We start from the raw sequence: 121,896 nt of genomic DNA on the forward strand, positions 1-121,896 counted from the left end.
AGCAGGACTGGAAACAAAAGATGAGTCAGAGTAAGAAAGTGGAGGGGGGAGGGGATATTGAACCACAAGGTGATAGGTGAAACCGGGAAGCTGGTAGGGGTGAAGTAGAGAAGTTGATTAGTGAAAGACATACAGGGCTGGAGAAGGGGGAATCTGATGGGAGAAGACAGAAGGCATGTGTCTACCTATCTGTCTTTAAATAAGTAGTGCAAAAAGAGATCAAAGAAAAATAGTGAGACATTATACATGGGTTCACTGTCCATTTAGAAATCTGATGGCAGAGGGGAAGAAGCTGTCCCTAAGACACTGAGTATGTGTCGTCAAGCAACACACACAAAATGCTGGTGGAACGCAGCAGGCCAGACAGCATCCATAGGAAGAAGCACAGTCGATGTTTCAGGCCGAGACCCTTCATCAGGACTGTCAAAGGGACTCGGCCTGAAACGTCAACTGTGCTTCTTCCTATGGATGCTGTCTGGCCTGCTGCGTTCCACCAGCATTTTGTGTGTGTTGCTTGAATTTTCTGCATCTGCAGATTTCCTCACGTAGTGTGTGTCTTAAGGCTCTTTTACCTCCTCCTTAATAGTAGCAATGAGAAGAGGACCTATCCTGGGTGATCAGATTCTCTTGTTGGCAAGGATCATTGCTGACACTGTTGTGGCTTGAATTATACCTGGAATGTTGTTTAGATCCGGCTGCATGCAGATATTGATTGCTTCATTTGCTGATGAGATGTGAGTTGAATTGAACATTGTGTGATCATCAGTGAAAGTCGCTGCTTCTGACATTATGATGGAGGGAAGTCATTGATGTTAATGGGACCACAGGGCTTGAGCTGTAAGGAGAGGCTAGAACTGTTTTCCCCTGAAGCTAAGGAGTGATATCATGAGAGGTGTAGTTGCGGTAGGTGGCAAAGGTGTCTTCCCAGGGTAAGGGAGTCTAAAATTAGGCAACATAGATCTAAAGGGGTGGGAAATTTAAGGAGGGGGAGGAAACATTGTCTCAGACCATGAGAGGCCTGCGTCGGGCATTTTCATGCCTTACAAGGCGCAGATTGGAAAGCATGAAAAAGGAACTGAGGGTATATTGACCAAGCTGCCAGAAGAATATGTAAAGGCAGGTACAGTTACAATATTTTAAAAAAAACATTTGATTGCGTGGATAGATAGAAAACATGTAGAGAGCAATGGGCCAAATGCATGTAAATGGGACTATCTCTGATAGACATCTTGTTCAGGGCAGACAATTTGGCTCAAAAGGCTTGTTTCCATTCTGTACAACTCTGACTCAACGAAGCGGCTGAAGTACAGTATATACTAAGATAAGATAAGGAATGCCTGCCATTCCATGCCCAGACTGCATTTCAGTAAATCTGGTCACTTGTCTGTCCTTCTCCTACCTGCATGAAGGCAGGGGCTAAAGAGCATAGCTCCAGAGATAAGGACAAAAAGAGGTGGTCATGACTGACAGAGGAATGACTATGGCATTGCTTTGAGTTGGTGAATTGGGCTTTGTTCAAGGGCTCATCCAAGGAGCTGAATGAATACGCCATGACCTTGTCACAGTCTTTATAAAAACTGTTGTAAATAAGTGTGTCAGCACAAAATCATTCAGGAGTATTCCCCAACCAGAAGCCCTGGATGAACCATGAAATTGGCAATCTGCTGAGGGCCAGATCAGAGGCATACAAGCCTGGTGACCAAGAAAGAGCCAGGTACAATCTCTGGAAAGCCATTTCGTGGGTGAAGTGGCAATTCCAGACTAAACTTGAATCAATGAAGGATGTTCAACGGTTGTGACAGGGCTTGAATGCTATCACCTCTTATAAAGTAAAATCAAGCGACATAGGCGACAATGAGGCTTCGCTTCTAGAACAGCTCAATGCCTGCTATGCTCGCTTTGACTATCAAAACATGGAGGAATCATCATGAAACACCACAGGCCCCGATGATCCTGTGAGTTCGGTCTCAGAGGCCAACGAGCGAGCAGCCTTCAAAAGGGTGAATCCGCATACCAGATGGGGGTATCTGGCCAAGTACAAAAGACTTGTGCTGATCCACTGGATGGGGTGTTCACTTCAGCAGTCTGAGGTACCAACCTTTTTCAAACAGACTTAATTTTTACCAGAGCTTAAGGAAAATGTGATAACGTGCCTCAATGACTATTGTCCAGAAACACCTACGTCCAGAGTGATGAAGTGTTTTGAGAGGTTAGTGATTAAACATAACAACTCTTGTCTGAGAAGTGACTTGGATCCCCTCCAATTTGCTTACCAGTGTAACAGGTTCACAGCAGATGCCATTTCATTGGCTCTTCAGGCAACCCTGAACATCTGGACAGCAAAGCTACATACATCAGGATGTTCTTTATCAATGACAGCTCAGCATTCAGTACTAGCATCCCCTCACAACTATTCAATATGCTTCAAGAACTTGGCCTCAATACCTTCTAATGCAATTGGATCCGATTTTCTCACTTGAAGACCCCAGACAATTCGGATCGACAACAACATCTCCTCCACAATCTCCCTCAGCACAGGTGCACCACAGGGCTGTGTGCTTAACCCCCTGCTCTTTCAGCTTTTCCCTTCTAACTATGTGGCTCAGTACAACTCCAGTGCCATTTTCAAGTTTGCTGATGACACCTCTGTTGTAGGCTGAATCGAGGCTGGTGACGTATAGGAGGGGTGATTGAAAATCTGGCTGAGTGGTGCCACAACATCAACCTCTCACTCAATGTCAGCAAGACCAAGGAGCCAATTATTGACTTCAGGAGGAGGAAACCAGAGGTCAATGATCCAGTCCTCCTTGAGGATCAGACATGGAGAGGGTCAGCAACTGTAAGTTCCTCGGAATGATCATTTCAGAGTACCTGTCCTGGGCCCAGCATGTAAGTGCAATTACAAAGAAAGCACAGCAGTACATCTGAGGAGTTTGTAAAGATTCAGCAAACTTCTGGGAGAGTGTGGTGCAGAACATATTGACTGGCTGCATCACTACCTGGTATGGAAACACCAATGCCCTTGAATGGAAAATCCCTCAAAAAGTAATGGATAAGGCCCAGTCCGTCATGAGTAAAGCCCTCCCCACCATTCAGCACATTTACGTGAAGTATTGTTACAGGAAAGCAGCATCCATCATCAGGGACCCCCACCACCCAGGTCATGCTCTCTTCTTGTTGCTGCCATCAGGAAGAAGGTTCAGGAACTTCAGGACTCCCACCACCAGGTTCAGGAGCAGTTATTACTCCTCAACCACCAGGCTTTTGTACCAAAGGGGATAGCTTCACACAACTTCTCTTGCCTCATCATTAAACTGTTCTCGCAACCTATGGACTCCCTTTCAAGGACTCTTCATCTCATGTTTCAATATTTATTGCTAATTTATTATTATTGTTATTATTATTTATTTTTGTATTTGCATAGTTTATTATTGTTTGCACACTGCTTGAATGCCCCAAGTTGGTGCAGTTTTCATTGATCCTGGTATTGTTACTATTTGGTTATGGATTTTTTGAGTATACATGCAAGAAGATGAATCTCAGGGTTGTACATGGTGACATAGATATTCTTTAATAATAAATTTACTTTGAACTTTAAAAAGAGATTGCCCCTCTGAACATTTGCTGTCATGTTCCAGGGCTAAGATTAACGATTCAACAAGTACAACCAAGTTAATTTGTACAAGTTATGATTCCATTCATTGCAGTTTTTTCCCTTGGACGTGGTGTTTTATGCTTGGCACTAAAATGATTCTGATTCTGTTTAAATTTTACCAGATAATCTCCATGCCACACTTGCTATCAAGAGCAGTCACTCTCAACTCCCGTCTAGAATCACTTTGGAAGCAAGATGATACCTGAAGCACAATTGCCGTGACAAAACTTAAACTAGACATCAGTGCTGTTAACTTATTGTTAAGCCATCTGACTTAAGATCTGTTAAGAATGATTTCATAGGTCATTTCTAAGTGCAGCTGGAAGTAGTGGTCACTATCTAATCTAATGAAACCGAGTAATGTTCAATATGAAGGTTAATCTTGATTCAAAGACCTTTTAAGTATGAACATTTACAACCAAGTGTTATAAATGATTATTTAAAAACTGTTTGCTTCCACCTCCCTATGAGCTTTCCATCTCTTTGTCAAATAAATCTGAGCTGATTGCTGTTACGCTGAAGCTTCATAAATCTGAGTTTTCTGATGCTGACCTGCTTTTCTTCTTGACCTGAAAGGGCACCTTTTATTTTTGGTAAATGATTGGATCTTCCCAAGCTTCGTTCTTGGATGTTGCCCAACTTTACTTCCGATAAAGTGTTCACCTCTTCTCCCTATCAAATCTATAAGTGTTTCGCAGGAAGATTGTTGCAGAGTGAATAAATACAAAGATATATAGTACTGCATTGTCAGCTAGTGAGAGTTTAAATAAAAGTTTTTGAAATAGCATATTGTTGGTTTTACAAGCAACGCAGGACTCTGTACAACTAAAAGCTTGTACCTTTTTCTTCCTCTTTCCCAAATACAGAGGGAGTTATTGAATGTCCTCTACAATGCTTTCAGCTACTGAATGGCTCTCTTATTGGAATGGAATTGGGAGAGAGCTTTCTGGATGAATAGGTGGATCCCATTGTGAGCCATGGGGCAGAGAATTTCAAATATAAATTTATTCTGTTTGATCATTCTCATCTCTGCCATTTATGGTGTGTGAACGTGCAGCATTTGTGTTTTGAAGGACACCTGTGATGTGCTTTTGTCCAATGCACCATTTGAACCACTGAGCCCACAATCCTCTGTCTCCTCAAAATGCTGCAGTTCAGTTTGAGCCAAAAGAGTTTTATTCTGCAGCAGATATTAAGTAAGACCATAGAAAGCCGCTTGAATGGGTATCTTGAATGCTAATTTCTTGGAGTTTGCATAAATTGTTTCAACTCCTTTTGTTTACCCTGTGATTAATGTTTGCATTGTGAACATTAAAATTGTTGCAGACAGTAATATTGATTAATTGAATGATGCACATTTGTGAATTCATCCTGTGAGCTTAAAACTTCCTCTTGTTTTGAAATGCTGGTTGCATTGCAGCATTTCACCGAGCAATTGATTTGAGCACTGCAGTAGTGATCCTGCATTGCAACTAGATGCCCAGACTGTATAGTCTTAATACATCTGTCTGCTTTCCTTTTGTAGTCCTAGGGATTTCTTTTCTCCCTGCAAGTATTTCCACAGATGTGAGTGATTTATTTCTGTTCTGGTGGATGTCCTTGCAAGAAGTTAAGAATATAACATTAAGAACCCTGTGAGCTGTCAATATCAGAGTGGTAAAGTATTTGCAGGAAGCAGCAATTAAAAGCAAGTTTCAGGATAGGAAACTCAACAGAACTATTTTTGCTGCTTGAAATGGGTTGACACTTCTGGCTTTCAGACTGGCAGAGAAGGTAAAATTGCACAAAGCAATCGTGCAGAAAGCTCAACCGAAAAATATAGTTTTTTTTTTAAACGTGCAACGACATTCTGTTCAAGAGGTTCCAATATATTACAAACATCCCTGGCAGAATTTTTGAGAAGTTAATTTCCATTTTTGTTCACGTCTTTGACAAATACATAACCCATTATGTAGGAAATGTGCTCTAGCTATAGCTTGTTGGCTTGAGGAGCTCAGTCAGACCAGCGACTGGAAGCTACAGGGTCTGTTGTTCAATGGAAGGAGAATATAACCCAGAGTTGCCACTCACGAGTGCAGTTTGACAACTCCATCTGAAAAGTTTGCGAGTGTCACTGACAGACTAGACCATAGATGCTTACTTTGCAGGCACTCTCTATCCAGGTTCACATGCAGAATAGCCACTTGTAAGTTGGCTGTTGCTAACCTGGAGACAATATCCACCATTATTTGGTGTCTTTTCCAAATTTAGTAGCCCAGGTTTTTTATATACGTGTTTGTTTCTGTCTTTGCAGAGTAACTACAATTGGAATGATGGAAGGAATAAAAAAAGTTAACCAGTCATCGAATGGCTCCACAGAACAGAGAGCAGAACTGGAACGAGTGGCATGATGGGCCTCGGAGAGTAACCTTATCATCCTTCTCACCTTGGAATGGAATATGCGGCAAAAGCACTTGATTCGGGGTTTGAGGAAGTGCTTCTGCACAAAATGATACTTGGTATATTGTTACGAAAGAAACAATATTCCTGTAAAATCTTTGCTGTTTTTCAATCATCTGATGAGCAGTTTGCTGCTGGTACTGATTATCCTTGCCCTGTAAGCCAGTTTAGCACTCTCAGACCTCAAGGCAATTTCCTCATTATGAGGCTTTTAAGCTTAATTAATTTCGATTGTGAGTTTCTTCTGGCTCACAGAGTTGGCTGTAAATCTGTTCATTTTTACAAGCTTTTACCATTGTCCTATAGGATCTTTAAGACTGAAGACTCATCTCATGCAAGTCTGTGGTTATCAATACAAGCTTCAGGCTGCAGAACTTAAGTTGTGTTTATACTAAATATGATTCTGCTGAGCTGGTTTCACTGCACAGAATGAGTTAAATTAACAGGAGGTCATTGCCTGCAGCAAAGAGAAGGATGAGTCATGAGCTAAGTCTCAAGTTAAACTTCGGAGATGAGCCCAACACGATTTTACCTTTCGTCTCAGGTAAAAGGGATTTACAGCCCACAGCCTGTTTAGTAAAAATAATTATTTTTATTTTGAGCACCTGGACATTATAATTCAAAAATAAAAAATATAAATTGATTCACAATGAAGGGTACTGATCAAGAAATTCCTGGATTGAAGATGTAATTACATTTTTCCCAAGCTGATTCATGTTCTGCATGGCTCAAATGCACCATACATCTTTAGCTCATCTTGTGCAGGGCTACAGTTACCAAGGGGAAATATAGCCCAGCATACACCACCTGGGAAGAAAGGAAATTCTAGCATTTCTAATTCTTGTGTGTTGATTTGGATTTCCAGCATCTGCAGATTTTCTTGTGTTTGTGATTTTTAATTCTTGTAACTTTCCAATGGCTCCAATTGGAAAGAGCGCATATGTAGATTTAACTGGTAAAAATTACCACACACATTAATCGCCCACACCATTATGAAACTCTGAACGACAGTACTAATAGATTCCTTTATGAGAAGAGCAAGTATTTGTTATAACAATACTATCGCTGCAACCAATATACCCACCTTAGCAGTATGGTAAGAGGAGTTAATATTCAAGAGATGAGTCATTCTTCAGAAATTTAAGGATAGCTGGTCTAAATTAATATTTATCTAGAATTTTTTTGTTAGTTTCTCCTGAAAATTGAATTTCCTGCAGTTTGTGACTCAGATTCTCCACTCCTTCAGGTACTTGGCTGATTTGTTGGTGTAACTGTGTTAGTCCTTGGATTAACAAGCTGTGTGTAGGAGTAACATCGTGAGGCACAGTTGTCACAAGTGTGCTGTAGAAAGTGGTGTGGGCTCATTAGATCCCATCATTTGGGAAGAGATGAGGTACAAAGAGTACCATCTCTGAAAGCTTTATCAGTCATCTGGTGAAAGCCTCATGTTACAGGCTACAAATTTAAGGTCAGAAGTGATGCTATGATACTAACAAATTCATGTTGTGTTTTAAATATTTATAATTGCATAATTTTATCATCTTTGCTCATTGCACCGCTTTCTCACATTCTTCTTGCCAGCGCACAGCAGTGGGCTTTCTTTTTGATTTAATCAATCTCTTTTGGCTTTAAAGCTTGTGCCAACTTCTCCTCTACTTCACAATTTCTGGGTGATGCAGCAGATGTCATAAACTTGCTTTCTTTAATTGGAGAAAGCAAGACTGACTCCACCTGTTACCACTCTGTTGCAGTACATCAGTCCAGACTTTCCTTAGTGAATGACTTTATCACAGAATTTATTCAAATTGTATTTGGCAAAGGTTTTCTTATTTCCTACAAAGAGCACATTACTTGTTGTTAAGCAACACACATCAAAGTTGCTGGTGAACGCAGCAGGCCAGGCAGCATCTATAGGAAGAGGTACAGTCGACGTTTCGGGCTGAGACCTTTCGTTAGGACTAACTGAAAGAAGAGCTAGTAAGAGATTTGAGAGGGGGAGGGGGAGATCCGAAATGATAGGAGAAGACAGGAGGGGGATGGATGGAGGCAAGAGCTGGACAGTTGATTGGCAAAAGGGATATGAGAGGATCATGGGACAGGAGGCCCAGGGAGAAAGAAAATCCAGAGGATGGGCAAGGGGTATAGTAAGGGGGACAGAGGGAGAAAGAGAGAAAAAGAATGTGTGTATATAAATAAATAGCAGATGGAGTATGAGGGGGAGGTAGGGCATTAGCGGAAGTTAGAGAAGTCAATGTTCATGCCATCAGGTTGGAGGCTACCCAGATGGAATATAAGGTGACCACGGCCTCCTCTACTGTAAAGATGAAGCCACACTCAGGTTATATTCCGTCTGGGTAGCCTTTTCCTCTCCCCTTTTTCTTTCTCCCCGGACCTTCTGTCCCATGATCCTCTCATATCCCTTTTGCCAATCAACTGTCCAGCTCTTGGCTCCATCCCTCCTCCTCCTGTCTTCTCCTATCATTTCGGATCTCCCCCTCCTCCTCCCACTTTGAAATCTCTTACCAGCTCTTCTTTCAGTTAGTCCTAACGAAGGGTCTCGGCCCAAAACGTCGACCGTACCTCTTCCTATAGATGTTGCCTGGCCTGCTGCGCTCACCAGAAACTTTTATGTGTGTTGCTTGAAATTCCAGCATCTGCAGATTTCCTCATGTTTGCGTTACTTGTTGTTAATGGTTTTTTGCTCTCTTCACCCCTCCTTCCAACTCAAAATAGATTTGCTGTTAATAATTTCTGCTTAATTATACATGTATATTTTGCATGCAACTCCCCCCGCCCCCCACACCATCTTTGGCCATCTCAAAAAAATATATTGCACACTCACTTTCTCTGTATAGACTGCCTATAAAGTTATAAGAAGCCATTTTGTGAAGATTGACCAGTCCAGTAATATGGATTCTGGTCACCTACCAGTAAACAGCCACCTTATGCAGACAGCAAGTGTTTTAAATCTCTGATGGGCTTGAAGGGATAATAATCAGGTGTCACTAGATCAGACATTGTTGGATACTCACTCAAAAACAAATACATAAACAACAGCAAAGATTTAAGTTGAGAAAAAGATGAATTTACGAATAGACTCTTCTCAGGCTTCCATCCGGGTACAGGTATTGATTTTAACCGAAATTTCGAAGACAAACTCTGCCGTCTTCGTCAGGGATGATGATGAAGATGGCAGAGTTTGTCATCAAAACTTTAGTTAAAATCAGTACCTGTACCTTGCTGGAACCCCAAGAAGAGTTTATTTGTCATATATACCAGAAAAACACTAGATCCTTTTTCTAGATGAATTTAGTTTAATTGTTACATCATCTTGGATCATGAGAAAGCATTTTGTTGGAAGGCAGTGTTAAGGGTGTTTTTGCTCAAGGAAGAAACAAATTCTTGACCTAAGGATTATTGCTATGATTCATTGGATTTGATTTTGATTTGTTGGCTCTTGTATATGTTATGTTCTTGTGTATTGCAAATATTGTTGGGTCATTGTTTACATTTGGTGCTATTTTCTGACCGAAGTGAATCTGATAATGTGAATGAAGCTAAACTGGATGAGACAAATATAAAGATATTTGAAATATATTCTACGAAAACAGCTGCACCTCACGTCCTACTGACCTTGATTTAGTTTAAAAAATCAGAAATAACAGATCTGTTTAGAACAGAGCTAGGAGCTAAGGCTTTACTCTTTGGAGAGAAGGAGGTTGAGAGAAGACATGATAGAGGTGTACAAGATAATAAGAGGAATAGATAGAGTGGATAGCCAGCGCCTCTTCCCCAGGGCACCTCTGCTCAATACAAGAGGACATGGCTTTAAGGTAAGGGGTGGGAAGTTCAAGGGGGATATTAGAGGAAGGTTTTTTACTCAGAGAGTGGTTGGTGCGTGGACTGCACTGCCTGAGTCACTGGTGGAGGCAGATACACTAGTAAAGTTTAAGAGACTACTAGACAGGTATTTGGAGGAATTTAAAGTGGGGGCTTATATAGGAGGCAGGGTTTGAGGGTTGGCACAACATTGTGGGCCGAAGGGCCTGTAGTGTGCTGTACTATTTTATGTTCTATGTAACAGTTGGAGATTGTTGTATGTAGAGTGAAATGAGATCCATTTTGGTAGTGTAGGTAAACAATTTTTCCCTTAGCTGAACTAAAGGGAAGAAAAGATTATTTTTCTATCATAGTAATAATTCTTGGAAAAAAATTGAGTAAATTTATCTGATGTGTTGGTGTAAGAGCCACACTTGCAATTAGTTATCGTAAGTTAGTCACATGTGTGACTGTGGAATGTGGAAACATCAGCTGAGGTTTCTGCTAGAGCTTGTGTACATGCGTGCCCACTTGTTTGTCAGTGTTAACACAGGATTGTTTCTGATTTAGTTTAAAAAGAAATGTAAATGAGCAAAAGAAAACAAAAACTAAGTGGTAGACATATCCAGCAGGTCAGGCAGCATCTATGAAGACAGAGTGTTGATGTTAACTGTTTCTCCACACACGCTACTTGATCACCTGGATCTTTCCAACACTTTCTGTATTTAGAACTCATTTCACAACACCTGGCTTTTCAGAATCATCAGGCTTATCATTGATTTAATAGTTTCTGTCTATGTGCTCTTGAAGATTAACTACCAGTAACTTGCCTAGCTGGTTGACCCTGGAGCTGTGATTATAGTTCCACAAGTTAGTTCAGGAAAGATAAGCAGATCTGCTTACATTAAATCATTAAACTGTACACCATTTTTTGGGAAGCACACTGAAAAACTGAATGATTGTTGCATTGCTGCCTGTAGCCATGTTAACTTGTAAATATATTTATAAAGCATTAATGATTAGATACTCTGATTGTAGGCTTCAGAGTTGAGTAGCATTGAGTAGTGGATAACCTATTTGGGAATAGTGTAAGTTTTTACTGTTAATATTTAATTTCACTGTTGTGATTTTTCTTTATTCAGTTCTAGAAGTGTTTCGTAATCCATTTTCTTTGAAGGCTTCTTTAATTTTTACACCGGAGCTTAATTACTTCCACACTTGTACTGCATTATTTAGTGGCTTTCAAGGCAATTCACGATGAATGAACAAATTTGAGGTCTGTCAGATACACGGCTAAAGCACTACATAACTTTTTCGATTGGTTTGTAGAGAATTCTATTGACTTTATCTATTTAGTAAACAGTAATTATTTCACTTTATTTTACAGCTAATTCCTGCAAGATATTTGTTTGTCCCTTCACCATGTAATGATGAGAACCACTCTAGTCATCTGCGATTTGTAGGGGCTGGACTGGTCCGTGGGTACACAGATGGCTGGAGAGGCCAATCCACACTTGAAAAGCTCTTGGGAGTGTGGACAAAAGATGGCAGCCTTGTTGGGTTGGAGGTTGCTGGCTTGGGCTTTCTTGGACAGCCTATGTAATTGTCCTTTCTGCCTCGGGTGTCACTGCACCATTATGGAGAGAGGAGCGCCACTCAAACTGATCCTAGGCAATATGCTCCCATGTGTCTGGGTTGATGCCAGAGGCTTTTAATGAAGCTTTCAGGGTGTCTTTATAGCATTTCCTTTGGCCACCACAGGAAGGCTTACCTTTTTGTAGTCCAATGTAAACCAGTCTCTTTGGCATCCAATGGGAAATGGTTTAGGATCATGGCATTCCCTTAGTACACTGTCCTTGCTTTGCAGGAGTAAAACAGAGTGGAAAGTACTATGGCCTGATGCACCTTCAGCTTCATCTGTAGACTTATACCTCTTCTCTTCCAGGCGTTGTTAGAAGGTCGCTTTGGCAATCCTGGCGTTTACTTCATCATCAGTGTCAATGTTCTTCAACAGTGAGCTGCTAAGATATGTGAATCTGTTCACTAGATTGAGTCTTTGAACATTGATTGTGATGTTTGGCTCAATGCATGATTTCCTTAGAAGTAGCTGATGCATTACTTTAGTCTTTTTTGTATAGATGGTAAGCCCAAAGTTGGTAGATGCATCGGAAAACTTGTTGACATAGCATTGCATATCATCTTTTGAACCACTATTGAGAGCATATTCATCAGCAAAAGAGGAAGTTCCTGTTGTAACAGTTTTTGCTTGGAGCCTCCTGAGGTTGAACAGTTTCCCCTCAGTGTGGAATCTGATACCAAGATGCCAATGTCAATGTCGCTGAAGATATCAGTCGACATGGCGGAAAACACCAGACTGAATAGCGTTGGTGCCAAGATGTAGCCCTATTTAACCCCATTTAAGACAGGAAAGAGCTTAGATGTCTCACCATTGTCCTGAACTCTAGCTTGCATGCCATCATGGAATTGCTGCACCATAGTGATGAATGTTCTTGGGCATTCGTACTTTTGCCATGATCTTCCACAGACCCTGCTAACAGTGTTGAAGGCTTTAGTCAGATCGATGTAGCTGCAGAACATGTCAGCATTTTGCTCCTGACATTTCTCTTGCCGCTGCCTTGCGGCAAACACCATGTTGGTAGTCCCACATTCTTCCCGGAATGCACACTGGCTCTCTTTGATGTATTTCAACCACTGTGGTCGGGTCTGCGCCAGGGCCGTAAACTGGCCAGGGAAAGAATAGAGCAGGCAACACTCACAACACGCTGGAGGAACTCAGCAGGTTGGGCAGCATCCGTGGAAACGATCAGTCAATGTTTTGGGCCGGAACCCTTCGTCAGGACTGAAGAGGGAAGGGGCAGAGGCCCTATAAAGAAGGTGGGGGGAGGGTGGGAAGGAGAAGGCTGGTAGGTTCCAGATGAAAAACCAGTAAGAGGAAAGATAAAGGGGTGCAGGTGTGCAAGTGTGCAGGTTTATGGCTACAGCTGCCAATGTACCCACACCCGACCGTTAGTTTGGGATGACAAGAGTGACTTGTGCAAAGACTTAGTTTACAGTGAGGAAGAGTTGTGCAACATCAACCTCTCTCCCTCGTCCGAGACCATCTGTATCCAGTGGCAAGACAGAGTTAAGACATCTGGAGATGGAGTCAGATGCAGTGGAAGACCATGATGTCCTTGGTGCCTTTTCCCTGCAAGATGTACAATAGTATTACTCAGCATCTTAAACTGTGAAGATGGTAAGAAAGTGTGGAAAGAGATTTTACTAATGTGCATTTCAGAGGGAATATCAATATTTTTTTAAAACAAAATCATCACTTGCTACAGTTTAATAGTATTGAAGCACCATTGGTAATTACAGACCTTAACAAGCAAGTAGGCAAATTTTGTTTTTGATGTGGTAAGAACACACTTGAGGGTTTTGGCTAATTCAATTAATCAGCTGCTTCACACTTTCTCTTGGTGTGGTGATTTTTGGCCGAAGGAGATAAATAGACATGTAGGTTGATTAAGGAGTGAATTACAGACTTTTGAATAAAGTGTTCAGTCTCAGAAATTGTTGTGCAATTCTAAGCTCCAAGGTTGACTGCTGCTATATGATCCTTTGTCTTTCATGTATTTAATAATCTTTCAATTAAAGTTAACAAAAAAGGTTTTTGAGGGATAATATTAGCATTGAAATGCATGATTGAGTTGCAATTTTCACATAATTGCACACCATGAGTTTGAACCTTAAAAACAGAAACATTACGTAGTGACAATGTAAGTACTTATTTCCTATATTAAGTGTTCCCCCATTGTGCAATCAAGTGATTGAAGCCAAAATTGGAATTTTCCACATCACAACAGTATTTCAAAAACATTTTACAGGACAAATTGGCATTCTTGTAGTCGCAATTTTGCAGCATTTTTGAATACTTGGAACTGACCTCTGGATGGTCTTCATGACAGCGCAAAAAGAAATTACTGCTATGACTGGAGATGGGAATTAAAATCAAAATGCAGTATATAGTCAGCAGGGATCATTTGTAGAGAGAAAAAGCAGTGTAATATTTCAGGGTGATGACCTTCCATCAGAACAGATCTGATTAAAGGTAATTGGCCTGAAACATTAGTCGATTTTTCTCTCTCTAATATGCTAGCTGACCCTTTGAGTAGTTCCAGTGTTGGCTCACAAATGTAACCATTAGTAATGGTACAGGAATGGTATTTCCACAGTCTCCATTGCTGCTAAATCTAGTAGAGATATAAGATTCCAGACAAATAAATTTTAAATACCTTGATACTGTTCAGATCTGATACAGCAAACAGGATTGATGATTTTTTTAAAAAGTCTGTTCTATAATTTCTGACTTTGTTCTAAACTGTGACAATGCAATGTATCATAATGCAGCTTTAATATTATCATTGCTGTCTGTTGCAGAGAACAATTAGAAGAAGCCAACTGTTGTCTTAAAAATAATAGATGCTAATAGTTTGTGTGGAGAGCTCTGCTAGGAAGACTGCCCATTAATGGAATCAAAAATAGTTTTCTGGGATTGTAGATGAGTGAGATTGATTTAGCCATGTATCTATTCTGTTTGTCAGGTGATCTTCTAATTCAGTACAGCAGAACTGATTATGCTTACATAAAAAGAAGTTGGAGTATTCTGACAAAATATCTCCAGCAGATGTATTAGTCACTCCATGTATTGCAAAGTATGCTAAAAGCAGTATTAGCTGTATTTTACGATTGTACCTCTTGTGGTTCACACATGGAGACAAGCTATGAAATATGTTCAGCTGAGTGAGCTATTAGAAGATTGAATTATATTCCAACAAGGCAAGGTGATTTCAAGTGAATGGAAAAAAATATTTTGTGGGAAACATTGTTGCTTTCCTGCATATTTGTTCAAGCTCTAAGCTCCAGAAAATGTTTGTGCAATAAAAAAATAGCTGGGCGACTGTTCAAAAATCCTGAATCTGATTGCTAATACGGTTATTTTAATTTGAGCATGACAGGAGCTAAGGGAAGGTAAGCATGATAAGAATAATTGACTTTTTAGCTTCATTGTAAAATGGAACAAATGTCGAGTTTCACAGAATTAGATCAGTTGATATGGCACTGGTAACATTACAGAATTAAATCATGCCATTATGGTGATTAGAGGAAAGCAACAGGAGATTGGGTTTCTGTAAACACATTTCTGCATTTGAAAGAAAGTGTTCAGTAAAATGGAAAATTTAGCTTTTCACCATTTAATCAATCTTTTCACATTAACATATAGGTACTTTCCTCTGTGGATATCCATTTAGAAGGATTGCAGTGACTTATTAGAATTCTCATAATATTTTGTTAAGGAATATCTATATGTTATAGAATGTATGAGGCCATTTTAGAAGTAATAGATTGCTTTGTTTCAGTAAAGATCTCTTGTGTCTTAATAGTCCAGAGTAACTGCATGTTCTAATATCTATTAGGACCTTTATGAACACTAATTATAATAATAACTTTATTTACATAGCACCTTTCATACATTAAGATGAAGCTCAAAAGTGCTTTACAAAGATTGTAAAGCTAAATCAATGTAAATGCAAGACAAATTTAAAAATCACAAGACAAACATTATATATTGTAGAATAAAATGTAATCAAATATGCCGAATAGTATAAATGTAATCAACATCAACAGGCATTAAGTAATCCTATAAATAGGCCAAATTATAAATGTAGGTTTTTAGAAGTGCTTTGAAACGTTCCACAGTACTATCTCAGTTAGTAGAGTATTCCAGATTTTTGGTGCATAAGAGCAAAAGGCCACATCAACAGTTCTTCTATGCTTGATTCTAGGAACACTAAACAAACCTGTATTCATGGATCTAAGATTATGGCTAGGGATATAAAGGGATAGACACTCCAAAATTTATGGAGGAACTAGATTATTAAGAACCTTGTATACAATTAATAGTATTTTAAAATTGATCCAAAAGGATACGAACAGTCAGTGTAATAATGCCAAAACTGGTGAAATATGCTCAGATTTTCTTTTTGTGGTTAAGATTCTTGCTGCTGCGTTTTGAACGAGTTGCAGCCAATTTATATCTTTCTTAGGCAGTTCTGAAAAGAACCATCTTATTACTCATAAGTATTCAGTAATCTGTTATGCAGGGTCAGAGTCCTAAACAGTGGCTTATTCCCAATTGCAATGTAGAAAAGCAGGTCTATCAAGTACTGCAGGAAGAAAATATGAGCTGTTATTTGCCTATAAACTCAGGGGCACTAAGAGTTATCAAAAGAAAGATGATAATTATCTGTAAAATATTGTGTGGTAACAACATATGGTTTACAGAATTATAAGAAATGCATAATTTAACATGTTCCCTAATTTCTTCCTATCGAAGTCCGCAATGTGTTCTATGTGTCAGATCAGAAGAAATCGAGTCAAGGATTGTTTTTATTACAAGTTACAGTGAAAACTTCAAATGTGAAGCAGCCACAGCTAAATATTTATTATATAGTAAAAATGCTGCTCCTACAGATTTCTTCTTAGTTATAATTAGAAGTTTGTTGCTTGGTATGAAATTTCCTGCTTCCAAATATGCAGATCAGTGAGCGACATTTGAGCTTAATTTCACCTAATCCAGATTTGACATTTTTAAATGTCCTGAGAAGAATCTTTTCACTCTCCTGAGCCCTTCAGTTGTCTCAATCAGCAATTTCCTTTCACTATTGTTGGTTGGAAGAGAATTGGTAGAACTTCCTTTGTGTTCAGTTTTCATAAATGTGTGTAATGTTATTTTTGGTTTCTACCTCAGTGATGGATGAATCGTCGGTTATTTATTTCATTCTAGTTGCAAATGGAGTTTACCTCTAACAAGGAAATATGGAGTGTCTGTATAATTAATTTGCTGTGTGTTATTTGTGATGATTCCCTGTAGACCAGTTTGTTCTTCAGTGCAAAATTTGGAACTTTGATCTGGACTGCCCATAAAACATGGTACAGTATTTTAAAAGAGAAAACTAAGTTTTCAAGTGGGGGGCATATGGTACTCATGAAGATTGTCTCCCTCTAAAAGATTTTAAATAGAAATGTGGGCAAATATTTAAATTGCAGTTTAATAGGTTTCCTGTACTGCCATGATGCTTTTCAAATTAAAGCAAATTATATTGATTGTGAGCCCCAATTATACTTCAATAACTTCATTCATAATGTTAAATAATTTTTCTCTCCCTCTTAACGAGTTGTATCTGTGTAAAGGAGACAATGTTTTGTTTAGAAATAAATGGTAAATCTGTAGTCAGTCTAAATTATATAGTTATTATTCCCCATAAATTAAGTTTGCTTGCTTGTTGGACTATCTGACAAATGTGGCTCCAAAACATTTCTCCAGACGGGAGAGCAGGAAACTTCTGAACTATCTAAGGTCTACAACCATTTGCTTTTAATTGAGGTTGGCATTTTATAATGTACCTTTCATTTGCAAGGATGGGTGGGAAGGGAGGGATCATATATGTGAAGAATATTGAATGCTTTATTTTTCAGGAACTAGTGGGGCTTAAGCTATTAAATCTTTTGTTTTTGTTTTTCAATACTCTGAAATTTAAGCTGAGTGAGGGGAGGTGAATCTTTTTCAAGTATATAATAGCAATGACAAAACTCCAGAGCCTATCTCCACAACCGTGGGATCTCCAGGCTTACCATCAATGTAAATCTTACATACTTTACTGTAGTACAATTTCTTATGTAAATACTTGCTTAAATTTGAGCTAATGCTAAAATATGACCGTATACACAAGCCTGCTTTTTTATTAAATCAGTGTGAGCTATGGAGATGCTTATTAATTGATAGACAGTGAGAACTGTAACCAACAAACTGTTGGTATTCTTCAATGGATTTAAGTTGTTGTGTGCATCTCTCCTCCTCCCCTTGGAACATACCAATTAGAATTGAAAGGACGGATTGGTAACAGCCTTGGACCTACATTTATTCAGAACTCAGCAAATGAGTGGCAAAGAATGACTCTGGCTTTGACATCCCTGTCTTTGAAACTACATGACTGCTGTTCTGAGATTTTCAAAGCCAATGTGATTGATATTCAGACTGCACTAAGTGAAAGCAAAGTAAATGCATATTGATTAATCCTTTGAATATTTGAAGTAAAATGGTTTAGGCCCGTAGTACACCACCAGAATTTGCAAAGCCCAGAATGGTTCAACATCATACTGAACATAAACATGCAGTCAACGTCTTGCGCAGCACAGTCAATGATCTGTGCTTCATTGAATTGAACCATCAGTGAACAAAAGAACAGTTGTGTCCTTTTGTCAGATCATGCTGTGGTTTGTTTTCAGACTGACTTTGAATTTACATAAGTTAATGTTGAACATTATTAATTGCTAAATTTGTCATGTGCATGGTTTTCAAATATGGTTTTAAAAATGGAGTTGATGGGGCAACTCCTCTGCCTGCTACAATATCAGTGCTCAGATAATTTTATTTTTTATTTTCCAAATCAATGTTTCATGATCTCGACTTAAATCTTCTTTGGGGGTCCGTAGAGAAGTGATCTCCTCAACCAGGATGCGAAAGAAACAAATTGCCTGCTTTCTCAGACAGTACTTCACAAATCCCTGTTGTTTGTAGAACAACCAAGTCAGAGACCAGGACATGTAACCTGGTGTGTAATTCTCAGCAGAATGTTATAAAGAAAGGGAAAGCAAACATTTCTATTCCAAGATTATGGATATATTATCTGAACAGATTGTTCACTTGAGCTCAGTGTTCAAATTGATGAAATTCCACTTATGGGCAGTACTGATATTTTCCTTTGAAATCCATTTGCTGCCATTTGTCATTTTGCAAAAATACATTGTGAGAAGGACAACTTGCAGACGTTTGAATCTGTGTACAGACAATGGGTTTATGTATGTAATACTTTACCATTTTCTTTGATAATTAGTTATCAAATCAACTGGCTTGATGACCAAATAATGGTGTTTGTTAAATATTCAAATAAGTATGTATGTTTTTATTTTATAAATTTGATTTGGTAGAATTTAGGGACATCTGTAAAATGTCCGCAGAGTGAACTGTATCTCTGGATTGTACTAATAAATGTGAGTGATTTGGCAATTTCTGACACTGTTGTGATTTTTCTAAGCAAATCTCCCTTTCTTAACTTGGTCATGGCATCGTTTTGCATCAGTGATTGGCTCATCAGGAAGGTGCAGTGCCATGTTATTCATGGACAGGTTGATCCCAGTGTATCCTGAGTTTGCAGATCTATGCCAAGCCTTCTGGTAGAGTGCAGTGTACTTTGCCTCAATAATCCTGAACTTTGTGAGGCTAGTAAATAACATCTCGATACTGATTGTGTCTGGATGCTGCACCCACACGTGTTTGAATATTGAAGAGGAATAGGTCTTGTCTCCAATCACAAACGAGAAAATCTGCAGTGTGCTGGAAATCCAAGCAACACACGCACAAAATGCTGGAGGAACTCAGCAGGCCAGGCAGCATCTGTGGAAAAGAGTACAGTTGACGTTTTGGGCCGAGACCCCTGAGCAGGACTGGAGGAAAAAAGATGAGTGGATTTAAAAGGTGGGGGGAGGGAAGAGAGAAGCATAAGGTGATGGGTGAAACTGGGAGGGGGAGGGATGAAGTAAAGAGCTGGGAAGATGATTGGTGAAAGAGATACAGGGCTGGAATAGGGGGGATTGAATAGGAGAAGACAGAAGGCCATGGAAGAAAGAAAAGGGGGGGGAGGAGCACCAGAGGGAGGTGATGGGTAGGTAAGGAGATAGGTGAGAGGAGTAAAAGGGGATGGACAATGGTGAAGGAGAGGGGGGAGGGCATCTCCAACCTTGCTATCTAGATCAAACCCAATCTGTGAACCTTTGGGGAGCTTCTGGTAGTCCTTGAATGGTTAACAAGCACTTTCACTTCTAATATTGCATTTCAGAGTTTGGAGCCGGGCCTGAGCAGAAATAAGAGAGGAATCAGGTGACTGATGGAAATTTTAAAGCGGATTTTAAGGAGGGTTTTGTTAGGTGGACTTGAGCAGAATGAAATAGGATGCCAGTAGGAGTGGTGTCATGTCAACAACTTTTCCCTCGATGTCAGCAAAACAAAAGATTTGATCAATTGACCAGCTTTTCATTGCATCTCAGTACGTGTGACAATAATAAACCAATATCAATTTGAAGTGGGAGGAAGATGGCACAAGACTATAGGAAGGGTTTGGAGTTGAAAGTGAAGGCACATAATGTGAGTTCAAAGTCACAGAGAAAATGCAGAGACTCTGAGCAAAATAGGTTAAATTTGCTGCTGCAAGTGTAGAACTGCAGCCAAAATCTGGTCAACAGTTGACTTCAGTTTGAATAAGCATTGAGAAGGGTGGCAGTTGTGTTTGTTTGGACAATAATCAACCTTTCTGCAAGCCAATCCAATACTTCCTCCTATGGTTCGGAGCCAATATTTACCCAGCTACGCCCGATTGAACTTGCTTCTATGTTGAAGGCATTATTTGATTGCAGCATGTTGGCATGAGCTGAGTTCTTACAGTTATTGGTCCCAAACAATTCCATTTTTGAATTTTAGCTTAACCCATCAATCAAGTATTGTAATCCATATTTGGACATGGCCTTAATGATATACGAACATCTTGCCAGAAACAATCCCTTTGAAAAGAAGTTCATGATTTGATGAGCACAGACCAAACTCTTCATGGATTTGGACTGTGTGTTGCTTGTTTCTGAAACATCTATTGGCTGTTATTCTCCTTCTTTATTCCTCTTTCTTATAGTTGATACTAAAAGTATAGTATTTCACACAGGAATTTTGAATGTTGCAAAATGAGGATAGGTTATGGGAGAAAAGGCCAGCCTTGTAAATTCTTGGCTTCGATTATAATCAACGTCCGGTGATTTTCTTCCTTTTGAGCACATTCTCCAGATACCAACTTTTCTAAATTATTTTCCTGCTTCATTTTGTTTCCTGCCGCACACAGACTCCTGGCTGAAAGGTTGCTCTGGGGCCGGGAGACTAACTTGCTAAGATAACAAGAAAGTTGGAATATCTCTATAATGCAAGATATCACTGCCAAATGTACTGCTAACTTTCCAGCCTTTATGCAATAAAATATTCTGATGTGTAGGATGAATTAATACAGAATGAGGTTCGTAAAATCATAAGACATAGGAGCAGAATTAGGCCGTTTGGCCCATCATGTCTGGTCTGCCATTCCATCTTGGCTGAATTATTATCCCTCTCAGCTCCATTTTCCTGCCTTTTCCCCATAACCTTTGGCACCCTTACTAATCAAGTATCTATCAGCTGCTTTAAATATACCCAATGACTTGGCCTCCATAGTCAACTGTGGCAATGAATTCCACCTCATATGGTACCTCCTTGTATAGGAAAATTAACATTATCCTAGACTTATTGGACTGAATGGATAGTCCCTGGACTGTAAATTGTAAATAAAGATACACCACCTGTTCCTACCTCTGTGTCAAAGCAGAAACTTAAACACAGTGTAGTTCCTGGGCAACTATCCCACTGGGCACATCTTCCGTACTTCTGTATGCATTTGTATTTCTTGCAAATCTTGATGTAGAAATGACATTGCTAGAAAGTGGTCACTTTCTTAGAGACAGGAGAGGAACCAAGTGTGGTTTTCTGCTGTTGTAGTCCATCCACTTCAAGGTTTGATGTGTTGTGCATTCAGAGATGGTCTTCTGTACACCACTGTTGTAACGTGGTTATTTGAATTACTGTCGCTTATGTGTCACTTGAACCAGTCTGGCCATTTTCCTCTGACCCTTCATTAACAATGTGTTTTAACCCACAGAACTGCTGTACATTGGATATCTTTTTAAACTTTTTTGCACTATTCTCTGCAAGCTCGAGAGACTCGAGAGAATCCCAGAAGATCAGCAGTTTCTGAGATACTCAAACCACCCCGTCTGGCACCAACAATCATTCCACGTGTCAAAGTCACTTAGATCACATTTCTACCCCATTCTGATGTTTGATTGGAACAACAACTGAACTTCTTCAGCATGAGGGAGTTAGGTATGGCCTTTGTGGCTAAAGGGATCAGGGGGTATGGAGGGAAGGCTGGTACAGGGTTCTGAGTTGGATGATCAGCCATGATCATACTGAATGGCGGTGCAGGCTCAAAGGGCCGAATGGCCTACTCCTGCACCTATTTTCTATGTTTCTGTGTTTCTGTGTCCCCATGCTTTTATGTGTGGAGTTCCTGCCACCTTATGGACCGATTAGATATTTGCATTAACGAGGTGTACCTAATAAGGTGGCCACTAAGTGTAAGTGTACGGCAAAGTTGGTGATATATTTAGAAAAGAGGTGTCCAATAATATCTCCATTATCAACCTGAAAGTTGATTAACTCTGTTTCTCCCTCCCATAGCTGCTTCCTGACCTGCTAAGTAATTTTGCTTTTAGTATTGGAGTAGTAATATTTGGCTGAAGTGGCATTTTTTTTCCTTTTATTGGAACTTTTTGAAGTAACTTTACTACTTCCAGTCTTTTATTAATTCTCCAATGCTGAGAACATTCCTCTGGTTGCAAAGGGACTACCTTCATTCCAGTGTCATGCCTGGAACATTGCAAATTAGCTCTATCATTATTATGCATTGATGGCCAACAGATGCTGAGAGCCTCTATGCCAAAAAAAAAGAGATTTTGATCGGATCTTGTGGGCAAAATCAAAATTTGCATTGAATAGAGAAAAAAAAAGTTTTGATGAAAGTGATGTCATCTTCCTTCTTTGCCTTCCGAACCTGACCCCTGATTGGTTAACATTACTTAGAACAATCGAAAGCAGTCAGAGGACAGGTCGGTTTTCAGTCTGTGATAAATCCATTTCACACCATTATTCACCTCATAGCTTGAAGTCAGATGTCAGCCAAGTTTTCAATTCCTTATCAATGCATAGCAACTCTGGAGGAACTCAACAGGTCAAGTAGCATCTGTGCAGGGAAGTAAACAGTTGATGCTTCAAACCAAGACCTTTATCAGGACTGATGAAGGTGAATGGTGAGTCCTAATGAAGGGTCTGGGTCCAACGTGTTTCTTTTCCTCTAGAGATGCAGCCCAACCAGCTGAGTTCCTCCAGCTTTCTGTGCGGGTTGTTCAGGATTTCCAGCATTTGCAGAATCTCTTCTGTTTCCCATTCCCTTGCATTTACCACTAATTCCTGTTGGGAGAAAATCCAAAATGCTTTCACAATGATAAAGTGAGAACAGATTATACTTGTCTTGTGCTCTGAGTAATTTCTCGATGAGTAACTTCTTTTTTCTCAATATGAAGTAAGTAAGGTATAGAGAAGAATTTGAAGTATGTTCTGTAGTATTTATTGAATGTTGTTAAAGTAAATGTCAGTGCCTTTGGTTGAAGATTAGACAAAGTAGAAGAATGGTGCTCTTGTCACATTTATAGCATCATAATTTTTACAAGAGCATTTTGGATTACTTTAATATATTTTCACTGATCCATTTTAAAAATATCTCCTGCAGAATTATCTTTGGAGAAGTGCAGTGCATGTGTAGAAGGCTCTCTAGCACATGACAAATGGATAGGAGTACAATAAAAGATTAAGATTGGCAGTGGAGAGGAAGAAGAGCCTGCTGCATTTGTGAGAAACCATCCATGCTTACTCACCGGTTGGAGTTTGGACCATACTCTGCTGCCTGGGTCTGCCAGTGGTTCTTCATGCCAATAGCTTCTGCAGTCTGAACTGTTGTGTTGAATTTTTGAAACCCTGCTTGACCTTATTGGAGCTTTTGGCCTTCGTTTGCACTGGGGCCACTTCTTGAGTTGGTCATAGTACAAAACATTTTAAAGATTAGCTTTATTTGTCACTATATTGAAACATGTAGTGAAATCTGCTGTTTCCATCAAATCAAATCAGCAAGGATTGTGCAGGACAGCCCGTTAAGTGTCACCATGCTTCCAGTGCCAACATAGCATGCAAGCAACTTACTACCACTAATGTGGGAGGAAGCTTGAGCACCCCAGAGGAAACTCACCAAGTGCCAGTGAGAACAAACTAGACAGTGGCGGAAATTGAACCATGATCGCTGATCGTTTTCACTGTAAAGTGATGTGCTAACCGTTATGCTACCATGCATTTAGTCTTCAGGTACACCCTATCCTCGTTATATGCGGGGGATATGTTCCTTGCAGTCGATGCATAATGTGAAATCGCATAATGTGAATAATTATTTAAATGGAGAAAATAGGGATGCGTTCCAGAGGGCTTTCTAAATACGTTTCATCTGTAATTTATTCACAGTACCGCAAGGCAATATTCATATTATATTTCATCAATTTAAGGTAATATTCAATGTAATAAATCATAGAAAGTTAACATACTAGGGTGTCAGTACTCACCAATGGTGGCAGGTGTGTTCGCTCCGGGAGATGAGTGGTTGTTGTGGTGTCGGGCAGCTTTACACGGATAAGGTGGATGGTTGTGGTCGTCAGGATCATATCAAGCACAGCAAGGAGTGAAGGAAGACTCACAGAACTGCCGGCAGCAGGAGATGACACCGATTTGAAGTAAGTGGTGAAGGTTGTGTGTTGCTTGAAATTAATAGTATATGTGTTATAAGTTAATTTACAGATTTTCAAAATAATTTCCAAAAGTAAAAACAGGACCATTTTCATATTTTTCTAATAAACATAATAGCATTAGCAGAACATGGGTTGAGGGAGATGATTAACTGAGAAAAAGCCCAATTTACAAGAAGTAACTAATTTGTAATTTTACAGCAGACTTTGTCACTTTCGTCATTGGCATCTAGTGTCACTTGATCATGTCCTTCCCTAATCTGTTCTTATTCTCCCCCTCAGAATTATAAAATTCCTTCTCATCAGTTCTTGTTCTACAATAAAAAGGCTTGAAATGTCAAATTCCATGTAACCTAGGCATTATTACTGTCTCTTTCCCAGTAAGAAACTAACTGTTTATTCCCCTCCATAGATGCTGCCTGATTTGCTGAGTTCCTCCAGCATTTTGTGTGTGTGTTACTTTCTGAGCATTGCCAGCCTGGATAATGAACTAAACTGTGAGACCAAGGTTTCACGTTTTACTTGCAGGACTCTGTAAAATAGGTTTCAAAACCCCTGAAGTATTCTCTAATTCTTGTTCTTTGTCAAGTTAAGCAGTATAGGAAAAGATAATACAATTATGACATTCTAGATTTGATCATCACCGCATGATTTACTGCTAGTTTGACTTGCAGTCTCAGACCAGTGTTTCAGAAGTTTATGCTTGTTCTCCAGTTGACAATTAGCCAGGCAGGCAGCACTCAAGTTTATAAGCACAAGTGATTCTGCAGATACTGAAAATCTAGAGCAATTGCGTACAAAATGCTGAAGGATACGTGGCTGCTCCATAGAGAGAGTGAAGTGCACCAAGTTCCTAGGAGTTCACATCATGGATGGCCTCACCAGGACCCTCAATATCACCTCCTTGCACAAGAAGGCACAGTAGTGCCTCCACTCCCTGAAGAGATTGAAGCAAGTGAGACTTCCCCACTCCTCCCTCACCCAACCACCATCTTAACTGAATTTTACAGGAGCACCATTGAGAGCATCGTAACAAGGCTGCATCTCCATCTGGTATGGGAGTAGCAAAGCATCAGACCGGAAGTCCCTACAAAGGACTGTGAGAACGGCCGAGAGGATTGTAGGGGTCTCGCTACCATCCACTGGGGACATTTATCAGGAACATTGCACATGCAAAGCCCTTAGTATCATCAAGGATCCCACCCATCCATCCAGCATCCTCTTTGACTTTCCACCATAAGGAGGAGACTCAGGATGAAAAGCAGCTTCTGAACTCCCTGCTGCATCGCATTCGAGGTGTTACCGGATAATTTGTACTGTACTCTACAATATTTAATTTATGCACTCCACTTTATTTATCTATGCATAATTTATTTGTAGAATTAATTATTACTTTCCTAAGTTATTGTGTGTTATGCGTACCACTGGTCCGGAGAAATATTGTCTCGTTTGGTGGTATTGGTGTAAATAGTTAAATAACAATAAACTTGACTTGACTTAAATTCAACAATTCAGACAGTATCTATGGAGGGGAATAAACAAACAATATTTCTGGACAGGATGCCCTGATAAGAGTCTTGGTTCAAATCTTCATCTATTTATTCAAAGTTCAAAGTAAATTTATTATCAAAGTATGCACATGTCACCATATACAACCCTGAGATTCATTTTCTTGCAGGCATTCACAGTAGAATAAAGAAACACAGTAGAATCAATGAAGAACTACCACAAAGACAGACAGACAATTAAGCTGCAAAAGCTGGCAAACAGTGTAAATACAATAAGAAAAATAAATAATAATAATAATAATAACTAATATTGGGAACATGAGCTGTCAAGTTCTTGAAAGTGAGTTCATAGATGGTGATAAATGAGGTTAACCACCGTGGTTCAGGATGAAGGGTAATAACTGTTCCTGAACCTGGATTCCCCTCCATAGATGCTGCCTGACTTGTTGAGTTCCTCAAACTTGGGTAGTTCTAATTATTTCTCACTCTCTGCACTTAACACTCACTGTCCAGATTTGCAAATTACAGAAGAGACCAGGGCACTCTTTGTAACTACATGGCTAAATACAGTAAGCGGCCGGGTTTCCAGAACAACAAGAAGTTAGGAGAATAGTGGAAATGAGGAAGTAGATTATTAATGCATATAAAAGAGTAATTTTAAAGTCAAATGACCCTCGACTCAGAGGGGTACAGCCATATGGATGTATGTGATTAGTGACTATAATCATATGTTGTCTGGCAGCACCATCATCAAGGCTGCTTTCCATCACTTTAGCAGATTGAAGGCTTGATATTGAGCAGAAAGTTGCCTATATGTCACACCAGGTCTTTGATAATAACTGTTGTCATGTATTAACCACTGCCAGTAATTTGTAGGCTTGGAAGTTTGGGATTAATTTGATTTATATTCTTTTGTTTTCCTGAAACAAAACCCTCTCCAACCACTGTTCTGCCTGAGAACCAGTTATTACAGAATATGTGCAGCCACCAACAAAGTGAGGTCTTTTAGCTCAAGGCAAGTAGAGAGTGGTGGATCTGTGGAATTCCTTGCCACAGGCAGCTGTGGAGGCCAAGTCTTTTAGTTAAGGCAGAGGTTGATAGATTCTTGATTGGTCAGGATATGAAGGGATACAGGGGGAAGGCAGGAGAAAACGGATCAGCCGTGATGAATTCAGCTATGAAATATTACAGGGAACTCTAGATCTAGATTCGAAAGACCTCTGCCTAATCTGTACTGGAAACAAACTGCCGCTGTAAGAATAGATGGAGAAGTGAATTCAGTTTACGAAAATCAAGAGAGGTATTAGACAAGGATGTGTTTTCTCCCTTGATTTGTTTAATGTGTACAGTGAAACAATATTACAAAAAATAAGAGACATCTTGGGAATCAAAGTTGGCAGCGAAAACATCAATAATTTCAGATATGCAGATGACAGTGTGTTAATTGCAAGTACGGAGGAAGAGCTACAAAACTTAATTGATATAGTTGTTGAAGAAACATGGGTCTATTTATCAATTGCAAAAAGACAATGTATGGTGCTCAGAGTACTGAAATGTTACATTTATCCAGTTATGTTATATGGACAATATCTAGTAACATGAGGAAACAAACTGAAGCAGCAGAGATGTGGTTTTTGAGGAGGATGCAAAGAATATCATGGAAGAAATGAATATCTAATGAGAATGTCATGAACAGAGCAAGCACAAAAAAATAAATAATATATGAGATCATGAAAAGGCAACGTAACTTCATTGGATTTAAAAAACGCAAACACGAGGAAATCTGCAGATGCTGGAAATTCAAGCAACACACACAAAATGCTGGTGGAACGCAGCAGGCAAGGCAGCATCAATAGGAAGAGGTACAGTCAACGTCTTGGGCCGAGACCCTTTGTCAGGACTAACTGAAAGAAGAGATAGTAAGAGATTTGAAAGTGGGAGAGGGAGGGGAAGATCCAAAATGATGGGAGAAGACAGGAGGGGGAGGGATGGAGCCAAGAGCTGGACAGGTGATAGGCAAAAGGGATATGAGAGGATCATGGGACAGGAGGCCCAGGGAGAAAGAACAGTGGGGGGAGCCCAGAGGAAGATGGAGAGCAGGCAAGGAGTTATAGTGAGAGGGACAGAGGGAGAAAAAAGAGAGAGAGAAAAAAGGGGGAAATAAATAAATAAATAAGGGATGGGGTAAGAAGGCATTGACCTCTAACTTCTGTTAATGCCCCTCCTCCCCTTCACTGGTTTGTCAAGCAGCGTCGACTGTGGCTACCGAGGCCGATCCTGGAAAGGCAGGCTCTGCCACAGTTGCTGCATGTGTAAGGCATGGTGGAATTGTTGTTCGCTGTCTGCTGTGCCCTCCATTTAGCTCTCTGCTCCTCAAACTGAATCAGGATCACTCTTTCGCCTTGCTCTAGGTGTTGCTGGAGTACCTCGCTATTTGTTGCGGTCATCTGCTGTATCCCCCCAGCACTCTGTGCTTCAATGTGACTAAAATATCAAAGAAGGCTACCAAATAAATTAAATTGAAAGAAGTCTGCCTGGTAGAATCATCGGAAGCAAGGCAGATTTAATTGTATTAGAAGAGTTTCCATTGGAACTGGTCTATTATGAAAAGAAGAAGGGCTGTGGATGGTTCAGGTCTGTGACATTAAGTAGATTGAGAAATGGCAGAATCCAATTGCTCTGAGAGCATGTTTCAACCATATTCTTTGAGCCACAAAGCTCACCAGTGCACTTATTGTGTACTGCCTGCACAAATCACCTTGTATCCTTGAATAAGACTGTAAGTATAGTTTCAGCTATGTATCTGTAGTGCCATGATAACCATCTGGAATCCTGCTGATTAAATGTGATTTCATGTTGGACTCTGACAATCAGTTACTCTGCAACTCCAGGTGAAAGGTTGAGTTTTGCAAAAGGCCCAATTTAATACAATCAGGCTAAGGGTTTATATCCTTGGCCTGATTTTATTGGGGAAAACTCCCTAGCACGAAACTCAAGTTCTGAGTTGGTGTTTAAAAGTGTTAACTGAGTCTGCATCCCTTAGTTTTAGGTATTGAATTCCACAGTTTAGAGCTGAGTTCAAAAAACTGACCTGCCAATTATCTTTCGAGGGAGATTGTTTAAGTTTAAGAAACCAGCTGAAGAAGACTTGAGAACTTGAGCAGGATTATAAAATAAAAACAGTTATGTCATGCACTCTGGTTCCAGATGTTTAAGAGCTTTTAAAACAAGTAAGGGAACTTTAACATCAATTCTAAAAAATAGAGGAAGCCAATGCAGAGTAGTGAGGACCGAAGTGATAAGCTCCTGCTTTTGGTTAAAAGTCAGGCAGCAACATTGTGAATGAGTAGAAGTTTGTCAATAGATGTCAATAAAAAGTTTATTGTAGTAATCTACTCTGTTTGGTGTAAAGGCATAAATCAGTTTTCAGTGACAGAAATAGACCAATCTTTGCAAGATTTCTTAAGTGTAGAAATACTTCTCTGGTCACTTTCTCAATGGGATTTAAAATTCTGATATGGATCAAGGATAATACTCAGGCTTGTTACATCTGATTTTACAAGGGGAGCCAAGTTCCCAAGTTTGTCAAGAGGTTTATTTCTTTTGGAACCAACCAAATGTATTTCAGTTTTATCTTCATTTAGTTGAGATCAATGATGTATTCAACAGTGGAGAAAGGTGGTCCAGGGAACTTCATGGGGATTTAGTGAAAAGACATAATGTAGAGATGAGCCTTTTGGATATTTGCTAACCTGCTTCCAGTATTTATTGTGATGGGAATTGTACACAGTCCTTGGCATATGAATGTACTAGAGTAACGCACACATCCTGATGAAGGATTCTGATAAAGAGTTATGGTCCAAAATGTCAGCTGATTATTCCTCTCCATAGATGCTGACTGACCTGCTGAGTTTCTCCAGGTTTTTTGTGCGTTACTCTGGATTTCCAACATCTGTAGAATCTCTTGTGTATGTGAATATACTCTTATTATTTGTTCAATTGGGATATTTTTTTGAAATAATACCACACATTTGAGAGCTCTGGGAATATTTTAGTGGCAAATGGTTTAAGAATGTTAAAAGCCACCTCTCTCGCATTTTAACATACCACATCTTTACACATGAGATTACTTTACTTTATTGTCACCAAGCAATTGAAACTAGAGCGTACAATCATCACAGCGATATTTGAGTCTGCGCTTCATGCTCCCTGGAGAACAAATCGATAATAAATGGTAAAAATTTAAATTATAAATCATAAATAGAAAATAGAAAAGGTAAAGTAAGATAGTGCAAAAAATCCAAGAGGCAGGTCCGCATATTTGGAGGGTACAGCCCAGATCCGGGTCGGGATCCGTTCGGCATATGATCTTATGATTATCTCTTCATATTGTAAAGACCACACATGCAGTGCCTACTATCAACCCTACTATTGTTCCTCCAGCGGTAAGTCTGTGTGAATGCAGAGACAAATTCGAAGCTGTAACAAATTGAGACGGTGTCCAAATTTAGTGCATAAGATCAATTCAGTCACAAAGATGGAAACAAATCGAAGATAATTCATCTTCTTATTATGTCACATGCAATTGGCAAAATTTGCAACGTGTATAACTGCACTTGTCTCAGAGCTTGAGCTCTAAAGTAATGTCATCATCCCACAGAGACCGAAAGGATGTGTTACTACTATTGTTAACAAAGATTAATAAGGAATTTAAAAAGTTAAACAGTGGTTAAGGACCAAATCTAAAAAAAACAATGAGAGTTAATGTTGATTTTGGTAATCACTTGCTTATGGTTGATGATACAGTGGCTCCCCTGTTCTAGAAATGGCAAGTTCTATCGCATTGCAAGCTACCATTCAACAGCTTGATTGTATATTCAGTCTGCTTGGTGTACATCACAAATGTACAGATGTGCAGAATTGGAAGAAAAGAGAAGAACATGGAAAGAGAGGCAGCAACAACCAAAGCCCGATCTGCCATCTGGAACTACCTGTCCTGAATGTGGAAGAACTTTCAAAGCCAAGATTGGACTCATAAGCCACTTGAGAGCCCATAAGTAGATCAACAGAACAAAGACCATCATCCTCGAACCTCGAGGGATAGCCACGATGACAGCTTGGTGTAATACAAATAGTGAGGTCTGGTAAGAGTGCTATTTAACAATGAATATTTACGAGGTGCCATTGACCCGAACCATTAATTTTATTTCTCTGTGCAGTGGTGCTACCGCCCTCCTGAAAAATTCCAGCATTTTCTGTTTTTATTTCAGATTTACAGCATCTGCAGCATTTTAGTGTCTCACAACAGCGACGTATCTCCCTTCGGGGGCGGGGAGCAATGACGTCAACTATTTCGAATGCTGTGACGTTGGCCATAAGCCCCGCCCTCGGGGAAGCGGCGCCTGCGCACGCAGCCGCTGCGGTTACTGTGGGACCAGCGGCTGCGCTCCATTCAAACAAGCGGAGCGCGAGCGGCGAGGTGAGAGGGGTGGAAAATGGGCGCAAGGCGCGGTCGTCGGACTTGGGCTTTAATGGCGGGGAGGAAAAGTGAAGGAAGGTTGCTTTAATTGCCCCTCCTGGCCCGCCCCGCGGACGGTGGAGGCCGCTTGTGAGCCCAGGGAGGCACCGGGGCTGTGCGGTTGCCATGGAAGCAGGCGGGCGATGATTTGCAGTGCGGAGTTTGCACAAGAAAGCTTTTCAAAGTCCCCCGCTTAAATACAAAACATGTAGTTTATATTGTTTTTAAATGGGAGAAACTTTTTCTGGAGCCAGTGCGAGCCCTGCATTTTTTCCTCCATAGCTTAGTGGTTGGAAAAATTCAACTCCACTTTTAAAAAGCAGATAAGTTGCAGGGTGATTGGTCTTAAATTATCACACTTGATGCAATTGTAACGAGCTTTGTTAGTTAATTTGATAAAAACCAAGTCCAAGGGCGTGTATTGGATGATCAAGTCACGCTGCGTGTATTTAAGTTTGGTAAAATAAAATAAGTTTTTTTTGGCTCAAATGTTCTTTGTCCAGTTGCAATCTGCGGACAGTTTTACCTTGTAAGACCCCCAGCCACCTTCAGTCATATTAGCTGGTGGGTGTGGACTGTAGTATCCATGTGTGTGTGTATGTAATTTCGTTCCGTCTGTGGGTGGATGCGGGTCTGAATGTTGAGACTGGTGGGTGTTGAATAATGATTTATAGAGTATGTATGAGCTGCAGTTTTAGAAGCGTGCTAGAATTTGTTTTACTTTTTACATAAACCAAGCAGTTGCTATTACAGTTTTTGTGTAATTTCTTCCTTTATTTCAGTATTTCTCTGGTTTATCTGTATGTGTGTTTAGCAATCTGGAGTCTTCAGATGTCCTGTGGCTTTGGGCTGTTTTGTAGGGTATGATCTCAAGCCTGCGAGTGGAATAGGGAGGAGCTGTAGTTACAAGGTTTTCTCTTTGTCTGCACTGTGTGTGCCACACAGCTGCCTGCATCACATAAAAGACTTGTGTTAGATGTGTATCAGAGAAGATTCAGAATCCTACTTGTAATGCCAATTGCTAGGAATCAAAACAGGTAATCTTTTACAACCAGAAAACACAGCTCTTGATAGATTTACTTTCCTGTTGTATAAAACAAAATGTTTCAGGGAATATGTGACAATTGAGTTTTATTAAAATAAAGGGACCAGGGACAGTATTGTCTATACCAAAATAGTGTTTTTAAGGTGGCACGTATATTGTTTTATGAAACTGTTGGATATGGTTCTCGTATGTAATACGCAATGTTATAGTGCTGCATTACAAATTGACTTTAGTGAATATTAGCAATCTACTAGTTACTCTATTTAAAAATATTGAATACTGTTCAAGTATTGCAATAAGACCACCATCAACAACAGTTCAAATGATTTATGCCCGTGCCAAAGAGGAGCACCATGGTGCATTTTTTAAATTGCACCTCTTTTAAATTTTATTTCTGAAATAAACTAAGATTTATTTGAATTATCTATTGTGTTTTTCCTGTGTGTTGGGGATGAATGGTCAGTGATGGCAGAGTTGTTATGAATAATATGATTTGCCTGAAGAGTAGTCAGAGGGGCATGAGTATAAGCTGATGGTATTGATGTTGGATATGATATGTTGGACATTATTTCAATAAATCTTTTAACTGTTTGCTTGTTCAACTAGGTGGAGTAAATGGGGTTTAGTGGCTTTAATGGTAAATGATGTAAATAAGAATTGCATCTTTACCTATAAATTATTTATCTCTCTATATTATCTTGGTTTTTTGTTTAACCCCAAACTACATTTCAAGCCGTATTAATTCATACAAGCCAACATGATTTCTTTCACTGCAGTATTATGTATTGTCTTAACTCTTCACCTGCTTTTACATTTATGCTTGATTATACTTTTGGTGCATGGGACTGATTTGCTAGTAATACCTTTTACTGTTTCCCAATACCTGTGAAAATTTGAAACTTGTCTAAAATTCCACATCCTGCATTATTTCATACTAAATTTTATTCATTTGTTGCCATCTTTTTGCTTTTCTTTTGTAAGTTTCAAATGTTTGTCTCATTTCCAAATTCTTCCAATGTACCTTTGCAACTGTTTCAATCTTTGTGCCCACAAGACTGACTCATTATTCCCTTGTATTTCCTTTTATGTACTAGTGTTATATACTTTGTAGTCAAACTCTACATTTTGACTCATCCATCCCCTGTAAAGATCCCTGCCATGTGACTGGTCTAAATCCTTTCCTGCTTTAAAATGCAGTACAAATATTTCCATTTCTTCCCCAACGCATTAATATTTCAGTAAATTATGCCCCAAGGATAATTAGTGCAACAAATGCCAAGCATTAAGTTTGATTTTCTCTTTTAATATGGATCTGGTCTAAATATTCCCACATGCATTCATCTACCTAGTCATTGCAGACCCAGTTACCCAACAATCCTGAGAAGCCACAACTGGATGTGACCAAATAGACATTGAACATTATTTTCTCGGTATCCACTTGAATTGATTCTTATCTGAGCTTTCCTTTATGGAATACTATTGCTGGAAAGGGGAAATGATGTGTGAAGCATGTTGCGGTGCTGACAATCAAATAATGTGGTAAACAGATTTCTTTGGCAGTACATAAAAATAAAAATTTCAGTGTCTCTGAACAACTGCATTTATTGCTTATGCCTAATTGTTTTGAGAAGGTGGTAAGCCAGTATGTTGACACACTGGATCCTTCTGATGAAAGTACTCCAGTGATGCTATTGGGTAAGAGAGCTCAGGGGTTTAGATTTCATGCTAATTGTGTTGGTTTCAATTAAGGGTTTGATATATTTTACGGGTTTTGATGGTGAAATGTTGATAGTTGCTCAGCAAGGGATTTGCATCTAAAAACAATCATTTTCTCATCCAGGATTCTGAATTTGGAGCAGGAATTTTGTGCAGCTAGAAGGTCAAGTGAGTGGACTTTATAAGACATAGGAGCAGAATTAGGCACGTTAAAATCTGCTCCACCATTCCATCATGGCTAATTTATTATCCCTCTCAACCCTATTCTCCTGTTTTCTCCCTGTAATCTTTGATGCCTTACTAATCAAGAACCTTTCAGCCCCCACTTTAAATATACCCAATGACTTGGCCTCCACAGATTCACCACCCTGTGGCTAAAGAAATTTGTCATCTGTTCTAAAGCAACTTCTGTCTATTCTGAGTCTGTGCCCTCTGTCCCTAGACTCCCCCACTATAGGAAAAATCCTCCCCACACCCATTCTTTCTTGGCTCCTCAATCTTCTATACTCCAGCAAATACATACCAAGTGGCATCAAATTCTCCTCATTCATTAACCCTGTCATTCCCAGGATCATTTATATGACCAAGACAATCACTGTCATAAGTAGCTGAGTCATCTGCTGTGTCTTCTCCAGCAGAGCATCTTCCACTTGTCTCTCTGGGTACACAAAATGTGCTGTTATTTGATCCTTTTCACTGCAATTGCAATAAAGATTGATTTGTCTTAATCAAGTGACTTGGGTAATTGCATCTTTGCATACAGTACCTGCACTGTTTTGTTTCTTTCAGGATTTCAAGCCTGTAGTCTGTGGTGTTGGTTAAATACTCTATGCAGTATAACCCAAGTCATCAATGCGTTGTGAGAGTTGACCGTATGCAGTTCTGTAATGCTGTGATCACGCTTGAACGATTTAAAGTGCATCATCACGTCTAAAAATAGACAGGAATAAAACAACTAATTAAATTGATTCAATTCAGAAGATACAAAAGACGAAGAGAAGCTGAAAAATGCTACTAATCTTCCCAAGGGGCTGAATTGAGCAAACCATCATTGCAGCTCGGGACAGCAGGTTATCTGCACTTCATATCAAAGAAAAGTGGATTTTAAGAATTAAAGAAAAACCTGGAGTGAATTTTGACAAATTCAGTGTTTGAACTACTTATCAAACCTGTGGTGGAGGGACAAACAGGTCATTATTAAACCATCGCCAGGGAAACCGCAGCTGAGCAAATTACGCAGAAAGTGCACAGGAGGCATCCTGAGAATCTTTCATTCAACAAGTAACTTCTGCTTACCATCATTATCTTTGGCCTGTTTTGAATCGGATTTCTTTGATCTTCAATATATACCCTTACCAAAACGTGCACCTTCTTATGTGTTAAATTGCTGCAATGGGGAAGTGCAACAGTAAGCTGAAACCTGAAGTCGTGGAGGAGCTGACTAGGAAGACATACTGTAAGTATTAAAGGCAAATGTGAACATTCTTATTAAAATTGCAATAATTCCTGATTCACGTACTTATGATTTTTTGCTATCATGACATTGACTCTTTGGGTTACTTATTCATTTGTAAGGCTTTTCTCTTGCTGAATTGAAAAAGTATTCCTCCTTTTCCCCCCACACACACAACATACAAATACTGTACTGGAATTTCCATATTGCGTTTGCCAAATCCTTTCAATTTATAAAATTTCACTTTAAATCTTTCTCAGGAACACCTCTTCCGAATACAGTTAAACTCTTATTAATCCAATGTGGTGGTGATGATACACTGCAGATGCTGGAATGTGGAACCAAATGTAAACTGTTGGAACATAGTGAGTTGACTGGCATCTGTGCAGGCAAAGTGGTGATTGACATTTCTAGTTGAGGCCCTGCAACAGGACAGAATTTTCAAGACGATTGGATGTTAATACTACCGCCTTCCTCCCCTCCCTAGACCCTTAATTTTTTTTAAAAGAATTTTATACAGCACAGGCAATTTCCCATTTAATGGATGCATGGAGGATTGCCTTTTTAGTGAAGTCTATATCATGATTTTACATTGTGCAAAACCACTTTGTGAGTGGATTCCAGGGTAGGACTTGTGCAATAAGCGGGTGTTTTAGAACAGAGACCTAGTACTACAAGTACATAGTTCCCTGAAAGCAGCAGGTAGGTGTTGGGACATTAAGTACAGGAGTTAGGTTATCATGTTACTATACAAGATGGTGAGGTTGCACTTGTGTCTGCCAAATTATAGGAAGTACGTCTAAGGTAGAAAGGGTGCAGGGAAGATTAACACAGACACTACTGGGACTGAAGTACTTGAGTTACAGAGAGAGATTGGATAGACAGGCTTTTTCCCGGGGAGGGGGGTGACCTTAGAGCTTTATAAAAATCATGAAGGGCATAGATAGTGAATGGTCACAGTTTTAGGGTAGAGTCTAAAACTAGAGGGCAGAGGTTTAAGATGATAATAAGGTTTTAAAGGAGAAGTAAAATGCAACTCTTTTGCACAATAGGGTGGTGGATATGTGAAACAACCTGTCAGAGGAAGTGGTAGAAGTGGGTACAAGTACAACATTGAAAAGGCACTCAGACAGGTATGTGGAATGGAAAGATTTAGAAGGATATGGGCCAAATAAAGGCAAATGGGACAAGCTCAGGTTAGCAAACTTGGTCAGCACAAACTAGTTGGACCAAAGGGTCTCTGCTATATAATTCTGTGATGAATAGTGTGTTTAGTTTTGGGCAGTGCTTTTAGGAAAAGATGTTAAGGCTTTGGAAAGAGTTCAGAAGCGTCCACTTGATTGATTCTCAGTGTGAAAGTTACATAATTACACAAATAGACTGGGAAGGCTGTGATTGTTGCTAAAAGAAGGAAGGCCCAGGACAAATTTCTAAGAATTGTGTAGTTTGTTTGCTACAGCCGAAGGATTGGGAACCAGAGTTTCAGATTTAAGGCAAACAAAGCACAGGTAGGATGAGGAATATAATTATGAAAAAAAGGTTAACATTTGAAGTACAGCTGAGACAAGCAGAAATAGCCTATTTGGCTCCTCAATTCTGCTGCAGTAATCAGTGATTCTTGACTACAACTCCTCCTTCACATGCCATCCCTTTATCTCTTGAGTCTGACTATCCAAAAACTTATTGGACACTTTAGTCCTTAAATAGTGTGGGAAGTGCAACAAGTTCAGTTTGAAAGTGGTATCTGCGCTGTAATTTTGTGATAATATTGAGCTTTTCATTTCATTAACATCTTAGCTGGAATATTTGAGAGCAGTGATTTGGAAGGCAAACTTGAACAGGCAGAAAGAACTTGATGCTGAAAGATGAGCCCATTTCTGGAAATTGCACAGGAAGCGAAACAATACAGTAATAGTTAAAATTGCACATTTTAAATTTGTGATAAATGTTGTAAATGGGTAGTAGTTTTGGACTAGTACACCAAGACTTCATACTTTAAATTACAGCATGAGAAGTTAAACAACAATAAATTTTAAGTTAAACATCATATAAAAGTAATGAAGCTTGCTGATTATTTTGTCTTGATTCAGTGATATAAGTTTTACCAGTTTTGGTCTGTTTGTTTGGAGAATATTGGAATCGGGTAACCCTCTTTCAGCCAACTAAGCAGTACCTGATGCCGTTCTGCAAGTACCATTGCTAAGTTAGAATGATATACTTGTCTATTGTTTCTGAATTGTAGCAACAATTGCTCAATATTGGCACCACTGGACAAAGCTGCTAGATGAGGCTTACTTGATGCTTTACTTTGGCCTTCTCAATGTACATGTTGCAGACATGCCTGTTTGTAACAGCTTTGCCAGAGATTATTCACCTCTGTCTCCTTTGTAAAGAAAAACTTTTATATAAATTGTAAAGACATTTAGTAATATTCAGTTTGACACAGTTACTATGATAAGTGAAACAAATTTAGTACATGATGACTGTGAGTTTAAATTGCAGCAATATTATGTTGCCACAATTTAACATTATTCCTTAACTCCATGATAATTATGAATTGTGCACCTAAAACTTTGACAAACTTCTGTAGATTTGCGGTGGTTCCATGACAGAATGTTTGGAAACACCAACTATCTTGAATGGAAGAGCATACGAAAAGTAGTGAATACAGCCCAGTCCATCACACTTAAAGCCCTCTCCACCATTGAGCACATCCACATGGGAGTTCTGTCACAGGAAAGCAGCATCCAGCATAAAGGACCTTTACCACCCAGGCCATGCTCTCTTCTCACTCTGCCATCAGGAAGAAGGTTCTGGGAACCTCAGGACCCACACCACCTAGTTCAGGAGCAGCTATTACCCATCAACCATCAGATTTTTGAACCAGAGGGCATAACTTCACTCAGCCTCAGTCACCACATCACTGAATTGTTCCCACAACCTATGAACTCACTTTCAAGGACCCTTCATCTCACATCTTCTATTGCTTATTTATTATTATTTTTTCTTTATGTATTTGCACAGTTTGTTGTCTTTTGCACATTGGATGTGGCAGTCATTCTTTGATTCTGTTGTATTTCTTGTATTTCCTGTGAATGCCTGCAAGGAAATGAATCTCCGTGTTCTATATGGTGACATTTAAGAGTTTTGATAATAAATTTATTTGAACTTTGTTAATGACAGTAAATTTTCAGTCTTGTTTACCGTGATTATTGAAATACAGGAATGTAATAAACTAAGTGAACATGACAACAAAATCAGCAGATGCTGGAAATCAAAGTAATATACAGCAAATGCTGGAGGAATTCAGGGCCAGGCAGCACCTATGGAAAAGAGTAAGCAGTTGACGTTTCTGGACGAGACCCTTCATCAGGACTGGAAAAAGAGATGAGAAGTCAGAGTAAGATGCCGCCTGGCCTGATGAGTTCCTGAAGCGGTTTGTTTGTATTACTGTTACACAGTGCTATTTGCATGTGAGCTACAGGTTGTAAAACCCAATGATTAACTTGCAGCTCTGCTCTCGACTGTTAGAGTTGAGAATGGCTGGGAGCCTAGCAGGTGATAGGATGAGGAGATGCAATAGGGTTCCTTAATCTTCCACAGGGCAGTTCCAGAGATGTAGCTAGCAGAACTGCTGTTTCACAGCTTCAGCAACCTGCAACTTCCACTGTTGTGTCTTGTTTACATGTCCTCCGTGATTCTTTGGGTTTCCTCATTACACAAAAACATTTCAGGGTTGGTAAGTCAAAGAGTTGCTGTAGGGTGGGGAGGAGGATTGTAGACAACAGGAATTCTGCAGTTGCTGGAAATTCAAGCAACACACAAAATTACAGATGGGTAAGAATTCTTGGCCTGAAATGTCGACTGTACCTCTTCCTAGAGATGCTGCCTGGCCTGCTGCGTTCACCAGCAACTTTGATGTGTGTTGCAGGAGGATTGTAGAATTGTTTTGCATAGGACTACTGCTGGATTTGATGAATTGTGTTTCTGTGCTGATTCTGTAAATTACTCATAGCAGTAGTGAAGTCTAGTAAATCACCATGTTACAGAATGGGTGAGATATAGACTGGGCAGAAACAGCATGTGGAATTTTACCTATCCCCATCCTGAGGTTCCCAACACCATATATAACACTTTGATTACTTCAGTCATTGAGATGGTTAAATGCAAGGACAAAATAGAATCAATAGACTTGGAAACATATTGTCTTTGCTGGTGAGGACCATGTTTAGAGTTAGCCAGTGTCTTAACCAAGTTTCAGCACTCATCATTTGGACGTGCTGTCCTATTGCATTTCAAACAGAACAAAATGGATAAAGCTTTCCTAGCCACTTGCTACTCCATTACCTACTCTGATAATACTGAAATCCTGGAAAAGTCTAGCACTACTGCTTTCATACTCTATTAGTGTGCAGTTTAGATTCTCTCAGGACCATTTGGCTCCGGATCCAAAATATAATATAGATCAAAACATGAGTGTGCTGAATACCAGAAGAAAGGTGAATGTTGCAATGCATGAAGTATTTGGAGCCAAATAGTTGGGAGTCCAGTCAGGGAGATATTTGTGACCCAACTATCATTAGCTGTTTCTTTTCCTCAGATGCCCTATTTGCAATCACAATTTCAGGATTGGTACTTTTCACATGAATAGTTCTATCTTCATCTTCCCTAACAATGAATCTGTCCTTGTAAGCTTGGAGCAACAGCTAGTTAATGTTGAGTTTGGATTGAAAACTGCTAGGTAACAATAGTGCTACATGAGTGCCAGCTGATGACCAACTTGGCCATTTCCTTGACTTTGGGCAGCATCGGCATGCTTTGGTTGTCACAAAGTGAATTGGATCAACTGTTTCTATACCATAATTGCAATAACAGACATAGGCTTGGTATTCAAAATAGTAGCTTTTTGTCTTGACACACAAAGCCAAGCTCCAGTCAAAATGCTTAAGCCAGAAATATGGTTTAATATCCATTAACTCATGTTGGAGAAAAGTAACTCCAGTGAAAGGAATATCAGAATTGGGAATTTGTTTTTTGACTGAAATATCATCTATCCCTTTGCCTTCACAGATGCTCTTGACCCACAACTTTTTATTTTTGCTTCAGATTCCATCATTTGCAGTCCTTTGACTGTTCATTATTAACATCATTAGTGTTTCAGCTCCAGATGTTGATGGGGAGACTTAATGGTAAAAAAAAACTATGGGCCTAATTTCAAAGTCCAGTTTCTGATCAAGGACCATTTTCTTTTCACGTTATCTTCGCACTTCATTATAACTCTCAATTCACAATAAAACCCTGGAAAAGTATTTCAGGAGATACTTCTGGGCAAAGACAGATGTAAGTGATGAAATTCACCACTGCCCTTAATGTGCCAGCATGATCTCTGGTTGAAACAGGAAAAGAATATTTAAATATCAAGAACTCAGCACAAAACTGATAGTATGCATGGGTCAAACATGGTAGTCTCAGTACTTCTCTCAATCTTGCTGCTGCATTGTATTACACCTCCAACAAACCTCCCATGAGAATGGAGCTAAGGAGGAGTTGTATCCTGTTTTGGATTTACAGGAAATTAAACCAATCTCATTTCCATCAAAAGTTTTTCAGCATTCTGAATAGAATTGAAGATGTGAAATTGCTTTACGTTATAATGAGATAAAATCATGATGCAGGATGTTAATAGTAGTGCTAACTGCTAGGGCACAGGTTATCAAATTACATTTAATTGTTTGAAAATTTGAGTCCGTAAGGCATCCTGACAATTTTGGCTTCTGTAGATTTGTCTTTTTGCATCAGTTAATATTTTAATAATGCATTCATATTTAATGAGCTACTTCTAGGGTGGGGGCATTCAGTAAAACCTAATTTGTTATGGAATATAACAATGTATTTTCTATATCAGATGATTTAAGCTTCAAAATCACCAAACAATTTTGTCAGAAAAGTTTATGCAGATTAGAGGTTGAAAATAATCAGTCATTAAGCTCTCTGGTAATAGCCATGCCCTTTTATTTTTGAGGTGTTTCTGTATTGCCTTTAGATGCATGAGTTTCTTTGGTTTGAAGAAAACTGTGTAATGTTGAAACTCTTCCATTTGAGTCCTTTTGCTGGGGTACCGTGTGTCTTTTCAGAGACCAGAGACTTCCCCTGTGGATTCTTAATGATAATATTCTCCTGCTCATGTTTGTGTTATGTGGTTTGGAGAATGATGGAACAGTTATGAGTTACAGAAATTGCACGAGGTGGGGGTAGAAGAAAGGGGAATGGGAGATATAAGGAAGCTACCTCACAGTCGTAGTAACTTAGGCATGTTCCTGACCTCCAATACTTTTCAAATACCTGCTGGTTGGTAGATTAATTGACTATGAATTATCCCTACTGTGGCTGAGTGGTAAGAAGATCAAGGGAAAGTGTATGGGAATTGAGAATGATCTGGGAAATGGGATTATGTGATTGGTCTAGTGTAGACGTGATGGGCCTTGCACCCTCTTTTAGACATTGTATAAACAAATGGAAGTAAGAACAAGCAGACTCTGCAAGTCCCCCACTGAATTACTGGGTAGAATACTAGCCATCACACAAGATGGAAAATTGGGAAAGCCTGACAGTTACCATTGATGAGAAGTTTTACTGGACCAACTACTCAGGGTCTCTCGCACTTCACAGGAAAGGTATTTGGTAGTGATTAGATTCTCCCAAGGTAAGAGTCAGGAGTGTAATGGAGCACGCTCCACATATCTATGTGTTAACAATTCCAAGAAATCGCGGAAATTGAACTGCATCTAGAACAAGGCAATTCACTTGACTAAAATCCCATTGCCTCTTAAGTGATTCCCTCCTTGTACAAGTAGCATTCTGCAATTACCGATTTTATTTTTAAAAATGCACTTCACCTTAATGCTTCATGTGGGAGCCTGAAATTCACAACTATGTTATGACAGTTCTTTCAAAGATACTCCATAAAGGGCATCAAGTAGTTAAATACATGTACCAAATCCTCAATATTTGAGTGATAAAGCACAAACTTCCCACATGACAAATATAAAAGCAGGCTTTTTCTTTTACTAATGCCTACTAAATAAATATGACAGATAATGTTATAAAAGCAAAAACACATACCCCAATAACATTAATAAATATATCATGTTTAAGTATGTAAAAGGAAATGATAAAAGATTATATACCATTTCGTAAAACTTAGAAGCAGTGATCATTTGTGAACTCATACGGTATATTTGTCTAAGCAAAGCCCACTTTGAATGGTGCACAGCAGGGAGCAACTTGGCACAAATGTTGTGAAACTTGTATTTATGCAAACAATGATTGGTTCCTGAGTATGAAAGTGTATGTAGAGAAATTTGTTCAAAAAAATATCAAGGTTGGACTTGAGCTCGCCTCACGAGTATGCAGTTCCATTTAAAGCAAAGCAGTAGATAATGGGAACTGAAAGTATTTGAAATGTCAGAATCAGATCAGAATCAGGTTTATTATCACCAGCATGTGATGTGAAATTTGTTTTGTTATTTCTGTGGGTACTATTTCTATGATCCTTATGAAGCTAGAACCCTCTGGTTCTGAGATCTCTTTCTTTATCTCCTAACTGTCTGTGTAAGCCAGTTAATGCATCTCAAATTAATAAAAACTAAATTATTAGCAAGTCTGGCAGCAACTATGGTGAGAGAAACGGCTCTCACTCTCCTTCCCTCCTTTCACATCCCCCCGCCCCTTTAAATGATGGCTGATCTGAACACTAACATTTGTTGTTTGTTTGAGATCTCTAGCTGTTTATAAAATCTGCCATAAACCATGTAATTATGTTGTGGAACAGATGTCATAAAATTGCTTTAAAATTTATTTGATGTGTTGGTGCTTTGCTTCATGTGTTTTGAAAACTGGTTTTATCATAAAATTATCTAATTTGTGTCTGTAGCTCTCATTGTTTTAATAATATTTAAATTAAACACGAGTAACATCTTTAGTTATATTGGTTTGTAACATTAATTTCTGAAGTGAAGTGCATAAAATTGTATTCAGTAACAAATATACAAAAAAAATCATTGAAGTTCAGTGAGATGCAGAACCTCAGTGTGAACCATGGCAATTTCCTTGGGCAATCTAAGTATTTGACAAGGTAGTTTTGAAACAAGCATGATTAGTGTAATTTGCTTTTAATTTTTTTTGATTTTGATCCAATTGTGCTGAAAGCCTAGAGGAATGAGTGCAAATTACAAACTGATTTTTTAAAACAAAATCTACTCGAATTTATGCTTTTTGTTTTGCACTAGTACCTTTAAAACGTTGAACTTCTAGAATTTTTTTTATTAGCTTCCAGTATTTAATAGTTTGCCAGTATATATAAGGACAGAGAAATGTAACAGTAGGAAAAATAAATTTGGATGCTCTATAATTAAATGGAATGATTTCGTTCACAGCAATTTGCTGGCCTGATTTTGGCATAAGTATTATAATACAGAGAAAACTTTTGTGGAAACAGTGCAATGGAGATCTAATAGTAAATCCTGCACTAGCTGCCCTTTATAGCCTTATTGGGGTTGTCATTTGTATTCAAATAAAGGCCTTTTTTCCCCTGCTGTGAACTAACAGTTACACATAAAGCTCTAAAAATACTGAAAATGAATATTTCAATGTCTTTCATATCACAGTTGGGCTTGGTTATGAGTTCTACTCCCATAGGAAAAATATAAATGCGAGAATGCTGTCTATTTTTAGCAGTGATGTGCAGGCCCACCTCTGTGCTCTTCAAATGTCTGTCTAATAGTCAGTATTGGACAAACCATAGTTTTGTGTGTATTTGTATAAGATGTTGAGAGGCATTGATCGTGTGGATAGTCAGAGGCTTTTTTTCCAGGGCTGAAATGGCTAACACGAAAAGGCAGTTTTAAGGTGCTTGGAAGTAGGTACAGAGGAGCTGTCAGGTGTAAGTTTTTTACACAGAGAGTGGTGAGTGTATGGAATAGGCTGCCAGTGACAGTGGTGGAGGCAGATATGATGGGGTCTTTTAAGAGACTTCTGGATAGGTACATGGATCTTAGAAAAATAGAGGGCTATGGGTAACCCTGTGTGGCGCGTGGCCAAGTGGTTTAGGGCGTTGGGCTCACTATCTGAAGGTTGTGGGTTCAAGTCTTGGCCAAGGCAGCGTGTTGTGTCTTTGAGCAAAGCACTTAACCACACACTGCTCCAGTCCACCCAGCAAATGCTGGGCGTTATCCTCATGATAGACTGGCGTCCTATATATCCGGGGTGGGGGGGGGGGGCGGGAGTCTAGTACTCTCAGTCGCTTCACGCCACAAGGCACGGGACAGACTTTAACATGGGTAACCCTAGGTAATTTCTAAAGTAAGTACATGTTGTTCAAGTCTAAACTTGCTAATCTACATACTTATGTTTCCTGTCTGACACTGACTGAAGTCCAATTCATTCCTCAGTTTCACCCTCTGGTATCCATGTTTGCCCTAGTGCTGTTGAAATTCTGATTTAGAATAACTTCCAAATTATCATGGTAACTGATGTTATTCACAGAGCTAATGGTAATGCAAAATTCTTAGAATCCTGACAGGAATACAGTCTGGTGGATGCATCTGTCCAAAATGTCTTTAGTAAACATGGCCACCGCACATTCTTTGTGCAGGCAAAGTTGTAGCTTCACGCTGAAGACACGTTTGATGTGTGGCACTGCAATTAAGAGAGGTAAAGAACACAATGGCAGTTCAGAAATGGGTATCCACATGCTCATCATTAACAGTAGAAATGTACACCAACGTAATCTAACTATATGGCAGGCATTTCCCTCGATCCATCATTACTTTCCAGCCAGGGATTTCGAATTAGATTAAATGCAGAATGCATAAGAGCATGCTGAGAGCAGCAACTGACTTGCAGGAAAAAAAATGAGTTGCCAGTTGAGTGAAATTGCAACACAAGACGTGCTAAACAGCAAAAACAATATGCAGTTCACAGTGTTTTCACAGTCAATGAATCAAATAAGTTCTGCAATTGTACCAAATTTAGCGTTGGAGGTTAACAGGCCAAGGCTGAAGAACAACCTTCAACTATTGAGGGACCCAGCATGTCAATACTGAGGACACGGCTGAACCATATGGAGCTATGCTCAGAGGTGCCAAATAGATTACACAAATTGGTAACTTTGTAGTCCAGGCAAATCAATTCAACACACAGTATCAGGGAATGGCTGTCAACATTTAATGCAACATTCTGCTAGCAGTGCTGAACAATTAACACACCAGATCTACTGTAGCTATGCATCTATCCAAGCTATCCTATTAATTATAACATTGCCATCAATTCTGGCCGCATGGAAGCTTGGCCAAATGTTTCTTTTTCACAATATGCAGTACAGATCCAATCCAATTAATGACACTCAATCACTGTGTTCTTTATCACCAGCGATTGATGATGTTGACATTGCAGTCAAGTTCACCGGCAACCTCTGTTTGGGTTTCACTGGAGAGCTTGACTCCAATACCATCTTAGTCCAAATAAGGACCAAGGAGCTGAATACCAAAAGTGATGTGATTTTGACTGCCCTTGACATTTAATTGTAAATTACTATATAAGAATGGATTAAGAAATCAAATTTGAACCATAATTTTAGTCATGTGTTAAATGAACTTAATTAAAATGTACTTGAATCAGAAATCTCTTTAATGTTCTAGCACTTGTAATATGGGGGAAAAAAACTTGAACAATTGGAGAAGTAAGTTTCATTTTGATAAAGAAAACTCTGTGTCTAATGAGGACCGTCAGTGATAATATCCATTCTGTGTTAAATGTTGTTTATTGCAAGTACAGATGCTGTTATCACAAATACTTAATATAACAACACTAATTAGAGAGGCTTGTTCTGATCTTCCCTGAATAAAATTGTGTTCTCTATAGCCTAGATTTTCAGTCTTAGTAAATTGATCTTGTATACAATTAATACTTTTCAGAAATATCTTCACTTCAAGGCTGTGGTTTGTTGATAGTAAATTAAAGAACAGTGACTAAGAAAAGGGGTTTCTTTTAAAGGTGCAAGTAAATGAGTTTGTAATCGATGTAAATGATTTGAAGAGCCACTTATCTCATTGGGCTATGATCATCTCTCAGATTTGGTTCTGAACACAACCTGTTACTGAGAGATGTTACTGTAGTTTTGACATCTATTAATGGGCGAGACTGCACCACATTTATGTGTTTTTATCACAACATAGTTGCCAATTTTCTAATGAAGGTTTGAGTTTTTAGGGGGTGTGACAGGATTGTGGATGATTTACCTCCACTCTATTTCTGAGATGGCTGATGAGTAGGGCAGGAGGAGATGCTTGACAAGACAGGTTGAGGTACTGCTCACTTTCAGTTTTCTATTGGTATCAGCTTGCAATCTCCTAAGAGTTTTCATGCCTGTTGGAAGCTTAGAATTTTAACTGTTTCTCTATTGATACAGGTTTCTCCCACTATCCGAATGTAGAGCGTTCCTGTGAAACCGTTCATAAGCTGAAATGGCGTAAAGCGAAGAAGCAATTACCATTAATTTATATGGGAAAAATCTGAGCATTCCCAGACCCAAAAAAACCCTACCAAATAGCGCACAAAACCTAAAATAACACTAACATATAGTAAAAGCAGGAATAATATGATAAATACACAACCTATATAAAGTAGAAATAATGTATGTACAGTGTAGTTTCACTTAACAGAATCGGGAAGTTTGAGCCAAAATAGATTTGTCGAAAAAAATGGGCACGTACATGCGTGTGCACGTCATGCATTCGCACGTACACAAACGTCACGCACGCACACGTACACACATTCGCACGTCACGCATGCGCACACACCTGCCCGCGCAAGGCGTCATGGTAGTCTTTCTCGGGGTAAACACAAATTTAAAGCGAGCGTCTTTTTTTCACAAAAGCAAAAATTCTCTCGGTTAACAAAAACAGGTACTAATGTAGGTCTTTCCTAAAAGCGAAATGTCGTAAAGAGAATGTTTGGAAAGCGGGGGACACCTGTATAGAGAAAAATAAGGTAAAATCAATCTTGTGCCTGTCCCACACATGGTGGTTGCCTCTAATGTCCTGAACAATTATGGATGGGCAAGAAATTCTGACTTGCTTGTACCTTTAATGTTGATATCAAATATTTTGAAAAGTTGGAACTTTGCCTTGTTGTGATAAAGTGGATGGGCAGAAAGGCCTTTTTCTCTTGGCAGTACTTTTAAAGTAGCTTTGTTTTAAAGACAGAAAATTTTGCAATGCTTTGAGCTTCCTGACATGTTCTTTGTGGGACTTTTTCAGAATAGGTTTTGTAGTTTTTTGGGTTTGAAAATTGGTGATTTTGAAGGGTTTTGTTGTATTCACATGGTGATCATCCACAAACTGATTGTACCATTTGGCCTAATTGAAAAGGTTAAGTAACTAAAGTATTTGGCATTAACGTCTCAGTATCTAAAATAATTTGTCAGACCCATATGGGTGTTATTATTTTACTCAGTGTGTGCAAAGGTTGATGCATTCCAGAATCGGAGCTGTGGTTTCCACTGTTCAAAAGCAACTTGTCCCAATGTTGGGAAGAATGTGAATCTTCACATCTTTTGACTTTTACTTCTGGCTCCTTGCATGCTGCCCCATAAAATTTGCCTGAGATTGTTGAAACTTGTTGGCTCTCAGAATCGGGTTGAGGTCTTCTAAACAAATTGGTATGTATTTAGATTCCTATTGTCCATTTAAGGAAGGGGAACATTAGCAAGTGTTCTGTTGCAAGCCCTAGCCTTGTAATTCCTTTCCTTGCGTCACTATCAAAATTATGCTTCAAGTTCAAAATGTGGCATTCTTGATACTTAATGATCTGAGTGAGAAAGTTCATTCTGCAAAGATGAGCTATTTTTCTACTGGTCATACACTTCTGAGGAGCAAAAAATTGTTTAAAACTATCTACTTAAGCAATTAAAATCAGTTTTATATTTCTCATTCTATCTTATTGATCTTAATGCTTCATTAGTTTGACAGGTCAAACATTTCTAATCTCATGCAATCTATGTAAAATGGCAAAATCTTTCAAGTAGGCATCGTTAGTAGCAGTTGTTCAAAATGAAAGCTTTGCGATAAGATGTCTTCTGTGAAATGGGGTGGTGGGGGGAATGTATAGTTTTAAGACCAGGTTTATTCTAATAAAGAAGTCAAAAGATTATGAACAAGAACATGAACACTGTCAAAATTTAACTGCAGTCCTGTAGTGATTTTATTAATTTAACTTTATTAGTGTCAAATGTGATAAAATTCTTTCATTAGTAAACAACATGATCTTTCATCACTCTGTAATGATGGTTCAAGGGAAAAAGGCAACTTGGATGTGTAACAAAGCAAAGGGAAATTGTTATTGTAACTGGAATACAGTTTCCAGAGTGGTTCTGCAGGCTCAGAACAGGACATCTTGCCTAATTTTATCTGTATTAATGATTTTGGCTTGAATGTAGAGATCATGTTTTAAAAGCGTGAGAATGATACAAAAATTGGGTCTGTCATTGAATGTGAGGAAACAAACAGTGGGTTTCCAAAATGTAATTGGTTAAGCAAAATGGCAAAAAAACTTCCAAATCATTTCTGTGGAATTTAATGCATTTGTAGGGAGAAATCTCACAAGGGAACTTGAATGGTGGGACACTTTATCAAAAAGGGATCTTTGTGTAAATGATCATAGGTCTGAAAACAGCAGGATATTGCAGTAAGGTGGTCAAGAAAGCCTAAAGGATTGCATTTTTTTTTAAAACTGAGGAAGAGAAGATGGTGAAACAATAAGTCAGGCAGCATCTGTGGAATGAGAAGTAGAGTTAACATTTCAGGTCAGTAAATTGAATTGAAAATATCTGAATGGAGTATTAAGACAAAATAGTTTTTATTTCTCAATTAAATTGCTTCCTGCATTTGTCCTTCATACCACTTCTAGCACTTAACTGATTCTTCCTGGGGGGAAAACGTTTCTCTGCATGTTTCAGCACAAAAACATTTATGACTATTTTCCCATTATATTAACAGCTCTTTCAAATTATAGCAATTCCTATTAACTTTTGCACTTGCTGTCAAGCTATATCATCTTCTGAAGTTGCATGATGAAGTTAAAACCACGGCTTTGATAAATACTGAGCCAAGAATGTGGCACAAGCTGCACTGGAGTGTTAGGGATAGCTTCAGTGCCTTGCTTGACCACTAGCTAGTACTATGTGATTTGACACAATAAGGACAATACTGGATTTAGCTGTTATTTTGTGGTACCTTCATTCTTCTGACATAAAGGAAAATATATTCACCATCCAATGCAGCATGCACAGGAGAACAGAGCACAAAAGGCTGAAGAAGGGTGCTGTAGTAAATATTTTAAATGATTACATGTAGGATAAGTATAAAAGTATACTTTTTAAAATTCAGAGTTACATTTATTATCAAAGAATGTATAAATTGTATAACCTTGAGATTTGTCTGCTTACAGGCGGCCACAAAACAAGAAACCTGAAAAAACCCAATTAAAAAGTATAAAGACCAACACCCAATGCACAGAGAAAGAGAAAAAAAACACAAATCATGCAAATGATAGAATTGAGCAACAACATTCCGAACCAAATTGAGTCCTTGGATCCAAGTCCCCTCAATTGGCCCAATCCTTGGTCTCAGTTCATCATATTAGCAAGGCAAATTGCCATGAAGCTCACAGACATGAAGCACATGTATTTAAAATAAAACTTCAGTCATTATTATTCTGTGTCATTTTTCCCACAGAATATATTACTAATACTTGGACACTGCAAAACTGATTTCTGCTGGAGGAAAATTAGAGGAGCAAAGAGTAAAGGTTAAATGATAGGCCTAGTGTAATTCAATTGCACTTGTTTCTCATGTAAAGTATATATTTCCTGACCGATTTTGCCTTTTGTTTTAATTGGCTTGAGTTTAGAAAATTTAATAGACTACAGAAGATTTAGCTGCTGCTTTTTAGGGGGCATTGCAGCACTGTTTGATTCACAAAACCTAATGATTTGTTGCTGCTAGGGACAGACTGTTGTTGGCATATTCTTTTCACAGTCAGCTTTGGAAGTCTGGTTCCTTCGCTTGAAAAACCTGGATCAGGATAAGGATTTGGCGAGGAAGGAATTGAGAAATTTGTTAACCTAAGAGGTTTCAATTTGTAATTCAAACTAAATAAGAAAATATATTTTAAGAACATGAAATATTCCCTTTGCTATGATATTGTGCCTGGAGATGCATGTTGTGTATGTGCATACATAAATTCATTATTATTTGATAAATCTGGTAACTTGTCTTTCTTTTGCAGTTACTGAGAAAGAAGTCCAGCAGTGGTGAGTACAGTATTCTTAAATAATAAGAAATCCAATGGTAAATGAAACTTAATGTAAGTTGTGAAAAATCATAGATTTTGGAATTTAATTATACTTAGTAAAATGGTCTCAAAAATATGGTAGGAAAACTTAGAATGATTTTATTGCATCAGGGATCAGAAAAAATCTGTCGCTTGCTGGAATTATTTGGTCAAACAGGATCAAAGTTAGAATCTTTTGACGTGGTTATGCCTCTTTGTTGTCCAGCTTGTATCAAATTGATGCATTTGTTCAATGATGGAAAAGTTAGTAAAGAACCCTGTTCTTCATTTGGAGTTGATATATATTTTTTTCAAATTGTGTATAATTTTTAGAAGCTGGTGAAGTACCAAACAAAGAATATGCTCACAGATCCTGCATTTTCATCCTTGATGAGCAACAAATAGATTATCAATAAGTGCAAGGTCGTTAATGTTTTTTTAAACAGTCTTTTAACTTATAGTTTTACACATTTGACGTCATGATATTCCTGGCTTTGTGATCATTCAAGAACTCAAGGTGACTGTTTTGATAATTTTTGTTGTTCCTCCTCCTTAGTAAAGCTATGACAAGTTGTCTTTGATGGCCAAACCACCAATAGTACTTTTAGCATTGTTGTTTTCATTTTACAAATGACTGGAGATGGTATTTAGTTGGATTTATAAATTATGTTCGTCCAGCTGCAATCTGATGGAGATGTTATTCTTCAGTTAATGCTAAGGTATGTAAGCAGCTTGCAAGTTTAGCCAATCTGCAGACCTAGAGGGGAAATTGGATAGAGAGAAAAAAAGAGGACACAAATAAATCTAACCTTAATTGAGAGAGTGGTGTGTATGACGGTTGAAAAAAACTACCTGTAAATCAAGTGAGTGGGGACAAGATTAATTTTGAGATTACATACAAGCATTATCCTCAAGTCATAAATTTTATGTGATATTTCTGACTTTATGATCATTCTCAAACTCAAGGTGACTTTTATAATTTTTTTAAAAATAGGTTTTGGTTTCCCCTTAGAAAAGCTGTATCTTTGAGTATGTTTGCCAAGCCACCAATAGTGCTTTTGCCATTGCTGTATTTTCACTTATGGTATTCAGTCGGATTTGTAAATTATCTTAGTCAAGCTACAGTCTGATATAAATATTTCATCATGTTATTGTCCAGTCATTGTTGAAGAAAGAACCTTGTGATTGTGATGCATAAAAATGCATAAATTCAAGAGTGAATATGAACGATCATACTTGGGTTGACAGTTTACAAGATTAATGCAAGATCAATTAAGCTTAATTAAGTCTACTTCCAATTCACATTTAATTTCATATAATTTATCTATCTTATTATTATTGTTCAGTGAAGTAGCAAAACTGCTCATACTGACTTTAGAGCTTGGAGAGGATCCTGTCATTGTTCGGCTAATATCCAATGCCTTCAGTCAGGAAAAACTCAAGAGAGCTGTCTCCATTGAGTTCATGCCTATCTGTCAGAAATGTTAATCCTTGGTAAGCACTTTTTTAGTAAACCTCATTGAATTTGGAGCACAGTGTAATACTTTGGATCCAGTGGAGTCCTGATGAAGGGTCTCATCCCAAAATGTCAACTGTTTACTCTTTTCCATAAATGCTCAGTCCTCATGAAGGGTCTTGGCCTGAAATAGCGACTGTTTACCCTTTTCCATAGATGCTGCCTGGCCTGCAGAGTTCGTCTAGCATCATGTGTGTGTGATATTTTGGAGCCGTACTTATGGACTAGATGTGGGTTGTTTGGGACTTCCAATCAGAATAGCATTTTGTTCTTAAAACATTGCATTGCATCTTGCAGCATTACCCAGCATTTCATAAGATGTCTATACAGTGGATTAATTTGTTTAATCAAGCAAATGATTTTGGCCATGCAGAGTTGGAAATATTCTCATTTGAACATGTCTCTTGTGCTATTAATTCTGCATAGTTTTGGGGAAAATTCATTTTAATGATTTTCTGAAAGAATATTAGCCACTGTTTACTGCTTGTTAACCAGTGGATTCTGCTTGGCGCTCATAATGCCCTAAAAACATCATCCCTTTGTCTTAGGAACATTTCTGAATAAATGTGATAGTCTTGAATTGTGTTGTTTCACTGGATGGAGTTCTTTTGCGATTGAAAATTGCATCATTGCTTCACCAGCATTGCTGACCTCCAGAGCCCCAGTCAGTCCTTCCAGGTGAGGCACACTTCAATTGCAAGTCTGTTGGGGTCGTCTTCTGTGTCCAGTGGTCCCAATGTGGCCTCCTTTTCATTGGTGAGACCTGATGTAGATTGGGGGAGCACTTTGGCCACTTTACTCCATCTTCAAAGAGCAGGATTTCCTGGTGGCCAACCATTTTAGTTCCTTTTGCCATTCTGACATGTTGGTCCATGGTCCCCACTATTACTATGACAAGGCAACTCTCAGGGTGGAAGAGCAACAGCTCATATTCTGTCTGGGAGCCTCCAACCTGATGGCATGAACATCAATTTCTCTAACTTCAGGTTATTTTTACCCCTTCCTTCTTCCTCCATTCCCCACTCTAGTTCCAATCTCACCTCACTTTTCTCCTCAGTTGCCTGTCACCTGCCTGGGTGCCTCTCCTCCTTCCCTTTCCCCCATGATCCACTCTGTTCTCCTATCAGATTCCTTCTCAGCCCTTTACCTTTTCCACCTATCACTGCCTACTTTCTTTCTCACACCCACCTGGCTGCACCACCTATCATCTTCTAGCTTGTACTCTTTCTTTTCCCCCTCCTGCCATCCTCCCACCTTCTAGTTCTGGCTTCTTCCCACTTCCTTTCTGATGAATGATTTAAGCCCAAAGCATTAAATGTTTATTCATTTCCATAGATGCTACCTGACCTGAGATTCTCCAGCATTTTGTGTGTTGCTCTGGATTTCCAGCATCTGCAGAATCTTTGTGTTTATAACTACGTGCATCTTTAAGGGTTGTTTTAAAGTTAATCATTACAATATCACAGAATACATTCCTTTTTGAAAGGTGCTGGTGAGAAATTCATAGATAAATGTGAAGTTGAATAATAATTTTTATTGTTGGGATCGACATGTTGAATGGAGTAAAGAAGAAAGGAAGCAGCAATCAAAAATCAGTAAGAGCCATAACAATCGGAGACAAAGTGGTGTGAATAGAAAACAAATTACTCCAAAGGCTGGAAATCAAATATGACAAGAAATCCTGCAAAAGCTGAGTAGGTTGCATAGCATTTGTGGAGAAAATGTTTTAGATCAATGACCTTTTGTCTTTATAACTGCAAATAAAAGAGGCAGCAAATTCCCCATGTAAGTGAGTCATGCTTTAATGATATCCTCATGGTAGGTGCTCTTTATGGGTAAATAGCCATAATTGCGGCATGATTTTTTCTAAGTTTACTTCATAACCACGCATAAAGGAATAACAAAAATAAAACCAGGTTTATAGTATAGCTTTTTCTAACCACCCTTCTAAAGACTTGCTTTACTTGTTGATTTTCTTGTCTTTATTGTATCTCCCATGGCTGAAGGATAAACACAACATCATGTCACTGAAATTATTTAGTCTGGGTCCAGCTGCTGAGATCATTACTTTAAATTGCACTACATTAAACCAATACTGTGCAATATTGTGAATTTGAGTGGACATTCCCACTAATGGCAAATATCCATTCTCTTCACCTGAACTGATGCTTTAAGCAAGTTTATAATTCTTTTTTTTAAAAAAAACTGTTCTCCTGAATAGAGTCACTGGGATTTTATCTACATCACATTTTTGAATATAAATAAACTTTCATACACAGTGAAAACATGTGGCCACTGTGTTCTGTTATTACAATAATCAGACTATATTTTCAGCAGTGATTAGTGAATGATGGGAATTCTTGTCCCAGAATGTACTTTTTTCTACAACACTATCTGAATAAATAAAATAAAGCTAAGCTGAGTTAAGTGTTTTTAAATATTCCTGCTGGACAAGCCATGATAACTGAATGATAGGGTAAGGTGATGGAGAACTGCAAAAGATGGTGTGATATGGAAAGAAAATGTCAAGGTTTCTGAGGTTCTGGACCAAATTTCTTCACTCATCTTCCTCCCTCCATGCAAATGCCTGAATCTAGACACAGATGATGCAGATGCTGGAATTTGTTGCCAAAACAGGCTGCTGAAGCAACAGAACAGATCAAGCAATATCTGTGAGGCAAATTAATAGCCAATGCTTCTGGTCCCAACACTGCTTTGACGTTTACCACAGAAAAAAATCTGTAGCTGTGATTTCTGCATATATTTACTTGTATTTTAAATACATGAAACAATAAACTAATATTGAAGCTAAAACAGGGCTACCATGTAGTATTTTGCAAGAAGTTTTAAATATCAATGCATCTTTGATTGAGTTGGCTACAAAGAGTTCTTATTACGAAGACTTTAATTCTGTTATCAACAGCTTTTCATGTTCCCTTTACTTTATGATACTATATTTATTAGTTTTTGTTTCACAATACACAGTCCAATGGGGAAATAAAAGATGTTTAAGGATGAGCTCATGATTGAGCAAACTCTCCCTCCTGATTATAATCAGAAATTCATCTAAGGTGGTAGAGCATGGGAAATGGACCCTTTGGACAACCAATTCCACACCAACCAGCAGGCATTATTTACACTGATCATAATTTAACCCATTTTATTCTTCATATTAGACATCCCACCCTGCAAAAACTCATTTCAGGGAGGTAGCACCACCGGCCTGCCCTCCCCCCCCCCCCCGCAACCCCATATCTCCCCACCCGGTCGACCTCCAAGGGTGTATGTAATACTTTGTTTAGTGATTTTGTCTGATCTGTAAACCAAGTTGAGTATATGCAGAAAAGGTGACATTAAAATATGTACATATTATCATGTTTATTCTATTACAACTTTAAGCAAGTCTACAGGGAGTTTGGCATCATCACATAGGACATCAATAGAGTAGCTCCTTAGCAGCTAGCCAGCTAGTTTAAATAATGTTAGCTACGCTAATGAACGAATGACACTTGTTAAACTCACCTCAACATGTCTTTTACATTTTAACTCACCATGGGCAATAGAAAAGTCACTGTTGCAAACAGTGCAGCGAGCAACACTGTCATTATTTCTGAGGTCGACTGTAAAGCCCGCCCACAGAGAAAACTGATAGGGCTGCTTAGCACGAAGAGAGATCAATCAGGATGCTGGCTTTCGCTCTCACTCTCAAAAAAATTGATTTGCGGGATATTGTATATAATTTCCGGGCATCAGGGAGCCTCTATCAATATGCGGGAGACTCCCGGAACATCCGGGAGAGGTGGGGTGTCTGCCATATATTCCCATCAACTTTTCCAGGTTCTTTCAATTGTCTACACAGATTAAAGAAAATTACAGCCCACTTATCTTTGGGATGAAGCATGGGGGAATGGGGAGGGATGAAATCGAAGTGAACATTGGTAGAATATGGATATAGTCTCCAGTTCCTATCCATTGATGTATATTTCCTGTTACTCATTGCTTTAGTTTTCTTTTTTAAAAACAAGTTCCAGTAAAATGTCACAGCTAATTTCCTGAAATGTTGCAGTCAATGATAAGGTGACCTCCAAGATTACTGGCCATAAGGGTCAAAGGATCCCTGTAGCATGGAATTGCACTTTTGAGGGATTAGTTTAATTCTGGAGCCATCATAAGGATTCTTCGCATTGGACAGAAGTAATATTGTTAAGCAGGTTTAGCAGCAAATCTAGTTGCATTCATACAGGCAGCAAAACTAGAAACATAAGGTCTATGTTTTTAATTACAGAGAAACTAAATTTTGGAGCTTTCAGATTGAGTTGAAACAAAAGTAAAATGAATTAGAATGGAATTTTAAGTTATTTGGACATTGCACTCTATATACTTATTTCTCTCTGGACAGCAAGGAGTTCAATATTTTTGGCTTGATATACTACAAAGAACTTGTAATTACACTTTATTCAAAAAGCTCATCTAAGAACTTTTACAGCTGAAAGTGTCTAAAATATTTTTCTTGACAATTCAGTAATTTTTCAAAAAGACTTGCAAGGACATTAACAGGAGAAATGTATCATTCAGAGAAACTTCTTTGATTTCTGTTTAAGCTACAAATTACATTCAGTTCTGCAGTGTAACAATTGCACAATCTGGGCCATTGGTAATTCAATTCCTTCTCTGTAAGCTTGAGAAGGGTGCATATATCGTTGGTGTGAATTTTCGGAACTCAAGGCGATACTTTTATTTAAACGGTGTGTAAACATTCCTATGAAGACTAACAAAATTGTTCTAGATTTTGTTCACTAATTTCTAAGACTATTCTACCTATCATTAGTTTTAATTTTCATTTTGTTTCCTGGTGTTTCTAAATTTGGCAGCCTACAAATTTAAATTTGTAGTTTTTATTTTAACAATGCTTTAAGTGGGAGGAGAGAGCAGCGCGCGTGCGCCGGTGAAAAATGATACCGTATCTGTTAAATAGGGGCCGTGGACAATTCTGATTTGATGGAGAATGGGCGTAAAAGCACAGAGGAACATCTGGAGAAATTTCTGAACGCTTGTTCGCTGCCATTGTTACTGCGTGGTCGGGAATCTTTCGGAGGGTAGGCCTCAAAATCCCCGGCTTTGCCTGCTGTTGGCGACCGAGGTTGAGGTAGAATTGTTCGGACAGAGATGGCGCTCAGTACTCGGTGTTGGAGAGCTGATCAGAGCTCGAAGTTTTCGGATGACTGAGTCAGACTGTGGTCAGCATGGCAGGGAGAGTTTTTCTTCCTTCTCCCGTCTGCGTGAGATGTGGGACATTTGAGAGACTTTGAACTTTTACTGTGCTCATGGACTTCTTCATCAAGTTATGGTATTGTTGCGCTATTGTAACTATATGTTATAATTATGTGGTTTTGTCAGTTTTTTCAGTCTTGGTCTGTCCTGTGTTTTGTGATATCACACCGGAGGAAATATTGTGTCATTTCTTAATGCATGCATTAATAAATGACAATAAAAGAGGACTACGTGTCTTCATAATCTTAAAAAAAAAGCTTAAGGGGGGGAGGGGCCGGGGTTAAGCTGGAGTAACGACCAAATAGCCAGAAGCTGACAACAGCAATTGAAGGATGCCATGTTCAAAAAATCTTCAGGAAAAATTCTGTAGTTTTATTTCAAAGCTTCTAAACAATGGTGACAAATAATAATATGAAGTACTTCAGATTTTAACAGCCACTTGAACAAGATAGATTCCCCCTTTGCACAAAAGTTTTTATTTAATTAGAAGCACATCATATTATCTTGATGCAATTGCCACTTTAATGGGTTTGTAGTTCCTGTAAGTGAATTTTCCTCTATTGTTGAGAATTTTCCTTGTTATATCTGGTTCATTGACAGTTGACACCCATGGCATTGAATAATTTACTCAGTTATTGTTGCACTGTTCTAACTGGATAAGATTATGAGAACACTCAATCCTCTTTTATTGTCATTTAAAAATGCATACATGCATTAAGAAATGGTACAATGTTTCTCAGGAGTGATATCACAGAAAACAGGACACACCAACATGAGTTCCACTTTAACTCATGTTGTCATGGTGATTAATAACTTTTGTGTAGATTGTCATTTCTGTGTAAATTATGTGACGAGAATACACATAAATTAAGATGTTTGCTGGCCTGGGCTAGCACCAGTGGCATCAGCAGTTGGTCTGCCACCTGTCCTCAGAGGAAGGAGAGATAAGGCACACAATGAAGCAGCATTTGGAGATGTTAATGAAGGAGCCATCAGTCTGGGTATTGTCAAGATCGGCTCCCCCTTTGTACCCTGAACTGTTTGAAGTGATGAACAGGCGATTTGGAGATGTGTAATGAAGGGACGGGAGAGAGAGCTGTCTAGAGCGGCTCCCCCTTTGAACCCTGAACTGTCTGAAGTGATGGACAGGCGATACCCCAGCAGGGGGATAAAAAGGGACAGGTTCGCTAAGGCGACACACACGACACCCGAGGTAACGAGACCCTGAAAGCGGTGCGCCTCTCACAAGTCGGTGGGAAGTATCGGGCCATAAACGCACAGGGTGGAAAGGTACGATCAGCGGGAACCCGGTGTGTGTCCACCCTCGCTTGGGTGCCGGGTTCACTGCAGAGGATCGACCGCATCTGGAGGAGGGGTCACAGTCGGTGACCCCAGGTGACATCACAAAGGACTCGCCCGAAAGCTGCTTGTGAGCAATATCGCAGGTCTGTGAGTGGAAGCCGTTTTGAATGATCAGTCGTTCTCGTTCTCTCTCCTTCCCCCCACGTTGTCCATCGCCATGGCAACGATTACTGCGAACTGAACTAAATTGAACTGGACTTTGTGTCACTTTGAAATTGGTCATTTACCCCTAGACAACGATAGAGCTTGATTGATCCTGTTATCTTAATTCTGTGCACATGTGTGTTTATCATTGCTGAACTGTTACATTTATTATCCTTTTGATTACTGTGTTGCTTGTTTCTTTAATAAAACTTTCTAAGTTCTAGTAATCCAGACTCCAACTGAGTGATCCATTTCTGCTGGTTTGGCAACCCAGTTACGGGGTACATAACAATTATTAGGAGCTGAATCTGAGGCTGTTGATAGTCAGAACACAGAACAGAAACAGGCCCTTTGGCCCATCTAGTCTGGGGAGAATCATTAATCTGCCTAGTCTCATCAGCCTGCACTGGACCATAGCCCTCCATACCTCTCTCATCCGTGTACCTATTCAAATTTTTCTTGAATGTTGAAATTGACCCTGCATCTACCACTTGCACTGGCAGCTTGTTCTACACTCCAACCACCCTCTGAGTGAAGATGTTACTCCTCATTTTGCCCTTAAATGTGTCACCTTTGGCCCTTAACCCATGACCTCTAGTTGTAGGCTCACCCAACCTCAGAAGGAAAAGCCTGCTTGCATTTTCCCTTTCTATACCGCTCATAATTTTGTATACCACGATCAGATCTCCCCTTGATCCCTAAAGTCCTAACCTAATCAACCTTTCCCTATAACCTAGGTCCTCAAGTCCCAGCAACATCCTTGTAAATTTTCTCTGCACTCTTTCAATCTTACTTGCATCTTACCTGTAGGTAGGTGACCAAAACTGCACACGTACTCCAAATTAGGCCTCAACGACATACAATTTCAACATAACATCCCAATTCCTGTACTCAATACATTGATTTATGAAGGCTAAAATGCCAAAAGCTTTCTTTATGACCCTATCTATCTGTGATGCCACTTGTAAGGAATTATGGATCTGTATTCCCAGATCTCTCTGCTGTACTGCATTTCTCAGTGCCCTACTGCTCACTGTGTAAGACCTACCCTGGTTGGTCCTCCCAAAGTACCACACCTCACATTTGTCTGCATTAAATTCTATCTGCCATTTTTCAGCCCATTTTACTCCTAGTCCAGATCCCACTGCAAGCTTTGGTCTTCCTCGCTGTTCACTACACACCAAATCTTGGTGTCATCAGCAAATTTGCTGATCCAGTTTACCACATTGTCATCCAGACTGTTAATATAGATAAACAACAATAGACCCAGCACCAATCCCTGCAGTACACCATTAGTCACAGGCCTCCAGTCATAGAGGCAATCATCTACAACATCTCTCTGGCTTCTACCGCAAAGACAGTATCTAATCCAAATTACTACCTCATAGTGAATGCCTAATGACTGAACCTTCTTGACTAACCTCCCATTCAGGACCTTGTCAAAGGCCTTGCTAAAGTCCATCAGCTGCCTTGTCATCAACTTTCCTTGTAACTTCCTCAAAACTGTATACAGATTGGTTAGTCACGACTTGCCAGACAAAGCCACGTTGACAATACCTAATCAGTCCCTGTTTATCCAAGTACTTGTATATCTGGTCCCTTAGAATACCTTGCAATAACTTTACCACTACTGATGTCAGGCTCATCGACCTATAATTTCCTGGCTTATTCTGTAGTTTGATGTTTTATTGTTTTTCACTTTTTTTTGTCGTTTGCAAATAGAGTGATTTGAACGGGTTCCATGCTGTTACTTTGTTTCATGGTTGTCTGTAGAAAGACAAACCTTAGGGTTGTATAATGTACTTTGAACTTGGAGCCTTTCTTTAAAAACAAAGAAACATTAGTTATCCTCCGGTCCTCTGGCACCTCACCCGTAGCTAAGGATGTTTTAAATATCTCTGCTACAGACCCTGCAATTTCTGCACTAGCTTCCCACAGGTTCCGAGGGAGCATTGCCCTAATTTGCGTCAGGACAGTAAACACCACCACCTCTGTAATTTGTATAGGATTGATTCCGTTGGATGCTGTGTGATTGCCCTATGCATTGAATCAGTGGGTTGTGTGTTTTAAGTCTGGTATGGATGCTGGCATCGTGGAGTGCTGGCGTGCCTCATGGGGATACCGGTAACTAATGCGTGCGTGTTGAGTGGGGTGGATATTTGTACCCCGAATGAAGTGTTTATTCAATTTTTGAATATGGTTAAAGCTGTTGGCAAAGTTGAGGTTCTAGCGTGGAGGTTTGATAAAATGGTGGACTCAGAACTTGTTTTAGTTCAGACTAGTGCTGACGTAACGGCGGTGGAATCACCCACTTCTATCAGTGCCCCAGGTGAGGCAGGGCCATGGCCTGTCCGTACTGTCAGGGAGGAGGAGAGTGTACCAGGGCAGTTTGAGTCACAAATCGAGCTTCCCGTAGCTGGGGGCGGAGACTTCAAAGACAGGGGAAGTGAGGGGAAGGAGTGGTCAGATTTGAAATGTCTAATTAGTCCCCGTCCTCCAGTGAAAAGTGAGAATTCTGAGGTAGTATCTTTCCTAACCTCCTCTCGCGAATAAATGGAAAAACGCCCAGGTTCATATTCCCTGCTATGATAGGCTCCGCCTATTCTCTGGAATAAGAGCCACCCCTAAAGGGGAAGAGGAGTATAAGAATTGGGCAGCGCAGACCTGTCAGTTGTTAGATGAATGGCAGTGCCTTCGTGATGTAAAGCAACAGCGATTGGTTGAAAGTTTGAGTGGGCGGGTCGCTGATGTGGTGAGAGCTGTGAAGACACGCCAACCCTTACCTAGCATTGCCGATTACCTGGACGCATTGGAGAGCGCCTTTGGTACGACAGGGAGCCCACTGGAGCTCATGGGGTTTCAGATCATGCTTCAGGAGAAGGGGGAGAAGCTTTCTTCTTACATCTTTCGGCTAGAGAGGCAGCTAAATTGTTTGCGGCGCACAGGGGTCATTCAGGCGGCTGAGGTGGATCAGTTAAGAATGGACCAGACAGCCAAGAGGGCCCAGTCCCAGGACCTGATTGCTTGGGATCTCCGACAGTCTTGTAAGGTGCGCCCCTCCCCCCCCCACCGAGCTGATCAGAGAGATATGAGAGGAGGACGACGAATCGGAGGCACGGGAGGGCTCCGTCAGCAGGGTACAGTTCTCAGTAGTAGCTCCTTGTGGTCAAGTGACCACGAATAGCCTGCTCCGGGGAGCAGTAGAAGAGATTGTGGCAGAGTTGCGAACTGAGATGTCTCGGCTGTTGTCAGCGGGTGTGACTCCGCCCCCATGTGATGGAGCTGATGGGGGGGTGGATCCCATAAGGGGGCGAACAATGCGGAGGGCTGTTAGCAGCTGTTGTCACGTCAGAGTGAGCCCCCGGGTACCTACGCAGAGAGAGTCATTGGGAAAACATAGAGGAGACCCAGTGAGGGAACGTCCTGGTGTCTCTGGGGGAACACGTTCCCAGCAGTATACCAATGAGCTTCCGAAAGCGAAAGACCCTATTCCTAAGGCTTAGTGGGACCATGCTCCAGTGTGTTGCTACAGGTAGAGGGTATTTATTCTAAAGCCATACTCGACATCGGGTCGCAGGTCATGTTGTTGTACCGTTCGTTTTACAGCTGGTAACTGAAGCATCTATCATTGACACCATTCAGGACACTGGAGATCTGGGGGCTTAGTGCTAGTGATTATCCATGGGACGGTTATTTGTCAGTGAAGTTGGAGTTCTCTGAGGCCAATGTGGGAGAGTTTGAGGTCCTTGATACATTAGTGCTGGTTTGTCTGGACCCTATTGAGAAGGGCTGTTTTTGAATTCTGCTGGGGACCAACGCCCCTCTTGTGAGGAGGCTCCTGGGTACCTGCAAGGAGAAGGCTGCTAAGAGCTTTCTGGGAACATTGTGCACCCGGGGTTTCGAGCTGCTTTTGAGGAAGTGCGAGGCTGCATTGGGCCAGATACCGACTTGAGATGAGGGACTGTGTGGTTCACCCAAGAAAAGCCAATGGTGGTACGGCCCGGGGAAGTAGGGAGAGTGATGGGAACCCCTAAATTTCCTGGAGTGCCTGAGGGCGAGGCCCTCTTGTTGGCACTCCGGAAGACCATGAGGAGGAGTTGGGATTTCCTGCTGGGGTACTGGTGAGGCCTGAACTGCAGAAGCCCTCAGTTGTGCTGTCTTGCGCATCTGTTCCCAGTGACAGTAATGTCTAGTGTCCCTCTGAGACAAGCTGGGGAGAAACGATTGGAAAAAGGGGGAAAGTTGACCGCTGATTCATTCGACTTCGGGGACTCCCCGGTTCCTGCAGGTAGGAAGAGGAGGTTGGTAGAGAAAATGTTGAAGCTGGAAGGTGTCTTTTCCACTGATGAGTTTGATGTGAGTTGTTCCAAGAGCACTCGTCACACTATCCGGGTGACCGAGGACACCCCGTTTAGAGAGAGGTCAGAGACTGCCCTCTGCAGATGTGGAAGATGTTCGGCAGCATTTGTGTAAGTTGAAGGAAGCTGGGATCATCAGCAAGTTCCGAAGCCCCTATGCGTCCCCAATAGTGGTGGCCGAAAGAAGAATGGGAAGGTATGGATTTGCGTGGACTATAGGACTCTGAACAGCCGCACCATCCCTGACCAGTATGCTGTCCGGGGGATTGAAGACACGCTGGCCTGCCTGGGTGGTGCAAAGTGGTTTAGTGTGTTGGATTTGAGGAGTGTTTATTACCAGATCCCCATGAGTGAGGCCGACAAAGAGAAGAGAGCATTTATATGTCCCCGGGATTTTTCCAGATTGAAAGGATGCCCCAGGGCATATCAGAAGCCCCTGCGACCTTCCAGCGGGTCATGGAGAAGACGGTTGGGGGATATGAACTTGCTTGAGGTATTGGTGTATCTGGATGATCTCATAGTGTTTGGATCCACCTTGGAGGAACATATAGCAAGGCTACTGAAGGTGCTGGGTTGCCTGAAAGCTGAAGGGGTAAAACTTTCCATGGGCAAGCGCCAGTTCTGCAAAACGTCTGTTAACTATGTTGGGCACATAGTCTCACGGAATGGAGTAGCTACAGATTCATTTGAGGTAGAGGCAGTGACCACTTGGCCAAGACCCCAGACTGTGAGTGCTCTGCGCTCGTTCCTTGGATTCTGTGGTTACTATGGGAGGTTCATGAAGGGCTACGCAAAAGTGAGTCACTCATTGAATCAGCTTCTGTGTGATTACCCTCCCTCGGGGAAGAAGGGGCGGGAAGGACAGGAGGGTGGAGTGCATTTTAGCCCGCCGGAGCCCTTTGGACCAAGGTGGGATGCAAAATATGAAGAGGCCTTTCAGTCGTTGAAGGAGCTGCTGACCTAAGCGTCGGTGCTGGCTTTTGCGGACCCCTGATTGCCGTATGTACTGCACACAGATGCCAGTCGAGAGGGCTTGCGGGGGGGGTGCGTCTTGTATCAGGATCAGGGAACTGGGTTGAGACCCGTTGGGTTTGTCAGCCAGAGTCTGTCGCCCTCCGAGGAAAAACTATCCCACGCACGAGTTGGAATTTCTGGCATTGAAATGGACAGTGGTGGGTAAGCTGAGTGTCTACGGGCCCAAGTTTGAGGTGAGAATGGACAACAACCCTCTTATATACTGACCTTGGCGAAACTGGATGCTACAGGCCATTGGTGGTTGGCAGCGTTGTCTGCCTATGATTTCAGTCTGAAGTACCAGCTGGGAAACAGGAACATTGATGCTGATGCTTTGTACTGACAGGTGCATGAGGGACTGGATAGGGACAAGGAGTGGGAGAGCATTCCTGCCCTGGGGGTGAAGACCATGTATCAGTTTGTCACCACCGTGAGGGCAGAGGGAAAGGAGGAGCAAGATCGAACGGTGGATCAATTGGGAGCTTCTGATGACGCCATCCCCCAAGTTTACTGTAACCTGACTGCTGTGAAGACAGATCAGCTGCCGGAATTGAGTTCTGGGCAAATGGCAGCTGCTCAGCAAGATGACCTGGGCATCAGTACCATTTGGTCAGCGGTCAAAAAGGGAGACATGGTTCATCGGAGAAGATGAAACACGCATCGGAGCCTCCATTACTGAGAGTTGCGGAACCAGATCTTGTACCGGGTCATGTCACCCCCGGACCGACCTCGGCGTTGCTGGCTGCTTCTGCTGGAGATGTATTAGAGGATTGCGTTGAAGTCACTTCATGATGATTCTGGACATATGGTGGTGGAAAAGATCTATGGATTGCTCAGAGACTGGTTTTACTGGCCCTGGATGAAGTCAGAGGTCAAAGAATACTGCAAGTCGTGCATTCGATGCATATGGCAGAAGACACTGCCTATGCGGACAATTCCCTTGTCCCACTTGCAGAGTGCTGGGCCCTGGTCCTGGTGTGTGGATTTCCTGTCAATCGAACCCGATGCCCGCAACTCGGCAAATGTCTTGGTCATCACAGACCGCTACACTAGATATGCGCAGGCTTTTCCTACCAAGGACCAGAGGGTGTCCACGGTGGCCAAAGTGTTTGGGAGAAGTATTTTAATTTATTATGGCTTTCCCAGGTGGATACACAGTGATCAGGGACAGGATTTTGAGAGCAGGCTCATCCGTGAATTACTGGGCATGCTTGGGGTCGAAAAGTCAAGGAATACGCCCTATCACCCACAGGGTGATCCCCAGCCTGAGAGATTTAATCAGACCTTGCTAGACATGCTTGGAAGCCTGGAGATCAGCAAGAAGAGCAGGTGGAGTTAAAGTATTGGACATCTGGTTCACAGTTACAACTGTACTTGAAATGAAGCTTCTGGGCACTTGCCATATCTGATGTTTGGGCGCGAGGCGAGGTTGTCCATTGACCTTTGTTTTGGGACTGACGAGGGTGACTTACCACTGAAGACTTATCTGAAGTATGTGTCTGACATGAGAAGAGAGCTGTAAAGGGCTTATGAATTAGCTAGGGTTGTGGCTGCCAAGCAGAATCAAGGAAATAAGAGGAGGTATGATCAAAAGGTGAGGTTCTCCCAATTCCTGCTGGGAGACTGGGTCCTCAAGGAATTTGTGACTACCTGGGAAATATAAGTTGGCGGACTGCTGGGTGGCTAAGCCCTAGGTGGTGGAGAGTCAAATGTCAAACTTGCCAGTTTTTCGGGTGAAACCAGAGGATGGGAATGGGCCTGTCAAGATTCTCCAATGGAACCACCTGCTGCCCTGGAACAAGAAGTGCAGGTAGACCCAGAGCCCAACTTGGAGCCTACACCTAGTAAGAGGACTCTGCGGAAACGCGGGGTGGCTGCAGGGCCCACAGAAGAAGTTAGGCTGGTCCCCACCCTTGAGAGGGATACTGATTCGGAGGATGAGGACCTGGATATGTGGTACATGCTGCCTTTTGCTAACTCCCCATTGATTGAGGAAGAGACTTCCAGCCCTTCTCCCACTGAGTCAGGTGAAGTGGGGGGCAGCCTGGGTTGCAGCGGACCCTGCAAAGGATGAAGTGGGGCTTGGCCACAGGACAGATGGGTCCAAGTTGCAGGTGGGCGCGAGTGAGAGATCGGGGGAGGCCTCGCCAGGTAGACCAGACGTCTCCCCAGTAGTGACTGAATCTGAAGAGTTAGGTGAGGAGGTACGGAGGTCTCAGAGAATTAGGAGACCACCTGATTGGCTGGCCTATGTAGCACCGGGGGAACAGAGTGTGACCCCTACCATTTTGGAGAGCTATGTCACTGCCTTTTGCATCTGGATTGGACTTTGTGTTTTGCCGGAAAGGTTGGCGAATTATCTCAACGTCATGAGGACATGACTAAATTTGGTGGGGGGAGAGTATAACGCGCTGTAAGGTTTCACTGCTAATGTAATGGCCTCTCTGTATTGTTTCACTGCTAAGGTAATAGTTTTTCTGTAGCAGCAATGTTTGGGTCATGACTAGAGATAACAGTGGCTTTGGAATATATGTTAGCCAATGAGAGGCATGTTGTTCTTGTGGGTCTGGGAGCAGGGATTTCGCGGTCTTTTGTCGGTGAGACATAAAGAGAGAAGACACGAATGTTAAGAGTTGGTAGACTGCCGGATGGAGTGGACTCGGACCGAGAGTCCAATGGCCAGCGACGCTTGGAGGAGGTCGATGGGGGGGGCCGGGGGGGTCTGAATGGACGATTCTGTGAACTCCAATGTGTACTTCAGACTTTCACTAAAAAGGGCCCTTTTTCTTTTTCTTTTCTTTACTAACCCTATAGTCAAATTTAGATTTATAAAGTTCACTTGTTTAATTGCATACGGTGTACTGTTGCAGTTCAGATTTGTAACCGCACAAAGGAGATTTCTCAGTTTGGCTGGACTAGATGCTGTCTTACCCTGGATAAACGTGTGCTGGCCGAACCTTAGGGTTACACATAGATTACCACTATGATCTTCCAGAGGACCAGTTTTGCCCCTTGCTATCCTTTTGCTCTTAATATATCTGTAGAGGTCCTTAGGATTCTCCTTCACCTTGTCTGCTAGAGCAATTTTAGCCTTTCTGATTTCTTAAGTGTTCTCTTGCATTTCTTGTACTCAAGCACGGAATTTACTCTTGCTTGCCTGTACCTGCTATGCACTTGCTTTTTCTTAATCAGGGCCTCTGTCTCTTGAAAACTAAGGTTCCATAAGCCTGTTATCCTTGCCTTTTATTCTGACAGGAACGTACAAACTCTGTACTTTCAAAATTTCAGTTTTGAAGACCTCCCACTTACCTTTGCCAGAAAACAATCTGTTCCAATTCACATTTGCAGATCTTTTGTGATGCTATCAAAACCAAAACCTTTCTCCAATTTAGAAGTGGACCCGAAGACCCGACCTATCCTTTTCTATAATTACCTTGATACTAATGGTATTATTATCACTAGATATAAAGTGTTTTCCTGCACAAACTTTGGTCGCCTGCCCTGTCTCATTTCCAAATAGGAAATGATAATATTGCACTCTTGCTGGTTGGGACTTCTATGTATTGATTAAGGAAACTTTCCTGAACACACTTGACAAACTATCCCTTCTGGTCTTTTAACAGTATGGGAGTCCCAGACATTGCATTTCTTGCAACAGTTCACAATCTCTCTACAAGTTTGCTCCTTTAAATCCTGTGGACTGCTGGGTCGTCTATAACAGGGGTCCCCAACCTTTTTTGCACTGCGGACCGGTTTAATATTGACAATATTCTTGTGGACCGGCCGACGGGGGGGGGGTGGGGGGAGCGGGGTGTAGGGTTGCCAACGAACAAGAGTAGCAGTCAAATGAGTTGTTTACCCAAAAGACTACAATGACCATGAAGCCTTGTGCGGGCACCAATGCGCATGCGCGTTGTGACCTGCCGATTTCCCCTCCCCAAGCAAATACTTTTTGGCGATTCTGTTCGTGGGGGTGGGTGTTAATCACTACCGGAATATAGGTGATAAGTGGGTAATACACTCAATTTTGTTTCTAAAAAGGTTTATCTAACGAATTTAATTTTAAACACAGAACGCACATTTTCCTCGCATGGATATAATGATAAGTCAATTATCAAGGGAGTTGAAGTGTTGAACGAACTTGCAGTAGAAGTGGTAGAAGCAAGTTCGATATGATCATTTAAAGAAAAATTGGATAGGTATATGGACAAGAAAGGAATGGAGGGTTATGGGCTGAGTGCAGGTCGTTGGGACTAGGTGAGAGTAGCGTTCGGCACGGACTAGAAGGGGAGAGATGGCCTGTTTCCGTGCTGTAATTGTTATATGGTTATATAGGTCACTTATAAGTCAATAGCATCATAACATTTTTAGTAATATTTGAGTATTAAACGCACAGCACATATTTTCCCCGTATGTATATATAAAATCATTGCAACACACCAATATCGCTGAATCAATGGGAGCCCTGGGCTTGTTTCCCTGCAACAACACCGTCCTATTGAGGGGTGATGGGAGACAGCGATACTCAAAGGGGGTTCCTGATGTCCAGTCCATTCCGCAGTTTAGTTTTCGTTGCATTCATTGCAGAAAACTCCGCTTCGCAGAAAAATTTTGGAAATGGAAGCAACGTTTTCAGCGCTTTCATGGCTATCTCAGGATATTTAGCTTTGACTTTGATCCAAAATCCCGACAGAGATGTTATGTCGAACATACTTTTCAGCCTGTTGTCATTTGCAAGCTCGAGGAGTTGATCGCCTTCTCACCCTGACACGGATGACACGCGGGTCACGACCTCGCATGCATAATGGCTCATCAGTGGCCGTGACAGGGAATGAGGAAAAGTGCAGCTGACCAAATCATATCGCTTCCTCGCGGCCCGGTAGTGCATGCTCTGCGGCCCGGTACCGGTCCGCGGCCCGGTGGTTGGGGACCACTGGTCTATAATATTCCGTCAACTTGGTCATACCTTTCTTATTTCTGTGCCACCCATAAATCCTCACTAGACGAATTCTCCAGTCTGTCCTGACTGAGCACTGCTTTGATATTAGTAATGCTAATCCCTTTAATCCCTTCCATTTTTTTACCAAGCTTTAAACAACAGAACCCTGGAACACTGAGCTGCCAGTCCTGTCCATCCTGCAGCCAAGTCTCAGTAATGGCTGTAATGAAAATAATTACACGTGCTCATCCACCTTTCCTATCATAACACAGTTCAGATCATTAGTTTTAACATGCTCAACCTTTTGATTGCTGTCCTTGTATGTAGGCTTAACAACATCTTTCTCCACTATTACTCCAGTACCTGTTTTTGTTACCCTGGTTCCCATCCCTCTGCAACTCTGGTTTCTGCTTTATTGTCTTGAAAAGGTGTGGAAATGAATTATCCTGGATATTTAAGTAACCTTTACAAGAACTCCCAGGGCAGAATCTGATTGTTTGGCCCAAGGCACCTATGATGGTGTTGATACTCGAGGCTTATATTTGCTTGTTTTAACTGATTACGCTGTATAAGTCCTTGTTGAAACTTAACCAGGTTAGTTCACTTTTAGTTATTTCTTATTAAACATTAGATGCTGCCTGGTCTAGTAAGTAACCGAATTAACATTTGAACAATAGAAGTTTTAATCTGCTTGGCAAAATATTAATTCAGTGAAATTATGAAGTTCTGTCATGTACTTGCAGAGGATAGATTTTACATATTTTCTTTGACTGCCTAGTTATTAATAGATTTTCAAGTAATAATAAGTTTGGGGATAATGTGTTAAGGTGATCATTGGAAATGTTAATAGTTTTTGAAGATTAGTGCACAATGTTTTATATAATATTTCTTGTTTAAAATACACCAGATAATTTTTTAAAAAAACCAGAATGTTAATGTAGCACACAAATATTGCTGGTGAATGCAGCAGGCCAGGCAGCATCTATAGGAAGAGGTCCTGACGAAGGGTCTTGGCCCGAAACGTCGACTGTACCTCTTCCTATAGATGCTGCCTGGCCTGCTGCGTTCACCAGCAATTTTTATGTGTGTTGCTTGAAATTCCAGCATCTGCAAATTTCCTCGTGTTTGAGAATGTTAATGTAATTTGTTTGAATGTAACTGTTGCCAAATGTTCATTCCTATCATCCACCCTCGTACATTCAGTGATTTTAAACTCTGCAACTGTCTAGAGCAGATAATTGCAAAGATTCACAAACATCAGAACATTTTTTCCTCATCTGTATCTTAAATGAGTGTTCTTTATTCTGAAACTAGAATTTTCCCTGAGGGGAGTCATTCTGGCTTAGTTAGTAGAGCTTTCTGCCTCAGCTCTAGCAACTGGATTTCCTCTTGATCTCTCCTGCTGTCTGTGCATTCCCCTGTGACTTCATAGTTTTCTTCTGGGTGGTCTGATTTCCTCCCCATCTCAAAAAATTGGCCCTTCTAAATTACCACAAGCATGGAGGTAGTTAAAATCCAGAATGAGTTGATGAGAGTGTGGAGAGCATTAAATGAAATTTATGTAGAAATGCGTGCTAGACAGTCAGCCTGGACTTAGTGGGCTGCAGGGCTTGTTCCCATGCTGTATGACCCTGTGTCTCTAATTTGTGGTTGGCACAGTCGTGCAATTAGAAGAACTGCTTGTAAAAGCCCTGTGATCTAAATTCAAACCTAATATCCGGTGCCATCTGTGTCAATGCTTCCACTTTCTCTGTGTGCTCTGGTTTCCTCCCAACATCCCAAAGGTGCACAGGTTGAAAATTTAATTGGCACGGTAAATTGGTAAAATCAATGGGAGATTGTGAAAAATGGAACACAGAACAGTACAGCACAGGAGCAGGCCTTTCAGCCCATAATGTTGTGACACACTAATTTAAATTGGTAATCAGATGTCCGCTAAACTAATCTCTTCTGCCTACACAATATCCATATTGTTCCATTTCCTGCACATTGATATACCTGTCTAAGAGCCTCTTGAATGTTTCTATTGTAGTTGTCTTCACCAACACCACCAAAGGCAGCACATTCCAGCCATCCACCACTGTTGGTTTTTACAAAACTTGCCATGCGCATCTCCTTTGAATTCCCCCCCGCCCAATCTTAAATGCATTCAACCTTGTGAAAAAGATACTGGCTGTCAACTCTATCTGCGCAGTTCATAATCATGTAAGCCTCTATCAGATCTGTCCTGAACCTCTGCTGCTCCAAAGAGAAAATATATAAATTTGCCCCATTTCTCTTATAACACATGCCCTCCAATACAGCAACAGTCTGGTAAGCCTTTTCTGCACCCTCTTTAAAGCCTCAACATTCTTCCTACAATGGGATGACTCCAGATGCAGCTGCAGCATCCTGACTCTTGAACTCAGTTCCTAAACTAATAAAGGCAAACATGACGTATACCTTCTTTACCACCCTATCAACCTGTATAGTCTCTTTCTGGGAGCTATTTACTTGGACCTCAGTCTTTCTGTACATCTGTTAAAGGTCTTGCCATTAACAGTGCCTTTCAAAATTGATTTCCCAAAGTACGCCACTTCACATTTGGCTATGTTAAGCTCCATCTGCCATTTGTTTTCACCCATATCTGCAACTGATCTACATTCTGCTGTATCCTTTGGCAGTCTTATATGCTAGCCACAGCACCACAAATCTTATCTGCAAACTTATTAACTCATCTGTGTTCATCTGTTACTTATATGTATACAATAAAACATGGGAACAGAATTAGGCCTTTTGGCCCATTGAGTTTGCTCTGCCATTCCAACATGGCTCATTTATTATCCCCCTCAACCACATTCTTTTGCCTTCTTCCCATAACTTTTGATATCCTGATTAATCAAGAATCTCTCAATCTTTGCATCTCCACATCCTCTCTATCTAGACCTTTCAATATTGGATAGGTTTTAAAATGGGATTCCCCTCCCCCCCCCCAAATTCTTCTAAACTCCAGCAAGTACAGGACCAGAGCCATCGATAGTTCCTCGCACCTTAACCCTGTCATTCCTGGAATTATTTTCATGATTCCTCTCTGGACCCTGTCCAATGCCGGCATATCTTCTCTTAGATAAGGGGCCCAAAACTGTTCACAATACCCCAAGTGAAGTCTGACCAGTTCTTTATAAAGCCTCAGCATCACATCCTTGTTCTTATATTCTAGTCTTCTCAAAATGAAGGCTAATATTGCATTTGTCATCTTTATCTGTTCTGTTTCCTCAATACTACCTGCCCCTCCCACCTACCTTTGTATCATCTACAAATTTGGCCACAGAGCTATCAATTCTCTTGTCAAGTTCATGACAAAAAACGTGAAAAGCAGTCCCAACACAGACCCCTGTGGAACACCACTAGTCACTGGCAGCCAACTAGAAAAGGCTCCCTTTATTCCCACCTTTAGCCTCCCACCAGTCAGTCATTCTTCTATCCATGCCAGTTTCTTTCTTGTAGTACCATGGGTTCTTGTAAAGCAGCCGTATGTGAGGCACCTTGTCAAAGGCCTTCTGAAAATCCAAATAAACAACATCCACTGCTTCTCTTTTGTCTATTCTACCTATTGTTTCCTCAAAGAATTCCAATAGATTTGTCAGGCAAAATTTCCCCTTATGGAAACCATGCTGACTTTGGCCTATCTTATTATGTGTGTCTGAGTACCTTGAAACCTTATCCTTAATAATGGACTCCACCATCTTTCCAACCACTGAAGTCAGGTTAACTGGCTTATAATTTCCTTTTTTTATGCCTCTGTCCCTTCTTAAAGAATGGAGTGACATTTGCAATTTTCCAGTTCTGTAGAACATCATGAATATCAGTGGTCCCAATACTGATCCCTGCAGAACATCAGTAGTCACAGACCTCCAGTTAGAATTAGTTCCATCAACCACTACTCTCTGCCTTCTATGGGCAAATCAATTTACTGTGAATCTTGTGCATTTTAACCTTCTGTATAAGGCTACACGAGGGACCTTGTCAAATGACTTACTAAAATCCATCTGGACAACATCCACAGTTCTACCTTCATCATATCTTTGTAAGCACCTTAGACTTAGTCAAGTTAATTAGTAATGACTTGCTCCGAACAAAGCCATGCTGATTGTTTCTAATTAAGCCATGTTTTCCAAATGCTTAAAAATCCTATCCCCAAGTATCCTCTCCAGTAACTTCCCTGCCTCTGATGTGAGACCCACAGATTTATAGTTTCAGGGTTATCCTTATTCTCTTTGATATTTCCTTGTGTTTTCTTTGTTTTGCTTTAATCGGATTTGGTTATAAATGAAAATAAAATGATGACCTTATGAGTAAATGTTCCATTAATCCAAATCCAGACAGTCCCAGGTTTGATAGAAGTGGGAATTGGCATAGTATCTGAATCAAACTTGAGTCTATTTCTGTAGAATCAGGAACCAGAGACAATGTTAAGCCAACAATGTAATTAGTGTTACATCATTGCCATTTTCTCCATAACTTGAGAGTGCTTTATAGTTACCGTTTTTCATTTGAATCCAGATATGTCCACATCTGGACAACATAGCAAGTCCAGTTGCCTTGATTTACTACTGTTTGATGTCCCCATCTCTAATTTAACAGGAACTTTTATACTTGGGCCATGACATCATCTTTTGAGATTTATTATATAAAAAAAATGGTGGAACATCTTGCCCTTGGGGTTTTAACAGGCAGGCAGTCAAATGGTTCTCACTGAATGCTTCTCCATGTATTTATGCCATAACTTTAAAGTACTGTACCATGAAAATGAAAATATAGCTATTTGTGTAATTCCACCAATTGTTGCTTATTTCAGTTTGGCTCTATTTTAGATGCCTTTGAAAGAAGTGTCCTTCGCATTCTTGTTTCTGTCTTTCTGGTTATTTTTACTTTTTAAATCTATAATGGAACTTGGCTGATTGGCATAATCATGAACGCAGTCAAATCCTCCAACCTTCATTCCAAGGAGGGCAACCTGGGCTTCTCCAACCCCATTTTGCAGCATTCCCAGAACCATGCAGGCAAATCTGCTCAGAACACACTTGCTGACATGTAGAACAGGATACGATATTCCAGGTTTGATCTAACTAAAGTTTTATAAACATTCTGCAAAATCTTCTTATTTTTCTACAATAGCCCTATTTATCAAATCTAAGATCCCATATGCTTTGCTGATTATTCAATATGTACCACTACCTTCAAATCTCTATACTTTGAAACCACACATTTCTATGTTCCCGTACATATGTCAGTATTGTGCCATGGTATGTACAAACGGTGTACATTGCCAATCTGTCTGTTTCATTTGTAGGTGGTTCCTGAAAATTCTGTTTCAGGTCCATAAATATGACCACAGCTGCATCTCTCTTGTCATATTTGATTGTGAATCATACAGTCTTGTTCTCTGATCATCAGTCAGTGTTGGGTTCAATGGTAGTATGGCAGCATCACGGTTATCGTCAGAGTTTACAGTGCCAACTGTCTGTAAGGAGTTTGTGCATTCTGCCTGTGACAACGTGGGTTTCCTCCGGGTGCTCCAGTTTCTTCTCACATTCCAAAGACGTGAGTTGGGGTTAGTGAGTTGTGGGTATGCTATGTTGCCGCTGGAAGTATAGCAACACTTACGGGCTGCCCCCAGCGCATTTTTGACCCAAATGATACATTGTGTTTTAATGTACATATGACAAATAAAACTAATGTTTGAACATCTTCAGTTATTGCCTCACTATAACTGGGTCTTTTTATCCTTGGATAAAAGCTCCCATCAATGCTCAGACAGAAATACGTCAATTTAATGGCTCTCAATGAATTTAATTGCCATAGAGTTTTGAATGCAATAAAAGTTTTAAAGGTTTTTTTAAATCGCTGGTAATTTTTGTGACTTAATTTGTTTCCTGTCATAATTTCCATTAATGCCATTGGATCAACGAACATTAACTTGTACAATATGTGTAATAGCATTTTTAATATACAGAACATCCCATGATGCTTCACAGGCATTTTTTCAAACAAAATTTGGCACTAGGCTACACAGGACAAATATTGGGAAGTTTGGTCAAAGGAGTTTTAAAAGAGTTTGTGAGATTTAGACGCAAACAACAGGAATTCTGCAGATTCTGGAAATTCAACATACATCAAAGTTGCTGGTGAACGCAGCAGGCCAGGCAGCATCTATAGGAAGAGGCGCAGTCGACGTTTCAGGCCGAGACCCTTCGTCAGGACTAACTGAAGGAAGAGTGAGTAAGGGATTTGAAAGCTGGAGGGGGAGGGGGAGATGCAAAATGATAGGAGAAGACAGGAGGGGGAGGGATGGAGCCGAGAGCTGGACAGGTGATAGGCAGAAGGGGATACGAGAGGATCATGGGACAGGAGGTCCGGGAAGAAAGACGGGGGGGGGGTGACCCAGAGGATGGGCAAGAGGTATATTCAGAGGGACAGAGGGTTCCCCTGGTCCTCACCTACCACCCCACCAGCCTCCGGGTCCAACATATTATTCTCCGTAACTTCCGCCACCTCCAACGGGATCCCACCACTAAGCATATCTTTCCCTCCCCCCCTCTCTCTGCATTCCGCAGGGATCGCTCCCTACACAACTCCCTTGTCCATTCGTCCCCCCCATCCCTCCCCACTGATCTCCCTCCTGGCACTTATCCGTGTAAGCGGAACAAGTGCTACACATGCCCTTACACTTCCTCCCTTACCACCATTCAGGGCCCCAAACAGTCCTTCCAGGTGAGGCATCACTTCACCTGTGAGTCGACTGGGGTGATATACTGCGTCCGGTGCTCCCGATGTGGCCTTTTATATATTGGCGAGACCCGACGCAGACTGGGAGACTGCTTTGCTGAACATCTACGCTCTGTCCGCCAGAGAAAGCAGGATCTCCCAGTGGCCACACATTTTAATTCCACATCCCATTCCCATTCTGACATGTCTATCCACGGCCTCCTCTACTGTAAAGATGAAGCCACACTCAGGTTGGAGGAACAACACCTTATATTCCGTATGGGTAGCCTCCAACCTGATGGCATGAACATTGACTTCTCTAACTTCCGCTAGGCCCCACCTCCCCCTCGTACCCCATCTGTTACTCTTTTTTATGCACACATTCTTTCTCTCACTCTCCTTTTTCTCCCTCTGTCCCTCTGAATATACCTCTTGCCCATCCTCTGGGTCACCCCCCCCCCGTCTTTCTTCCCGGACCTCCTGTCCCATGATCCTCTCGTATCCCCTTCTGCCTATCACCTGTCCAGCTCTCGGCTCCATCCCTCCCCCTCCTGTCTTCTCCTATCATTTTGCATCTCCCCCTCCCCCTCCAGCTTTCAAATCCCTTACTCACTCTTCCTTCAGTTAGTCCTGACGAAGGGTCTCGGCCTGAAACGTCGACTGCGCCTCTTCCTATAGATGCTGCCTGGCCTGCTGCGTTCACCAGCAACTTTGATGTGTGTTGCTGTGAGATTTAGACAGCAGGTTATAAAGCTCAGGGCTTTACAGGGTGAAGACATAGCCGACTGCAGTCGTGTAATCAAACTTAGGGGGAGATAAGCGAGTAGACACAATGTAGAGGTGATATCTTACCAGATTAAAGAGTCCTTGGTATTTGTGGGGCTAGGCAATAATACTGAGGTTTAAAACCATGACCTTAAAAAAAAGAAATGAGAGCAGGAATAGATGATTGCACATTCATGCCTGCTTAGCCATTCAGTAAGACTGAGGCTGATACAGCTTTCTAAATTCCAAGTGACTGTTCTCCCCCACAACCATTGATTCTCTTAGTGATTAAAAATCTATCTGTTTCAAATATATAGAGCAAGTACCTACATCACATTAAAGAATGATTCGGACAAGCACTTGTACCACAAAGATTAAATGTTACAGACCAAGTGATGTTAAATGGTACTAGTGTAAATGGTAGGCATGGATGGAGTGTGCCAGATGACATTTCAGACTGTATTCACACTTCAGCTTCCACAGCTGAAAGAAGAATAGGGATGGCAAAAGACACCTTTACGAGAATGAAGAGTATACTGATCAATACTAAACTAGGCATGACAACCCGCCTCAGAGTACTGAAATGTTATGTTTATCCAGTTATGTTATATGGCTCAGAATGTTGGACAATATCCAATAACATGAGGAAACGAATTGTAGCCTCAGAGATGTAGTTTTTGAGGAGGATGCAAAGAATATCATGGACAAAACGAATATCTAGCGAGGATATCATGAACAGAGCAAACACAAAAAGAGAAATAATGTGTGAGATCATGAAAAGGCAACGTGACTTCATTGGAACACACATCAAAGTTGCTGGTGAAATGCAGCAGGCCAGGCAGCATCTCTAGGAAGAGGTACAGTCGACGTTTCGGGCCGAGACCCTTCGTCAGGACTAACTGAAAGAAGAGCTAGTAAGAGATTTGAAAGTGGGAGGGGGAGGAGGAGATCCGAAATGATAGGAGAAGACAGGAGGGGGAGGGATGGAGCCAAGACCTGGACAGTTGATTGGCAAAAGGGATATGAGAGGATCATGGGACAGGAGGTGATCGTGTATGCCGGGAAAGCACTACATCCTTTTTCATGATTGCATACATTCATATGTTCCGTACAGCAATGTGTAGTTATAGACGGTGTTTTCTGGAGAAAGCAATAAGATGAAATAGTCCAAAACAGGTTATTTTTTGTTTGCTGCTAAACAGACTGATGAGACTGGGATGCAGTAAAATGGTAAGGCCATTGTAAGAAGAATATAGATACATGATGCTACTGTTATTTACATTTGGCTCCAATGTAAAAAAAAATTGTAAAAGAATGGCTTCAAAGAAGAGCAGAAACCCTTAAGAGCCTGTGGTGTTACAGGAAAGTTGCTAACATGGTAAGAGCATTGGCTGATTGGTAGGAGGCAGTGAGTGGGAATAAAAGGATCCTTGTCTGGTTGGCTGCCAGTGACTAGTGGTGTTTCACAGGGGTACGTGTTGGGACTGCTTCTTTATCTGCTGTATATCAGTGATTTAGATGATGGAATAGATGGCTTTGTTGCCAAATTTGCAGATGATATGAAGATTGGCAGGTGGGCAGGAGGTGTTGAGGGAACAGGTAGGCTGCAGAAGGACGGACAGATTCGGAGAATGGGCAAGAAAGTTGCAAATGGAATACAGTGTTGGAAAGTGCATGGTCATACACTTTGGTAGTGGAAATAAATGTGCAGACTATTTTCTAAATGGGGAGAAAATCCTAAAATCTGAGATGCAAAGGGACTTGGGAGTCCTTGTGCAGAGCACCCTAAAGGATAATTTGCAGTTTGAGTTGGTGGTGAGGAAGGCAAATGCAATATTAGCCTTCATTTCAAGAGGTCTTGAATACAAGAGCAGGGATGTGATGCTGAAAGCACTGGTGAAGCTGCACCTTGAGTATTGTGAATGGTTTTAGGCTCCTCATCTTAGAAAAGATGTGCTGGAGTTGGAGAGGGTCCAGAGGCGGTTCACGAAGACGATTCCAGGAATGAAAGGGTTATACAAGGAACCATGGGTCTGTACTTGCTGGAATTTAAAGGATGGTGGGGGGGGGGGGGAATCTCATTGAAACCTTTTGAATGCTGAAAGGCCTAGACAGAATAGATGTGGAAAGGATGTTTCCATGGTGTGAAAGTCCAGGAAAAGAAGGCACAGCCTCAGGATAGAGGGGCCCCCGTTCAAAACAGATGCGGAGAAATTTCTTTTGGCAGATGGTGATGAATTTGTGGAATTTGTTATCATAGGCAGATGTGGAGGCCAGGTTGTTGGGTATATTTAAGGCAGAGGTTGATAGGTTTTTGATTAGGCACGACATCAAAAGTTATGGGGAGAACACTGGGGAATGGGGTTGAGGTGCGGAAAAAAGAATCGGCCATGATTAAATGGTGTTGCAGATTCAATGGGCCAAATGGCTTAATTCTGCTCTTATGTATTATGATCTTTACCAGAAAATGGCTTCATAATAGCTTTTTGAATTAGTAGTTTAGTAAATGCTATTGATTTGTGGTGCTATTATAATCTTAGGTTTAATTGCTGCCTTAATAAAGTATTGATATTGTTTTATTCTTGTCAAATGTACTGAGGTCTTGTGTAAGTCTTGTCTGGCATTGAGATAGAACAGTTAACAGTGTAGAATAAAGTGTTTCACAACAGGCAAATTGCTGTGCAGGCAGACAGTAGGGTGCAAGGTCAAAATGAGGTAGATTGTGAGATCAAGAGGCCATCGTATGCTAGGGAACTATTCAATAGTCTTGCAACAGCAGGTAGACACTGTTCTTGAGCCGCCTTTTTAAATATCTAAAGTCGTCACCACTTGTAGTGTTGTGAAGCATGATAATTCATTTCACAGGTGTGTCACCAACAACTGAGCCACATGGAAGTAATGAGATAGATGATCAAAAATTAGTTTTAAAGCAGGAAATAGGAAAAGGGGGTAAAGAAAGGAAATTCTGAAATTGAGGCTGTTCTGCTCAAATGATTAAATCCTGTATGCGCTGTGACCAGAATTAGGTTTGAAAATTACAGATTTTAGAGCAACATCATCAATTATACAGTTACAAGTCTGTGAACTCTCTGCAGTTACCTGGTTTTCTGCATTAAAGCTGACTGGCTGCATTATAGTCTGGTATGGGGACACCATTGACTCACAGCGGAAAATACTACAAAACGTAGTGGATTTGGCCCAGTACAGCACAGGTAAAGCCATCTCAGTCATTGAGCACATCTACATGAAACGTTGCTGTAGAAAAGCAGCATCCATTATCAGAGATCCTCATTACCCAGTCCATGCTATTTTTTTTCTCTGCTGCCATCATATAGAAGGTACAAGTGCCTCAGGACTTGCACCACCAGGGTCAAGAACAGATACTACTCCTCAACCATCAGGCTCTTGAACAAAAGGAGATAACTATACTTATTCTATTTGTGGTGCTCCCACAACCAATAGAGCCAGCTGTTGGCTTAGTGGCATCAGTGCCGGACTTTGGAGCGAAGGCTCCTGAGTTCAAATCCAGCCGGCTCCCTTACACGCTTTCCATCCGTGCTGGGTTGAGTGCCGAGCTAGCAACTCGGCCTCGTAAAAATAAGGAAAAAGGAAAGGTACGTCGCATCCGGAGTTTTCTCCGGTTAGTGAACAATTTCCCTCCACACCTCTCCGACGTAGTGGTGAACCGCGTACGAGGCAAGTTACAGTAGTGGTTTGCCATTATCTTCTGCCAGGTGAGTTTCCAAAGAGATCAAGATATCACCAGCTCGTAACCCAGCACAGGGCAGCTGGTTAGATTCGAACTTGGGAAGTCATGACGGCGTCCTGATGACTCCACTTGGAGTTAAGGGCTTTCTTCTTCACAACCGATAGTCTCACTTTAAGGATTCTTTATCTTGTTATTTCAGATTTGATAATTATTGCTAAGTATTTATATTTGCATTTGCACTATTGTTCATCGATCCTGTTTACAGTTACTAGATTTGCTAAGTATGCCTGCAGGGGGAAAAAATCTCAGGATTGTATGTGGTGACATGTATGTACTCTGATAATAAACTTTACTTTGAAATTTTGAACTTTGATTAATTACTCATAAAATGTGGTCTGATACTCATTTTTTTTAGGCATCTGTTAGTCTCATGAGACCATGGATTTGCGCCTTGGAAAGTTTCCAGGGCGCAGGCCTGGGCAAGTTGTATGGAAGACCAGCAGCTGCCCATGCTGCAAGTCTCCCCTCTCCACACCACCGATGTTGTCCAAGGGGAGGGCATTAGGACCCATACAGCTTGGCACCGGTGTGGTGGCAGAGCAATGTGTGGTTAAGTGCCTTGCTCAAGGACACAACACGCTGCCTCAGCCAAGGCTCGAACTAGTGACCTTCAGATCACTAGACGAACACCTTAACCACTTGGCCACTTACATATTCATTTAAGTCAGAATAATAGAAAAATACAATCTGTCTAAACTGTTAACAAACCAAATGAAGAATCGTGCTACTCCTCGTCAATACGAAGTACATAAACACAGTCTAGGTTGAAAAAAAGTATGTGAACCTCTGGGTTTATGCCTTCTACAAAAGCTATTTGGAGTCAGGTGTTCCAATCAATGAGATGAGATTGGAGGTGTGGGTTGTAGGGGTGCCCTGCCCTGTAAAAAGACACACAAAGTCAGGTTATTGACAGAGCCTGCTCTTTCCTAGAAAGATCTGTTTATGTGCACCATGCCTCAATCACAACAACTTCCAGAGGCCCTTAGAAGAAGAATTGTAGAGATGCATGTAGCTGGAAAAGGCTACAAAAGCATTACTTAAAAACTTGAGTGTTCATCAGTCCACAGTAATAGAAATTGTCTACAAATAGAGGAAATTCAGTACTGTTGCTCCTCTCCCTAGGAGTGGGCATCCTGCAAAGATCACACCAAAAGCACAGCACCTAAAGCTGAAGGAGGTGAAAAAGAACCCAAGGGTAACAGCAAAAAACTGGCAGAACTGTTTAGAACTTGCTAAAGTCTCTGTTCATGTATCCACTATGCAAAAAAAAAAGAACAGTGAACAAGAATGGTGTTCATGAAAGGACACCACAGAGGAAACCACTGCTCTCTCAAAAAAAACATTACTGCACATCTCAGGTATGCAAAAGACCACTTGGATGTTCAACAATGCTTTTGCAACAATGCTTTTGGAACAATGTTCTGTGGACAGATGAGACAAAAGTTTAACTTTTTTGGCAGAAATGCACACAGCTATGTTTGGATAAAATGGCACTGCATACCAACACGAAAACCTCATTCCAACTGTGAAGCGAAGTAAAAGGAGCATTGTTGTTTGGAGCTGCTATGCGGTCTCAGGGCCTGGATGGCTTGCAATCATTGAGGGAACAATGAATTCAAAATTGTGTCAAGACATTTTACAGGAGAAGTCAGGATAGCAGTCTCAGCTTAAGCTTAACAGAAGTTGGATGATACAAGAAGACAATGATTTGAAACATTGTCAGCAAAATGATTTAAAAAGAAGAAAATTAGTGTTTTGGAAATGCCAAGTCAGAGTTCAGACCTTAACCCAATTGAGATGCTGTGGCATGACCTGAAGAGGGCTGTTCATGCAATGTATCCCAGATTATTGATGAACTGAAACAGTTTTGTATGAAGGAATGGTCTAAAATTCCTCCTCACCTTTGTGCAAGTCTGATCTGCAGCTATAGGAAATGTTTGGTGGAGACTGTTGCTGCTAAAGGAGCTTCTACGTTATTAAATTAAATATAAGGGCTGATATACTTTTTCCAGCCTGGAACATGATTGATTAGACAATGTGTTCAATAAAGACATGAAAAGTATGATTGTTTATGTGTTATTAGTTTAGGCAGATTGTGTTTGTCTATTATTGTAACTTAGATAAAGATCAGACCACATTTTATGCAAAAAACAGGTAATTGCAAAGGGTTCACAGACTTTTCATGCAACTGTACTTAAGGAAACAAGGGCGAGAATTTTAGAATGGAGAAAATGTTTAATTGGGTCAGAAAGTTCAGGGGTGACAACAGAATCCAACAGAAGATGTACAAAGAAAAGACTATGAAGAAAAGTTGGAGTAATCAAGTATGCAGGAACAGAACCATTGATGAGGATTTCAGTAGATCTGCTGAATATAAGTATTATTCATCACAACACACATCAAAGTTGCTGGTGAACGCAGCAGGCCAAGCAGCATCTGTAGGAAGAGGTACAGTCGACGTTTCAGGCCGAGACCCTTCATCAGGACTAACTGAAGGAAGAGTGAGTCACTCTTCCTTCAGTTAGTCCTGACAAAGGGTCTCGGCCTGAAACGTCGACTGTACCTCTTCCTAGAGATGCTGCCTGGCCTGCTGCGTTCACCAGCAACTTTGATGTGTGTTGCTTGAATTTCCAGCATCTGCAGAATTCCTGTTGTTTTTGTTTTTATTATTTATCACAGGAGCTTTACAATTGATGGAATCCAATTCTCATTTTTTTTCCCCAGTGGAGGCACAAGAGATTGCAGAGGCTGGGATCTCAATCAGAAAGCCCGTTTCCCAGTTTCTCCTACCTCATTTGGTTCCATCCGCCTATCACTCAGATTTCGAGCCCTATCTCCTCCCCCACCTCCACTTTTTCCTTTTCGCTTGGCACTCTCCTCCCTCCTCCCCCCCCCAATCTCAATCCATTCATCACCTTCCCTTCTCAGTAAATTCAATAATGCACTGCACTTGCTCCCCTCTTCCCCCACCTGCTTTTATCTGTCCCACCAATCTTTCCTCACCTGGAGCCACTGAGCAGTTGCCAGCTCCTGCCTCACCCCTCTTCCTCAACTTTTTATACAAGCTATCTCCTTTCAACACTCAGATGCAGCGTCTCTACCTGAAAAATCAACTATCCCTTTGCCTGCACAGATGCTGCCTGAGTTCCAGCAGCTTGTGGTTTTAGTTTTAGTTTTCAAACTAGTTGTACATACACACACTTACTGGGATTCACACTTCTGAAGCAGTCGGTACAGCTATTCCTTTCCCATTGTAATGGTATTTTCCTATTGCCTCACAGCTGGGGCCAGCCAACTCAGCATGGACTGTACCTGGAAAATGGAATCTTCTGGGTTTTTTATGACCTTTTGGTTTTGCAAAGTTCAATAACAAATCTAAGTATTTAAAAATAGAGAATTGATTGTTTGTACCTCTTTGTATGGGTTGAATACGCATTTATCAGGATGTAGTTTTAGTTCTAGTGCCATTTTTGTGACCCACTAATCCTAGTGTTATGTCAGTACACATTTATTAAAGTGATGAAGATCAACAAAAAGGAAGGCTTTGGATAATGAATATCTGAAACAAAAACACATACTGGAATACTCCAGCAGATCAGCCAGCATCTGAGAAACAATTAAGGTTGAAGGTCCTTCATCAGAACTGGGAAAAACTGAGTAGGTCAAAGGGAATATCTTTGGATTCAATTGCTGTGGGATAAATTGTTAATAGGGTAAGTAGAGAGAGACAGTATGATGTGTTGCAAAGAAAAGTCAAGCTGTAAAATAGAGAGGGAGCACAAATGGCCAACTGAAGTGAATTTCTAGAAGTTTTAACAATTCCATATTGAGCCTAGAAGGCTACAGTGTGTGCAGATTGAAGGTGAGGAGCTATTCCTCGAGCGCACTGGATCTTGTTACAATAATGTGGGAGGTCAGTGACAGCTCAGAGTGGAATAGAGGGTTAAACTGGTAGGTAATTGGAAGCCCAGGGTGATCCCTGTGGACTGAATACAGTTGTCCACAAGCCATCACATAATGTGTGTGTGTGGTTTCTCCAATATAGAAGTGTCATGTTGTGGACCCTGAATGCAGAACATCAGATTTGCTGAAATACAGATAAATTGCTGCTTCATCTGGATGGTAGAAAGGGAAGTAGAAACGGGATGGTTGCACTATTTGCTGCTTTTGTGTAGGAAGGGGCATTGGATCAGGAGCAGTTAGTGGGGTTAGAATAGTTTGGGCGGAAGTGAGAACTGGAAGATCTGTATCCCTGCGATGTTTTCTGGGAGAGGAGCTCAGAGCAGAGCTGTGGGAAATAAATGAAATGTGGTTAAGAGATGAAGGAAGACATTTCAGAGGCAAGTTTTATCATTGGATTAAGTGTTGCAGAAATGGAGAAAATGGGAGAATGGAATGAAATCCTTACAGGAGGGATAATGGATGGAATTAAAATCAAGATAGCTGTAGGAGGCTGTAGACTTGTAATGGATATTTATGGCGAGTTTGTCTGCTGAGATAGACATGGAAAGATCAGAAAGGGAAGGGAACATTTTTGTCAATGTCAGCAAGACCAAAGAGCTGACTATTCACTTCAGGGGGAGGAAACTGAAAATCCATGAGCCAGTCCTCATCAGAGGTGGAGAAGGTCAGAAACTTAAAATTCCTTAATGTTATAATTTTAGAAAACTTGTCCTGGGCCTAGCACCTAAATATAATTACGAAGAAGTTTGCAAAGATTTGGCATGACATCTAAAACTTCGACAAACTTTGATAGATGTGTGGTGGAGAGTACATTGACAGGCTACGTCTCAGCCCGTTCTGGAAACACCAGTGCCCTTGTGCAGAAAATCCTACATAAGGTAGTGGATACGGCCCAGACCCACCCCCACCCCCACTATTGAGCACATCTACATGGAATGTTGTAACTTTGTCGTAGGAAAGCAACATCCGTCATTAGAGACCTCCACCATCCAGGTCATGCTCTTTTCTCGCTGCTGCCAATTTGAAGATGATACAGGAGCCTTAAGACTTGTTCCACGAGGTTCAGGAACGGTTATTAACCCTCAACCATCAGGCTCTTGAATCAGAGGGGATAACTTCACTCAATGTCACTTGCCCCATTACAGGTTTCCCCCGCCATCCGAAGGTAGAGCGTTCTTATGAAACGGTTCGTAAGCCGAAATGTCGTAAAGCGAAGAAGCAATTACCATTTATTTATATGGGAAAATTTTGTGAGCATTCACAGACCCAAAAATAACCTACCAAATCATGCCAAATAACACATAAAACCTAAAATAACAATAACATATAGTAAAAGCAGGAATGATATGATAAATACACAGCCTATATAAAGTAGAAATACTTTTCCACAATCATTCCTGAACTGTTCTCCATAGCGAAAATCTCACGCAAGCGCTGTTGGCAAGAACACAACGCAAACGCTCTCCAGTAACCTTTAAGCTATGAAGTTGCCAAATCATACCAAATAACACGTAAAAATACACAGCCTATATAAAGTAGAAATAATGTATGTACAGTGTAGTATCACTTACTGGAATTGGGAAGACAGCGCAGAGCACACTGATGATGGTGGGTTAGACTGAGTCGTCGCAGGTTGGCTGGTGCAGTGGCCCCCACCCTCCAGGCCGCCGACCGATACATTGCCGCAAGGTACGCAGGGGTCCAGCAGTAGCCGGGAGGAACCCAGCACATCTTTAAGAAAAAAGCCGAAATAAATATGCTAATTAATTAGGTGCCACCTGGCACGTAATTGTCGGCCCAGATCAGTGCCAATTTCAGACTGCGTCGTCTATGATCTGGGCTGACAATTATGTGTCGGGTGGCACCTAATTAATTAGCATGTTTATTTAGGCTTTTTTCTTAAAGATGTGCTGGGTGCCTCCCGGCTACTGCTACATTCTCCGGGAGTCGATACAGTATCTGTCCGCGGCCTGGGGGTTGAGATGGTGGGACACTGGGGTGTCATCTCGTCGTCTGTTTCCATTAGAGCAGGAGCTTATCTTCTCCTATGACTGCCCGCCTCGATGTCGAAGGTCGAGGTTCGTTGTCTGCTGTGGCTGATGTGGAAGGCTTGCTTTACTGCTGAGCCTCGCGCATTTTTCTATCATACAGTTCTTTGTAAGGACTCAAACCATCTTGCAAATATCCCCTAAACCTACGTACCCTTTCAAAATTAAAGTTGTACTTTATCATTGCAGCGAAAATCTCACATAGTTGCTTCACTTTCGCTACTGCATTCGGTTTCGATTGTTATCCTTTCCTCTTCCAATTGCATCAGCTCTTCATCTATCAGTTCTTGGTCATGGGATGCCAAAACCTCTTCAACATCATCTTCGTCAGCTTCCACAAGTCAAACTCATGTTGTCCTTACTTCGTTCACCATGATCGAAACGCATAATTATGTCTAGTTTTACGCTAAGTGTAACACCTTTACGAGCTCTTTTAGGCTTTTCCGATACCATAGAACTCATCTTGCAAACGGCTGCTCACAGGCACGTATTTAAGCAATGCCAGCGAGAATGCAGTTCCGAATCCGGGGGAGAGCGGCTGCTTGGGGTGCGCGCTGCCTTTTATTGCGCACTGATTTTTTTCGCGCGCTGCTTTTTTTCATAACAGTGAAAACACCTTCTGTTAGGGAAAACAGGGTACTAATGTAGGTCTTTCGTAACAGTGAGGTTTCGTAAAGTGAATGTTCGAAAAGCGGGGGACACCTGTACTAAACTGGTCCCATAATCTGTGGGCTCACTTTCAAGGACTCTTCATCTTATGTTATCTATGTTTATTGATTATTATTATTATCTTTTTGTATTTGCACATTTTATTGTATTTTTCACACTGGTTGTCTGCCCTGTTGGTGTGGTCTTTCATTGATTCTCTTATGGTTATTTGATTTATTGCGTATACTCACAAGAAAATGAACCTCGAGGTTTTGTATGCTGATATGTATGTAGTTTGATAATAAGTTTACTTTAAATAGCCAGTGATGAATTGTGAAGGTCTAAGCAAGGTGGAAACTGTTAGCAGAAGTTTGGGAATTTGCAAGTTCTGTATGGTCATGAAATAGTACCAGTTGCATTTGCTGGAAAAGAGTTGAGGAAGGGGACATTAGGACTGAAACAAAGACTGTGTTTGCTGTTTAATGTATCCCTTCATTGAAAGGTGTAGCTTGAGCCCCTAGAATTAGAAACTGTCAAAATGGCAGAGGGCATCAATGGTCACATTTGTAAGTGGAATTGGATCAAGGGTGAAAGGATGAAGTCAAGGTTGGAAGAAATGTTCAGGTCAGGTCTGTCCCAAAGGACTTATTGCTTTAATCTGGCAAGAGTGGTGAAGGGAGTGGGGGGAAATAAAGGTCATCAGTTGCTTTATTGGCAGTTAGCAGTGAAAAGGTTTATGGAGGGTAAGAGGCTAGAGGAGTGGGTCCATGTGGAACTGAAATTCTGGAGATTAGAGAAAATGTCAACTGATACACATGAAGACTCCCAGCTAAAGAAATGGGCATGGAAGTGGCAATGGATGAAGAGTTAAATATCATGTAGAGCTTGGAATTTATTAGGATAAGGACATTGAGGGGGAAGCAGTGGCCTATACTGAGGACTAATTATTCAAGATCAAAAATAGGAAATTCAGAAGGGAAGATGAAGGGATGGATGCTGTTGAAGAAACTGGATCAAAGGAAAGCGAAGGAAGAAAGGTCAGGAGGGGTATTGAAATTAAAAAGCTCTCATTTACTCTGTTGTAATGGAGAAAAGAAAAATCACTTGATTGCAGCATCAAGTGCAGCAAAGAATAAAGTGTAGATTATGAAAACGCAAACAACAGGAATTCTGCAGACGCTGGAAACTCAAGCAACACACATCAAAGTTGCTGGTGAACGCAACAGGCCAGGCAGCATCTCTAGGAAGAGGTACAGTCGACGTTTCAGGCCGAGACCCTTCGTCAGGACTAACTGAAAGAAAAGTTGGTAAGAGATTTGAAAGTTTAGATTATGACAACTTTGAGTGTGCTACATATATCAAAGGTTCATTTTATTATCAAAGTATACAACTCTGAAATTCTTCAATTCACTGGGTAGCTATGAAACCAAGAAAGAAAAGTAGCATGATCATCAACCCCCAACTCTATCCTCCTACACGCAAACCGAGCGAAAACAGATCAGGCATTTCGACCCCCAAAACCCTCTTCCCACACAAAAACTGAGCAAAATGAATCAGGCACATTGACACCCCCCCCCATCCCCCATCCCCCTCCTGCACAAAAAAAGTACAAAATGGATCAAGCACATTGACCCCCAAATCCCCCTCCCCACACAATAAAAAATTAGAAGATCTGGTGGAAAAACACTGAATATAAAAACTGTAAGCCTGAAAAAATATTTTGTAGTCCAATTTCACATCCAAAACACTAAAAAACCTGGGCAACGCTCTCCGCAGTGGCAGGCTCTCCCCTCTCTGGTAGCGTAGCAGAGTGAACAAAAGGCAGGCAGCTGGTGCTCACTCTCTGCACTCGCTTTGATGCTATAATTGGTGAAATGGGGTCAAACATTGGGTCGCACACATCCTGAAGCCTTCTCACCACAAGGTTTGCTCATGCTGCCTCTGCCTCCCGGAATCTCCCAATCTATTACCCTAATTGTCAACCTGAGGGTGCATTGAGAAGAACTGGAATGTTTTGACATACTGCATAGGTCTAAATTGTGACGGGTGCAACACAAGGAGTAAAATCCAGAGAAGATGATTTAGAGCCAGTGAAATCTGCTAAGGGTTACGATGGTGGCACACTGGTGTAGTGGTTAGCATAATGCTAGACAGTGCCAACAACTGGGGTTCATTCAGTTCCTGCTGTCTTCTGTAAGTTGTTTATATGTTCTCCCTATGGCCCCATGGATTTCCTCTGGGTGCTCCGGTTTCCTCCTACATTCCAAAGACTTACAAATTACGGTTAGTAAGTACTGGGCATGCGATGTTGATGCCAGAGGCATGGTGACAATTAACGGGTTACTCCCAACTCATCTCAGATTGTGTTGGCCATTGATGCAAATAGCACGTTTCACTGTGTTTCGACAAATAAAGCTAATCTTTGTCTTTAACACATCTTTTGTGCTGAAGTATCAAAAATAGTAACACCTGACTATTTACCATATCACCTTGCACTTGTTTACACTTATACATGTTGAAGCTTTTTACAGGTATTTCTTTAAGAAAACAAGGTACAGTTGCAAGAAGTTTGTGAACCCTTTGCAATTACCTGCTTTACTGCACTACTTATTCATAAAATGTGGTCTGATATTCATCTAAGTCACAATAATATACAAACATGATCTGCCTAAACAAATAACACACAATTTTATTTTTCATGTCTTTAGCATCAGAATCAGGATTATTATCACTGGTATGTGTTGTGAAATTTGTTCACTTAGCAGCAGCAGTTCAATCCCCAGGGCCAGATGGTCTGCATCCCAGAGTGCTTAAGGAAGTAGTCCAAGAAATAGTGGATGCATTAGTGATAATTTTTCAAAACTCTTTAGATTCTGGATTAGTTCCTGAGGATTGGAGGGTGGCTAATGTAACCCCGCTTTTTAAAAAAGGAGGGAGAGAGAAACCGGGGAATTATAGGCCGGTTAGCCTGATATCGGTGGTGGGGAAAATGCTAGAATCAGTTATCAAAGATGTGATAACAGCACACTTGGAAAGTGGTGAAATCATCAGACAAAGTCAGCATGGATTTGTGAAAGGAAAATTATGTCTGACGAATCTTATAGAATTTTTTGAGGATATAACTAGTAAAGTGGATAGGGGAGAACCAGTGGATGTGGTATATTTGGATTTTCAAAAGGCTTTTGTCAAGGTCCCACACCGGAGATTAGTGTGTAGACTTAAAGCACACGGTATTGGGGGTATGTTATTGAAGTGGATAGAGAATTGGTTGGCAGACAGGAAGCAAAGAGTGGGAATAAACAGGACCTTTTCAGAATGGCAGGCAGTGACTAGTGGGGTACGCAAGGCTCAGTGCTGGGACCCCAGTTGTTTACAATATATATATTAATGATTTGGATGAGGGAATTAAGTGCAGCATCTCGAAGTTTGCGGATGACATGAAGCTGGGCGGCAGTGTTAGCTATGAGGAGGATGCTAAGAGGATGCAGGGCTACTTGGATAGGTTAGGTGAGTGGGAAAATTCATGACAGATGCAATTTAATGTGGATAAATGTGAGGTTATCCATTTTGGTGGCAAGAACAGGAAAACAGATTATTATCTGAATGGTGGCCAATTAGGAAAAGGGGAGGTGCAATGAGACCTGGGTGTCATTGTACACCAGTCATTGAAAGTGGGCATGCAGGTACAGCAGGTGGTGAAAAAGGCGAATGGTATGTTGGCATTCATAGCAAAAGGATTCAAGTACAGGAGCAGGGAGGTTCTACTGCAATTGTACAAGGCCTTGGTGTACACCTGGAGTATTATGTGCAGTTTTGGTCCCCTAATCTGAGGAAGGACATTCTTGCCATAGAGGGAATACAAAGAAGGTTCACCAGATTGATTCCTGGGATGGCAGGACTTTCATATGAAGAAAGACTAGATCGACTAGGCTAATACTCGCTGGAATTTAGAAGATTGAGGGGGGATCTTATTGAAACGTATAAAATTCTAAAGGGATTGAACAGGCTAGATGCAGAAAGATTGTTCCCGATGTTGGGGAAGTCCAGAATGAGGGGTCACAGTTTCAGGATAAAGGGGAAGCCTTTCAGGATCGAGATGAGGAAAAACTTCTTCACACAGAGAGTGGTGAATCTGTGGAATTCTCTGCCACAGGAAACAGTTGAGGCCAGTTCATTGGCTATATTTAAGAGGGAGTTAGATATGGCCCTTGTGACTAAAGGGATCAGGGGGTATGGAGAGAAAGCGCGTACAGGGTTCTGAGTTGGATGATCAGCCATGATTATACTGAATGGCCATGTAGGCTCGAAGGGCCGAATAGCCTACTCCTGCACCTATTTTCTATGTTTCTAATGCAATACATAATATAGAAGAAAAAAATAAATATATCAATCAATCACAGTATACGTATATTGAATAGATTAAAAATCGTGCAAAAACAAATGATGTATATTAAAAAAGTGAGATAGTTTTCATGGGTTCAATATCCATGTAGGAATCGGGTGGCAGAAGGGAAGAAGCAGTTCCTGTATCACTGAGTGTGTACCTTCAGGCTTCAGTAGCTCCTACCTGACGATAACAATAAGAAAAGGACATGCCCTTGGTGCTCGGGGTCCTTAATAATGGACATTGCCTTTCTGAGACACCGCTCCTTGAAGATGTCCTGGGTACTTTGTAGGCTAGTGCCCAAGATGGGGCCGACTAAATTCATGACCCTCTGCAGCTTCTTTTTGGTCCTTTACAGTAGACCTTCTCTCCCCCCCACCATACCAGACAGTGATGCAGCCTGTCAAAATGCTCTCCATGGTACATCTGTAGAAGTTTTTGAGTGTGTTTGTTGACATACCAAATCTCTTCAAACTCCTAATGAAATATAGTCACTCTCATGCCTTCTTTATAACTGCATTGATATGTTGGGACTGGGTTAGGTCTCAAAGAGCTTGACAGCCAGGAACTTGAAACTGCTCACTCACTCCACTTCTGATCCCTCTATGAGGATTGCTATGTGTTCCTTTGTCTTGCCCTTCCTGTAGTCTACAATCAGCTTTTTCGTCTTACTGACATTGAGTGCCAGGTTGTTGCTGTGATACCACTCCACTAGTTGTATATCTCGCTCTTGTACGCCCTCTTTGTCTCCATCTGAGATTCTACCAACAATGGTTGTATCAGCAAATTTATAGATCATATTTAAGCTATGCCTAGCCACACAGTCATGTGTATATTTATTGAATGCATTGTTAATTAATCATGTTCCAGGCTGGAAAAAAGTATGTGAACCCTTGTATTTAATAACTGGTAGAACCTCCTTTGGCAGCAATAATCTCCACTAAACTTTTCCTGTAGCTGCTGATCAGATTTGCACAATGGCAAGGAGAAATTTTAGACTATTTCTCCATACAAAACTGTTTCAGTTCAGCAATATTTCTAGGATATCTCGCATGAACAGTCCTCTTCAGGTCATGCCACAGCATCTCAGTTGGGTTATGGCCTGGACTCTGACTTGGTCATTCCAAAACACAAATTTTCTTTTTTTTAAAACAATTTTATTGTTGATTTACTCTTGTGTTTTTGGATCATTGTCTTGTTCCACCATCCAGCTTCTATTAAGCTTCAGGTGACAGACTGCTACCCTGACGTTCTCCTGTACAATGTCTTGATGAAATTTTGAATTCATTATTCCCTCAACGATTATAAGCTGTCCAGGCCCTGAGGCAGCAAAGCAGCCTCAAACCATGATGCTTCTTCCACAATGCTTCACGGATGGGTTGAGTTTATGGTGTTAGTGTGCGGTGCCCTTTTTCCTCCAAACATTGCAATGTGCATTTCTGCCAAAAAGTTCGACTTTTGTCTCATCTGACCATAGACCATTGTCCAGAAGAGTTGTGGAACATCCAGATGGTCTTCTACAAAGTTGAGACATGCAGCTTTTTTTTTGCAGGACAGTGGTTTAATCTGTGGTGTCCTTCCATGAGCACCATTGTTTGGTGTTTTTCTTATAGAGAAAAACAGTGACTTTAGCAAGTTCTAGACACTTCTGCAGGTCGTTTGCTGTTACCCTTGGGTTCTTTTTCACCTCCCTCAGCAGTGCATGTTGTGCTCTTGGTGTGATCTTTGCAGAATGCCCACTCCTAGAAGAGTAGCACCAGTACTGAATTTTCTCCATTTGTAGACAATTTCTCTTACTGTCCACTGATGAACTCTCAGGTTTTTAGTAATACTTTTCTAGCCTTTTCCAGCTCATGCATCTCTATAATTCTCCTAAGGTCCCCTGAAAGTTGTTTTGATCGAGGTATGATGCACACAAACAGATCTTTCTTAAGAAGAGTTGGCTCTGTTAGTAACCTGACTTAGTGTGTCATTTTTATAGAGCAATTCACCTCTACAACCCACATCTCCAGTCTCATCTCATTGATTGGAACACCTGACTCCAAATAGCTTTTGTAGAAGGCATTACCCTTAAGGTTCACATACTTTTTGAACCCAGACTGTGATTGTTTAAATAATGTACTCCATGTTGATGTGAAGAAGTACAATTGTTTGTGTGTTATTAGTTCAGGCAGATTGTGTTTGTCTATTATTCTGACTTAGATGAAGATCAGACCACATTTTATGAGTAACGAATGCAGAAAACCAGGTAATTGCAAAGGGTTCACGAACTTCCTTGCAACTGTACTTGCAATGGGAAGGTGATAGGTTTGTTATTCTGAATTAGATCCCATTGGCTTGAGGGACTTTCTGGTCTTGTAATATCCCAAATATAATTAATAGTAACCAAGTTTTAGTTGATGGTTGTGATGGTAAGTGATTCAGCTGTAGCACTCAATAGTGTAAAGTAGTTTGTATAACAAATTTTAGAAATTGGGTGGTATATCTTGTTTGTAATGTGAGAGAGAGGGCAGTTTATTTGATTCAGCATCATGATAAGGGATAAAAGGGATATTATGTAAGCTTTCCTTTTTAAACATATTAGAGAATACATTATGTAAATGTTTGCACATGAAATTTGATTTAGTATGGAATAAAAGTTTTATTTGCATTTATGTGTTTACTCTTGAAATAACATATGTTAATATTTAATCTGATAGGTACAAAGGATTCATTAAAGATTGCCCCAGTGGACAGCTTGATGCAGCAGGCTTCCAGAAAATCTACAAACAGTTCTTTCCTTGTGGAGACCCTACAAAGTTTGCTAAATTTGTCTTTGACGTATTCGATGAAAATAAAGTGAGTTGCTTGTTTCACATTTTCTTTGTTGAAGTAAATAAATTTGGATAAAAGTTATGTATCAAAATTGTCAAATGACTGGCTATAGATAAGAGTTGTAGGTTTTTAAAAATAATTTCAGAATAGTGTATAAATTTAACAGATTGCAAAGATAGTTACTTTATGTTGGGTGACTTGGAGGAATATCCAATCAATATTAGGTCCTACTGTTATAGCAATGTATTGCTTGTGAATTAATAGTTACATTGTGATGATATCACTGCAATAAGACAGCTAGCCAAGGATAAATAATAAAAATCGAAACTGCTGGAAGCACCCAGTTGAAAACCTTTATATTTTTTCCCCTCCTCTCGACTTTCATACTTGCTTTTAAGATAGGTTGATGATCAGTCCTAATTTCAAGATCATAAACTTCCAAAGCTATCTTCTTCCATCCTGCTTCATTCTCCCTATCCTCCTCCATTTTTCCAGCATTGTTGTTTTTTGTTCTGATGTTGGGAAAGTATCCAAGACCAGATAACTCGTGACATTATTCAATGATAACACAGTTTGAAGGTTTGACTGACCTTATACTTCAGGGCTCTCAACCAAGTCTGCTCTGTTTCCTGCATTTCAGATCTTAGCCTTGTCCTCCCAGCCAAAACAAGTATAGTATTTTCCTTGTCCTTTCACCCCACCAGCTTCCATTTGACCACAATCTTTTATAAAATTCTATTATAAAACATGTCTTCCTCTCCTTTTCAGTCTTTGACTTGCTGGTTCACTCATCCTTCTCAACCAACCATTTTCCTTCAAGCAATTACAAGACATGTAACACGTGCCTCATCCTCATCTCTTCCTATCAACCAGAGCCCAAATAGTCCTCCCAGGTGAAACAATAATTCTCATGCACCACTTCCATATTAGTATATTGCATTTAATACTCAGAGTGAAGATTGGATGGTCCTTAGCAAAAATATCTGTTCAATTTTTGAGAATGATCTTGAATTTTTGGTCACCTGTCATTTTTTTTTCTATCTTATTTTTACTCTGACCTCTCTGTCTTTGGCTTATTTCTGATAAAACACAGTTCTGATAAAGCTCTTCATCTTCATTTAAGCACATTACAGCTTTTGGTGTAATAGTGATTCAACAACTTCAGATAATCTGATGTGTACATCAGATATAAGGTTTTCTACCTTTAACATTAACTCAGCCTTTTCACTTTACAATGTACCCGATTTGCTAAGTATTTCCAGTGTTTGCTTTTATTTCATCCAATTCTGTGTGTGCACATTCAGAAAGATCAGCTGTGATTGACAAACCTTTATCGGCTATTTTTCCATGACATCAACAACATTTGAGTCACCCATACTATCTTTATTGTAGACATTCCCCGCCCACCCCTTCTCTGTTCTGCAACTCAGTACATTTGTTGTTCCACCTCTCAAAATTTGGTGAAAGGTGACTGATTTGGAATGTTAGATGTTTCACTCTCCATGGATGCTGCCTGACCAACTGAGAATCTGCAGCATTTTCTGTTTTAATTCCACTGTACTACTCTGTGTTGTTTTTCCATAGCTTGGAAAATGGGAATACACCTCATTCTTTTGCAAATATATTTCAAAGAAAGTACATTTTGCCATTTTGTGTGTTTTCCATGTTACAACCCATTATTTACACATTGAAATGTTTTACTTTGATTTTAAACTGCTGCAGACAATTTCAGTTCAAAAAGAGATAAACGCAAGTTGATGTGTTCTGGCTCTATCAGTTGATGGAGCGCTGTTGGCCTAGAATTCTTTTCCTCTTGGTTCAATTCTGCTTGGGATCTTATTTCACCTAAAATAGATGATGTGACCATAGCTGAACATTCCCCCAAAAGACTGTATCTTCAGCAGTGTAGGTTTCACTTAGGAAAGCATAGTATAGTCTGCCGAGATTATGTACTCGGGTGCAGGGATAGGATTTGAACCTGTTGATTGAAATGCTAAAACAATGAGACAAAATTGAATACCAGTCTACTTTACATAAGTTGATGAAGATGCCTCTGAATGGATTTTCAGGATGGAAAGATTGAATTCTCTGAGTTTATCCAAGCATTGTCAGTAACTTCACGTGGGACTCTGGATGAAAAATTGCGATGTAAGTAACTAATTTAACTCAAGTCTTATGCATCTGCGTATGCAGATATAAATATGTAACTCTGTACTTTGATTCTAGCAACTAAATTTAAAAGGTGATTTATTTCTGTGACCTGCAATATACCCATAATTTTTCTGCATCTTCTTTTCTGTCCTGATGAAGGGTCTCAGCCCAAAAAGTGGACTATTTAAAAAAATTCCATAGAAGCTGTCTGACCTGCTGAGTTCCTATAACATTTTGTGTGTGTTACTCTGGATTTCCAGCAACTGCAGAATCTCTTGTCTTTTGTTATATCTTTTGTCATCAGTTCTTATTGCCCACAGTGTAGTTGTTTTCAAAATTTAGTTTGGAATATTCTGCAACATTTTTCATCTATTAATCAGAACTAATTTTTTTTGTTGAATGATTCCCAGCATACAGCCATAGTTGACATTTTTACCTATTCCTAAACTGAAACCAATTTAATACAGTAATGGTTTGCTCAGTCATTTTAAGTAGGACAATTAAGAATATGTTGGACGATATGGTATTGGATCCCTGAGGCCAGTCATAATGAGGTTGCCATTCTTCTTTTTCTAAATAGTAATTGCTCATCAGATTGGTTTTTGACAATCTTGCTTACGTATTTTTATGATACCATTTTTTATTTTAAAATGTGTTTGTAATTAGATTCTCCAAATGCCATTTTGTGATTTGAAAGTATGTCATCTAGTTTATTGGACTAAGTCTGTGGATTATTTGTTCAGTTGCTCAAACACTTAAAAATGTCCTGAAGAGGGGTCTTGGCATGAAATGTTGAATGTTTGTTCATTTCCATGGATGCTACCTGACCTGTTGAGTTCCTCCAGCATTTTGTATATGCTACTGTACAATTATGCCCAGATAATTACATTGGTTGTAGTGGATTTACAGTACTTCAGTACTTCACCCTGCAGCTTAAAATGCTCCCTTTGCCTAACATAAATTTGTAAGACAAAATACCAGCAGTTACTGTTTTTTATATTGTTTAATTGAATGTACATCGTATCCTATTATGTGATACTAAAATCCTCTTCTTTATTCATTGTTCCCTTGTCTACAAGAATCCTTCCATGATTGTCCCCTCTGGGAATATTGTAGGAGAGCAGTTGTCAATTTTAGTCAGTCTGTGGTTGAAGTGTGAACATTAGTATGATTACAGTAGTCTACATTTTTCCTACAGTCTGCCTGAGGGTGTTAATTTTGAACATGCAGTAATGCTTGAAATGTTGTTTCAGGGGCTTTTAAACTGTATGACCTAGATAATGATGGCTACATCACCAGGACGGAGATGCTGAATATTGTGGATGCTATTTACCAGATGGTGGTAAGTAAATGCTGAAGATTAAAATGAAGTACACTTTTTTGCTTTCCAGTTTTATTATCAAACCTCATTCTCTTATTATTTTTTACTTGAAGGAAATCCGTTTGGAAAACTGGCATTAGTACAAAGTCTAACACTGAAAATTTTAACCTTTTTTAAAAACATTTAGAATGGTTTAAATTGCACAGGCCTTTTGGACATTTTGCTTGGATTTACCTGATTAAATGTAAAACACTGAGTGAAACTGGCAAACTCTGGGTTTTGTTGTGTAGTTGTGTTGTTAATGGTGGTGGTGGGATCTGCCCATTGTGCTAAACTATAAAAGCAGGATAAGTAAAACTGAGCTAATGCTATATATAAAAATAGAAGCCAGCTGGTGAATTAAGCCAGTCAGGCAGCAACTGGAGGGGGAAATAGTTGAGGCTTCAGATGAGGAACCCTTCACCAGACCTAAGGGGGAAAGAAGGAAATAAATTAGTCCGGGTAACAGTGAAGTGTGGGTGGAACAAAGGGAGTTTCTCTGAGAAAAATGAAGTCATGTGGCAGATGGAATCTGATAAGCCACGCTGATTGTGTGATGTGTTGGTAATACTTGGACATGCCCAGCAGACAATTCTATATACCGATAGCAAAACACAACAGGATAGGCCATAGTATGTACTTTTGCTTTGGTGTTCTTCATATTCACAAGTTGGAGCAAAGGATTGCCCTTCATGCAGTGCAATTTGGGTTATTACTGAGAGAGAATATGGACTTAAACACTCACACTGAAATTGGTAGTTATTGTTACTGAAGTAAAATACACTCATACTTAAAATAATCAGTGAATTACCATTGTGAATGTAATAAGCTCTTAAAAAGTAATTATATAATTTGTGTATCTTGATCAGCCAATTACTACAAATGTATGGCTCTTTATGTTAAATTTTATTGGAATGTCAAAAATGTAGTCAATTATCCCTTAAAGTGTGCTCTGTTTAAGGGAATGTGTTCAGACACCCAGGTGGAGAAAGCAGGCTTTTTCCACTAAGGTTTGGTTAAGGCTGAGAGGTGAGATTTTTAAGGGGAGCCAGAGGAGGAACTTCTTCACTCAGAGGGTGGTGTGAATGTGGAATGAACTGCCAGTGGAAGTGGTATTTGGGGGTTTGATTGCAACATTTAAGAGAGGTTTGGATAAGTACAAGAACAGGAGAGGTACTTAAGGTTATTTTGCAAGTGCAGTTCAATGGGACTAAGCAGAATAATCGTTCAGCATGGACTTGATGAGCCGAAGTTTCTGTACTGTAACACTTGTACTCGAGGGAATGTTACTTTTCAATTAATGAATGTCTACTGAGTTAAATTTTCTTTCCATCTCATATTCTTCATTTCCTTTATTCTGGAATTTATTTCTCTTTTGTACAGTATAATTTCAGCCTGAAATTTGTTATTTTTTAATCCTATCTTCAAATACAAACTTTGATTGTTTTTGTTTATATCAAATATTTCAGAACTACATATATTGATTTCATTTAATATTGAAAAAAATGACCAAGCTCACTTAAGCATTACAAGTGCTGGTGTGTCAACTTTAACCGTTCATTGATTACATTTCTTGTTTTTTTTTAAGTGTCTAATGTCTTATATTTGGGTTCTTAGGGTAATACCGTGGAACTGCCTGAAGAGGAGAACACACCAGAGAAACGAGTGGATAGGATTTTTGCTATGATGGACAAGGTAATGAGTTTGGCCATATTTTGTATTACATCGTAACTGAATTTAAGTCTAGTGTTGGGGGATAGTTGGTAATTCTCAGCTTCAATCTTTATCCATTGTAGTGACTTGTCTATGTTGTAGAACAAACCCAGTCAGTCATTTGGTTGAAATGACAATTGCATTGGTTCCATGATGTGAGATTCACTACAAGTTACCCTAATAGTAAAGTTGAAAATTATTCTTTGGATAACTGATAAATAGAGTGGCTTTGTCCTTACCAGCTGACTGTCAAAACCAGGACATAGTGTACTGTGCAAGTGTCTTAGAAAATATAAATTTTGTTTTAAATGTTTATTTTTTCATTGCCTTCTGCATTAGTGTCATTTTCAAAAAAAAGTTACAGAATTTTTGTATTTTGTTAAAGAAAGCAACATAGTAAAAAATAGACTGCTTTTCAAATAAAAACTTGATTACCTTGTAGGTATATAGGCCAGTGCATGGTCAAACAAAGATAATAAACAGATGTGAATGATCAATGACATAATGAGTTGAATGAATTAAACTGATTAATTGAAACAGAAACAGGTGTAGAAGGAATCAAACTGGGCAAAGGACAACCAAACTAAAAGGTGAGAGTGTGGCAGATGTGACAGTTTAACCTTCAAATCATCAATTCTTATACCACAGCTTGAGTGAGCATATCAACAAGACACAAGGTGATCATCATGCATCAGCAAGCTCTCTCCCAAGCAGAAATTTTGCAGCAGAGAGGAGTTTCAAGATGTGCTGTCCAAGCTCTTCTGAAGAAGCACAAAGGAACAGGCAAGGTTGAGGACCAGAAACACAGTGATCGGCCACAGAAACTGAGTGCAGTAGACAAGAGATACATCAAACTGATATCCCTTCTAAATCGGAAGAATTCCAGCACTGCTTTCAGCTCTGATCTCAGAGAAATCACTGGAATCAAAGTGCACCATCTACAGTCTGGAGAAGTATCAAAAGAGATATTCATGGAAGAGTTACTGCCAAAAAGCCCTTTCTCCAAAGTGAAACAAAGGCAAGAAGCTCACCTACGCACCAAAACACAAAGCTTGATATGCTGAACAATGGCAGCAAGTGTGCTCTGCACTGGCTAGTCAGAATTTAAAATTTTTGGCTCAAGCAGCATGAGTGTCTGCAGCCGACAGTGAAGTACGGCAGAGCTTCCCTGTGGGTTTGGGGCTGCATTTCTGCAAATAGAGTTGGTGATCTGGTCAGAATTAATGGAATCCTCAATGCTGAGAAGTTCAAGCGGATTCTTATCCATCATGCAACACCATCAGGGAGGCATCTGATTGGTCCCAACTTCATTCTGTAGCAGGACAATGACCCCAAATACACGACCGTGGTCATAAAGAACTGTCTACAGGAAAAAGAAGAACAAGGAGTTCTGCAACAGATGGCATAGTCTCCCAATAATCTCAATATCATTGAGGCTGTCTGAGATTATCTGGAGAGACAGAAGTAAGTGAGACAGCCGATGTCTGCAGAAAAACTGTGTCAGGTTCTCCAAGATGCTTTGAATAACCTACCAAGCAATTTTCTTATAAATCTTAAGGACAGTGTACCTTAGTGAATAGATGCAGTTTTAAAGGCAAAGGGTCACACCAAAATTGATTTTGTTTAGTTTTTTTAACTATTTACTGCTCTTTATAGTAATTTTTTGATATTTTTGAAAGTTTTTTTATATGTGCCTAAGAATTTCGCACAGTACTATAGTATTTCCATTATTGCGAACACTACCTTTGATTACCTATGTTACAGAATGCCGATGGGAAGTTAACACTACAGGAGTTTCAAGAGGGATCAAAAGCTGATCCGTCTATTGTCCAAGCGCTTTCTCTATATGATGGTCTAGTATAGTCCCTGCACCCTCCCTTGTGCCATGGTAAGTTATGATCACAACTGTTTTTGTTTTTAAAGCAGTTCTTCAAATTTCAGGTACTAGTGTTACCTACCCACAAAAAAATCTAGAATAGTTAAATATGTTATAAACATTTTTAAGGAACTACTTGATACTGTCTTAAGAGCCTTCAATGCATAAATGGTATTCTAATAGAAGGAAAGATGCTATTTAAGCAGTCCCAAATAATTCTAGTTGGAGCTCCTTGGTTTGAATGTTGCGTTGAAGTCAATTAAAAAGGTATAATTAAAATTGTTGCATTCCCTCCATTATATTACTGAGCTGAGTGTAAATAATTTTGGTCAGTGAATCACAAATCTTTAGTACACACTCCACTTTTATACTTTGAATGCTTCTGATTATATTTTTTTCATTGATATTTAGATTTATTTATCACAAGTACATCAAACTTGTTAGCCATTAAAGATTTTGCTTACTGGTTGTCTGCTGTGTTGGTGGATAATCGCTTCTGGTAAACTCTACAAAGCATAATTCCTACATTTGACTATGAATATTTGTAATTGTACTTGGGTTGGATCAGAAGAGTCATGCTTTCATCATTTCCAGTGCTATTTGGATAGTCATCGATAACAATCCACTGAGTTTGCATGCAAAACTTCCTAATTCAGATCAGTTCTCTGATTGCAAACAAGAAATTTATTGAAAAATAAGTAAACAATCAGACATTAGACACTTCGGGGGAAACAGCTATCAGCTAGCCCCAATTTTTGTGCATTGAACTGGCAGTTGTATCGTCTTGACTATTTATTGCATTCTTTCCAGGTGACCAAGGATTGAACCATTTTGATGCCATTTGAACGGTTCTGTGCAGAAGCTCGATGGTCCAGCAGTCGCTCACCTTCACCCAGATGTGAACAGGAGTGCACGAGTGTGTGCAAGCTGAGCTCTTTTGCTTGTATCCATTTGCCAATCTCAGCTTAAGAACCCAAAATGTTTTTTTTAAACTTGAACTCTGCGGTAGTCAAATGCCTCAGTTTTTTTTTGGAAAGACTTGATCAAAAGGAGCATGAATCTTTGCCTTTTTTTTTACAATATTTGACAATTAAAATGCTCTAGCTGTGAATTTTTTTGTTGGGCTGTCCTGACCACTTCAAATAGTGTTTATAACGAACAACAAAAGGAATTGGTCTTGTATTATCTGAAAATATTAGCAGCAAAGTGAGGGTTTTGTGAGTGTTTTGTGCTTTAAGTGGAACTGTTTTATCATGTATACTGTTCATTTAGTTGTGAAATTGTACTCTGGTTGTATCATTTTTCTTTGAAAACAAAGTGGACAATTTTTCAAAGCCATGCTGACATCTGTCAGGCGTGAAGTCAGACTTGTAGGTTCTATGACTATCAAGTTGTTGTACTGTAACTGGTCCAAACTCCAAGCATTTATTTCAGATATTTTTAAAAAAATTTTGTTGGTTTATTAATTTGTGTTCTGTCAAAGATTGTATAAAATAAGAAAGGGCAGATCAGAATGTACACCAGGGCCAAAACATGACAAAAAAATCTGCCTTTCCTGACAAAGATTGAAGTTGAAGCTGTTGTTTGATCGTAAGCCCTTGCAGTACAAGTTTCCCTGCTGCTTTACCTGTTTCATAGATTTAGATCTATCTCAGTGGTATAATTTTTCTTCTGGTCAGCTGATGAATAGCCTGCAATCAGATACCCACGGTTAATATTAATGTCACACAACCTAATAATTGCTTTGAATAGAGTATAACGTTGCCTGATTTAAATTGCATGTTGAAATTTTATTTCACCATGTTCTAGAATTCATGCTAGTTAGTATATTAAATGACATGCACATGGTACTATTCATAAAAGGCACAGAATTGTTTTTCACCACCATAGCTACTTTACCACCTTGACCATCTAGTAGTTTTGCATATTGCACATTATGTGTTCTTTCTTGTACTTAAGGAAAAGGAAATTCTCTTCCCAGTTTGCGAAGTGATAGATAGTTCATTAGTAACAATGGTTTGGACAGTAAGGAAATTTTGTTCCTTTACATAATAATGTATAGATTCTAAGAAAAGACCAAGAAAAATAATGAAACACTTTTTTTGTTTGTATTGCATTTGGGCGTGATTGGGTTGAATTTAATATGCACAGAACACTGTCAGTCTAGTTAATGAAATCCCTTCAGAGCTCTGACTTGATCCATTTAATGCAACCTTTATTTGTTTTGGATTTTTTAAAATCCTTTTAACATTTTTTATTATATTTAATATTTGTTTTTAAATTAAGAGGTAGAATTGATAACTACTGCATGGTGATGTATTTTGTAAGTTACAATGGAGAGTGTATCTTTGATATATTTAAATTGTTTTGCTTAATATTGTACAGCTTGATTGTATGCTGTAGTGCACATTGCTCACTTAACACATTGCAAATTCCGACAGTCTGGTTACATCTAGTTGTAAAATAATTATCTATATATTTGTCTTGCACAATTGCTTTTAAAGCCTCCGGTGGAAACACTTCAGAAGTTGTATAGCCTAGACAGATTGCCCTTTTTCTGTCTTTCTCTCCCCCCTTTCTGTATGAAATCACAAATGTATTTTTTGTGTCCTTTTTTGCCTCAATGTTTATTTTTAATCATCTTTTAGCTCGTTGATTTTCTTATTGACACCTCATTTTCCTGATCGATTTACTGTTATTTGTAACAGCATATTTTAACAATCAATGCATGTTTAGAGCATATTTGGTTGCAAGTCAAGAACAAAACAACACAAGTCATATTCAGGCAAAATAAAAATATAGGTATGTATCTGACCTAGCAGTCTTTTGGGCTTGATTCTGGTTTGTTTAGATGAAGTTCTTTTTGGTTGACTCTCATATCTTGTTTAAATGACAGCACTCTTTAAAGAGCAGGAAAATTTGGAGCATTATCAGGTTGACTTCAACAAAGCAAGACCACTCACTATCCGTGTTAGCCACTTGATACATTTTGTAAACACCAGCAAAACCTAAAAATAGGGAAGACTGTTGGGTACTGTAGAAGGTCTATTCATTGCATAAGTTTTGAAAACTCCCTAATTTATGTCTGAATATATCCACCGTGACCAGCTATATCTCCATGACAAGCTACTCAGCAAATTCACTTCTAAAAGGCTTCAGCTGTGTCATTAGGGAAAGCCAAGGTGAGGTTGGCAGTCCTTCAGGACTGTTTTGGGTGCTTCAAAAATGTTAAAGCAAAGTGCTTCAAAGATCCTTGCCCACACAAAAAAAAGACACAAATAAAGGAATTTAGACAGACATGTTTGCTTTTTTTTATGCAGTGGGGAAAAGGCATTTTGATTTACTATAGTTTGCAATAGGAGGTCATGTGAAACATGATTATGTTTACTCAAAGTTAGAAACCCCAGAAGGGAAGGTTTGATCAAAAAAGTTACATAAAAGGACTTCCATTCTCAATGGACCTACTGACTCTCACAGCTATCTGGACTATTCCTCTTCTCACCCTGTCTGCAGAATTCCTGTTGTTTCCATTCTCAATGGGACAGGCACATTCAGAGGCAGGTGTTTTTTCCATTGTGTTTTAAATCTGTTATTATCAATTTAGTTGGAATGCTTCTAGTAGTTGAAGTTCATATTTTTTTTACTACAAATGGACCACCTGTGCTGCTGCTATTAGGATGTTGTTAGTATTGATCAGTTCAGGCATAAAGTCAGAAACTCAACCATACTTTTTCCATACTCCACTCCACAATTGGTGTGACTATGATCTCAAATATTCTGCTGTTCAGAATAATAGCCTGGGAATGCAAAATGACCCCAGTTCACACATGATTGTGGAGTGGGGCTCCCATTAGGGCCCAAATTATAGAACTTTGTCGTCATGCAAAATCCTTAAGCCTATTTCTATACTTTGGCTCTTCTTATCCAGTCAAACGTTCTGGCCTTTTATTCCCTTTTGAATCCAAGCTGCATCTCTTGGACCTCTACTTTTCAGCAGCACCTTTACATAGTGGTCAGTGAGAGAGAAATCTCCAGTGTCAAGAGAAATAGACTTTTTATATCGTCTGAACAGTCATTAATGCAATGCTAAACCATAGCAGGTCAGGTAGCAGCGGAATGATAAACGGAGAACCTTTCAGGTCAAAGACCCTTCATCAGAACTTCTGAAACAGGGAAAACAAATTACCTTTATGTTTATAAAGATGTGGGGGTAGAAGAAAGGATAGGAAATAGATGGGTAAGGACATGTACAAGTAACTGTTGTCTCACGGCTACTATAATACTGGTTTACATTTGTTCTCTGATGTTTGGAGTTTGCACATTCTGTGGGTTTTGTCCAAGTTACCCCAGTTTCCTTCGCATCCTACAGATGTGCTGGTTGATACATGAATTGGCTACTGCAAGTGGTAGCAGGATTAGAAAGTGGTGGTGAGGGGGTGAGTCAGTGAGCATGTGAGAGAAAATTTCATGGCAATAGTTACTGGAATAGGATTACTCTGAGAGTCTGCATAGATTCACTGGGCCATATGGTCTTAAAGGACCATTTGGGACAGCAGGGTAGCATAGTGATTAGCGTAAGACTATTACAACACCAGCGACTCAGGCTCAATTCCCACCATTGCCTATAAGGGATTTCCTGCAGGTGCTCCCGTTTCCACACTCGTTCTAGTAGGTTAATTGACCGCGTGGATGTAATTGGGCAGTGCAGGCTGATTGGGCCAGACGTGCCTGTTACTGTACTGTATCTCAAAATAAAATGGTCTACAAAACATGACAGAGGAATTCTCTCTGAAATAGTGAGGCCAAGGTTGATCTGGTGGCAAACTGTTAATGAAGCTATGTGATTAATAGATTAATAAAGGCAGTGAGAGGGAGAAAAACTAAACATGTCTTTTGCCAACTATCCTCATTATATTATCAACGAGATGTGTTTATGAACCACTTATCACTATGTCATCCTGGCCTAATCATATATTTCCTTTTCCCTTATAACCAACCTTCCTACAAATTAAAACAATTTTCTCTTTTTTCACAGTTCCACTGAAGGATATTTGCAATTCAAGATTGTTCAATATAATTTCCTGTACACAAATATAAAGGAGAATAAAATGATTGTTACTCCAGATTCAATGTACCATTAATAAACCCACTAAGATAAAGAACGCAATAAAAACAATAAATAATACATAAGATAGCATATGTACATTGACCCTGGTTAAAGGAGGTGTACTTAAGGTGACTGATAGCATTGGTGGTGGGATGAGTTAATGGGTGGAAGTGTTGATCAACCTTACTGCCTTTGGGTCTGGTGATCCTGGTGTCGATGCTACATAGCCTTGTCCCTGCCTGGATTGGGACAAAAAGTCCATGGGTGGGTGGGATCCTTCATGATATCGCTGGCCTTTCTCTGACACCTTTCTTTATATATGTCCTTGATGGCGAGTTGGCTGATGATGCTGATGCATTGGGCAGTTTTGAGGACCCATTAGAAAACCTTCCTGTCCACTGCAGTGTAGTTTCTGTACATACAGTGATGCAGCATGTTAAGATGTTCTCTATTGCATACTGTTGAAGGTTGTGAGTATTGGTGTCCATAGTCCAGCTCTGTTTAGCCTCCTCAGAAAGTAGAGGCCTTGGTGAATTTTCTTGATAGTGTAGAATGTGTTCTGGGACCATGAGAAGGTGTGCAGGATGTGTGAGTTCTCCTGAAATGATAACCCTCTCCTTTATTTTGTTGACATTAAGGAAGAGGTTATTTGCCTGACCAGGCCTCTGAACTGTGATGTTTACCCTGCATCTCTTTCCACAGATGTTGCCTGACCTGTGTATTTACAACATTTTTTTTTTTTACTTATCCAGCATTAGCAGTTTTGATTTTAATTAAAAATATAGAGTCCTTGGTTGCCATGATCCTGAGAACATAGTTTGGGCATACCCAATCACAATTTGACGCATATAGTGCAGTCCCATTGGGTTCAGATTAATAATCCAGAGTGGAAATGTCAGAGGCTTGCTGTATAAATAAACAGATTGTTGTATTGCACAAATTTGAATATTATTTTGCAGTTAAAGAGCAGCTCCTGACAGCCAAAAGTATAATTGCTGTGCTCTCTGATCAGTTAAATGCTCAATTTTTTCAAGTGTAACTTGATTTCAGTGTTATATGTACTTCAATATAATTCCTGGGGGGTGGGAAGAAAATTTAAAATTTTAGAACACAGAACAGTACAACAAACCCTTTGGCCCACAATTTTGTGCTAATCTAATTAAGCTGATGCAACTAATACCTTCTGCCTGCAAATGGACTGGGCCTTTCCAGTCTCTTCATATTCATTTGCTTAACTAAGAGCCTTTTAGGTGCATTTGTTGCATTAGCCTCCACCACCACCCCATGATAATGCATTCTAAGGACCTACCATTATGTATGTTGAAAAAAACTTTCCCCATACATCTCCTTTGAACTTGACCCCTCTCACCTTAAATGCATGGTTCTAGTTTCAGACATTTTGACTTTAGGATTAAAATACTGGCTATCTATCTATGCCTTTCATTTTATAAACTTTTGTCAGGTCCACAAGCCACTGCCACTCCAGAGAAATAAACCCTGTTTGTCCAACCTCTTTAGCACATGCCCTTTAATCTGAGCAGCATCCTCTCCAAAGCCGCCTCATCTTCACAATAATGGAGGTGACCGGAAATGAATGCAATACACTGACTTTTCCCAGCATAGCAAAATATCTATTCTTGGGGAGATTTTCTCAGTTAGTTGAAATAGTATGTTCTTGGATATAGTGCCGAAATGTTTCACTGGTGGATTTTGCGGAATTTTTTCATTGACTGAGTTGTACATCTTTTCCCAAAAGATGTAAAATAGATTTCTCTATTTTAGTCATCTTGATATGAGCTTTAATAACCAGCAGTGACATCATGATTTTATTAAATCTTGAATATCCCTCTCCTATCATAATGGTCTTCAAATATAGGGAATCTATTGGTGATTATTTATGTAGAATTGTTCCAAAAGCATTAAAGATTTTCCTAATAATGAAGCCTTCTACCTGTTAACTGTAAGTGTAATTGAAATTACTGTGGGAGAAGAATGTTTGCAATCATCTTGTTAAAGGATCTAGATCTCGTCAGTTGTTAACGATCAGTTGTGCCATTTCCAGTGTCTCCTTGGTCCTATCTTTGTAAATATACTCCCGAAGCTGAACTCCACAGTCCAATTGATGGAGATGGGATTAGTACATGTGGGCTGAATGGCCTCCTTGCTGTCTGAGTTTGATTAAGTTCCACAATCTTCACTTTCAAGTAAAGAAGAAAAACGAGCTATTGGCATTCTTGTGCTAATTTAATAGCAAAATGCCACACTGAATTATCTTCCTGAAGTAAGTTTTATTTCTGTGAATCAATTAATTGTAATAAATTACAAGGATAAAGAAAAGGTTGTAACCTTTTAAGAAATGAAAGCTCTATACCTCTCAATCAATTAGATTTTTATTTTGCTTTGTATCTTGAATCTCAGCGTTTAAACTGGATTCTGTGTTTTCATTCAGAGGTGTACCGGTTAGTACTGGTCACTGTAAATTGTCCTGTGATTAAGCTAGTATTAAATAGGTGGGTTGCTGGGCAGCTTGGCTCGTGGCACCGGAAGGGCCTATTTTGCACTATCTCTAGATAAATAAAATTCCATACTAATTGCTAAAACTAGTCCTCTGTGAGCATATGTAATATTGGACAAAACATTTTAATACATGGGAGATAATTGCTTAATATCATAATAAGTATGATTGCACTGTGAATAAATTCACTCCTTTAAGGACTTCACTTTGTAGGCTACTCATTGTTTAATTAACATTATGTTCACGGTGGTTAGCTTGGGTTTGGCCTGCTAATTCCTGAAGAATAAAAGGACCTAAATAATTTCATAAGTTTGATCCTCAGTTCATTCATTTATTTGTAGTGTTTTTTAAAATTCATCAGTCAAAAAGAACCTTGGCTTTTCAGAGCATTGACTAGAAAGAAACATGCATCAATCCACCTCTGAATGATCCAGTTTCCCCCAACAAGAAACCAGCGAATTCTTGATCCAATCAGGATGAATGAGGTAGAAAAATAACTAGGCTATACTGTATTACCAGTTGCCACAAATATACTTGTTTATAGATATATTCCATTTTATGCAAAAAATATAGTTAATCCAAAAGGAACTGAATAGCAAATACTTAGATCTGAAATGCATTGCCAATATGTACACTTGAAAATTGAAGACTAATTTTCAACATTAGGGTAAATGGATTAGAAATCCCATAGCACATGGAAATACATACTGAAATGCTTCTGATCAGGGGAAATGCTAATTTCTGCAGGTGTTCTCAGGCCAATAATTTTCTTATCATATGGTAGGCAAGGAATTAGTACCCAAGAGGCATGAATCCCTGATCTGTAACCGTGGAGTCAAATAAGTGCCAAATGATGATTCTCAAAGAGAGGTGCTGTTCCTAACCATGGACCTAAAGCAGATGATGTATCTCTGAAAGTTGAGATGAAGCCATACTGGGAGATTGTCTTCATTAAATAATGCTTGGACGTTGTAGCAAGATGCTAATGGGAATGGTTCCCTGTTTCCCATAACCCCACCACCAACTAAAAGTCAAAGATCTTATCTGGAGCATGAATGGCATCTTTAGTGACAGATGCCTTAACAAAGGTAACCCTGTATTTTTAATTTAAGTTTCACCGCACAGTCTTCCTTTCTCATGCACATTTTCTGCTTACTGTGCATAATGCATCATGTGAATGACTTTAAGATTCACTTTTTGCACCAAGACCCTTGAGCTAGTCCGGATGAAGGTCTCAGCCCAACACGTTGACTCTTTATTCCTTTCCATAGATACTGCCTGACCTGCTGAATTCCCCAGCATTTTGTGTATGTTACTCAGGATTTCTAGCATCTGCAGAATCTCATGTTTACAGTATGTACTATCCCCATATCATTGAAATCTGTGTACTCTGGCATAAACAAAATGGCAGATAAAGTGCAGACATTTATGGGAATAAATTTGGAGGATTCCTTTCAACAATCAAAAGTGGATTATGAAACTGCTCTGGTTAATATATGGAATTAAATGTTTTAAGTGGCGATCTCATCTCTTTGGGAAACTACAGTTTCTCTCGCTTGAAGTTGTGTCCGCTGAAAACATTTGCTACCTACATATTCCAGAGATCTGTTACTTCTGTAGAAGAGCCAACATTTAACCTGGTTTCAGCTTTGCAAAACCTGAGATGTATCTTTGTGTTTTACACAATTCTAAAAATATACAATGCATTTGCAGAAATCACACAGTACCAGATTGAGTCTGTATCTGGTATGTGCATTTAAATAAAAAACTATTCAATCATAATATCCAGTTGTATTATATTCGTGTGTATTTCAAGAAAGGCTGTAAAAAGTCAGTAAATATATTCAATCCTTCAGACCCCATCTCTTAAAATATCCAAAATTAAGTATTTTAGCTTTAATTTACTTCCCCTTTCTTGTATTTAATTAAGACTTGGAACCAAATGATTTAGACAAGCACCATTTTTTTATTATTGGCTATTGCTCATTAATTGAGGTGGTAGTACAAGACTGACAATTTGCAGAATCAGTGGTTCTGATTAGATCACTAAGGTCCTAAATGGTCAGAGACTTAAAGATTGGAGAAAGAGATTGAGGAATTAATTTTCAGAGTTTTGTTTAGGTTCTCGACCATTAAATTAGTTACTTGGTGATTTTTTTGTGTGTCTGGTTGCCTTTTATTGTTTGAGTACTGATTTCTGAGCAGCAGTTGAGTATTGGATTACAATGAATAAGCTCTTTTTGGGCTTCCAGCCGGGTACAAGTATCGATTATAACTGATATTTCGATGACTGACTCTGCCATCTTCGGCAGGGATGATGCCTGGGCATGTCTAGTCTGGTGGTATTTATATCCCTATCGTCCATCCCTCATCATTGGTTAGTCCTGATCCAATCAGGTTTCCGTTCTTCCATCTTATTTACAATGGAATTCCAGTTCTTACTTAGAGTGAGATCTTTGTTTTTGTTAGAATTCTTTTCCTCCAGTTTTATTTCAATGGCTTCCTTTACCAGGTGGTCCCAAAAGCTATTGGCACAGCACAGTGGTTCTGTGCCTTTGAAGTCAATCCTATGCACATTATAAATGCAATGTCCTGCTACCACTGATTTCTCCAGGTAACCCAAATGGATACACCACCTGTGCTCCTTGATGTGGGTTTCTAACCATCAGGAGGGATGGACTACAGGGGTATAAATACCACCAGACTAGACATGCCCAGGCACACAAGAGTGGCAGAGATGGTCAACGAAACATTGGTTATAATCAAAACCTGTGCCCGGCAGGAAGCCTGAGAAGAGTTTATCTGTCATATACGCTGGAGAAGCAGTAGATCCTATTGGATTACACTTCGGGATAAATGTGTTAGGGATTACAATGTGGCATTTTCCCTTCTTTCTTGGTGTCTCTTATAAACTCTTGTTGTATTTTGTTTTATCATCTTTCTTCATGTACACTGTTAACCATATCAGCAACAAAATGGCTAAAAGTTTACATTTTTGTTTCATTAGTTTATATATTTAGTGGAGTTAGAGACAAAGATCTTTGAAAGTTTTAAAGGTTGAGAACCAGGCATGACTTGATTGAAACCTTGAACTCCCAATGCAGCCTTGTGTAGAAAATTAACTGTAAGGTCCTGACTCTAGGCACTGATAGTTCTGTGACTAGTGGTTTATCACACATACATTGTTGCTGTGCTCTATTCTACATTTGTTCCTGGATATTTGCCAAATTGTCAGCTTTGTTGTCACCCTTTTCCTGTTCAAGCTTTTGTGTGTTGTCAGTTATGTTGGAGTCTAAATATGTTTGTGTGTTTTTTTTTAATCCTGATGACTTTAAAATGGTAACTCATTATCAGGATTTCTGAAGAGCTGGGTAAAATATGTATTATGTTATTGGCTTGGATTGTTCCTTGATCTTGGTTGTTGATCCTACTTTCATACTTGTATTACTATTGATGATTTACTGAGTAAGAGTATGTATAAGAGTAAATAGATCAAAAACGTATCGAAATGGATCAGTAACATAGAAATGGCTTGTAACTAGTGCATTAAGTGTTTATGAAAATCAAAGTTGCAGGTACTGGAAATCTGAAATATAACAAAAAAAGTCACGGGAATTGGCAGGTCAGTCAGCATCTATGGAAAGAGAAGTGGGTAACATTTCAAGTCATAATTTTTTTGTTAGAACTAAGTAAGTGTAAGCTCAAAGATGGTGGAGATGGGGGTGGGGGGGGGGGGTGATAGATACGACAAAGTGGATATTCCCGATATGGTGTGGTCATGGTTGCCAAAATGATTTTATTGTTTATGGAGCAGTTTGGTTGTCAGATTGACGAGAGCTGTTAGAAAGCAAATGGGCATGTAAAAGCTGTAAAACGGCAGAACAGGTAGTGAATGTGCAGCGAGCAGACTGAGATAACATTACAGATGAATAATCATAGCAAAACAGAGAAGATCTGATACAAGCAGGAAAAATAAGTCATCTGAAACTTCAAATTGATATTGAGACCCAAAGATTCCCTATTGCCCAAAGGCAGGATTAGTTGTTCCTCATGGTTGGGTTGGGGCTCAGGAGTGGGAGAATGTCTGGGGCTGCCTACACTGTTTTGATAAGGCCCAATGCAAGCTTGAGGAATGGCACCTCATTGACCGGCAGTCTTCAGATTTCAATATCAAATTCATCTATTTCAGATAACTTGGTGTAAACTAAATATTGCCAATGCAATATTAACTCTAACTGTAGGGCCTAACTGGGTTCTCTCTCTGCAGGTTCTGCTTGATCTGAGCGTTCTTCAGATTTCAGAAGTCAGTAACGGCTCTCACCTGTATTTGATCGCTTTCACATGTCCCTTTGTTTGTTTTCCCTCTTTCTAACTCCCCTCACTGATCTGTCAACTAGACCACTATATAAGCAGCAAACTGACCCAACAACCCTGGTCTCACTCTTTGTCCAATCCATTCCTCCCTTGCCATCTTTCTTTCTAACTCTCATTTCCTACTTCTGATAAAGGGGCCATCGATATGGAGCTTTAGATCTGTTTCTGCTCCCTGACCTGCTGAGTGTTTCCACTGTGTTTATTATTTCAATAAATGTTTGCATCTAACTTCCTCAACATCCATTTGGGTAAATATATTTTCAAATGCAGCATTAAACAATTAAGACAAGCTTCCTGATATGATTCCTGCTCTGTGATCAATTGACATACAGATAGGATGCTTCAGTTGGCATCAGTATTTATCTCCTACTTGTCTAGGATGACCTGTGTCTGAACTGTCTGCTGACTCTATTGTTCAGGTAGAGTCACTGAGGACTGCTGGTGCTTGAGTAACCTTATTATGAACAGATATTTTCAAGAAAAGTTGCAACCTAACTGATGTTAAAAATTGTGTTAATGTTCCTTTGAAGAACAACCATTTGTATTGTTGTTGAGAAATATCTGTGCAGCCTCTGCCCTCTCTGCTACTTCCCGATCATTTCCTGAGCCAATGCACATGGAGGCTCCGGGGTGCCAGAGACAAAAAGCAACCTGGAATCCACCTCCATTAATGTTTCTCACTTCCACTTGTCTTGTTTGATTGCATGTCCCAATTATGTCTTACATGTTACAGCTCTTAACTTATGTGAGCAATGTATTGCATGTGATATGTGAAGCACTGATTATACAGCAATATTTGAGCAAATAAGATCAATAAAATCTTGAAGGCGTGATGTTAAGTATCTGATTCTTTAAAAAAAAATTGAATCTTTTCTTTCCAACCTTCCAGTTCTGGGCAGATGCCACCTTCATATGTGAATGCTTGAGACAGGAGCTGCAAGTACGCACAAGTTATTGGAAATTAGGAAATTGCATTGCAGTCTATTTTCAGCCATCTCAAGGACACTCTGGTAAATCCTGCTGCCAGGATCCAACTCCCGGTGGGAGTCCAGGGCATTAATACTTTTGGATTGGTAGTTTGAAAGGCTGTCGAACAAAAGGTCATTTCAATGCAGAGCTTCATGCAGAATTTAAATTTTGAACAATTTTTCTGTCAAGTTATATGTTAATGTTTTTGAATGCAAACAGAAAAACTTTTTTAATGTGCCTGCCTGGCATTTCTAATACGACTAACCTTAAATGATTCAGGTTGCCCCACAACCAGCCATCTGATTTTCATACTCCCCTCCAAGAAATTTTTTTTAGCCTGCAGAATCTTTTGATTTAAATATGCCATGTCTTCTTTTCCTATCATTAGAGAAACCAGCCTTGAGATAATTCAAGCTCCCTCCATGTGCTATTAAGATGCTGGGTACAGCAAAGCCCTGCTAGACATCCCAGCTGTAGTGCTGAAGGCTCGTGCTTCAGTACTAACCAGACCTTCAGCCAAAGTCACAGTATAATGGAACTCATCTGTCTGCATATACAGTATGAAAAATTGCCCAGGTATGTTCTATCACACTTATGTGACAAATCCAATGAATGAATCACCACCAGCTTATTCCAAATATTTCAACAATGTGACAGTGTGTGCTTTTCAAGGATCAACTTTATTTGCATCATACACTTACATGTATTAAGATTTTTCTGTGCTGTGTTGGTGAAACATGCAACAAAAATAACATCCAATAATTATAAAGAATAAAGAATTACATAAATAAAGTTAGAGGTTAAAGTACAGATATGAAATAAAATGTGCATAAATACATAAATGCTGACTATCGTGTGGTAATTACTCCTCAATAACCTGCTCAGAAATAGTTCAGGTTTGCCGGAATCATCAGGTCCAAAACTCGTCACAGATTTGGTCCAAGCATGAACTGGAGCTGAACTCCAGATGGGAAGTGACAGCAACTGTCCTGACAAAAAGACACCATTTGACAATGGATGACATCGTGGACCCCTCACAGCTTTGGAATCAAGGGGAAGGCAATCCATCAGATGCAGTCACCCTTCTTTAAAAGGTATAGCTTCCTTCTGCTTGACAATTTTATTTTTTTATTTAGAGATACAGGACCCTTTCAGGCTTGTTGTGACATGATACAATTGATATGAAACTGTTCAGTGTGCATTCAGAGTATGGTCCAGATATGGGGATGAAATATACAATGAGATGTTTTTTCCCATTTTATTTTTATTAATTTAAAGATTTAGCACAGTAACAGGCCCTTTCTGTCCACGAGCCCACAGCCCCCAATATCACCCATGTGACCAAATAACCTACTAACGTGTATGTCTTTGGAATGTGGGAGGAAATTGGAGCACCCGGAGGAAACCCACTCGGCATGCATTTCTTACTGACAGCATTACCCTAACTGCTATGCTACTGTGGTGTCCCTAATCTCAATACATTTTTTAGTTAAACCTGATGTTAGTGGCTGAGTGAGGCAGGAGAGAAACCATCTGTGTAATTAATATTATTTTAGTTAGTTGGGGAAGGCAATTTTTTGAAGGTGATTGCCATCTTTTAGAAGTTACTTTTACCTTCAAATTTTGAGCTGCTAAATGAATCCAAATATACATTATCTGTGGTTCTACAGAATCCAGAAATAGTCTGCAGTTAATTAAAATATGTGCATAATGTTATATTTGCCAGCAATATGTTGAAGTAAAGCTCAGTTGAACTTGCTAAGAGCATACTTTTTGAAAATGGGTAAGGACATAAGTATATCACTTTCTTATATTAAATTTTCTCTCAGGCCCTAATTGCCCCAAACATTTCCCTCATCCAGTTGCCTTTTGTGTCTATTGATGCTGTTGCTTCCATCATCAGCTTATTTATTTATTTATTTTCTAAAATTTATTGAGATACAGTGTGGAATCCTAGCCTAATTACAGGACAGTTTACAATGACCAACTAACCTACCAACTAGAATGTCTTTGGACTGTGGACAGAAACCAGAGAACCCAGAGAAAAACGCATGCCGTCACGGGGTAACGTACAAACTCTCTACAGGCAGTGGTGGGAATTGAACTTGGGTCACCTGCACTGTAAAGCGTTGTGCTAACCATTACGTTACCATACTGCCCTAATTAGCTCTGCTGGCCTGTCCTATGTTTTTATTGTCCTTTGGGTTTGAAAGCTTCACCAAACTTTCTTCTGAAGTTCTAGTTTTTCACTCCTGCTGCCAGGTCTGGAATTTTATCAAATCTGCAATAGCTTTCCTTTTCACTCATGCACTGTTCTTTCTGGTGTTTCTTTGACCCACAGCTATTTTTCATCCATCTGCCTCACGGAAGGGCCATCAAAGAAAACAGCATCACTTTCTGTATATATGCATATTAGGCCTGGTTCTACCTCAGAAACAAATTTGTGACCACTGTTGTTCCTAGTTGTATTGCTTTTTCAAAACTGATCATGTAACATTTGCATTTAAGTGTAGCCCCCTGGAAAGCCTCAGGCTCACTCAACTCGCTGTTGTCTAGGGGAAACAGCCCTTGGCCCTGCCAAACTGGGTAATTAAGTTTGTGTGGATGCCGAGTGATGTACCCCACCCCACCAAATAACAGACAAAACACCATATACGATTAATTGATTACAATTTATCGATATTACTGGAACTATATAATTAATAGAGATAAAATATAAAAGGAAAATAAAAGGTGCCAAGCTTATCAAAGTTCAATCTCTTCATGCACAAACAGTTGGAGCTCTAGTAACGATCTTCTCTTCACCATTCGATCCCCTCTGCCCACTTCGACCTGCCGCCTGGGACCAACCACGGTGGTCGACCAGACGCTCCACACTTGTCTGTCTCCGTCTCCTCTCCTCGCCGAAGACCCTGGACCTTGGACTCCTGCTCAGGGTCTCACCCCGTTAGCCAGCTCTCGGCACCATGTTCCCTCTCTCTCTCCCCCCATCGTGCCTTCTACCCCAAAAACCCATGCACCTCGGACTCCTGCTTGGGGTCCCACCCCGTTAGCCAGCTCACAGCACCGTGTCCACTCTCTCTCTCCCCATCATGCCTTCTGCCCCAAAAACCTGTGCATCACAATAGCTTACAGACACACAAGAAAGAATAACATCTATCCCAATTGGTTCGTTCTCTCTCTTATCAATAATATAACCCAAACAAGCTGCTAGTGAGAGAACTTTCTCAACAGTTAGCATAACAAAGAAGCCATTTTAATTATAACATAACAACGAAGCCATTTTCATTAGCCTACGCAGTAACATAAAAGAAGAAACCCCTTACATAAGTATTGAGAAATATTAGGATGCCATTATTGATCCATCACTGTAACCCGTTCTGTCCTATTGTGAGCAATGAGACTGAAGCAGATGTTTGTTACACTGGCATTGTATATGATGCAGGGATGAGCTTGCAATCACATCCCATTGCTCAAGCTGCTTATTTCCTTCTCTGTGATAATGCCTGACTCAACCATACCTGTGCTCATCTGCTGTTGAAAATTGTTTTGCATGCCTCTCTTCTCGCTGTTAGGCATTGTCCTAGTTATCATGTTCGCTCTGTTTATGAAATGCTTCATACCCACCTGATCCGTTCCTAATTCTGTATCCTCCTGCACTTCTATTTCCCAAGATACCCTGCATGCCTCCGCCTCCAATTCCAGCCTCTTGAACACTCCTACATCCAACTCCCACATCAAATCATTTCTCTTTTAGCAGCCAAAATTCTAAAAGGCTTGTTATAGTGTTTTATAGTGAGAGATGCAGTTGACAATGATTTGTGACAAGTTTGTTATTCCTGTAATGCATTCATCCATTAGCTTCTATGTAAGCTTGAATTCTCCTATGATTTGTACTTTAAAAAAAAAGTATAATCATCCTTTTTTTGAACTGCACAATGTATTCTTTTGCCAGTCATTGTTTCAGATGTTCAATGTTAGCTTGCGTTCACCATAATTAATCCTCATCTGTATTTCACCGTACAAGTATCTGTTTTAACCTCAGTCTCCAAGCTTTGCAGCCCTCTCACCTTCTCCCACAAAATCTATGTTAACATTTGTAAGTTCCCCCTCGCCTTTGATTCCACCTTTCTTCTCCAGTCACGGCTTCCCTTGCATTAACATTGCAAGCCATTCTGTTACTTAGGTAACCCTCCAACTGTCTCTGTCCTCACCATTATGGAACAATTTTGTCATTAGTCAATTTCTTCCGTCATCCACCTCCTGTTCGCACTTTGTAGGGGTGGCAGTTAGTGCAGCACTTCAGAGTGCCAGCTGTAGGGTTGGGATTCTATTCCTCCGCTGTCTGTTAGGAGTCTATATTTTCTGTCCATAACCATGGACATATAGACTCCACCCGCATTCCAAAGGCATATGGTTAGGGTTAGTAAGTTGTGGGCATTCTACGTAGGCGCTGGAAGCGTAGTGATACTTGGGGGCTGCCCAACACAATCCACACTGATCCGATTTGATGCAAACAATGCATTTCACTGTGTGTTTTAATGTATGTATATGTGATAAGTAAAGCTCATCTTTTACTTGGACTGCTTTAATGCTGAAGATTATACATGTGGAAGATGTTATTTCAACCATTCAGCTCATGTAAAAGCAATTGATAACAAAATAAAATCACCAATGTGTTCGCCATTTATTATTTCCAAACTCATCAGCTTTCAACTCTATTAAATGAAGTTGATGTTTAGTTATTCAGAAAGACTGTTATAATTCACTTAGCCTTCTAAATGTGTAGATCAGTGGAACCTTTGGAACAATAGCTTTACAGACAGAGATAGGAAAATTTGTAATGGGAATGAGAAAATGACTTTAACAATTACTTTGCAGATTCATTAGAGAACCAAGGCTCCAGTGAAAATGACAAACTGAAGGAAATAAATGTTATTAAGAAACAGAACTTGAGGTTTGTGAGCTTGAAAGCTGATGACTCCCCAAGATTTAGAGAAAGTTGCTCTACTTATTCCATAAACTCTACCATGGATGGTCCCAAGTCCAGCTGCGAAAGGAGGAGAATCCCGTAAAAACCCAAAACTACAGTGCTTTGTGAAGGTATTCAGCCCCCATCCCTTTGTTCACATAAATGAGTATTACAACCAAAGATTTTGATCAATATAACTGAGAATTTTTATTTGAGAATCACATGCTCCCTTTTTCACAGTAGAGCCCAAAACAGGGAAAATTGTAAAGTATGAAAAATAAAAAATCAAAAACTGAAATGACAGTGTTCAAGTGTATTCACCCCCCCCCCCCCTTTGCTCAGTACTTAGTTGATCTATCTCTCCCAGCTATTACAGCCAGTTGTCTTTTTGGATGAATCTCTCTATTAGCTTTGCACAAAATGATGGAGTAAGATTTGCCTATTTTTCCTTACAAAATTTCTCAAGCTGTGCCAGGTTAGTTGGGGAACGGCAGTGGGCAGCGATCTTGAGGAATTTCCAGAGATGTACGATTGGGTTAAGTTCAAGACTCTGACTGAGCCACTCCAGGATATCAATTTTCTTTGTTTGAAGCCACTCCATGATTGCTCTGGCAGTGTGCTTTGAGTCGTTGTCCTGCTGAAAGATGAACTTCCTCCCCAGTTTAAGCTTTCTGGCAGAGGCTGGCAGGTTTTTGTCTAGGATCTCTCTTTATTTAACAGTATTCACCTTCCCATCAATCCTGACCAGATTTCCAGCCCCTGCTACTGAAAAGCATCCCCATAGCATGATGCCTCCTCCAGCATACTTTACTCTAGGGATGGTGTTACCTGGCTGATGTGCAGTATTAGATTTGTGTACGATTTAGTGTTTAGGCCAAAAAGTTCCCCTTTAGTCTCATCTGACCTCAAGACCTTCTTCCACCTCTTTACAGCATCTTCTAAGTGACTTTGGAAAGCCTTTATGGGCAAGAATATGTTTTTTTTTTGCCAGGGCTTCTTCCTTGCCACTCTTCCATGGATACTCTTTTTGTGGAGCCATGAACTTCACCTCCAGTTGCAGCCACTGACTTCTGCAGCTCACTCAGTGACTGTGACAGTAGCCTCTCTTACAGTTGCCATTCTTCTCCAGCAGTTAAGTTTAGATGGATTATCTGACCTAGGCAGTGTGGCTGTGGTTTCATATTTTTTCCCCCCACTTTTTCTACAATGGACTGCGTTGAGCTCCGAGATATGTTCAGTTCCTCTGAAATGGTTTTGTACCCTTCCCCAGATATGTGCTTCTTTATCAATTCCCTGGCTTGTCTTGAATTCTCTTTTATCTTCATTTTGGTTTGGTCTGTTGAAAACCTACCATACTGTTGGACCTTACAGAGAGAGGGGATATTTATTCTTATGAGCTCATTGAAAACAGATGATCCTCCAATTTTCTACATCAACAAATTGGATGAGTTGGTAAGGTGTATATTGCACCTGAGGAAAGTTAGCGTAGTAATTACAAAGGAAATGGACACTTCTACAGCGCCTCAATTTTGGTTTTTAATTTTTAGTAAATTATTGACAGGGTCTGAATCTTTTTTCTTTTGATTTGGCGTGGTGCACAATGTTTTGCAGATTAGCTCAAGGTATTTCAAGATATTTAAAATTTAGAAAATGAGTCAGTAAATTGTGAGGGCTGAATACTTTCAAGCACTGTACAAGAAATGCCAACAGAAGCCCCAATGAGCTCATCCCTGCGAGAGCAGAAGCCACAAGGCTGATCAACCTTCAGCCCAGGACTGAGGAATCTGGTGAGCTGTTGTCAGTGACCTATGCCCCAACAGGGGTGATGGGCTTTAGAAGAAGCAACAGCACTGGTTATTACCTTCCAAAGCACTGTAGAATATGGAATTATTGCTGTCGATTTCAGGATAGCAAAGTACCATTATTTAAGGAAATGCTGGGGGCGGAAGGAGAGAAAATAGATACTGGCTAACATCATG

General features: G+C 40.1%; 2 protein-coding genes across 2 annotated transcripts in view; both read left to right on the top strand.

Moving 5' to 3' along the window:
- The window catches only part of gpr107 (G protein-coupled receptor 107), a 113,620-nt gene extending 105,633 nt beyond the window's left edge, over positions 1-7,987 (top strand). The window contains exon 18 of the mRNA XM_063073548.1: positions 5,949-7,987. Within this exon, the coding sequence (XP_062929618.1) occupies positions 5,949-6,045 (97 nt within the window). The 3' untranslated portion in view covers positions 6,046-7,987. The remainder of the gene's footprint in view (positions 1-5,948) is intronic.
- Positions 7,988-31,415: 23,428 nt separating this feature from the next.
- Positions 31,416-112,301, top strand: LOC134359830 (neuronal calcium sensor 1). The gene is made up of 9 exons (XM_063073549.1): positions 31,416-31,495; positions 35,085-35,751; positions 51,094-51,118; positions 94,766-94,904; positions 96,950-97,028; positions 98,285-98,373; positions 100,009-100,086; positions 101,869-101,992; positions 102,791-112,301. Exons 2-8 carry the CDS (start codon positions 35,688-35,690, stop codon positions 101,965-101,967), a joined length of 573 nt encoding a protein of 190 aa, XP_062929619.1. The 5' UTR covers positions 31,416-31,495; positions 35,085-35,687; the 3' UTR covers positions 101,968-101,992; positions 102,791-112,301.
- The last annotated feature ends 9,595 nt before the right edge of the window (positions 112,302-121,896 follow it).

The sequence above is a fragment of the Mobula hypostoma genome, chromosome 21 (assembly GCF_963921235.1).
Source record: "Mobula hypostoma chromosome 21, sMobHyp1.1, whole genome shotgun sequence".
NCBI classification, from domain to species: domain Eukaryota; kingdom Metazoa; phylum Chordata; class Chondrichthyes; order Myliobatiformes; family Myliobatidae; genus Mobula; species Mobula hypostoma.

What these genes read in the sequence shown, in the direction of transcription:
- LOC134359830 (XM_063073549.1), top strand. Translation starts at nt 35,688, where the DNA reads ATGGGGAAGTGCAACAGTAAGCTGAAACCTGAAGTCGTGGAGGAGCTG. An exon ending in TCTGGATGAAAAATTGCGAT is followed by an intron (nt 97,029 to 98,284) that starts GTAAGTAACTAA and finishes ATGTTGTTTCAG; the next exon opens with GGGCTTTTAAACTGTATGAC. An exon ending in TTTTTGCTATGATGGACAAG is followed by an intron (nt 100,087 to 101,868) that starts GTAATGAGTTTG and finishes CCTATGTTACAG; the next exon opens with AATGCCGATGGGAAGTTAAC.